General features: G+C 53.1%; 9 protein-coding genes and 1 non-coding gene across 14 annotated transcripts; 4 read left to right on the top strand and 6 right to left on the bottom strand.

Moving 5' to 3' along the window:
• Positions 1-3,251: 3,251 nt before the first annotated feature.
• On the bottom strand, positions 3,252-5,317 carry SDHAF1 (succinate dehydrogenase complex assembly factor 1). The gene has a single exon (XM_028123642.2). The coding sequence runs from the start codon at positions 5,202-5,204 to the stop codon at positions 4,848-4,850; it is 357 nt and encodes a 118-aa protein (XP_027979443.1). The 5' UTR covers positions 5,205-5,317; the 3' UTR covers positions 3,252-4,847.
• Positions 5,318-5,709: 392 nt separating this feature from the next.
• Positions 5,710-35,018, bottom strand: LOC148163198 (IgGFc-binding protein-like). Its single transcript, XM_088026933.1, has 20 exons — positions 34,964-35,018; positions 33,146-34,456; positions 30,095-30,276; positions 29,819-29,923; positions 26,733-27,288; positions 25,501-26,096; positions 21,380-21,968; positions 21,157-21,276; positions 20,290-20,840; positions 18,799-19,321; positions 16,609-16,808; positions 16,307-16,448; positions 15,489-16,180; positions 13,930-14,458; positions 12,840-13,441; positions 11,627-12,173; positions 11,149-11,348; positions 8,930-9,325; positions 5,963-6,252; positions 5,710-5,832 (listed from the first exon to the last, which is right to left on the bottom strand). The coding sequence occupies exons 1-20, from the start codon at positions 35,016-35,018 to the stop codon at positions 5,787-5,789; spliced, it is 8,232 nt and encodes a 2,743-aa protein (XP_087883059.1). The 3' UTR covers positions 5,710-5,786.
• Positions 35,019-38,288: 3,270 nt separating this feature from the next.
• Positions 38,289-38,592, top strand: LOC148163197 (signal recognition particle RNA). Its single transcript, XR_015769398.1, has one exon.
• Positions 38,593-42,120: 3,528 nt separating this feature from the next.
• On the bottom strand, positions 42,121-48,340 carry LRFN3 (leucine rich repeat and fibronectin type III domain containing 3). Its single transcript, XM_028123564.2, has 3 exons — positions 47,482-48,340; positions 44,742-46,178; positions 42,121-42,695 (listed from the first exon to the last, which is right to left on the bottom strand). The coding sequence occupies exons 2-3, from the start codon at positions 46,160-46,162 to the stop codon at positions 42,230-42,232; spliced, it is 1,887 nt and encodes a 628-aa protein (XP_027979365.1). The 5' UTR covers positions 46,163-46,178; positions 47,482-48,340; the 3' UTR covers positions 42,121-42,229.
• Positions 48,341-69,344: 21,004 nt separating this feature from the next.
• On the top strand, positions 69,345-72,294 carry TYROBP (transmembrane immune signaling adaptor TYROBP). 2 transcript variants are annotated; one of them, XM_028123644.2, is made up of 5 exons: positions 69,345-69,487; positions 69,874-69,900; positions 70,053-70,187; positions 70,361-70,404; positions 72,061-72,294. In XM_028123644.2, the coding sequence occupies exons 1-5, from the start codon at positions 69,427-69,429 to the stop codon at positions 72,124-72,126; spliced, it is 333 nt and encodes a 110-aa protein (XP_027979445.1). In that variant the 5' UTR covers positions 69,345-69,426; the 3' UTR covers positions 72,127-72,294. The 2 variants fall into 2 exon arrangements, with proteins under 2 accessions (XP_027979445.1, XP_027979444.1); XM_028123643.2 differs by having other exon boundaries at positions 70,358-70,404.
• A 137-nt stretch (positions 72,295-72,431) lies between these two features.
• On the bottom strand, positions 72,432-73,949 carry HCST (hematopoietic cell signal transducer). Of its 2 annotated transcripts, none has more exons than XM_028123656.2 (4): positions 73,790-73,949; positions 73,435-73,458; positions 72,806-72,937; positions 72,432-72,574 (listed from the first exon to the last, which is right to left on the bottom strand). In XM_028123656.2, exons 1-4 carry the CDS (start codon positions 73,830-73,832, stop codon positions 72,537-72,539), a joined length of 237 nt encoding a protein of 78 aa, XP_027979457.1. In that variant the 5' UTR covers positions 73,833-73,949; the 3' UTR covers positions 72,432-72,536. The 2 variants fall into 2 exon arrangements, with proteins under 2 accessions (XP_027979457.1, XP_027979456.1); XM_028123655.2 differs by having other exon boundaries at positions 72,432-72,577; positions 73,790-73,942.
• Positions 73,159-83,452, top strand: NFKBID (NFKB inhibitor delta). Its single transcript, XM_028123569.2, has 12 exons — positions 73,159-75,328; positions 76,745-76,845; positions 77,057-77,117; positions 77,572-77,789; positions 78,021-78,211; positions 78,294-78,399; positions 78,517-78,663; positions 78,809-78,860; positions 78,955-79,103; positions 81,550-81,666; positions 82,006-82,170; positions 82,800-83,452. The coding sequence occupies exons 1-12, from the start codon at positions 75,040-75,042 to the stop codon at positions 82,851-82,853; spliced, it is 1,650 nt and encodes a 549-aa protein (XP_027979370.1). The 5' UTR covers positions 73,159-75,039; the 3' UTR covers positions 82,854-83,452.
• Positions 83,453-87,407: 3,955 nt separating this feature from the next.
• APLP1 (amyloid beta precursor like protein 1) lies at positions 87,408-95,579 on the bottom strand. 2 transcript variants are annotated; one of them, XM_028123562.2, is made up of 17 exons: positions 95,433-95,579; positions 94,384-94,527; positions 93,493-93,625; positions 93,172-93,284; positions 92,810-92,943; positions 92,516-92,700; positions 91,923-92,053; positions 91,467-91,541; positions 90,564-90,722; positions 90,358-90,486; positions 89,370-89,469; positions 88,859-88,966; positions 88,572-88,595; positions 88,313-88,383; positions 88,038-88,100; positions 87,764-87,907; positions 87,408-87,647 (listed from the first exon to the last, which is right to left on the bottom strand). In XM_028123562.2, exons 1-17 carry the CDS (start codon positions 95,577-95,579, stop codon positions 87,549-87,551), a joined length of 1,959 nt encoding a protein of 652 aa, XP_027979363.1. In that variant the 3' UTR covers positions 87,408-87,548. The 2 variants fall into 2 exon arrangements, with proteins under 2 accessions (XP_027979363.1, XP_087884568.1); XM_088028442.1 differs by having other exon boundaries at positions 88,313-88,374.
• A 1,762-nt stretch (positions 95,580-97,341) lies between these two features.
• KIRREL2 (kirre like nephrin family adhesion molecule 2) lies at positions 97,342-104,249 on the bottom strand. The gene is made up of 15 exons (XM_028123565.1): positions 104,198-104,249; positions 103,839-103,988; positions 103,118-103,267; positions 102,799-102,959; positions 102,271-102,421; positions 101,905-102,010; positions 101,635-101,783; positions 101,181-101,308; positions 100,955-101,087; positions 100,554-100,654; positions 100,186-100,405; positions 99,593-99,697; positions 99,195-99,295; positions 98,787-98,852; positions 97,342-97,677 (listed from the first exon to the last, which is right to left on the bottom strand). Exons 1-15 carry the CDS (start codon positions 104,247-104,249, stop codon positions 97,342-97,344), a joined length of 2,109 nt encoding a protein of 702 aa, XP_027979366.1.
• Positions 104,250-106,772: 2,523 nt separating this feature from the next.
• On the top strand, positions 106,773-125,230 carry NPHS1 (NPHS1 adhesion molecule, nephrin). Of its 2 annotated transcripts, XM_028123541.2 has the most exons (30): positions 106,773-106,789; positions 107,719-107,909; positions 108,017-108,232; positions 108,316-108,438; positions 108,627-108,755; positions 109,259-109,340; positions 109,713-109,816; positions 110,006-110,133; positions 110,232-110,403; positions 110,587-110,744; positions 110,960-111,104; positions 111,214-111,338; positions 112,546-112,732; positions 112,907-113,036; positions 113,206-113,378; positions 113,778-113,918; positions 114,000-114,140; positions 114,901-115,022; positions 115,982-116,153; positions 116,252-116,408; positions 116,504-116,655; positions 118,033-118,144; positions 118,228-118,409; positions 119,949-120,005; positions 122,181-122,300; positions 122,445-122,469; positions 122,576-122,651; positions 122,810-122,903; positions 123,000-123,115; positions 125,099-125,230. In XM_028123541.2, exons 2-30 carry the CDS (start codon positions 107,852-107,854, stop codon positions 125,228-125,230), a joined length of 3,729 nt encoding a protein of 1,242 aa, XP_027979342.2. In that variant the 5' UTR covers positions 106,773-106,789; positions 107,719-107,851. The 2 variants fall into 2 exon arrangements, with proteins under 2 accessions (XP_027979342.2, XP_087884546.1); XM_088028420.1 differs by lacking the exon at positions 122,445-122,469 and having other exon boundaries at positions 122,181-122,311; positions 122,562-122,651.
• Positions 125,231-126,295: the final 1,065 nt, after the last annotated feature.

The raw sequence follows: 126,295 nt of genomic DNA, 5'->3' as shown, positions 1-126,295 counted from the left end.
ATTCAGCGTGGTGGCCACTGGGGGCCCTGTTGCCTTGCTCAACTTTCCATCGCTCAAGCCTGTTGCCTAAAAGTGGCCTCTACATACCACCCTCCCCCACCCCCCGCCCCCGGCCCCCAGATCTGGCATTTGCATGGAGGGCCCATCTCCATGGGGCACCTGGGTGGCTCAGTCTGTTAAGCATCTGCCTTTGGCTCAGGTCATGATCTCAGGGTCCTGGGATCGAGCCCCGCATAGGGCTCCCAGCGTCTCCCGCTCCCTCTCCCTTTGCCCTTCCCCTCCTGCTTGCGCTCGTTCGCTCAAATAAATAAATAAATAAAATCTTTAAAAAAATAACTTTTCTGTGAACAGCAGAAACAGGTAAAATTAATTTTAATAATTTTTACTCTATTTAACACTGTATACCCAAAATATTATCACTTCAATATGCAATCAATCTAAAAATGTGATATTTTACAATTCTTTTTTCTTACTAAGTCTTTGAAATCTTGTGTGTATTTTATTTTATTTTATTTTTAAATCTATTTATTTGAAAGAGAGTATGAGCAGGAGAGGCGGGGAGAGGGAGAGAGAATCTCAAGTGGACTCCATGCTGAGCATGGAGCCCGACACAGCCTCAGTCTCACGACCCTGAGATCATGACCTGAGCTGAAACCATGAGTTGGACGCTTAACCGACTGTGCCACCCAGGCGCCCCTGGTGTGTATTTTATACTTTAGAGCACATCTCAATTCGGACACTTTTCAACAGATAAAATGAAATGTAATCCTACCAAAACAACAAAGTTGTGTTTAATGGAAAAAAACATTTTACACTGCTTGTTTTAAAATTTAAATTACTGGGGCGCCTGGGTGGCTCAGTTGGTTAAGCGACTGCCTTCGGCTAAGGTCATGATCCAGGAGTCCCTGGATCGAGTCCCACATCGGGCTCCCTGCTCGGCAGAGAGTCTGCTTCTCCCTCTGACCCTCCCCCCTCTCATGTGCTCTCTCTCTCTCTCTCTCATTCTCTCTGTCTCAAATAAATTAAAAAAAAAAAAATCTTAAAAAAAAAAATAAATAAATAAAATTTAAATTACTGGGGCGCCGGGGTGGCTCAGTTGTAAGAGTCTGCCTTCGGCTCAGGTCATGGTCCCAGGGTCCTGGGATGGAGTCTCACATTGGGCTCCCTGCTCCGCGGGAAGCCTGCTTCTCCCTCTCCCACTCCCCCTGCTTGTGTTCCCTCTCTCGCTGTGTCTCTCTCTGTCAAATAAATAAATAAAATCTTTTTAAAAATTTTAAATTACTTAAAATTTATAAAATTTTGGGGGCTCCTGGGTGGCTCAGTCGGTTGAGCACTTGTCTCTTGGTTTCGGCTCAGGTCATGATCTTGGGGTTGTGGGACTGATTGACCCCAGGTTGGGCTCTGTGCTCAGAGCAGAGTCTGCTTCAGATTCTCTCTCCCCGTCTCTCCCGCTCACTCTCTCTCAAATCTTTAAAAAACATTTATAAGTTTGTTTTTTTTTCAAAGACTCCATTTATTCACTTGACAGAGAGACACAGCGAGAGAGGGAACACAAGCAGGGGGAGTGGGAGAGGGAGAAGCAGGCTTCCCACCGAGCAGGGAGCCCGATGCAGGGCTCGATCCCAGGACCCCGGGATCATGACCTGAGCTGAAGGCAGACGCTTAACGACTGAGCCACCCAGGTACCCCTATAAAAATGTTTTTAATTCCTCAGTCCCAAATCACATTTTTTAAAAGTTTATTTAAGTAATCTCTACACCAGACATGGGGCTTGAACTCATGACCCCAAGATGGAGAGTCGCATCTTCCAACTGAGCCAGCCAGGTGGCCCTCAATCACATTTCAAATACTCAAATCTCAGGTTGCTCCCTGTTATACTGGACAGTGCAGACCTGGAGGAAGAGTGTTCCAGGTAGAGGGAAAAAGGGCAAAGGCCCCGGAGGTAGAAGTGTGCCTGGCAAGGGGGAAGGCCAATGTAGCTGGAGCATGAGTGGTAGAGGGAGAAAGTAGGAGGTGAGGTGAGAGAGGTGATGGGGCCCGATCAGGTGAGGCCTTGTGGACCACAGTGAGGACTTCTGAGTTAGGCTGGGGACCAACAGAGTTTGTTTTGTTTTCCCAACTTCAATTCGGATACTTTGAGAACTTGTACAAAAGAAGGGACAGCATTACAAGTCTTCATGGACTCATCACCAGCTCCAGTCATTATCAGTTCAGAGCCAATCCTGTTTAATCCTCCCAGGCACCCACTCCCCTCTCCCTAGATTACACTCTGAAGCCAATCCTAGACATCATATCCTTTCACTCATGAGCAATTCCTGGAACATCTCCCAGATCGGGATTGTTTGAAAATCGAATCACACTACTTTTATGCTGTCAAGAAAATCCTAGTCATTCCTCCACATCATTCATATCCAGGATTGTCCAATGCTGTCTGAGGGAGGGGGCTGAGCAAGAGTGTGGTAACATGGAGCACCTGGCTGGCTCAGTCGGTAGAGCATGTGACTCTTGATTTTGGGGTTGTAAGCTTGAGCCCCACGTTGGGTGTAGAGATTACTTAAAAATAAAATCTTAAAAAAAAAAAAAGAGTGGTGTAACTTGCTGGTGTGGCTAGTGGTTCCTCATCAGGTACTGTGAGTTTCCCAGACGTCCCCAAGGCCCCACTAGATCACCTCACACCACCCGGTCCCTGGCTTGGCCCCTTGGGACAGCTGCTCAGGGCAGGAAGCTGGCTGTCTCCTGGAAGCCCTCTTCTTCAGCTCCAAATGGACCCAAGTAGGTAAGAGGGTCATGGAGTTGGGGCACCATTTGGTGCCACACCACATATTTAATCCATTGTATCCTAACAGCCATATGAGGGAGGCCCTATTATGATGCCCATTTCACAGACAAGGATATTGAGGAACAAAGAGGTTAAATCACAGGTCCATGATCAGATAATTAGTAAATGTTGGAGTTAGGATCCGAAACCAGGCACTGCAGGTCTAGAGTCCATGCTCTTAATTACCAATGACCTACAACCTCCTCCCTCAGATCAGGCACTCCCCTCCCTCATTCTCTCTACCACACAAACTCTATATTCATCTGTAATACCTGGATGGAATGTCTCCCCTCCTGACCCAGGTCACCCAGCCCCGGTGGGAAGTTGCTCACTGCCTACAGCTCTGCCAGAAACTCCCATCCTGGAGCTTCTTAGGACTCAAATTCTTAGAGCCAGGAGTGAGCAAGAGGGAGAGGTGAGTGCTACAGGGCCATTAGCCACTTTCAAGACTTTGGCTTTTATTGAGATGGAGTCAGGCCAGGATTAACAGAAACACCCTCATGAAAACAAAACAAAACAAAACTGAGGCTGAAGAGAGATGAGCAAGCCGAGACAACTGAAGTAGAAGCCATGTGTGCAAGCCACAACAGCCTGTGCTCTGGGGCAATCCAGGCCCCAGCTGGAATCCTGCATTTCTCCCCTTTGTCCCCTCCGGACCTTTGCCCACACTGGTCCTCCTGCTTAGAAGTCTAACTCTACCATCTGGGAAACTCCTTATAATTCTTCATATATCAACTCCACTTTATAACTCTTTGTGCACCTGTGTCCCCCATGGGGATTAGAGCAGAGTCATGTTTCTCTTCTGTCTGTCCTCTCTTTGGTCAGAAGTCTGAGTTCCTTTCCTAAGGCTCTCCTCCTCTTCCCAACGGCATTTGCTAAGAATTCATCTGCTTTCCACTTATGTAACCGACATGGGCGCAAATAGAATTCAGTGCTGCAAAATGCAGTACCCCAGAGAATGTCTAGGGAAGATCAATACAGGAATATGGGAGGAGGTATGCCTGGGCCTTGCTGACAAAAATCCTTGCTTGTAGCTGAGGTTGGACTCTTTAGCCATGTTTGAGGTCCCCAGTATTGCCTCAGGGGTTACCACCCAGGCCGCCTCAGCTCCACCATTTTCTCTCCCACCTCACTACCTTCTATGAAGGAGTCAACTAGGGTTTCTTTGGGGTCAAATTAGGGTGGGTCCCAAGGATCTGCCCAGGAGCAAGAACTAGGCTGCTTTCAACCAATCTGCTAGTTTAGAGGGCTCCAGCGTGGAAGAGGCAGCTCTTCTCTATCCCTCCCAGAAGGTCACTTCTTGGTGTGAGGGCACTTTCAAAAATCCCCAAACATGTGAAATCTTTAAGACCACCAAAAGGGAAGTAATCACATCCCCGATTTTATTCCTTTTGTTCAACAGTCCTGGGAGAAGGGTGCAGGAGTCAGGGTTCCCCCTTAGAATTATCAAGTATAGGTCTTGAGGGGTCTTTAGTTGATCAGGTGGGGTAAGATATCCCAGCCCCTTCTTCCCAGGTCCTAGTATGCCCCAACTAATGCGAAGAAAGTTTTCCAAAGGGGGATTCGGGGCTTCTCACCATCCATCAGGGTATCTTCCCAAACTTCTCTGCAAAAAGTCTGCTCTTCTCAGAGTTAAATACAAGAGAGGGAAGCCCAGGGTCAAGAGAAGGGTGTCTCTTCTTTCTGTCCGACGGCGGGCGTCCTGCCTCCCCAACCTTTCCGGTCAGTAGCTCTCAGCTGGTCACAGTTCAGCCAGCCAGCAACCAAGCCGCCCCAAACCCTCATGGGGAGAGTAGACCCGTCATCAGGGATTGGGCCAAGGTCGAGCATCTCTCAGCATCCATCATAGGGGTCTCTAGGACTCCACGTCGCTAGGAGGGCCTCCGATTCCCCCAATCCAGACCGCTGGTCTTCTCAGGACATGTCTTCTCAAGACATCTCACCCTCCATCAGGCGGGCTCCCCGGTTTCCCCACGCAGTCAGGCGGGCCCTCGGTTCCCCTGTGCTACCGGGTGAGCTCCTCGGCCTGTCATCGCCCATCGGGAGGGGTCTCTGGTGACTCCATGATGCCGAGGGGGTTCCTCGGACGAGCACCACTGTCAGGCTGGGTCCCTAGAGCCCCGGCGCCGCTGGACTCCTCGGTTGGACCCCGCGGGCGCACGAACGCACCCATGGCCGTGGCGTGGCCGGAGCGTAGCAGCTGCAGCTGGCGCCGCCCGCGGCGGTACAGGTACTCGATACGCAGCACGTCGGAGCGTGGCAAGCAGGCGTGCTGCCGGAACTCGGCCCGCACCCGCGCCTCGGCGCCCGGCTTCCCGCGCCCGGCGCGCAGCAGCTCGCGGTACAAGCTCAAAACTTGCCTCTGCAGCCGGCTGGGCCGGCTCATGGTAGCAGCTGGGCCGCGGGCGCTCGCTGGCAATGCCCCACGAACAGTGGCGCCGCGGCACCTTTAGGAGATGCGGCTGTGCGGGGCAACGGGCACTTCCGGCCCGCGCCCTCCAAAACTTCCGCCTCCTGCTGTGTTGTCCCATTGGCTGTCGGTGCAGTTACGTCACAACGTTGCGGCTCAGGGGCGGTGCTGTTGGCTCACAGGGGGCCTGCCCCACAAGGAATCTGTGTCCTTGAGAGGGTACTGCAGGTCTGGGAAGACGGAGGAGGAGAAGGCCCAGGCGCTCCTACTCAGATTTTGGGTCTGAAGGGGACAGGATCCCGACCTAACTCTTGGGGTCCTGGGAGACGGGACCTAGAGGGGACTTGAGGCAGGACCCTAGAGGGTCCTGGGAGACGGGAACTAGAGGGGCCCTTGTCTCTCCCGGGGCGCAGGGGCATTGGGAAGAAGATACAGGCACAAGCAGGTTTGGTCAGAAGTTATTTATTAAAACAATCTCGGGGAGGTCCGTGGGTTCCCATCCCCAGGGCAGGTGTGCGTCGGGAGGTCCCAGCCATGGGGACACACAGAGGGACGGCGTCAGGCGGTGAAGTGTGTCACGGCTGGCATGACAAGCTTCTCCGTGCTGCGGGAAGACAGAGACGGGCTGTGAGCTCCAAGTGCCCAAAGGCAGCCTGGGGCGCAGAGAGTTGCGTTGATCGCGCCCTCTGCCGGTGTGAGTCAAGTACCGCGGGAAGAGAAGGGAAGGTCCTCACCAGTTGCTGAAGCCCCGAGCTCGGCACGCCTGGAACACGTCGGTTAGGCTGGCACCCCGGAGTCCTCCTGGGAGTATCAGGTCGTCGGCTGCAATTCCATTGTAGTCTCCGCAGGCTGCTCGGAGGCGTCCTCGGAGCGCGGGGGAGGCCCGCAGAGCCACGGCCCCCTCGGGCCCCACCAGGACCCGCAGCGTGGGGGACCGCTCGATGACAACCCGGGAGCCCTCCGCCCAGCGTGCGACCACGCCCCTGCATACTTGGGCTGGGAGCCGCGCGGGTTGTCCGTTCACCTGCAGATCGAGGAGGCGGGCCAGGGGAGGAGATTAGGGTTTGAATACCATCGTGCGGCTCAGAAGCCACTGTGAATCCTGCCGCGCGTGTCTCTAGCAGAAACACATACGCAGATCTTCGCTAGAGGAATAAGGTCTGGGATTTGCTTTAAAATCCTCCAGCACGAACAGAGCAAAAAGAGTGGGACGAAAAGATGAAAGCATGAAAGGCAAAATATTTGTAACTGTAACAGCGTTTCATAACACCACTCTCTTGTGATGCTTGAAATTTTCCATGATAAACTCTTTCCTAAAAGGGAGCTTTAGAGAACAAAAAGCCTTTGGAACCTGTCGCATCTCTCTCACTTGTGTCTTCATAATCTAATAACTGTTTACACACACACTCTGTGCCAGGCACTAGTCCAAGTGCTCTAATATTTGGTTATTTATAAGATAATGTGTGACAGTATATTGCAGGATATGATGCAATTGATATTTTAATATATTGTCACCTAACTTATTTTATGTCATTAATGATATTGAAGTATTTAAGTGATAGTAAATCCTCACTAACACTCTGACAAGGTAGATCAGTACTATATGCCTATGTGCCTCTTGCCTTTTACTGATTAGGAAACTGAGGCCCAGAGGGCGCCTGGGTGGCTCAGTTGGTTGAGTGACTGCCTTTGGCTCAGGTCATGATCCTGGAGTCCCAGGATCAAGTCCCACATCGGGCTCACTGCTCAGCAGGGAGTCTGCTTCTCCCTCGGACCCTCCCCCTTCTCATGCTCTCTCTCTCAAATAAATAAATAAAATCAGAAAGAAAGAGAAAGAAGGAAGGAAGAAAAGAAAGAAAAAGAAAAGAAAGAAAGAAAAGAAAGGAAGGAAGGAAGAAAGAAAGACAGAAAGAGAAAAAGAACCTGAGGCCCAGAGAAATAACACAGCTTGCCCAGGTTCACATAGCTGGTAAGTGGCAGAGCCAGTTTTGAACCAAAGGGGTCTGATTTCAGGACCTGTGTTCTTAACCATTCTGCTCTACGTACTGTCTCTCCATTAGTAATATAGAAGTGGTTGCAAGAGCAATCACAGCTTTTAAAAAAAGGTTTTTTTAAGTTTATTTACTTTTAAGTAATCTCTACACCCAACGTGGGGCTCGAACTCATGACCCCAAGATCAAGAGTTTCAAGCTCTTCTGACTGAGCCTGCCAGGTGCCCCAAAGAGCAGTCACAGCTTCTACTTACTGAGCCCTTAGTATATGCCACGCACTTTGCAGGAATCTTCACAGCTACCCTAGGTGGTGAGTACTATTCTTATCACCACTTTTTGTGGTAGAGCAAACAGGTATAGAGAGATTGAGTCACTCACTCACTTGCCCATAGTTACAATAGAAGTTTAGGAGACACACAGTCAGGGTCTCTTGACCCTTTAACCAAAGGCTCTGGCTTGGCTTATCTGCCAGCTTGTGGCAGATACCCCAGCTGTTCTCTTGCTGGACCATCCACCCACTCTTACAATTAGTCTCCACCACACAGCTGTATTCTGTTTCTCAGCATGGGGTTTCAGGCTTGTTTCCCTCTTATAAATACCATCCAGTTTGCCTGCCCAGATTCCAATTCAGCTGCTCCCCTGCTTCCATGTTCCCTTAGGAGAGGCAGGTGCCCTCTACCCTGGTATCTCGCTCTGCTGGATTTCCAACCTGTCTTTGTCTGGCTTCTTCCCATCAGCACTTGAACATCCCTGAGTGTCTCCCATCATAAAATCCTAATTGTAAATTAGTCCTAAGATACTCTTGCCCTCTGCCTCTTCCTGGCTGAGCTCTATTCTCGTCTGTTTGACAAGGGGAGTTTGCAACTTGTCAAGAGAGGTGTCTACTCCTGCTAGTCCTCAAACCTGCAATCCAGGAGCTTCCCCCCCTGTTGTGATTCCTTTTTTTTTTTTAAGATTTTATTTATTTATTCATGAGAGACAGAGAGAGAGGCAGAGAGAGAGGGAGAAACAGGCTCCCCGGGGAGCCTGATGTGGGACTCCATCCCAGGACCCCGGGATCATGACCTGAGCCGAAGGCAGCAGCTTAACCAACTGAGCCACCCAGGCGCCCTCCCTGCTGTGATTTCTTAAGTCGCTAACAACCTCCTTGGTCCTAAGTCCACGGACATTTACTGGGCTATTTTAAACTCAGTAGTTGATTTTTGCCACTACTCCCCAAATATGGTCCCTCCTTTTCCCTGGCCTTGTTCTGCAACACTCCTCCCTGCTCTCTTCCCCAGCCTAACATCAGGTCCCAGCTCATCTGTCACCTTCTCCAGAAAGTCTTCACTGGTCTCCTAAACTGAGGGTACCTCCTCTGGGCTTCCACTGTTTCCCTGTGCTTTCCCCATTCCAGCCCTGATCACTCTGCCTGGGCTCCCCCCATTAGAGCTCTGATCACTCAGTCAGTAGTTCCCAGGAGTTCAGCTGGACCTGAGTCAAGGTGGAGTCAGTGGGTCCTGAGAAGTCCAAGGTGAAGTTTATGTGGGGTCTAATGGGTCATGTGACATCAGGACAAGGACATTTAGCCAGTGAAGGTCAACGTGCGATCAGGGTGATGCAACAGTCCTATGTTAGAAGGCTACGGAAGGCCAATGAGGGATCAAAAGTCCCCAGGGATCAGTTCCAGGTTACGAAAGAGTCTTGGCTAGAACTGAGGGAGTCCCTTACCCATATTTCCTGATTGGTTCCCACAGCTGCACAGCCATCCCTGAAGCCGATGATCACTCGTGGTTTGTGAGCAGTGCAGCCAGGACAGGGCAGGAAGTCAGCAATGACATGGAACCAGTCAGGATCCTCAGGCCTGGAACCCACCAATGTGGCTAGCTCATAGGCACAGGATGTAACAGGCACGGGTGTGAGCCCACTGAAGCCATCAAAGGTGATGAAGAGGCCCCCTGGCTCTAGGCGGCATGTAGCACCCTCCCCAGCCTCACAGCACCGCACACCCCTATCCAGGATGCAGCCTGTGCCCTGTGGGCAGGAAAAGGGCTGGCACTGGAGGCCTTGACCACGCAAGCACATACAGCGTTCCTGGCAGCCAGGTAGGACCAGTGCCTCCCCAACCTGCAGAGACAGACAGACTCAAAATTGGATTCAAAAAACCATTATGAATATCAACAAAGCATATGTATAAAACATATATCACGAAGGACTAAGTTCCCTTATATATAAAGAGTTCCTAGAAATCAAAAAAAGACCAATGAGTCAGTATAAAAACACAGGCTGAGGCTATGCAGAAAGTTAATAGAAAAGGAAATACAAATGTTTCTCAGGTATTTGAAAAAAATGCTCAACTTCCTAATAAGACAAACACAAGTAAAAAATCCATTGAGATATTTTTTTTCTCTGTGAGATGGGCAAAAATAAAAAAGTTTGATGCGTTTCTCCAGTTGTGTCTCCAAATATCTATTAACGATATTTTTTGACTTAGGATCTAATCAAGTTTTGCGTACTGCACTTGACTATTGTGATCTTTTAGTCTCTTTTAATCCAGGACAACCCTCCTGCTTTTCATTGGTGTGTGAAAAGCCTTAAGAGCTCTCTGCAAATTCTGATGCGGGGCTAGTGTCAGTGCTGGTGTGGAGTGGACAAGCAATGGCAGAGGTATCAGCTCTTATGCCCTGTTCCTCCTGGTGTGGGCATTTCTTCATTTCCAGGGTGGTCTGGGGTTTAAACATTGTTTTTGCCTATCCAGTGGCCCCTAATCTCCAAGACAACTATGTCAGCCATCCTGGGGGTCCTTTCTTTACTTCTGAATGGACTCCCAAGAGCGCAAAACCTTGAAGGGAGTGCTTTGCCCGCTGAGGGTCCATCCACGGTCTTTTGGGAACAGCCTTCCACTTTCTTTGGGGAATTGGCCCCACTCTCAGTCTGTGGGGTTTCCTAGGTGGTACACTGCTCTCTGGCTTCAGCTCTAGGCACATGCCCCAGGCGTGGCCAGTCAGAGACAAATCAGAGTACCCCATCTCCTGGCTTCTGTGACTGGCTTAGGGACAGGCAGATGACCTACACTGGGACAATAGGAGTCAGCACTGGGACTTCTGCTGTAACTATTGAGAGAGAAGCCTGTCTCTCCACGGAGATGGCTAAATGTACATCATAAGCTTGGAGCAGGAGGAGACAACCATGTCCTACATACAGATGTGGCTGGAGAATGAGGCTATGCATGTCTTCAAATATCCAGTCTCCATTTCTTCCCCAGAATTAGTATTTATAGCTGCACTCAGGACCACCCAGTGCAAGACATGTCTTCCAGCCGCCTCTGCAGCCAGATGGGGCCCTTCTGTGAAGTTCTGGCCAATGGGATGTGAACAGAAGTGGTATGTCCTACTTCTGGGTTATGCCCTCAAAGAGAGGAGGCCTGAACCTCCCTGTCCCCTCTTCTTTCCTGGCCAACTTGCATGAATGTAGATGTGGTCGGGAGCAGACGATTGCAATACTACAGGGGAGGCAGAACCACATGATAGAAGGAGTCTGTGTCCCTGACTTGAAGGAACCAAACTGGTTATTCTTGGACTGTTCATGAGAGAGAAATAAGCTTCTATCGAGTTTAAGTCACTGCAATTTTGAGCCTCCGTTACAGCATTTGGACCTAGAGCCTACTTCATATAGAAGCCAACATAGAAAAAGGAAAAGGCAGGGATGAAAGTCAAAGAAACTTGAGTCCTAGTGACATCATTTGAGCCCCTGAATCCAGCCATGCCTGAAGGCCTCAAATTTAAACAATTAAAGGTAGATATATCCTTGTTGTAGTTAAGATACTTGGCATCATTTTCTGTCATTTACAACTGCAAATGCTGACTGATACAGTGTGGTCCAGGGAACATCTTATGACGAGATATGGGAAACTCCGCACCCACCCGCCCATGCCTAGGGACCTCTCTTACAGGGATGTAGCGTCCACGGTGAAAGCAGCCGCAGTGGTCCTGAGACACACAGTCTGTGCCATCAAAAATGAGTCCAGGGTCACACTGGCAGCCCTCATAGCATTGGGTAGAACAGTGTGCAGGGCTGGTAGGCTGGACACAGCCTCCATCACAGGTCCGTGCGCAGATGCTGTAGTGGCTTCGGGGTGGACAAGCCATGGCTGCAGGTGGATGGCAAAGGCCCGTGCTTAGGATTCAAGTTTCCCTCTCCAATCCTGTTGCCTCCTGCTCTGGTCAGGCTAGCGTCCCATTGATATTTTCCAACCTTCACACCTTTGCAATTACAGTTCTCTTTCTCTTGGATGCCCTCCCCACCCCCCTACACTCTACTTAGCCAATTCCATCTATGTCCAGGCTTCTCTGATCCCCATCAGGATGGGCTCTTCCTGCTGCCTGCCACCTGCCCCAGATACATTCCAGACCCAGCCAGATCACTCACGGCAAAGCTTGGGGCCCCTCCAGAGCTTCACAGGGATGCCAGCTTCCTGACAGGCTGCAGTAAAGGCAGTGAGGGCATCACAGAGACCAAGGTGCTGGCCATGGGTATGACATATGTCTTGCAGGCATATCCTGAGGAAAGGCCTGGGGCTGATATGGCCCAGGCAGCGGCCAAAGGGACCATCTGGTGCCCGTAGAAGTCTACACAGTTTGGAAGCATTGACGATCTGGGCAAGTTGCGTGGGGCAGCTGATGCTAAAGTCAAGATTGGGCTGGGGCAGCGGGCAGGGGTTAGTGACCAGGCCCTTGGGCCAGGATCTTTTGTCTAGAGCCAGGTCAAGGGGGCCAACTTTGCCACCAAAGGCCCCACAGATCCCCACCAGCTGGCCGTGGAAGGTGGAAGGCACAGTTAGGCGCACCTGGCTGCCCCAGTCATACATGAGATGTAGCCCACAGGCCGTGTACACCACCACATGGCGGCCCTCCAACGTGGCCCAGGCCCTGCCCTCTGCCCATACCCAGGGCAGCTGGCAGTGCTCACCATCCACCTGCGGAGGAGGAAAGGGGTCAGGATTGGGGCTGTGAAGGCTGAGCCTGCTCCCATGCCATTTCCCTGAACTTTGCACTTTGCGTTCGCTCTGCCTGGTTTGCCCCTTCCCAGATGTCCACATGGACCCCTCCCTCACCTCCTTCAGATCTTGACTCAAGTATTACTTTCTCGGTGGGGTCTTCCTCATCACCTTATTTAAGTGCTAAACCTCTTTACTCTGTTCTTACACTCTCTCTCTTCCCGGTTTTATTTTTTTTCATAGTTCTTATACCCATCATCAGATGTACTACTTATTTTACTGATTTATTTACTTATCATCTGTTTCCCTGGAGGAATGTGAGCTCTCCCAGGACTTGCTCCCCATCAAATCCTCCAGGGCCTTCCTGGACCACAGAGAGACTCTCCATACAATTTACCGAAATAATCCTGAATGACTGATTTTCTCCAATCCTGGGTAGGAGGTGATAATGCATACCTAACAGTGACGCTTTATTGAGCCATTACTGTGTTCCAGGCAATGCTTTTCTACCTTGTCACATACTTGCACCATCTCTTAAGCCTTGAGGGGCAGACAACGCCCATTGTTTTTACACATGGTGGGGGAAACTGAGGCGCTTCCAGGAGGGAGAGGGCGGGGCGTGGGCGCAGTCCAGTGGACGCCTACCGTGATGACGCCGACAAGGGTGCGGTCTAGCTGCAGGTGGTGCCCGGAGAGGTTGAGGTGCAGGCTGAGCAGCCCGGCCCCATCGCGGGCCACGTCTAGGCTGAAGGGACAGGGCCCCTGGCTTGCAGTGCGGGCCAGCACGTGGAGGCAGGGCTCAGAAGGGGAGGGCGCCGGCGGGGGCAGCGTGAGCACGCGGCCATCGAAGGCGAGCACGTGCGCGGGCCCGGCGAGGGCGCAGCTGCCTCGGCCTTCGGGCAGACACTGGCGCTCGCCTCCGCGCAGGCTGCACACTCGTCCGCGCCGGCACGGCCGCGGCGCGCACGTCACCGCGCCGCCGGGGCCGCAGTGGCAGCGGCGCGCGCAGCGGGGCCCGGGGTACCACACTGCCTCCAGAGCTCGGTAGCGGCCGGCGCGGAAGCAGCCGCACTTGGCCTCCCGCACGCAGGCGGCGCCGCTAAGCACGAAGCCCGCGTCGCACACGCAGCCTTCACAGCAGCGGCTGCCGCTGGCGCCGCGGCCGGGGCAGCTCTCTCTGCCAGCGCACGTGACTGGGCAGCACGGGCCGCACAGCTCGTAGTGCGAGTGCGGCGGACACCGCAAGGCTGAGGAGAGCCGCGGGGGTGGGAGGGTCAGAGCGAGGGAAAAGAGATGGGGAGACGCGGGGAAGAAATAGCGAGGGGCAGAGGAAGGCGTAAGCCGGTTGAGAGGAACAGACCGTTAGACGGAGACGGAGGATGGGGGGCCCGGGCGGGGGGCGTGGAGAGCAACACCGCGGGGAGAGAGAACGAGGAACAGAGAATGGGAACGTGAGGTAGAGACAGTGAGGCACACAGAAGCACCGGGGAGACAGAGAGACAGTGACAATGAGACAGGCACAAAAGACGGGAAGATCTCGTTAATTAAACTGCTACCCCTCCAGGTCTAACTCCTCCGCAAGTCCCACCCTTCTGCGCCTGGCTCCACCCACCCAGGCCTGAACTTCCCCATTGGTCCTCCCGCGTCCCTCCTCCCCCCCCCCCCCGCCCGGGTGTCCCAAATCCTAGCTCTTCCGAGCTTCTCCCGCTATCTCCGCCAACCCCCGCGCACTCACGACAGAAGTCAGGCGTCCTCCAGGGCCGCAGGTGCACGCCCAGAGCCTGACAGGCGACAGTGAAGGCGGCCAGGGCTCGGCAGACGATGTGACGAGCGCCGTAGTGGCGACACACGTCGTCCAGGCAGTTGTCCATGAACGGGAGCGGGTCCAGCGCGGCGTAGCATGGCCCGAAGGGACCCTCGGCCGCCGCCAGCAGCCCGCAGTACGCGTCTCCAGCGAATAGAATGCGCTTGGCCACTGGGCACGGGCTGGGACAGAGGGACCCGCAGAATGGGCCACAGCCCGGCACTTCTGCCACCTTCCAGGTGTCGGGCACCTGCACGGTGGGGCTGCTCGGGCCGTGCTGGCCACAGAGTCCGCACAGGTAGGGTCCATAGGGCCCCGGCAGCGTTACACGTGCCAGGCTGTCCCAGTCGTAGGTCAGGGAGAGGCCGAAGTCCGTGTCTACGCAGAGTTGGCGGCCTTGGTAGTAGGCACGGAGGCAGTGGCCGTGAAAGAAAGGCAGCGATTCCAGAATTCCATCCACCTACAGGGAGGGCATGCAGGTGGCGAGAACAGCGGGGGAAGGATGTAGGAGATTTCAGTAGAAATTCTTGGAAATGTCAATAAAAGATCAGAGAAGGATCAAGGGGAACATTGGTTAATAGGGGTAGTCATTAGGAATCATAAGGAGATTCAATGGACCATCAGTGGAGGGTAAGTAAAGGGTTCAGTGGTAGAGCGATTAGATAAGAGTTCATGAGGGGTCCGTGGGAGATCAACGAAGGGTAAAAAGAATAATTAGGGAGTCAGTAAGGGAGCAATGGGAGGATCAAGAAGAGGGATAATGGCAATGTGGATAGACAAATATAAGGTGTATGAGGATCAAGAGAATGCTTAAGGTGGCTTTGGGTGGCAATCGGGAGGCTCAGCAGGTGAGTAAAAGGGGGTGGAGTCAATGATTTTTAATGGGACAGTCTAAGGAAGGCTCCATGGGTGAGACTAAGAATCAAAGACAGGCACAATTGGGATAATAGAAAGCCCTGAGGATTCAATGGCAATAGGAAGCTCAATGGGAAGATCCATAGACATGTAAATGGTATCAATGTCGGTGGATTACTAGGAAGATTAACTGATAGCTCAGTACATATCTATGGTGTGTGGAGTGAGATCAAGAGGACAGTAATAGGGTTAATGGGCAAGTCAATATAACAGTGGTAGGATCAGTTGGGGAGGGGCAATGAATGGGTTCATGGGATATTCGATGGGGGAGAAAGGGAAGGTCAATGGAAAGATCAAGGCTGAGTCTATGGTTAAAGGGGAGTCAACTGAGGACTCAGTGGAGGGTTAATGGGAAGGTGATAGGAGACTCAAGGGTAATAGGAGTCTCAGAGAGTCGGTGGGAAGGGGTCAACAGGCAAGTCAATGGGCTGTTAAGAAATTGGAGGACATCTTTGAGGATCAGTGAGAGTCAATAAAGGGGGCATCAGCAGGAAAAGAGGGGACACTCCAGGTTACCTGTGGGTAGTGGGGACGGTAAGGGATAATGGGTTGATCTGGAGCCTTTGAAAACTCACCCGGATGCGGTTGAGATCTTTTGGACTCATGTCCAGCCTCAGGCCACAGGCTAAGAGGGTCAGGGCCTTGGTCCAGCCACGTGGCCGCAGCAGTGGGGTCAAATCCAGGCTGAAGGGCTGAAGGTTGGCATGGGCTGTGCCACAGAGACCCACCAGGCGGTAGACACAGGAGCCAGGGAATTCATAGTGGGTTCCTCCAAATGTGTGGAAGTGGAAGTCTCCAGTGGCCATGCAGACCGGTGACTTTTCCAGGACAGTGGGACCGGGTGGGGACTGGGCTAACAGGCAGTGGTGCCAGCCACCTGTGGAGGCCTTGCAGTGACCATGGCACTTGTCAGGCCAACACTGGGGAAGCTTGCTCACCAGGGCACCAAGGGTCGGGCAGTGGCATTGCTGAGTACAGTTGTCTCTCCAGAAAGTCCGGCCTTGGTGCAGGAAGCAGGAGCAGTGGTCACGGGGCACACATCGGCCCCCTAGCAGCAGGTAGCCAGGTAGGCACTGGCAGGTCGGAGCACACGGGTGGCTACAGTGATCTGGGGCAGCGGGGTTGGCACATGTGGCTGGGCATGCAGAGCCACATGGAACAAAGCGGGAGTTTTCTGGGCACTGAGGACTGGGGCTGGGGAGCAGGGGTGGGAAAGGTGGGGAAACCAGTGGTGGGGCCACAGAGCTCGGTGCAGGGGCCAAGGTGGCTGTGGGGGAGAGAGAGAAGATCAGGCACATATGAGTCCCAGGGGTCTGGGTCACCAGTCCTCTCCTTCCCAGGACTTAGGAGTCATGCCCCAATCTCTGACCCCTTAGACCACAGCCCTGGGCACCTTGCAATCGACAGCCTAGGACTCCATCTGTGATGCCACAGACCTCCTCCACAGGGCAGCTGAAGGGGACACAGGCCACACCCTCCCCTAGTTGGCAGGTACAGGAGGAGGAGCAATTCTGGATGAGGACTGTCTGGCCAGGCTGTGGAGGAGGGGAGGGAGGGTGAAAAGGGAGATAGCATTGAAGGGAGGGTGCAGCCGGAGGTTCTGAGATGAGACCCATACAAGGAAGTGCACGGAGATCCAAGGCAAAGTGGGAGGACCCAAGTGAAGCTCCGACAAGGACCCAAGAGGATGCTCACAGGGAAGTACTGGCCATGGTGGAAGCAAGGACAGTGGTCCGCGGGGACGCAGTCACGCCCAGCTGGGAAGAATCCATCCTCACACTCACAGCCCTCAGCACAGGGAGTGGGGAGCTGCACCACTTCCTGAACGCCGGGACAGGCCGCAGGGCAGGGGTTCACACACAGACTGTAGTGGCTGTTGGGGAGGCACCGCATGGCTGTGGAGAGGGGGCTTGTCAGACACAGGCAAGCCAGGGGCATACCCTCCGCTGACCCCGCACCCTCAGATTGCAGACCTCCCCCTCGGATTAACCTCGACAGCAATAACAACCAGCAGAGACTGAGCAGTGTCTGCATGCTATGCAGGGCGCTAGCTACTTGAATGCATCCCAGATAGGACTAACATGGCTTCCCTGCTCTCTGTCTTTTCTGGGGTTTTCCCTCCCAATCCCAGTCCCAGCTGAGGGGGTTGACTATTACTTGAATCACCAAGTGATCCCACCTTTTACCCTGCTTGTCTGGGTCCGTTGGGGACTTGTCAGTGGCTTCTAGTGGTGGATGTCTTTTCTTGCCCTCTCTACCCTTCTAATAATAATACCCCCACTTGCTTTTTGATAACTACCCATCCTTACTTTACTTTCAACATGTGGACTGAGGTGATTTCACATCCAGGTTCCAGGGATGTGTACGGAACCCAGAGCTGGCTAATCAGATTATTCTTCCCTCCTCTGGATCACAGTAACTGGACAGGCAAAACCCGTGGGTGGTGGACCCTGGGACTTCTGCTGGGGCCACTGGGAAAAGCGTGTAACATTTTTGCAAAGGCTTTGAAGCTGATAGAATTGTCAGCCTGAAGTTGCCAAAGCCTTGCTGGTACCACAGAGGAGAATCTGCTTGAGAATAAAGCTAGCACGGAGAGAGGAAGGAAGGGACGAACAAGATGGAGAAGGAGAAAAATTGACTTTTTTTTTTTTTAACTGCAGTTGGAAATTCTTAATCCCGCTAAGCCTGAGGATAGGAACACCCTGAGTCTTCGCAGTTATATACGCTTCAGATTGTTTGGTCTTTCTTCCTTCAGTTTGAGTTGGGACTCTGACGTTGCCATTAGGAGTTCTGCTTGATATAGTGGCCACATTGTGTATCCAGCTAGTTGGGCCAGGGCTGGGGAAATGACCATGACAGACAGAGGTGGAGGTGGCCATCAGTCTGTAAGTAAAGAGCAACCCACACAGATTTCCTCCAAGAACATTTGAACGTAGAGGCAGAAAGAGGTCAGAAGGAGATAGACACTGATACCACAATGATAAGTCAAGGTGGGGCCGAGAGTCCATGAGGATTATGGAGGATACATGTGGACAGAGAAATTGGAAGTTGATGAGAATTTGTTATATGAACAAAATATTCAGGTGCCAGCTAGTAAGTCATTTTCTAGGTGTGTGACTCTGGGCCAATTCCTTAACCATCTATGCCTTGGTTTCCCTCACCCATAAGATGTGCTTGCCTGATGGGGCTGTTGGGAGAATTGAGAGCTTAGCACTGACAATGCACACAGTGAGGTCAGCTGTTCTTTTTGTGTTACTACTGGAAGTATTTTTACATTATTGTTGGGAGTGAAACTATAGCATAGGGTGTCAGAGAGAGGATTCTGGAGCCAGGTGACAAGCCAGTTCCGCCCCCTGCTGACTGTGAGATCTGGAAAATTCTCGGTGCCTCTGTCCCCGACTATAGGAGGCAGACAATTGTCCCTCTCTCCTAGAGCAGCTCAGAGATGGAGTGAGCTGACTTAAAGCAGGTAAAACAGGTTCTCAGACCCAGCCTTGTGTCCAGGTCTCCTGGAGGGCTTGTTAAAACAGATTGCTGGGTGCCACTCCAGAGTTTCTGATTCAGTAAGTCTGGGACAGGGCAAGAATTTGCATTGTAAACAAGCCCTGAATATTGCTGCTGCAGCTGCTGGTCCAGGGGGAACAATTTTAACACAGCACCCGAAACTGAATGAGTGCTTTTTAAATGTTAGCTAAGGGATAAAATCAAATCTGTTTTCCCAACCATAGGGTGTGCAGGACTCTGTCCTGTTTGGTGCTGTATCATTAGCGTGGGCCCGACACGTAGTAGGCCCTCAACTAACACCTGTGTTATGAATGAAGCCCAGACCGCGGTCTCCCGCCGCGGACCCCACCCGACCGGAAAGCTCTCTGGCGGGGGACGTACGGCAAAAGCTGGGAGCCCTCCAGGGCCTCATATCCGCACCAGCCGTCTGGCAGGCAGCCACGTAGGCTTGCAGGAAGGCACAGAGCACTTTGCGGTTCCCGCCGGCGCGGCCCATGTCGGCCACGCAAGCCTGGAAGAAGGGCTCGGGCGGCAGAAGTGCGTGGCAGGGTGCCAGCGGGCCGCCGGGCTCGCGCAGGAGGCCGCAAGAGCCACGCCACGCTGCGTCTGCGCCCGCGGCCTCGGCGGCCGGTGGACAGCCCGAACCCGGGCAGGGACGTGGCGCCGCGCAGGGCCCGGGCCTCGGCAGCTGCAGGTCATCCGACGCCTTGCCGTTGAAGTTGCCGCAGAGGCCGCGCGTGAGGCCGCGGTAGGCCGCAGGCAGCTCCACGCTCAGGTGGCCACCGGGCCCGAAAAGCAGGCGCGGGCCCCCACGCACCGCGAGCACCACCGAGGCGCCCCGCGCGAAGGCGCGCACCCTGCCCTCGGTCAGCTGGAAGGGCAGGCAGCGCCGCACGCCGTCCACCTGCGGGCAGGGGTGGGGCAGCCCGCAGTGAGAGGGGAGGGCCGGGTCTGGGGAGAACTGGGAGGAGTCTGGGAGGAGGGGTGGTGCGGGCAGTGTGTGCAAGGAGGAAGAGAGGTGGTGTGCCAGAACGGGGGAAGGGTGCACAGGGACTGCCGGGGTGATAAGAGCGACAGTGGGTGAAGGAGAGGAGTCAAGGGGTAGGGACATTCAAGGCAGTGCTTGGGGAGTGGGTATTGTGGGAAGGTGCGTGGAGACCTAGAGAGGGGAAGCTGAGTGAGGGGGAGGGAGAGTGGTGAGGTGGGCCCGGAGTTCAGGGAGAGAGGGGAAACCCCTTACTCAGGGACCGGAGCGGGACCTGAGGGCATCCGTGGACCTGGGGGCTGGGAGGCAGCAGAGGTCGGTAGAGCGGGGAAGGAAGGGGGGGGGGCGTGGAGGCAGGAGGAGGAGAGAGGGGAGGGGCTACTGTGGAGAGGAAAGGAGGGGGAGACCTGGAAAGGAAAGGCAGTGGAGAGGCAGGGGCACCAGAGAGGGGGTTGGGCCAGCAGGGAGCAGGGGTCAAGGAAGGCTGGGTGGGCTTCGTGGGGAAGAGGTGATGGTAGTCGTGGAGCAGGAGAGGGCTCATGGAGACCCCGGTGGAAGAGGGAAAGAGACCGAGATGAAGACTGGGGGTGGGGGAGATAAGGCGGGGTGGGTGTGGGGAGTGAAGAGAGAGAGGAAGGAAGTGGGAGAGACAGAGCCTGAGCAGCATGGAACGGGGATGTGCAGACCCAACTATTGAGAGAGGGATTGAAAGGGGAAGGGGCAGGAGGAGAGGGTGGGGGAAGTGGAGAAGGGAGAAGAAGGAGGAGAGTGGAAATGAGGTTGTTGGAGAGAGGCGGGCATCAGGCGGCGGCACTCAGAGACCCCACGTGTCAGAACAGAGACTGCCAGGCAGCTGAAAGGAGGCGGAGCACAGGGCGGGGGCTCACCGTGATGTATCCCCAGTCCTCCCAGTCTAGGCCGAAGCGGTGGCCGTGCACGCAGAGCAGCGCGCGGCGGCGCTCGGGCGTCCGTGGGCTTTTCTCCAGCACCACCTCGAAGGGCCACACACCCCGAAGGCGGCCCGTGCCCGTGCTCACCAACGAAGAGGTGCAGGCGCCCGGGAGGTGGAAGGTGGTGCCGTCGAAGGTGCGGTAACGGAGTCCGTCTGAGGCGAGGCAGAGGCCTGGGCCGCCCGGGTCTGAGCGGCAGGGTTTGCAGACCACCCGGCCGCCAGGGCGGCAGCGGCAGCAGCGGCTGGTCGCGGGGTGCGGGGACGACAGCGGCGCGCCGGGTTCCAAGTAGCGGCCGGCTCTCAGGCAGCCGCACTGAGCCGCGGGCACGCAGTCGGCGCCACTCAGCAGAAAGCCCGCGTCGCACACGCAGCCCTCGCGGCAGAGCCCAGGGCCGTCGCAGCCAGGCGGTGGCTTCAGCCCCGCGCAAGTGGCTGAGCAAGCCGGAGCGCACAGCGTGTAGCGCGAGTGTGCGGGGCACAGGGGGCCTGCGGGAGCAAGTGCGATTGGAGGATTACTTCGAGGCATGTGGCTGTTGGGAATCTCCCCCTCCCCCTTGGGGCTAGGATGGGGCATCTGGGGCCCTGCAGGGGTAAAGCTCTACTTAGGCAGAGCTGCAGGAACCTCCAGATGGCAAAAGACCAGGTGGTGTGGATCAGAGGCAGAGCTAATCTGTAGGGCTTGGATGGGTAAGGATTAGGGGGCTGGACCATGAACAGGTTTGAGTCCGTGAGAGGTAAGGGCTGAAGGGCTGGACCATAATCAGGGCTAAGAAGAAGGAAGGGTGAGAGCTGGGGGCTGGACTTTCGTCAGAGTAGGCCTGACACTGGATGGGCCAGTCTCGGGGTGGAGGGATGGGTGGAGGCTGGCTCAGTGGGAAGTACAGGGTCTCAGGGATACACTGTGCAGGGATGAGCTGGCGCCCTGGGATGAGCAACAGCCAAGGAGCTGAACCTCTGTCAGGAGTGGGACCAGGTTCCCCAGATGAGCAAAGGTGGAGAGGCTGACTGAAGCCCTAGGCACTCACTGCACAGACTCGACTTCCGCCAGGGGAAGACTTGGCCACCCAGCAGCTGGCAAGTTTCACAGTAGAGGCTGAGCATGGGGCAGGGTCCAATGCCTAGACATACATCCACCATACAATCTTGGACATAGGGACCTGGTGCCAGCATCTCGTGGCACAGCTGGAAGGGCCCCAGGGGGTCCAAGAGGATGTCACAGATGTGGGCAAAGTGGGCTGGGGTGCTGGTGGTCCGCAGGGTGACACAGGATGGTGGCAGTGGCGGCATCTTGTCAGCAGCATCCGGGCACCCAGTCGGGGAACCCACCAGATAGCTATGGCCAAAGGCCCAAACCAATGCATCCTCAGGCAGCTTGGTGCCCAGCACAATTCCAGGCACCTGGAGGTCATCCATGGGATCCCCGTTGTAGTCAGCACACAGCCCCACCACATGGCCCATATATGCTGCTGGAAGATCCACTACCACGCGGATCCCAGGGGCATAGGTCACCCGCAGGCCAAAGGGGCAGCTGACCACAGTGTCCCAGCCATGGCGAAAGATGAGGGTACTGTTGCTCACAGCCTGGAATGGTAGATTCTGCCAGTCTCCATTCACCTGTGTGAGGAAGGTATGTCAAGCTGGGGCTCTAGGGACCCAGTATCAGTACCCAGGATGCCTATGTCCCTAGGTAAGAGCAGGGCCTCCAGAAGGCCTTGTTGAGGCACTAGGGGTCTGTCTACAATAACCTGAGAAAAAAAAAAGAAAGAAGAAGAAGAAAAAAAAAAGCTTAGGATGCTGTCCACGGTACTGCTAGTCTTTCCAACAAATACTTGGATGGTGAGAACTGTGGATTCTGGGATTTGGGCCTGTAGTGTTCCTGGATCAGATTTGGGGATTTGAAAGTGACAGCCTCTCAAAGTGACACATGTGCAGTGTCTGGCACTTAGTCTGTGTTCAATAAATATTTGTTGAACTAATGCATGGATGAATGAATGAGGCTCATTGGCTTGGTCAGGCTGTAGAGTCCTAGGGATGCTGGGATTTCTAGGTAATGCAGGGTGCTGTGCAAATGGCTCAGGGCGGGGAGGTCTGTCCACAACACATACAAATGTTGAAGCCGCTATCCATGGTCTAACCATATTTGCCCATAGCAGCTGGGGCTAGGGGTATAAGAATTGGGGGTGAGGGTTTGTAAGCTTTGGGAATAGGGGATTTAAAATTCCTGGATTGGGTCTGGGGATGCCACTTGGACTGAAACTGGGTCTGAAATTCAGTGAACACATATAACCTGTGTTATAGTGCCTGCAATACAGCAGGTATTCAGTAAGTGATTGTTGAATGAATAAACGAGATTCTTGGGTCAGGACTGGGGTTTCAAGAGCCCAGAATCAGCGCTAAAAGCTCGGTTATCCTGGGGCCCACAATGAAGGCTCTAGGATTCTTGAGTCAAAGCTAGGAGTTGTTGTCCCAGACACTCCAGGCCAGGAGTAATTGTCTCAAACACATAGGTTGAACTCTCTGAAACTGCCACATTTGTAGGGGAAAAAAAAAAAAAAAACAAACCATCAAATATTGGCAGCTTCATATGGTCCAATTTTAAATAACTACATGTGTCAGGACAGTGAACTGTGATAATTAAGAGTCAAATTAAGTAATTTGACTTTGGAGTCAAGTTATCTGGGTTCAAATCTTGGCTTCTGGTTTGTTTAGCTGTCTCACTTGGGCAATTTATTTATTTATTTATTTATTTATTTATTTATTTATTTATTAAAGATTTTATTTATCTGACAGAGAGAGACACAGCAAGAGAGGCAAGCAGGGGGAGAGGGAGAGGGAGAAGCAGGCTTCCTGCGGAGCAGGGAGCCCGATGCGGGACTTGATCCCAGGACCCTGGGACCATGACCTGAGCCGAAGGCAGACGCTTAACGACTGAGCCACCCAGGCGCCCCTCACTTTGGCAATTTATTTAACTTCTCTGTAAAATGAGAAAAATAATAATATTCACTGGGAAAAAATTGTTCTAAGGATAAAGTAAGGACTTGTAATTGTGCGGCAGTGTTTCTTGGGGCATCAGAGAGATCTTAGGTTCTGGGATTAGGGTCCCTTAGGGCCCCCTAGGGCTAGACCCCTGGTCCCAGGAGAAGCATAAAACCTGGTCCTAACTCACATGCCTCCAGGGGCCAGGCAAATAACTAAATGAGTGAAGTGGAGAGGGTGGGTTGTGATGGGGACTGTGACAAACTGGAGAGAAAGTATGTGTCCCTGGCTAGAGAGGAAAGTCCCAACCACAAGTGGCCATTAGAATAGGAGACCCATTGCCAGGGCTTCTCGTTTCTCAAGAGATACTATACGTCCAGCCTTCCTCATTTAAAAGTGGTAATTCAAATTAACAAGTCAGGAAACAAATGTTGATGAGGATGCAGAGGAAAGGGAACCCTCTTACGCTGCTGGTGGGAATGCAAGCTGGAAAACAGTATGGAGGTTCCTCAGAAAGTTAAAAATAGAGCTACCCTACTACCCAGCAATTGTACTACTAGGTATCTACCCTGAAGATACAAATGTAGTGATCTGAAGGGGCACCTGCACCCCAATGTTTATAGCAGCAGTGTTCACAACAGCCAAACTATGAAAAGGGCCCAGAGGCCCATCGACAGATGAATGGATAAAGAAGATGTGGTGTGTGTGTATATATATATATAGTGGAATATTATTCAGCCCTCAAAAAGAATGAAATCTTGCCATTTGCAATGACGTAGATGGAACTAGAGGGTATTACACTAAGTGAAATAAGTCAATCAGAGAAAGACAATTATATGATTTCACGCATATGTGGAATTTAAGAAACAAAACAGAGGAGCAGAGAGGAAGGGAGGGAAAAATAAAACAAGACAAAATCAGAGAGGGAGACAAACCATAAGAGGCTCTTAACTATAGGAAATAAACTTAAGGTTGATAGAGGGGAGGGGTGGGGGAGGGGGTAGCTGGTAACGGGCATTAAAGAGGGCACGTGATGTAATGAGCACTGGGTGTTATATGCAACTGATGAATCACTGAACTCTACCTTGGAAACTAATAATACACTATATGTTAATTAATTAATTTAAATAAAGTAAAATAAAATAAAATAAAAGACTTATAAAAACAAAAATATACCATGTTGGTGGGCTGGCAAACTCAACAGTCTGCCCAGTTGGAGTTATAGATTCAATGCAATCCCAATAAAAAAAATCCACCCCAAAATTAAAAAAGTGGTAATTCAGTAATAAATTAAAAATATTGCCAAGGCAAACTCCTGATGCAAAATAACTGTTGGTGTCTGGGTCCTGTCCTCTGTGGTCGGTGAATACTCAGCCCCATGGCCCCACAGCTCCTCTCCCAGTGTCTCTTCCCAGGGCCTTTCCTACCTCGATGAGAAAATTTGCCATGTTAAAGTGGTGTCAGAATCATTGGGGACTCTGAATTATGTTTCACAAAGGAGGTAGCTGAGGCCATGTATTTTTTGCTTTGTTTTGTTTTGTTTTTGTGTGTATGTGTGTGTGTGTGTGTGTGTGTGTGTGTGTGTGTTTTGCAGAGACAGCATAATAGACCCTGGAGCCAAAATGCCAAGGTTTAAATACCAGCTCTGCTATTTATCAGCTGTGTGACCTTGGGCAAATGGCCTCACCTCTCTGGGCCACAGTTTCCTCATCTGGAAAATGGCAATGCCAATTGTATCTACCTTAAAAGGACTCTTGTGCATTATGTGTTATTATATTGGCACCTAGTGAGTGCCTTCCATGTAGCCTTTCCAACAACACTACAACCTCTTTTCCTTTGCCACAGGAAGTTATGGGGGACTGGGTAAGGAGCTTCTGGACTTAGAGTTTGGTCCTAAAGAGTTAAGGCTTGAGTTCTGATTTGGGGGTTAGTTTTGGGGGGTTTAAGTTAAGCGGCTGTGTCAGAGATCATGGGGCAAGAGGAAGGAGGTGGGAGTCCTAGGTTGAGGGTCCAGTATCATAGGACAAAAACTCAAGGTGTGATCCTAGGGTGAGGTTAGGGGGCTCTTGGGATCAGGGTTGGGAGTGAGTCTTGAGGTGAGGACCCTGGGTAGGCGGTCATAACGTGGGATCCCTGGGTGCATGTGTGGGCAGCGTTGGGATTTTCTCACCAGGACACGACCGGGTTCCTTGGGGTCCAGCCTCAGGTGGCACCCAGACACGAGCACTTCGAGGCTACCCGGGAGGCCATCAGGACCGGTGCCCAGGAGCACACGGAAGTCCGCCAGTTCCTGCGGCGCTGGAGAACTAAGGCCGCTCAGCAGGTACACGCAAGAGCCGGGAAAGCGAAACCGGCGCCCATCGAAGGTGATGTAGTGGCCTCCGCCGGCCGCCACGCATGTCGCCATGCTCGAGGGCACACACGTGCGCAGGCCGAGTGACAGAATGCAGCGCTCACCTGGCCTGCAACCGGCCTGGGTGCAGATCACGCTCCCTCCTGAAGCTGGGCAGACGCAGCGGCGCGTGCAGCCCACGCCCTCCCATAAGGTCTCGCCTGGTCCCAGCAGACGTCCCTGGTGCGTGCAGCCACAGCCATCAAGCCCCGGGCGCCGCAGGACGCAGTCAGGGCCGCTGTGAACGTAGCCGGCATCACAGGCGCACGTTTCCCCGCAGGGCAGCGGGCACGACGCTCCCAACCGACCCATGCACGTCTCTGGGCAGGAGGAGCCACACGGCTCGTAGTGGCTGTTGTGGGGGCACTCGATGGCTGGGGGCAGAGGGAGAGGAAGGTGGAGGGGAGAAAGTGTTCACATCAGGATCTCCTAGTCTGGTTCCAGAGACCTAAGTATTCAGCTACCCCTGAAATGGAGACGTTCTCGCCCTCAGCTTCCAAGAGTCGTGCCCAGGATCCTGGGGATCCTCCTCCCCTAGAATGGAGGCTTTCCAGCAATCTCCACCTCAGAGTAAAGAAGTTTCTATCATCAGAAACCAGAAGTCCCCTTTCCAGAACATAAAAGTCTGGCCCTGGGACACAGAACTCTCACCCCAGAGCCTGGAGTCCTCGACGCCTAGAGGACTTCTCCATCCACCAGATCCCGGAAACCTGTCTTTTACTAATTCTAGACCCCAGGGTCCGGGAGCCTTCGCCCTAAGACTCAAAGACCCCAGACCCCAAGACCTAGGTGTTCCAGGTCCCAGAAACCAGAAATCCCGCCCCTAGGGTGAAGAAGTCTCCATCCCCAAACCCAACGAACTCTGCCTCTGGGGCCTTGGAGGTCCCACCGCAGGGACCCTGCAGGCTTGCCCCAGGAATCAACTCCAGCATCAAGGAGTGCCAACCCCTAAGTCCCAGAATCCCCTTCCCCAGTAACCCATAGCCTTTTCCATCTTAAGGCTCACTCACGGCAGCCAGTCTGGAATCTCCAGGAGTTGATGCTGACACCCAGGCGCTGACACGCGTGCGCGTAGAACTGGAGGGTCAAGCAAAGCGCAGGTCGGTAGTTGGGAAGGGGACAGATCCAAGCACTGCAGCTGGTCTCGAAGGGCGCAGGCAGCAACACGTCGTGGCAGGGGCTAAAGGGCCCCTTCGGAGCTGCCAGGATGGCGCAGGGCCCCGGGGTCTCCGGTGGGGCCGCTGGCTTGGCGCAAGGAGCAGCCCAGAGGGCGTGGCACGGCGCATCCGGCGGCTGCAGGGCCCAAGTGCGCAAGAAAGCTCGCGGGTCCGGACCTCCCACATCGTCTGTCGGGTCGCCGTTGAAGTTGCCGCACAGGCCCACCACGTGCGCACGGTAGCCGTTGGTCACTTGCAGAGACAGCGCGTGCTGCCAGTCGTACACCAGGCGCAGCGCGGGCGGCTCATGCTCCAGACCTGCCTCTGCCCATAGTTCTGAGCTGCGGAAATGCAACCGCAGCCTCCCGTCGTGCAGCGTCGCCGGGAGCCGGAGCCGCTGCTGGTTCACCTGCAGGCGTGACCCAAGAAAGGGTGCATTCCTGAGCATTTGAGGAGAAGTGGAGGATGGAAGCTGAGGGGGTTGGATTTGGGGATACTGAGGGAGTGGGGACTTTGGGGCGGTAAGGTGGGAATGAGTTAATATATGAAAAGCACTTGGAACAGAGTCCACCTCGCGGTTCATATGAGGAGGGTTTTCTAGGTCTATTGTCCCCTAACACTAGCATCTGGAACCTCCAAATTCTGTGAGCTTTGGACCTATCCTAGGACCACATGGAGCCACTGGCATATCCCAAATTTCTCCTCAGGGAATGTTTAGAGGCATTGTTCTGGTTGGCAGGTCACTCCATGCACTAACCCAGAGTCTTTTTATTTTTTAATTATTTTGTATTTATTTATTTTAGCCAGGAGTCTTGTTACCAATACCCATATGCGACCTCATGCAAAATCCAGAAGTCTTCCTCTCAGGAATCTAGATAAGTGATTCTACAGAAGAACCTCCAGTTCATTAGAGAGCCTTCAGCTAGGACCCCAGTGTCCTTTCCCCAATTACCAAGAGCCTCCACCAAGAGCTTCCAGATCATATGATATCTCTCCTCCCAATCCATGATTTCCTTTTTTTTTTTTTTTTTTTTGCGTCCACCCACCAAGAAGGTTACCAACCCACATTTTACTCTCATTCACCACCTCCACCCTGGTCCAATCATCATCTCCTGCCTGGACAATGGCAGTGACCTCCTCACTGGTCTCCTGGTGCATCCTTCACAAGCCCCATAGTCTGTTCCCCACATGGCAGCCACAGGGATCCTGTTAACACCCAAGTGATATTTCATCCCTCCTCTGCACACAATCTTCCCTTGGCTTCCACCTCACACAGAATAAAAGACCAAGTTGTTGCAAGAGCCCATATGGCCGTATACAACCCACCCCATGGTCTCTCCTCCTCTGTACCACAGTCTCTCCTTTTCAGCCTGGCTTCTTGCTATTCCTCTAACGTGCCTGTGAGATTCCCCCCTTAGGCATTTGCTGTTCCCTCTGCCTGAAATGCTCTTCTCTCTCAGATGTACACATGGCTCTCTCCCTCATCTCTTTTAAGACTTGGCTCAAGTTTCATCTTCTCAGAGAGGTGCTCCTACTTAAAACTATGCTCTCAGACATCCTGATGCCACTTTCCTGATCCATTTTTTCCTCCTTAGCATGTATCACCTTCGAACATACTACATAATAACTTCTATTTATTGCTGATCTTTCTCCACTAGAACATAAGTACCATGAGAACAAGAATTTTGTCTATCTTGGTCACTGATGTGTCCTCAGTGCCTTAAGCAAGGTCTGGTACATAATAACAAAACATTCCTTAATCGATGAAGAAACCCAGGAATGTCAGGTCCTTGGGAGATGGGGGCTCATTTGATGAGAGTATAAATCTGGCGCCCTGTGGATTTGAAGGTGCTAGATACCTGGGTTGGGGTGCTGGTTGCTGGGGAGCCATAAGAGCACTTGGGGAACTCCTGACTCCTGAGTGGCAGGGTGAGTTCCCAAAAGGTGTGTGGAGGGGAGTACGGAGCATCTTGGGCTCATGCATCGGGTCCTAGCATCCTGTACTTCTGAGCTTTCCATATATTAGCCTATTTGATCCTCCCTACAGTCTGAGTTCAATCTTTTTGTCATCCTGATTTTACAGATGAAGAAATTAAGGCCCAGAGAGTTTAAATAATTTGCCTAAGGTCATACACATAACAGGTAGTCAACCTGGGACTTGAACTCAGGCCATCAGGTTCCAGAGTCCATCGTCTCTCTAGAGTGGTGCTGAGGAGTGGCTTAGTATATCCATAACCTCATAGGTTTGCTCCCTCTAGCAACCCTGATTAAACATATTCTAGTCCCCACAACCTTCCAGAGTAATGCCTCCAAACCTTCCCTGAGGAGAAATTTCACACATGCCAGTGGCTGCCTGTGGCCCAAGGATAAGTCCAAAGCTCACAGAATGTAGAGGTTCCAGTTGTCGGTGTTAGGGGACAATAAACATGGCAAACACTCCTCAGATGACACTTACCATGAGGTGGACTCTGTTTCAAGTGCTTTTTGTATGTTAACTCATTCCCACTTCACAGGAACCTGTTAACATAGGTGCTAGAAATCCACGATCCCTTACCCACAATCCCCAAATGCAAAAGTGGCCTGAAGACTAAGATATTTTGTGTATTTGATGTTAAAAATGTAATTGGCAGCAAAAGCTGACCTGAACTCATGGTATGGCTGCTTAAAGTCTTATTTATTCCATTTAGTGTGAATATTCAGACATTTCACTGCAGAGATATTAATGCTTGTAATTATGTAACACCTATTGGGATTATTATATAATATATGGCATTTGCATGGGATGGCCACTTGAAATTCTAAAATCTGAAATGCACCGGGCCCCAAGCATTTTGGATAAGAGACTGTGGACCTATATAATTGCCTCCACTGTAGAGTTGACAAAATGGGGGACAGAGAAGGATACAGTTTCCCAGGATTCCATACATAATGATTCTTACCTGGACAAAGCCGAACTCATGCTTGACAGCAGTGATAGTGACACCAAAGATGCGCATCGTGACAAAGCGCATGGGCTGCCTCTCTCCAGAGCTGGCGATCCACAGCTGGAAGGCAGGGAGGCCACTGGGGAGGGCCTGAGGGCAATGGCTCAGTATGTAGGAACAGCCTCCAGACACAGGGAAAGAGTAGCCATCGAAAGTGTAGATGTATGGTAGCCCGGAAGCCCAGCAGGTACCCCCTGTGATGTCCCCCTGCCCCTTACTAGAGACACCCACTGTCTCCGACTTGGCCTCAGACACCATTTTGGACCCAGCCACAGTTTCAAGTTCTTGCTTTGCCATAGTCACAGCCTCTAAGCCTGGTTCAGTCACTGCCACCACCTTGAGCCCCAGCTTGGCTGCTGAGATGGTTTCTGACCCAGCCTTAGACACTGTCTTGGGTTTGGACTCTGGTTCAGCTGTGGGCACGGGCAGGGGGAAAGGTGCAGGTGCTGGTTCAGTCACAACCAGGGTCTCAGGAATTGGTTCTTTTAGAGCCAGAGGTTCAAGTTCTGGTTTAACCAAAGCTAAAGATTGAGGCTCAAGTTCATTCACGGCCACAGATACAAGCCCTGGTTCTGCTTCAGGTGTGCTCTCTGATCCCGGTTTGGCCACTGCCGTGGTTTTAGAGCTGGAGATGGACACTGTATTGGAGTCCTTCAGAGATATTGTCTTGGGACTGAACATGATCTCAGTGGCCTGGGTGCTGGCCACACACTCAGGTTTGTGCTTCACAAGGTGACATGTGGTCCCACTGGAGCATACATGGTCCTTACAGGATCCTGGGAACTGGAGTGGCATCACCAGGGAAGATTCTAGGAGGGGATAGAATTCTGTAGGAGGGTTCAGATCTTCCTCAGTCAGAATATCTGGAGATGAGATGAGATGAAATGATGCAACAGAACTAGATCCTGGCATTTGGTCCCATCCCTTTCCTGCCTGCATGCCCTAGGCCTCCAGGGTTGATGGAGACTCAACATTCATAAGCTAGCAGGGTTCCCAATCTAAAATGAAGTGGGCCTATATCGTCAGAAAGAAAAAGGTGGGGCTGAAGGACAATACACAAATGGTCAGCACAGTGTGGGTATACAATAGGGTTGTATGAGCTGGAGAACACAGACTCCATCTAAGGACACCAATCAGTTATTAACAAAATCTATGTGCCAGTAAGTCTAAACACAACTGTGGGTTGATTTTGGTCAGTGAGGACTTCCAGCTTGCCATGTTAAGCAGCCTTAAAAATGTGTGTGTGTGTGTGTGTGTGTGTGTGTGTGTGTGTGTGTATTCTGTTGGGATCTAGCCACCCCATTTCCCAGGGAGGGGAGTTATTTTTTTCCTAGCTGTTGATGCATGATACTAGACACCTACAAAGTGAACTTTTAAGAAATAACTTTGTTCTGTAAGGGTTTGCATATTTTCATCAAAACATAATACAGAATTTGGGATGGATTAGAATATGAACTAAAGTATCAGCTCCTTTTGGTAGGAATGTTTCTATGTTGTACATTGTTGCATCTCCAGTACCCAGAACAGGCCTAGCCTGAAGTAGACCTAAAATACATTGTTGAAAATTCATGATAGCAAATGTTTACTGCATGCCAGGCACTCTTCAACCTTCAACTGCTTCCTCTATAAAATGGGGATAACAGAGGCTCCTGGGTGGCTCAGTCAGTTTAGCATCCAGCTCTTGGTTTTAGCTCAGGTCATGACCTCATGGGTCCTAGGATCTAGCCCCACAGTGGGCTCCGCTTGGCAGGGAGTCTGCTTGAAGATTCTCTCCCTCTGCCCTTCCCCCCACTCCCTCTCCCTTTCTCAAATAAATAAATCTTTTTAATTTTTTAATTTTATTTTTTTAAATTTGATGATTTTTTTAAAGATTTTATTTATTTATTCGACAGATAGAGAGACAGCACAAGCAGGCAGAGTGGCAGGCAGAGGGAGAGGGAGAAGCAGGCTCTCCGCTGAGCAGGGAGCCGGACGTGGGGCTCGATTCCAGGACCCTGGGATCATGACCTGAGCCGAAGGTAGCCGCTTAACCGACTGAGCCACCCAGGCGCCCCAAATAAATCTTTTTCAAAAATGGGGATAATAAAGAGACCTGCCTCCAGAGTGGCTGTGAGGAATACATTGTATAATGTACATACATTATATATAAGAGCATTTACTGCTTAGCTCATAAGTCTAGACTATAAGTCTGCATAAAGCAGTACAAAATAAAAAAATACAAAAAGGTGGTTAAAAACTTGTGCTCTGGAAGCAAGTAGACTTGGGTTCAAGTCCTGGCTCTGCCACTTCCTAGCTGTGCAAACTTGCCAAAAGATTTAACCTCCAGCCCTTGCCCTCCCCAGAAAAAAAGGAATTATTACAATACTGTTCTACAGTCAACCTCAAAGACTAGCGGGAAGGTCAAGCACCCATTATTTTATCCCTTCCCCTGACCCCACCATTTACAATTTACACTGTAGTAAAGATAAAGAACATGTGACCTTCAACAGTAGCTTCCTTTTTGAGCCCTGGGCCTGGCATATGACTTGGTGCACATTTAACAACTTATAACCATTATTACTCATTCCACAAATATTTACTAAGGGTTGGACACTGTCCTACCTAAAAATCGTACATTTAACCGTGTATCTTAGAACTTACTTAAATTTTTTTTTTTAAAAAGCATTGACTTCAAGGAACTGATGGGAAACAGAGAAAGAGAATAAGTATATAGAAAGTGATATGAGCTGGAAAAAAATCAGGGAAGGGCTGGAGTTTGTCAGGGATGGGGAATTGCGATTTTAAATTGAGTGGTCACTTTGGCCCCAGTAAGAAGGTGGCATTTGAGCAAAGACTCGAAGGAGATGAGGGTGAGATCCATAAAGATATCATGGGGATGGTCAGTGTTATGGCTCAGTTGGTTAAGCATTTGCCTTCTGCTCAGGTCATGATCCCAGGGTCCTGGGATTGAGCCCCACATAGGGCTCTCTGCTCGGCGGGGAGTCTGCTTCTCCCTCTGTTCCTGTTCTCTCTCTCTCTCAAATAATAAAATCTTAAAAAAAAAAAAAACCCACACAACACTGTAAGTACTGTGCTTTTGCTGGGTGTAATAATAATCGCATGCAAAGATTTTGAGTGGAGGAGGGAGTGATTTGCATTAAAAAAAAAAAAAAACAACAACCCTGCCCCTCGGGCGGCTATGTGAGCAATTGAAGGTAGTGTTACGATTTTCCCCGTCCCTGATCTCCTGGAATCCCATCGTCTGCTCAACTTCCCACTGTCTTGGGCCCCAGTGCTGCTCACCCACTCTTGGCTGCCCCATGGCCTGGGTCCCGAAGCCCGCGCCAGGGGCGGTGCCGAAGCTGAGCACGCCCACGGGCAGCCCGCGAGTCTCCAGGAAGTGCACCACTCCGGGCTCAGGTCCATATGCCACCTCGGTCCAGACGAAACCCGGAGCGGCGGCCTGGCTTTCACCAGAATGCTGCCCGTGACGCGGTTCCGGGCCGCCGGGGATTAGGCGCCAGTGCAGGTTGGGCAGCGGCTGCTGATCAAGGAGCACCGGGGTGGGCTCGCGCGCCAGCAGCACGGCCACGTTGGAAAAGCCCGGCTGCGCTGTGAGCGCAAAGCTGCGGCTGAACGCGTCCACCGGAGGCAAGAGAGCGAAGAAGGGCTTGTAGGCGACGCCCCCGCGGGCCGCAGCTGCGGCCAGAAAAAGCACCTGCAGGCCGGCAGAGGAGCGCAGCACCAGGGGGCGCACTGGGTCCACCGCGAAGTGCATCACGACTCCACCGCGCAGAGCCTGCGCCCCTTCGGCGCCGCCCCCCCAGAAGCTCAGGCTGCCCAGGCCGTCCGCCACCACGTACACGTGGTCTTTGGGTCCGGGAGCCGCGGGCGCGAACGGGGGTACGGCGTAGACGCGGCCCCAGTAATCCTGGGGCAGGAGTTGTTCGGACACGTGGCCACAGGCCTTATTTCTCGCTTGCAGGCAACTGTGGCCAGCCAGCAGCGCGACGGGTTGAGTGGCCACGACGCGGGTGCCCGACAGGTCGCCTGCGCTCTGCACCTGCAGCGCCTGGAAGGGCTCAAGGCGCACGAGGAGGGGACGGCCGGCAGCATGCTCGACGCCATCCAGCAGGATGGGCACCGGCGGCGTGAGGCGTAGGCGCGTGGGCCAAGCGCCGGCCACCACCGCAAACTCCTTGTGCCGGTCGTGGGGCTGCAGCGACGGCGTCACCACCACGTAGCGCGTACCCAGGAGGCGGCGCGGAAGCGCTAGTGCCGTGTCTAGGGAAGTGCGCCCACGCGCGTTCACCACGGTCACTCCCACCGGTCGCGACGCGGCTAAGCGCACCGCGCCCCCCGCCGCCCGCCGCGAGCCCCGCAGCTCCACAGCGCTGGGCAGGCGCACCAAGGCAGTGGTGCCTGGCTGCAGGCTCAGCGCGCGCCGAAAGGCCTGTCCCCCCACCGGCTGCGCCCTCACTTGCACCGCCGTCGGGGGCCCCTTGGTCGGTGGCGACACGTACAGGCGGAAGCTGGGCTTCTCAGCGCCCCCATTCTCCAAGAAAGCCGTGATGAAGTAACGGCCCTGGAAATCCACAAATGCAACCGTTGGGCCTGAGGGAACCCAAGGGGAAAGGAGGGAGTCAGCGTAATCTGTTGGACTTTGAGGTCAAATACATCAGGTTTTAATCCTGACCGCCACGCTCTAGCCATGTCAACGTGGGCAAGGTACCACCTTTGGGCCTCAGTTTCCTCATCTGTCAAAAGGGAGTGTTGGCAGAGCTATGAGAATATTAGATGAGATAATATATGTAAAGGCCATGGAACAATATCTGGTAAATATTAACTTTAAAAAAAGCTGCTGCCTTTGAACCATCTGTCCCAGAAAGGCCTGCTCAGGCCCCTTCCCACAACCGGTTGGACCGATTCCCTGCTACAGAGTCTACCCAAACAGTCCCTGGATCCTGCGGGCCAGGGCCCTGTCCCAAGAAGCTCCACCGTGGCTAGTCCCCTGTTACAGAACCATGCCAGGCAGCCCCAAACGCCAGCCAGGACAACCAGTCCCCTGCTGCAGATCCAGAGCAGCTCACCAGTCTTCTGCATCCCCCATGGATCACTTACCCCACAGGCAGCCCAGGGCACCAAGGCACAGCAGGGCAGAGGAGAGGGCAGCCATGGCCGGGGAGAGGGTGGACAGTTATGGTCTAGTGAAGTCTTTCGGTGCCAGTCTGCCTCCAGCCCTTGCACTGCAGGAGCAGAAGGGGGCACAGGGGGAATCCCAGAGAGGGGCTCGGTCCTCAGAGCCCAGGCAAAAAGGCAAGGCTGCAGGTCTCACCTGCAGGAGCTGGGCTGAGGCCACAGTGCAGGGGTATTTATAGTCTGAGATGCCTGAGCCCAGACCTCCCATCAGCACACCGGATGTCCCCATTAGCACTGGTTCCAATCTGACCTGGTGCCATTGATTGTAATGAGGCCTAATTATGTGGGTGGGGGCAGGGAGATGGGAGAGATGGAGAGACAGAGGGGGAGCGACACAGAGAGAAGAAGGGAGGGACAGATATGGGGAAGTGAATTAGGAGATCAAAGGGGGCAGGGCAAGAATACCATGGTTTCCAAGAAAGGCGGGTCAGGACTCCTGAGCCTGCCAAGGGCAGAGAGGCTTCAGGCTTGAACTTGAGGTGTCCTAGGAAGGAGGGGGCCAGGAGCCTGGACTCCTGGATTCTGAGGAAGGAGGGAAATAGATACTGGACTTCTGTGTCTCAGGGAGGAGGGGACTGGGGACCTGAACTCCTAGGTCGTGGAAGTGACAGAGGCAGGAGAGGGAGGACACGATGTGCTGGATGTGCAGGTCTGGAGGATATGGGGTGGAGCTGCCCAAGGAAAGACAATGGCTTCCGCATGACTCCCCTCCTTCCAGAACGTCCTGAGCTGGAGAACAATGGGGTTGCACCCTACAGGGAGGATCCGGGACGAAGGACGGGCTGGCTCTCCAGACAAGGAAAGGCCTTGGATTCAGTTTCCAGCCCCTTCTCTCCCAGGTCCTAGGAGCCTGCACCCCTAGCCCCTCTCTCCCCCCAGAACGCTTGCCTTTGGTAGGGAGGGTAGAGGGAGAATTCAAGAAGGAATTCTTTCAATAGCTTCGTTTCTCACCTGCTTAAGATCCTCCTCTGCTCTTCAACACAAGCAGAGGAGGTGAAGGAAGGCTCCCCCCAGGGCACAGGGAACCACGTGGGGGTGTAAAAGGGTGGGCTTTTCAGGGAGTACTTCCTTCCTTCCAGCCTGAGGTGGGGAACATATATGCTAGAGGTGGAGCTGGGGGCAGGTGGGGGAGGGGCAAGGCCTCTACTGCCAGGCTGAGTAGCTGGAACTTTGTCCCAGGAACCCAGGAGAGCCATGGAGGGTTCTATGCAGAGGAGGGTCAGGTTTGGCTTTAGAAGATTCCCTGGACCAGAGTGGGAGACTGAAGCCAGGACCCCAGGGGGAGGAGATGCAGGGACCCAGGTGGGTGAGGCAGGAGCTAGAACAGGGTGGAGCCAGAGAAGGGAGGAAGGCTAGCCAGGAGGCTGAGTGGAGGGTTGCCCTGAGAGGGGCGGGGGAAGAGGGGCAGGTTTGGGAAGAAGCTAAGGCCAACGTGGGACCCGGTGGATGTGAGAGGCCTGGGGGCTGTCCAGGAAGCCGAGGGAAGCCAGGTTTAGAGGAGGGGCCAGCACTGGGGACAGAGATGTGGGGGTCTTCGGCAGAGAAGGAAAACAGGAGCATGGGGGCGTGTGGAGAGGTGCCACCCCAGAAGGAGGTGAGTGGAGAAGCAGGAAGGGGGTCAGTTCCCAGCCCCGGGGTGGGGGTGGGGGTGGAGGGCCCACAGCGTTTAGGGCTATGGATGAAGAGGAATTTCCAAAAGATCTGATGTTTTATCCGGAGAACTGGGGAGAGGGAATTGCCCTCCAGGGGTTCCACAGAGTTGAAGCCAGAATATACCCAGAATAAAGTCCTTTGAAGTCTTACATTTTATACTCTAAATTCTTGCCAATTTTGCATTCACTTTCATCAGTCTATCCATGTGAGTTCTCATATAAAGATTTTCAAGTACCTACCAGTGACACCCATTAACCTACCCTTGTGCACCCCACTCCCCAACAGTGAAAATCTTCAAGTGAAAATGAAGCTCTGGATTCAGCCTGTGGCTTTGGGTCTCCCCGGCCAGTCTCCTGGTGCATTGGGTGACTGTCACCCAAGTATTCAAGGCTCTTCATAAGCCTGCATCACAGTGACCAGACACTCTGACCCTTTCCACAGGCAGCCCAGCCTCCCACCCCGACCTTGTTCTTTGTCATGTGACACTAGCCACCCTCCCCACCATAGACAGATGGATCTTTCTGAAGTCCAAACCTGACCCCGACCCTCCGCCATGGTTCCTTAGTGCCTCTGGGATGGTGTCACTGCTCGCCAGCCTGGCAGCTGACATCCACCCGCTTCTTGAGCTCACCCCTCACTATCGGCCATCTTCCGCTTCGTGCTCCAGCGACACAGAACTTCAGCCAGCTCTTCAAGAGTACAGTCCTCTCTTCCTTTTCTTGTGTTTTGCACACAGTATTCTCTGTCCTTGGAAAACCCTCTCTTCTCCTGGCTCTTTTTGTATATCCCACAAGTATGCGGGGCCCAGTGCGAAATGAAAATGTGGAGTCCTTTGTTCAAAAATTATTAAGAATTTCATGAGGGCGACAGCAGGGCATTCAACCGAGCACAGGGCCCTTCCAAACGTGAGGTGCTGTGGTGGGACGCACAGGTCACACTGCCATGAAGCCGGCCCCGCATTCAGGCCACCTCCCAAGCCAGGCTCAGTGAGGAGCCCGTTCTGGGCTCCCAAAGTCCCTTGCGCTTAGACAGGCCCTAATCAGTCTTCCCTTGCGCTTCCCCTATCCCAGCCCTCTCCACTTTGGCGTGCCATTGTTTAGTGAACATGTATTTCCTCCATGGGTCCGGAGCTCTGTGAAGGTGGGGTCTGGGGCTGGGTTGGTCCCCCCCACCCCCGGGTTCCCAGCATCGCTCTGTATGGATCAGGGCAGCACCAAGCACAGATGCCCATCCTTGTTTTTGTGAAGCATATAGGGGCACAGGCACCAGGGAGGAATCAAAGGCAGAGGCCACATTCAGGTTCAACCCGGAAGAGAAACATCCCTTTTCGGAGGACCCCTTTATCGGACTCCCCCCAGCACGTTCCCACAGAACGAGCTGTGAAAGCTTGGCATTAGCTGGCAAGGAAGGGACCCCAGACGCGGAGACACTCGGGGCCTGGGTTATCTTTGCCGCTAACCCAGACACATAGGTTGGATGTGGCAGCATGCAGACAAGGGAGCGTCCCGGTATGAGGACTATAGTTACCTCAAGAAAACGCTCCAGGAGCCTGGAACTTTGGTTCCAGGAAACCTGGTCTCAAAAATGTGCAAGGGCCGGGCACGGTGGCGCGCGCCTGTAGTCCCAGCTACTCGGGAGGCTGAGGCAGGAGGATCGCTTGAGCCCAGGAGTTCTGGGCTGCAGTGTGCTATGCCGATCGGGTGTCCGCACTAAGTTTGGCATCAATATGGTGACCTCCTGGGAGCGGGGGACCACCAGGTTGCCTAAGGAGGGGTGAACCGGCCCAGGTCGGAAACGGAGCAGGTCAAAAATGTGCAAGGCATTCTCAAAGCCACACAGGGGATGGGCCATGGGAGGAGGAGGAGCATTCCCTGGGCTCAGGAAATTGGTGGACTCAGCTGGGCAGTGTTGGACAAGCTACATTTTAACTTTAAATTCCAGATACATGTGATCATTTGTCCATAGTAGTATTGTTCCTGCATGGGGGTGGGGGATGACCCAGGCACCCTGTTGGGGAGGCAGAGGGGGGCCATGCTAGAGGAACTAGTCTGCCCCCATCTCTCTCCTCCCACACTCTTTGCTTCCAAATGTACAATTAGCTACCACTGGGTGTGTATCCCCCTTCCAGGCCTGCATTTCCTGGAAGGAAATTCCCCCCGACCAGTCATGGTCTCTGCCTTGCAGAGCCAATGTCCACGGTCGGCCTGGTACTTGAACCTGGGAAAAGGTTCTTAATTCTTATGCTACAGAGAGGTCAGCTTCCTCATCTGAAGGATGGATCCTTGCATATCAGACACCTGGGTCCCACAGCTCTTTTTTCCAGTCTCTGCAAGCTTGCCTGAGAGCCAGATCATTGGATAGTGGTCCACACTGTCCTCCTTTGCACAGGGGACAGAGGCCCCTGGTGAGGTAGTCTCAAATCTCTCTCCAGTCCATCCACTCCAGGCCCCAACCTCGTTTGGGTCAGCGTCCTGCCTGGAGCATTGCAATAGCCCCTTCCGTGGTCTCCCTTCTCCACTTCTGTCCCCCACATGCAAACGGACCTACCACTGGAGCTTCCTGAAGAAGGAAGCTTCTCCTCCCTGTTCAAAACCTCCAGTGGCTTCTCATGCCACTTATAATAAAACCCAGACTCTTCCCGGCAGGCTCCAGTGTCCTGCATTATCTTTCCCACCTCCCAGCCTCAACACAGCATCATTCCCTCACCCTGCCTCAGCAGCCCCCTTCAGGCCCTGTTACTCATCATGCACCCCCCGGCCCCTACACTTCTGCACATGCTGTTCCATTTGCATGGGATGCCCTTTCCACCCCCAGTGCAGTTAACTCCAACCTGAGCATCCTTCAGATCTCAGCGGAGTAGTCACTTCCTCCAGGAAGCCTCTCTTAACCTCAATTCCTGGGTCAGGTCTCCTGGTTATAGGGTCTCACGATTCCATGGATCTCTCCTGCATGCCCCAGCCCTCCCCTCGCCTCACCACAGATGCTTTACACTGGCTTGTGTGATGATTTCACATGTTTCCCCACCAAATGGTGAGATATGTGAGGGCAGGACCTGTGCCTGTATTTGCTCAGTATTGAATTCCCAGTATGCTGCACATGTAGGCTCACAATAAATTATTCAAATTTAAAAAGAAGGGTTGAGGAGGGGGCGCCTGGGTGGCTCAGTCGGTTAAGTGTCTGCCTTCGGCTCAGGTCATGATCCCAGGGTCCTGGGATCGAGCCCCGCATCAGGCTCCCTGCTCCGCGGGAAGCCTGCTTCTCCCTCTCCCACTCCCCCTGCTTGTGTTCCCTCTCTCGCTGTGTCTCTCTCTGTCAAATAAATAAATAAAATTTTAAAAAATAGTAAAATACTATGAACCTTAAAAAAAAAGGGGTTGAGGAATGGTGCACTCTGGCTCCCCCTCGTGGCAGCAACTGGGTATTTTGTAGTTGGCACTAGACCTCCAATCTTCCCACTCCCTAGGCCCCCTTGGCCAAGACACCTCACTCACCCTGATAGCTTCACCTGACCTCAGCCACCAAGGGTAACAAACAAGAAGGAAAGGACCTCACTATGCTTCTGGAGGACTCAGGAGTCAGACCAGGTCCCTGGGACTCAGATCGTTCCCATGGCTGGTGGAAGATCATTTTCAAAGCCTACACCCATCAAGAAAACCATTGTAGAATCTAGAATGTTATCCCACGAGGACAAGGTCATGCGCACCAGGTCTTGAGAATGGCCAGTCCAGTCTTGGGCCCTCTTCACCATGCTCCTCACATCAGCATCACTCCAGAAAACACTCACAGGACTTCAGTCCCTCGCCCCCACCTCCATCTTCTCTGCCTCTGGACCCACCACCAGAGGAGGCCTGGGGTCAGGGAACACTATCCCATTCCTGGATCTCCAATGAGGCAGGATGTTACCAAGACCCAGGGTTTGGTCTTCCAAACCTCCAGGTCTGGTGTCTGAGGGGGGCCCAAGGCAGTCCAAGACAGAGTGAGGACCAGCCTTGCAGAGACACAGGGCTGACAGGTCCAGATCAACCTGAGCCAGGTCCGAGGTCCACAGAATCACAGGGTTTACGTTCCCTAACTATACTTTCTTACTCCCACTCTCAAATCAGCTGAATCTGGCACTTGCCCAACCAATCCCCTCACACCGCTCTCACTGAGGTCACTATGGCCTGATATCATTAAACACAACAGTCACTTGGGTCTGACTTGCCTGGTTTGCTTCACTCTGTCCCTCCATCTGCTGTTCCTATTTAGTCTTTGTCAGGTTTTTCTTTGCCTATCCCTTAAATATGGAAAGTCCCAGAGGCTGTCTCATCACCCCAGTGGCCTCATTCTCCATCTCTGCTGACATAGCCTTTTGGTCCCAAGCTCCAGCCTCAGACCAGGGTCCTGAGGCCTCCTGGCCACCACCCCCTAGATGTCTTCTGGGGCCTCCCACATTCACCAAGTCCCCCCATTGGCCTCAGCATATTCCCCAAACCTGTGCCTTCTTCCTGGTTCTGTATCAGGTGGCTCCACTGTCCCCTCCCTTGGCCAGAGGCCTGGGCCTCACCCTGGATGCTTCCTCCCCCACAGCCCTTCAGCTCCACAATCTGTCCATTCAGCTTCCTCTCTCACCTACCCCCTACTCCCTTCCCCCAGCCCTGCCCCGGTCCAGTCTTATCCTTAGCCACCTGGGTCCCTGCCTTGGCTTCCCCCAGGCTCCCAGCTTCAGTCTTCCCCTCTGGTCCATCCTCTTCATGACAGCTAGAAAGAGCTTCCTAAAGCCCATTCCTGACCCTGTCCCTCCCCTGCATAGAATCTTCCATGGCTCCCGAGTACTATCAAACCAGAGCTGAGTTCCTCAGCCTGGAGGTCCTGGACGCTGCTCACCCCTCCTGCCTTACCTCTACCACAGTATCCCCAGTCTGGCCTTTACTAAGTCCTTGCTTGTGCTGGGGCCTCTACCTGGGACAACTCTCCTTTGCTCTTTGCCCAATTATCTCCTTCTGATGTCATGCTCAGATCTCATCTTTCCTCTGGGAAGCCTCCCTGACCACACCCTAGGCTGAGTCAGGCACCTTTCCTGGGCTCCCGCAATCACTTAGGCTTCCCTCATCACCACGTGTCTGCTCACTCTGAACTGCCACTCTCTGAGCAGGGACCAGGGCCATTCTGGGTCATGGCAGCATCACCCAGCACAGGGCACACCCAGGGGGCATGCTCACGGAATTCTGTCGACTGAATGGATGACCGTCCTCAGTCTCATCCAGGAACCTCGGACAGAATGGAGTGGGGTGGGGGTCTCTCCCCAGAGGAGGCATTCTGAACTCCAGACCCCTGCGTGATCCCCCCCAACCCCCACAGACAGAGACAAGGGCAAGGGCCTAGGCCCAAGCTTAGAAAAATAGGACTTTCTTGTTGTGCCCTGGTGCCCCCGACACCCTCCCCATCAGAGTTTTAAAAACCGTGAGCAATTTGGTGAGTCTGAGGCCAGGTCCCACCCAGGTGCCTGGGTCCTCCCACCCCTGGGGCCAGAAGGGCCAGAAGGTGGGCGCGAGGCTAGGGTCCCGTGGGTTCGTGGCTGGGCCTCCAGGGCTCACAGTCCAGCTGGACCACGGTGTGGGCCCTGGGCGCCGCGGGCTCAGGGGCGGGCGGGGCCGGTGTGGGGCCCAGGGTGCCGTTGGTCTGCGAACAAACGCTGCTGACGGGGGCGGGTGCCTTGGCCTTGCCGGGGGGCTGGCCGCCGTGCACCTTGTAGCGCATAAGCAGCACGAAGATGAAGACCAGTACCGAGGCCACGATGACTCCACCAAGGGCGATGATCATGGTGCCGCCCAGGAAGGGTGCGTGCGGGGCCCCGCAAGGCCGCAGCGCCGGCTCGGTGGAGAAGCGGGCGCAGCCCACGGGCCGCGTGGCCGTCAGCCCTGTGGCGCCGTCCTCGAACACCGCCAGCACGCACAGATCGTAGGTGCGGCCCGACGCCAGGTCCGACAACAAGAAAGAGCGGCTGTCGGCGGGGATCATCCTGGAGGGACAGGCAGGCGGGGGGGTCAGGTCTCTGGCTGCCCAGCACCCACCCTGCACTGTGCCCCAACCCTCCAGTCCCGATTTCCCCCCAAGCCCGCTGTCAGCCCAAGTCCCTTCCCACCGCGGCTCAAATTCCCTTTGGTCTAATAGCAGGCCAGGCCTCCTGACTGATAACCCATGGATCATCTTAGGTTGCTGGCGCCTGCCGCTCCAATCCCCCAGTTTAATCTCCCTCTAGCCCCAGTGCCCAGATTCCCTCACTGCTCCTGCGTTTTGGCTCTGCGGTCTCACCATGGCCTCAGGGCCCAGCTACCCTGCAGTGCAAGCTTCCCTCCAGCCGCAGCTGGGGGTCTCCCTCCAGACCCTCGCCCAACTCCCCAGGTTCCCCTGCCTGCCTCTCCCCCAGTTGGGGCCTGATTTCCCTTTTCCAGCCGCCCCACGCTCCTCCAGCGTACAGCTAGAATTCTCTCATCTACCCGCCTGATTCCCCCATACTGCTGCCTGATTTCCTTCTAACCTGCCAATGAACGTCCCCCTAGCCCCATTGCCTTAGTATCATTATTGTATCTACAGCGCGCGTTCCAGCGAGCCGGTCTCTGTTCTTGGGAAACATGCGCCTCAGCCATCACAGCTGATTTTTTTCTCCCTGTTGCCTTATTTCTTCCAGCTCTGGCTCTCGATTCCCTTTTTATCTCTGTTGCCTGTTTTTTTTTTTTTTTTTTTTCCTTACCTTTCCCATTTCCTTTTATCCTTAGCACCCAGTTCTACTCTATTTCCTTTTGCAGCAGAGCACCCTGTTGGAGATTTAACTTATTTTATAATCTGTCTTATTCCTAAACTGCTTTAATGTGGGAGTTACAGGGAACCCCGTGATTGTCTCTGAGAGGGTGACTATCTAGGAGAGCATTTGTCTCATCCCTTGCCAGGCAAGGTGGGCAGGATTTGTGGGATTTCTGGGTGTGGGCCCTCCGTGGAGCCAACTGCCCCTCCAGGGACTACGGCCATCTGAGAAAGGGAACAGAATAAGCTTGCTAGATTTCCAGGGCTGAAAAGGAAATCAATTGACGACCTCTTGAGATGTGGGCCCCCGGGGAAGGAAAAGGGACCCAGGTACTGGGTTTATAAGGTTAAGGTACACACTCCAGGCGTTGGGAGGCCTGACTCTGCAGCTGGGCCTCGGGGACTGCACCTTTGGCCCAGCCTGGCAGTGAGAAGAGGGAACCATCCACAGCCACCCATGCAAGGTTAGACTTGGGTGAGAAGTGTCAGCAGCCTCTGGGTCAGAGCCACCACTCCTGACCACATGTGGCCGGCCACAGCAGACGTTCCAAATGCTCTCCAGCTCGGGAGCAGAAGATGTCCTGATCCACCTCTTGGAGTGTAGAAGCCCCAGATTTTCTTCTATCGCTTGCAACAATTAAATAGAGAAGGGGATCCCCAACAGTGGGCAAAGCGAATGTTCCCGTTCACCTAGCAGGTGAACTAGGTTGAATTTGATTTAGAAAACCACAAATTGAGATGTCACCGTATTAGAACTCTAAACACCTGGAGCAGTTCACACTGCACAGACCCAAAGCCTGATCTCTGTTTTGCCTCCTCCCTCATTTCATTTTCCCCACGAACTCTGTACCTTCCTGTTTGATCTCCTTTTCTTCTTGCAACTTGGCTTATATCTAGTCCTGTCCTCTGGAAACACCTGGTTCCTCTTTACCTTTATATTGTTCGTTTGTTTGTACCCTTCCAACCTTGCTCCCCCCACCCCCCGCCCTGCCGATTAACTTTATTCTTCTGGCCTGATTACTTCTTACTCTTGCTGCCTGATTTCTGTATTGACTTTTGCTGCCTTATTTCTTTTTATCACTACTGCCAGATTTCTTTTACCTTCTCTGCCTGATTTCTTTTATCTTTGCTGTCTGATTTCCTTTGTAACCATTTCAGCCTCATTTCTCAGCTGCGCTGCAGCCTGGGGTGTCAACAGATGTAGCTCCAGCCCTCCCTCCACCTCAGTCTGCCACCCACTCTGCCCACTGCCTGGGCCCTGCACCTGTAGACGAGGATGTCGTCGGCTGAGCTGTTGTACTGGATCTGGTACATGCGGATGCCTGGGATAGGCCGCTGATCCGGCCACTGGACAAGAGCAGCTGTGGCCCCATGCTCAGTCACCTGGACACCACGGTCGGTAGGGGGCCCAGTGTCAGCTGCCTTGGCGGAGGCCGAGGCGGAGGCAGCAGAGGGCGGGGTGAGGGCATCAGGATCCCCGTCCCGCGGGGGGTCACAGCTGGTGCTGTTGGCTAGCTGGGGAGGTGGGGGGGGACCCACGGTCAGCTCAACAGCCGCGGTGGCCTCACCAGCCGCATTGGCCGCAATGCAAGTGAAAATGCCACCATCGCCCGGCTCGGTGACCAGCAGCTCCAACGTCCCGTTAGGGAAGGCGCGAGCGCGGCTTGAATTGCCCACCAGCCGGCCCTGGGGTGACACCCAACGCACGCGAGGCTCGGGGTCCCCCACTGCCCGGCAGCGCAGGGCAGCCGGCCGGCCCGCAGGCACTGCCAGGGGTGGCGAGCGGTGAGTCACCACGGGGGGCTCGCACACAAATTCCTCCTCGCCCACAGCCCAGAAGTAGCGGCCACCCAGAGCAGGTGGGGAGGCGCAGGCCTCCAGGTCGTCCTCCCGGGCCAGCCGCCGCAGCCACACCAGCTCGCAGTTGCAGTGCAGGGGGTTGCCGCCGAAGGCCAGCACCAGGGCAGAGGCAGGGGAGCCGCGGGGCCTGGCCAGCAGCGGCAGGCGGGAGAAGAGTGGGTCAGGCGGGATGGTGGTCAGGCGATTGGAGGTCATGTCCAGCCGTGCCAACTTGTGCAGGCGGGAAAAGGCACCAGCGGGCACAGAGGCCAGCAGGTTGTGGTCGAGGCCCAACGTATTGACGTTGCCCAGGCGGCCCAAGGCCTCCCAGGGCAGCTGCTCCAGGTTGTTGTAGGACAGGTCGAGATCCTCGAGAGTCTCGGCGCAGTCGTCCAGGGCGCCGGCCGCCAAGGCCGCCAGCTGGTTGTTGCTCAGGATGAGGTGGCGCAAGTTGACCAGGCCACGCAGCTGACCCTCGCCCAGCGAGGTCAGCCGGTTTCCATCCAGGTGCAGGGCCCGCAGGGCGCGCAGGTCAGCAAAGGCGCCGGCTGCCACATGGCGGATGGTGTTACGCGACAGGCTCAGATGCAGCAGGCCGGTCATGTTGGCCAGGTCGCGGCGGCGCACGGCCGCGATGAAGTTGTCTGCCAGGCGCAGCTCGGCTGCCCGGCGGTCCAGCGAGGGGGGCACGAACAGGAGGCCTGCCCCCGGGCACAGCACGCTGAGGGGCAGGGACTGTGTCTGGCAGCGGCAGCGACGGGGACACGGGCTGGGAGTGGCTGGCTGTGCTGGAGACGAGGCAGGGGCCAGTGGCAGCAGGCAGAGGAGCAGAGGGAAGACGGCCATTGCGGGCAGGGGTGGCCTACAGGGAAGAAGGGAGGCATTAGGGCAGGCTGAGGCCAGAAAGGGGGTGTGTGTGCCAGAGGGCATCAGGGTGGTTCAGGACCGGGAGAGAAGGTCTCAGTGGGCTGGGAGCAAAATATTGGGTCAAAGATGGTCAGCCAGAGGAGTGGGAGTGGTCAGAAGGATCAAAAGCCAGAGGAGCTGGTCAAAGACTCAGAGGGATGTGTCAGAGGGAGCAGACATGAACAAAGACAGTCAGAGGAGAGGGAGGTAATTAGAGATGGTCAGAGACAGAGAGAGAACGGGAGGGTTGATCAGAGTGGGTAAAAGGGAAGCCAGAGGGCTTGAAACATGGTCAAAGACATGGTCAAAGACGGCCAGAGAGGAGAGGCAGTCAAGGTGGTGGGAATGATTAGAAGTAGTCAAACATGACCAGAGAAGGGAGGTGGTTAGAGATGGCCAAGAAGATGAGAGGTGGACAAAGGAGGGGACGTGGGTCAGGGGTGCTCAGATCTAGGAGACATGGTCAAAGACGGTCTGAAATGGTCAAGAGCCAGAGAGGTAGTCAGATAGAGGAGACAGCTGGAGAGGAGGACAGCAGGGTAGCACAGTGGGTGTGGGGAGAGGTCATGAGAGAGAGGAAAGGCAGCCAGATATACTAGAGATGATGAGAGAACTCCAGTGCTCAAGAGAGACCGAGAGAAGAGAGTTGGTCAGTAAGGGTCGCAGACTGGCAGTTGGGACAGGCGGCGGGAGGAGGGCGAGAACAGTGGCAAAAGATGGTCAGAGACAGCCAAGCCTCAGAGTCAGGGGTGGACAAGAGCGAGAGAGCTGGTGAAAGATGATTCGAGAGAGGTACGGTGGACAGAGATGCCAAAGGTGGTCACTGAGTGAAGCAGCAGACAGAGGTGGCCTGAGAGAGCAGCGGTGGATGGAAGTGTCAAAGAGGATTAGAGCGAGGAGTGGTGAGCGGAGATGGTCAGTGAGGGGGCCGGTGGCCAGGAGAGGCGTCTGGAGACGGTCAGATGAGACAGATGGTGGGAAGAAACTGGAGAACAGAGTGCGAGATCAGAGACCTGGAGGTGCCATAAACTGGGGAAGAGGAGGTCAGAGAGGGGCAGTGCTGGTCAAATAAATACCCAGAGAGTATCTGAGGCACAGGAGGAGCTAGAGGCAAACCCTTGGAGGAGGGGGGCGCATATTTGTTTCCTGGGAAAACCCCAAGGGTGCCCAGGGGGACCTAGTCCTCACTTACCTCCACCCCCAGGCACAAAGTTCCTCCCAGGTCCCTCCCCACCATGGGGGTCCCCCAAGAGCCTTACCTGAGCTGGAAGCCGCCCTAGGGAGCAGAGTCCTCAGGCTCCAAGGGGTCAGGGGTCAGGGCTCTGGAGCGGGGGCCTGGTCATGCCTTCTCTGTCCCCAAGGTCTCTGTAGAGGGACTGTGCTGTATCTCAGCCCAGATCTGTGGCCATGGAGTCTCTAGACCTTGATACTTAGGGTCCTAGATCTCTAAATATAGGGCCTCTAGGGGCCAGTTTTAGAGACCCAGGCTCCAGTTTGGGCTGGTCAGAGCCAGTATCTCTTAGCTCTCGTGTCGGGATGCTAAACAGCCAAATGGAGAGTTTAGGGTCTGAGTCTCAAGCCCAGTCCTGGGATCCGATACTGGGGCGCTGGGCTCAGGTACTGGGGTGCCAAATCAAGATTTGGAGGTCTCTAACCCTCAATTTCAGCATTCGGGTTTGCAGCAAGGACTTCAGGCTCAAACTCAGGTTTAGGCCCCTTGGAATGCCGGGGTTCAGATCTTGGAATTTGAGGCCTAAATCTCAGGGTTCGGGTCCCTAATAGTGGGTTCCAGAGTATAGATATGGGAATCTGGTCCCAGATTTCAAGGTCCCAGGCACAGCGTTCAGGGTTCAGTTCCAGATTTGGGGCTTTAGAAGCAAAATCCTGAGGTTCAGGCTCCAAAACTGGGGGTCCATATTTCCAAGTCTTGGGGTTCCAGAGACTGATGTTGAGATTCCAGTCCCAGATACTAGGTGTTCGGGCTCCAGGTCTTGGGGTCCCAGCCCCAGATCAGGGTCTCAGGCTCAGGTTTCCAGATCTCTGGATCCAATCTCGGGGTGCAGGCCACCGATGTCGGGGTGCGGGCCCTGGGTTTAGGGCGGCGTGGTCCCGGCTTGCTTCCCGGGCTGCGGCGGGGACTGGCCCGGAGGGATGGGGGGGGATGCGGCCGGGGGAGGGGGGCGGCAAGGCAGCCCCGGGGGCCGGGGTGGGGCGAGGCCTGGGCGAGGACAGACGAACAGACTGGGACACTCGGGGTGGAGACACCGCAGCGCAGGTCGGGGCGCAGGGGGGAGGGGCCGCGCTCAGAGACCCCTCCCCCGCCGGGGCCGGGGCGGGGGCCGGGCGGGGGCCGGGCAGGCGGGCTGGGTCCGGGCGCTCCCGCGGCCTCCTCGCCGGGAACCCAGGGCCGCGCGCGCGCCCGCGCTTAAAGGCGCAGGTCCCGCGCGTGCCCGCGCTTAAAGGTGTAGGCAGCCCCCCTCTCTCAAAGGCGCGCATCCAGCCCCATCTCCTTTGGAGTCGCCCTGGCGTTGCTTGGGAGCGAGAAAAAATCCTTGGATACAGAGAGACATAGAGAGAGACACAGAGACTGAGACAAAGAGACACACAGATTGGGAGAGACAGAGACAAAAAGATGGGCAGGTTTAGATCGAGAGACAGAAGTAAAATGAGAGAGGCCGATAGAGAGACAGAGATAGAAAGACACATATTCAAGGAGAGAGGAAAATACACAGAGACAGTGGGAGACCCAGAGAGAAACAGACAAGGACATGACAGAGATAGACAACGACAGAGACATGAGAAAGTCAAAGAGACAGAGACACGGGTGGGCCGGGGGTGTGGGTGGCAGAGACTGCACCGGGGCAACTCAGCTGTGAGGATGGGTATGTGTATTTGTGTGTGTTTCCAGTTCCCACTCACAGCTTTGAATATGGCCTTCCATCCCAGAGTCTCGGGCCCCCAAGCCTATCTCCTCTCCTCTGTGTCAGCACCATCTCCCTGGGATGTCCTTCCCTAGGTGGGGTTTCATTACATGGACCCTGCCCAGCAACAGGCCTGATCTTTCAGGCCAGAGAGGAGGCTCTGCTCCTTCCCAAGTCTCCTTGCCCTGGCTGCAAGGGGGAAACTTGGCTCCCAGACCCTGTGCCCTCTGGAATTACAGCTAGACCTCGAGAAACACTGGACAGATAACCCATAAAGGATGGAAAAGATAGGAAATGGGACAGAGACAGGGGCCTGGACAGGTTGACCCAGAGAAGTATGTCCACTGCCTTTCCCTCTCCCTGACTCGGGTCCATTGCCCCACAGAGGACTCTGCCAGAATTGTACTAACACATGACTCACCAGGAGTGGGGGCTGCCTGTCCTGACCATTGTGAGAGGGTAGTGGAGGGGAGGTTGGGGGGTTCCACATGTCTCCTGGCACATGGTATCACAGGAAGAGGGATGTGGGTGGTGGTTCTACAAGCCTGTCCTGGGCACTTGGTTATAGCAATATGGGGGACCTGATCTTTGGGACCCCTAGTCTGAAGGGAACACAGTCTTGGCCTTTGGTCATAGTCCTAACCCTGGGGGAACCTGAACGGTCACAGACCACCCCCCAGGGATGCCACCCTCCCTTCTGAGTAGAGGAGTAAAGCCATCTGGGGGTAGGAACATGGATGCACATCACCCTGCATCCCTATCTCTGCTGAAGGTTTCTGAAGAGACTTTTGGCTCCTTCCACTATGTGTATTGAAAAATTGCAGCTAAAATTAACTCAGCCCTAAGGCCTGCTTTTCCAGATCATTAGCAAAGTTCATCAGTGCTCCTGGCCCAGCATAGTGGATACCGGTTACTCAGACACTCAGAAAAAGGATGCAGAAGTCTCAGAGACACTACAGAAGTGGTGGAAGTGGGCAGATAGACGGAAATACCTGGAGACAGTCCAAGAGCAGAGTGGGATGAGAATTCAGTGGAACTTGCTGATTTGGGGGTGACCCCAGGAAATGGGCAAGCAATTGGGGGAGAAAGAGGCAGGGCAGGAAGAAAGTTAATAGAGGGTGCAGGTGAAGAGCAGATTACCCCTCTCGGCAACTGGGGCTCAGTTCAGCTGGGGAACATTAAGGAACTTGTAGAACACATCAGAATTATGGTTCCTCCCCTTTCTTCCCCCCCTGCAAAATTTCTTCCCCCTGCCCCTGCATTTATACACTAGTCCTTAACCCCTTTGGGTGATGGTCATCTCTTTGGTAGGGGGAGAGGGTGGTACTGAAAGCCATCTGAGATCTGAGGCAGAAAAGCAGAGAGAGATGCCTTGCATGAAGTAAACCAGTTGTCCTCACACTTTAGTTATGTTGGGATAACCTTAACAATAGATCTCTAGGCCCCAGTCCTAGAGTTTCTGATTCAGTACTTCTAGGTGAGGCCCAAACATTTGCATTTCTAACGAGTTCACAAGGGATGCTAATGCTGCGGGTCCAGGGACCACACTTTGAGAACCACTGGGCTAAACCAGGGACATCTGTGACTTCCATGCTGTCCTCTACAGCACTTGACTTACAGGGAACTGTCCACTACAGCTGTGCTGAAAGCTGGTGGATTGAGGGGTTTAGCTTTCTAAGTGTGTGCCAGAGAAACAGACATATTTAGGGACATAAAGCGGGGCTCAGAAACAGAGAGGGGCAGAGGCAAAGATGCTAGTTCGACATTTACTGGAGCTGTCTGGCCATGGTTGTGTGCTAAATGACTGCAGCAGAAGTGTCACCAAGGCAGTGTCAGGTCCTGCTTTCACTGAGCTCAAATTTCAAAAGTGAAAAAGACACCTCTCTAGACAGCCCAGAGTGATCAGGGCTGGGCTGGGAGAAGCTTGAGCTGCAGAGACTGGGACTGTCATGACAGAGGCCCGGCCACAGTGGCCAGGCCTGGGGGTCCCCAGTGCGTCCCCCAGTGACAGAGGATGCACTGGGCAAAATAATTAAGGGCTTTGATGGCAAAGCACAGGCCAGAGTGGTCAGGGCTCTGATGGAGGAAGCAGAGGGGTGTGGGGTCCCAGAGGCAGAGTCCAACCCTTTAGGTGCCCCTGCCCCCCTCCACCCCCAGTGACAGAGGCTTCCTGGAGGAGGGGACCTTTATGCTGAGACCTGAAGGATGAGTATGAACAAAGCAGGTGGGCAAAGGGACTCTGTGTTGTTTGTGTGCCCTCATGCTATAGCATGTGCAGTCTGGGGGGTCCCTGTGGTGCCTGAATCTGCATGTGCTGTGATCTCTCATTAGCTCCTGCAAGGGGATCCTGGTGGGATGGTGGTTTGGGGGGTTCTGCTTAATTGCCGCATTTACTTAATTACAAAATCTGGAGAAGGGGACAAAAGCAGCGGAAAGAGCCACAGCAGGAAGAATGAGGTTAAACTGCCTGAGAGCTGAGGGGGCCTTGGGGGGAAGGGGATTGCTCGTATACACACACAGAATCTGCCTGAGTACACAAATACACATATTCATACATGCACATCACGGACTCAGAAGCTCACCAGAACACAGACACAGCAGGTGCATGGAACATGTATACACCTGGCTTCATGTTCAAATACAGGGGACATACACAAGTGCACACCTCGTCACACACCTCTGACATACACACACACAGACTCACACTCAGACATGTGAGAGATCCGATGTGTAGAAACACACTCTGCCCAGATTCCCTCTTGCATGCATGTGTGAGCCACATTCCCACACATATACACAAGAAACATATTCAGAAAGCCAGATCAAACACCTACAAGGTATGGTATGCACACACGTGCACACGGACATGTGCACATGGACATTCAAATCAACGAAGTCAGTCTGTCAAAAAAATCTTTATAAACTTAGGCCCCTTTCAAGTTGGGGGACGTTTGAGCAATGATGGATGGAGGTGGTGTTCCTTTATCCTCAACTAGTACCCACCAACCCAAGTCCAGCCAGCGGGGTTCACTGGAATTAGCTCAGCTTTGTAATTAGCACATGAATTGGTACTGGGGACTAAGGAGTCACTTTATTTTTTTAAGATTTTATTTATTTATTTGACAGAGAGAGAGAGAAAGAGAGCACAAGCAGGGGGAGCGGGAGAGGGAGAAGCAGGCTCCCCGCCGAGCAGGGAGCCCGATGCGGGGCTCGATCCCAGGACCCTGGGATCATGACCTGAGCCAAAGGCAGATGCTTAACCAACTGAGCCATGCAGGCGCCCCAAGGAGCTCACTTTAAAGGTTAGGTCTGAAGGTGCATTCCCATATGGATGGGTCAAAAGAGATGGGCAGGAAGATGAGTACATCCTCCCACCCTCCCAGACATATACACTAACCACCCTAAGTCAGACTGATGGATCTCTGGCAAGCACTGACTTCTACAGGGCAACCACAAGATCCTGTGCATGAGGCTCTGCTTAACTATGGTAGAAGACCCAAAGCAATGTTCAGGGTCTGCTTTAATAACTCCCAACTGTCAACCTGGAAGAGAACTTCCATAAGAACACAGGGGAAAGTTTACATTTGTGCAAAGAATGGAGGGTAATATACTGATAACTTTTAATTAGTAAACATAGAGCCTTTGGGCCACTGTATGAAACTGCTATGTGAAAGCCTGAACATCACAACTGGGGATTAGAGGCTCATTTCACCGAATGATAGGGGGGTGCCCAAGGTTTACTGCTATCAGGGGACCAGAGAGGAAGGGTCGGAGTATCAGTGCATATAATGTCAGCTACTGTAACAAAGAACTCTCTTGATTTCAGTGACTTCATACAATAGTTTCTTGCCACAGGTGTCCTGCTTGGTTGGCAGCTGTCCTCCATCTGGTGACTCACACAGCATACTTGTTAATCTTATGCCTCCATTATTCCCTGGGGCTCAGAATTATCTGCTTCCACCTGGCAAATGGGAGGAGAGAGGGTGGAGAAATTTCACTGGCTTCTTAAAAAACTTGGCCCAGAAGTGACCTTTGATAAATCTCCCTTCTGCCCATATTTTATTGGAAAGAACTAGTCACGTGGCCACCCCGGATGCAAAGAGGGTTGAGAACTTATTCCCAGGCTGGGCAGCTTCCTCCCAGTCACAATTATGCAGAGTATATAGATTATAATGGACCCAACATCAACCACCACCAAATCTGCTGCCTCGGGGGAGGCAGCAGGAAGAGGAGGTGGGATCTCCTTCCGTCCACCATACCAAATCCTGCTCCAGGGAGACGTCTCGGCCCCACCCTGACCACCCACCCACCCACCTACACTGGGCCCCGGCCTTTGGGCTGGGTGACCACAAATTTTACTGTTTTGAGGGCAAAGTGAATATGGCTTGATTTGCTCGATCTTTAGGTCGATGCATAAAGATGATGGTGAGCATCCAACATTCTTTTCCCAAGCATTTATTGAGCCCTCACTATGTGCTAGGCCTGATGCTGGGAACACACCTGTCAGTCAGGTACAGTCCAGGCTTTGGAATTTTGTCTCCTCAATAGGCAGAAAGAGAATAGGTAATTTCTGAACTGTGGTTGTCGCTGTGATATTCTGTTATGAACAAGATGGGGGAGAGAGGAGGGACAAGGAAATCAGCAAGGCTACCTGCCGGTGCATGACAGTGGGGTTGGGGGTGGGGAGGTTCAGTGAAGGGATGAGGGCAACTTTTAAGGAGGAGGTCACCTGGCCCAGAAGCGGGTAGGGCTTTCTAGGTGTAAACATAATCCCTGTGTGCACAGATCTGTGTGCTAATCAGAAACTAGTGATTCCAGCTTCTAACACAAACGACTGTTGATTCAAGTGCTAATCAGAAATCTGATCTCTGGGAACATAAACCCGTTCTGATTCATGTGCTAATTATAAATCTATGCTGATTGTAAACTCTGTCCTGGAGCAGGGCTAAATCACAAACTTGGGCAGAAACATAATCACCAGCTCAGAGATCCACATACTAATGGCCATTTTGAGTTGATTCATGTGCTAATTACAATCTTGGGCTAATTTACCAGAGTGATCAGAGGGTGTTACAGTCTTAGTGCAGAAAAGCACTGACTGGGAATCCTGACAGCCTAGATTCATATCCCAGCTCTGCCACTGACCAGCTGAATTGACTTGGGCAAATTATTCCCTTCTCTGGGCCTCAACTTCATTCTTGTAAAGCAGGGGCTGATAGTACCTCAACTGGTTGTTCAGAGGATTAAATGAGATGGTTCATGTAAAAAGCTGGGAGCAGTGCCTCACACATAAGTACTTACTCTGTAAGTACTAGCTGTAATGATAACAATAATAATTTCATTTAATCTTCATAGTGGGCCCTACCTCCAACTTCTTCACCACCACCACTCTTCCTTGGTCCAGGTCCGGGGCCCTCCCCTCTGGAGAGGCCTCCCAGAGGTTCCCAGGGCAACCCTCAGCGTCCCCCAGTCCGGTCCCGGCTCGTGACCCTCTCAGCACTAGTCCCAGGTTTAAACATAACCTCTCATCTGCCATGGGGGGGCAGCAACACACCGCTCAGCCGCTGCGCGCGCGGTGCATTGTGGGGCACGTAGTCTCGTGCGTGAGTTAAGCGGTGGGTTTAGCCTAGCAAGCAAACTGCATTTCCCAGAAGGCTACGCGACATCCCTGCCTCACCTTGCTCAAATATGGTGGCTGAGGCCTCGCCCGCTCAGAGAGTGCGCTTCCAGAGAGGCGCGGGGGATTGTGGGGTGTCAGAACTGAGCCCCGCGGCCGTGGGGGGGATGCTGCGCAGGCGCGGGCGGTTGGTCAAGCCAGATGGACCTTAGCGGGTGGGTAGGGGCGTCTGTTCTGTCCCAGGAGTCGCAGCCGCTTTGAGACGGGGGGGGGGGGGGAATGGGGTGGGGGTGGGGGTGGGGGTGGGGCGGCGCAGTCCCCTGAGAACCAGCGAGACACCCCCGCGCACACACACCGTGTATGCCCCGGAGCCAGCTCAGCCGCCTGCGGCTCTCCTGAATCTCCACTATTCCTTGTCAGCTCTCGAGCCTGTTCATGGCACTTTAGTCTTTTTCTTTTTTAAAAAAATTTTATTTCTTTATTTGAGAGAGAGAGTGAGAGAGAGAGAGCATGAGAGGAGAGAGGGTCAGAGGGAGAAGCAGACTCCCCGCTGAGCAGGGAGCATGGCGCTTTAGTCTTAAAAGAAGAAAAATCCCTTCCCCTTCTTTTCTCTCTTTTTCTTCACAGCTACCCCTCTATCCCCTTTAAAAACAAAAAAACCCAAAAAACTTCACATTATGGTAATGTTCAACCATGCATAAAAACAGAATAGTGTAATGATCCCCCAGGTACCCATCACCTTTCCTCAACAATTATCAACATATGGCCAATCTTGTTATGTTTTTTCTGCCTCCCTCCCTGCAGAATTAGTTTAAAGCAAATCCCAGACATCATATGATTTCATCCACAAATACTTTTATATGTATCTCTAAAATACAAGTTTCTTTTTTTTTAAAGATTTTATTTATTTATTTGACAGAGAGCACAAGTAGGCAGAGGGAGAGGGAGAAGCAGGCTCTCGCCGAGCAGGGAGCTGGACGTGGGGCTCGATGCCAGGACCCCAGGATTATGACCCGAGCTGAAGGCAGCCGCTTAACCGACTAAGCCACCCAGGCGCCCCTAAAATACAAGTTTCTTAAAAAAAAAAAACCCACAAACCTTTATCACACTTAACAACAAATAATTTCTTAATTTTATTTAATACCCAACTTGTCTCCAAATTTCCCTGATTGTCTTATAAATGTCTTAACTGTTGACTGGTTCATATCAGACTCCAAACAGGATCTATGTGTTGTGTTTTGTTGGCATCTGTTTAAGTCTTTTATTCCAGCGCAGTTCACCCTCCCTCTCATTCATCTCATAAGTCTGACTTGGCTAGTTCCATTTCTTGGTGTCATTTATTATGTTCTTCTGTGTCCTGTATGTCCTGCAAAATGGTAGGTCTAGAGTCTGGGTCAATTTCAGGTTTAATTTAGGGGTAAGTATACTTCATGGGTGATGGTGAGTTCTTCAATCAGGAGGCACCTAATAATGTCTGGATGTTTCTTTTGTGTTTGTGTTGTTAATATCCAATGTTGGGTTTCAGTGTTGTCATCCTGATCCATCCATTATAGTAACATAGCCAGACTTCAGGAGAGAAGTGTCTACATGCCCTCCCCTCCACCTCTCTCCCTCTGTTTCACAAAAAACCCTGATACTTTTGTGTTGCTAAAGCTCTTCCCTGTACCTAAACTCAAGAGGCAATTCTCTATCCTCAACACTGGTCCTACAATAACAGAGAAAGAAAAAGAATGTAAAATATCTCAAGAATTGTAAAAACATTAGTAACATGTAGGGGCGCCTGGGTGGCACAGTCAGTTAAGCGACTGACTTTTGGTTTTGGCTCAGGTCGTGATCTCTGGGTGGTGAGATGGAGCCCTGTGGGGCTCCATGCTGAGCACGGAGTCTCCTTCAGATTCTCTCTTCTTCTCCCTCTGCTCCTCCTGTTCATTCTTTCTCTCTCTCAAATAAATAAATAAATCTTTAAAAAATTTTAAAAACATGGGTAACTCGTTGAAATGATAGTATTTGGGATATATTAATAATAACATATATGACTGAAATATTTTATTAAAATACTTTCACCTTTTTGTCTTTTTAGCCGTGGCCACTAGAAAATTTTATTTTATTTTAAAATGTATTTAAGCAATCTCTACACCCAACATGGGGCTCGAACTCATGACCCCACGATCAAGAGTTGTGTGCTCTTCCAACTGAGCCAGCCATGTGCCCCTAGAAATTTTCAAATAACACACGTGGCTTGCATTATATTTCTATTAGAAAGCATTGTTTTAGACTTAGTGGTTTTCAAAGTGTGATCTCTGGGTCTGCAGCAACAAGAGTAGTATCATATGACAACTTGTTAGAAATGCAAATTCTCTGTTGCCCTAGACCCACTGAACTGTAATCTCTGGGGACAGGACCCAGCAGTCTGCCTTTTAACAAGTCCTCCAGACCAGTGCTGTCTGAAAACTCCCCTTCTGGTTTCTGTGACACAGCTCCCCCAAACCCACCCACTTCTCACTGCTCTACTGTTAACACCCTGGCCCGAACCCCATTCAGCACCACCTGGGCTACCGCGATTGCTTACAGACTGGTTTCCCAGCCTCTAATCTTGTGTCCTACTTGGCGTCCTTATACTATACTTTTGGGGGGAGGTGTCTTTCAAAAACATAAACCAGATCATATTACTTCCCTTCTTAAAACCTTCCAACGGCGGGGGGGGCGCCTGGGTGGCTCAGTTGTTGAGTGTCTGCCTTCGGCTCAGGTCATGATCCCAGGGTCCTGGGTTCGAGCCCCGCATCGGGCTCCCTGCTCGGTGGGAGGCCTGCCTCTCCCTCTCTCACTCTCCGAGCTTGTGTTCCCTCTCTCGCTGTGTCTCTCTCTGTCAAATAAAATCTTTAAAAAACAAAAACAAAAAACCTTCCAACGGCTTCTCATTGCGCTTAAACGGTAAAATCCAAGCTCCTTCCTGTGGCCACGGCAGTCTCTCCAACCCCACATAGTCCTTCAACTTCCCTTTCACTCCTTCTGGCCCAGCCATCCCTTCTCGCTGTTTCTCACACACTTCCAGCTCTTTCCTCCTGGCTCCAGGACTTTGTGACAGCCACTCCCTCTTCTGGGAACAGCGTTCTCCCAGATCTTTGTAGGCCTGGCTCTCATGTGCTTGAGGTCTCTCAGCTCAGGTGCCCCAACTCGATGCTGCCATTATGTCACCCCAACTAAAGCCTGACTCCCCCACACCCACATTCACACAATATCACCCACCTTTCCTTCTGCATGGCATGTTCCACACACTGTTCTTCCTCTCCTTCATTCGTTTGTCTGTCTCCCCCACTATAAGGTAAGCTTGCAGGGCAGGGACTCACCTCTCTTGCTTACCACTTTGTCCCCAGCTCCTCACACAGTACCTGCACACAGTAGGTGCTCAATAAAGGTCTGTTCACTGACCTAGTAAGTCCTCCTCCTCAGTCTCTCCTGCGGCTTCTACCTACTCTGAAGTAAGAGGACCATTGGCATCCAGAGCATTTGAAAAATCGGAACACCCCCATGACACTCTTGATTTCTGGCTTCTGCCATATTGGGGTATCTGACAACATGGAGCCCGCTTTTCTGCTGGGCACAGTGGGCTGGAGCTGCTATACCTGTGAGGGCCTGGTGCAGATACAGATATTAGAACAGAGGGACATTAACACAAGGAGGTGGTTATGCACCAGGTGGAGGAGCTGGGGGGGCCAAGCAGGAGCCAGTGAAGCAATCAGAAATTAGCAGCACTGTCACCCCAGGCTGGAGCAACAAAGGGAGGAGGTGGTATCAGCAGATCCCTGAGACAAAGTCACCTAAAAGAAGCTGGAGACCCAATGGGATTGTCAAGCTGGCTGGAGCTTCGAGGAGGCACAACCACGGGGAGAGGGATGACTTATGGCCTCTTGCTCCCACTCTCCGGGCTCCTGCCACAGCTTCCCACTGGCAGAACCCCGGATAAATCCGGATAAACGGGGAGACGGGGAACTGTGGCTGGGATGCAGGCAGAAAGGGGAGGATGGGGGACAGATCTGGGGGCAAATACAGCCTAGAGCAGCACAGCATGGGTTCCCTGGTAAATCAGGGTCTGCACCATGCCCTGTTGTCCCACACCAGGCCCTGCTCACTGGCTTATATGTCTGGCTGCTGTAGGATGAGGGTCAGGGTAGAATTTGCAACCCCACTGTTTCAGTTATCTTTTGCTGCATAACAAATTATCCGAAAATTAAGCAGTTTAACCAACCGTTTTCTTTTTCCTCTGACCGTACGGATCAGTTATTCAAGAAGGGCTCAGTGGGGCTGGCCTGGGCTTCCTTTGGTTGAAGTCAGATGCTGGGTGAGGCTGGAGTCATTTAAAAACTCGACTGGCCTGGGTGGCCAAGGTGGCTCACTCACGTAGCTGGCAATGTTGCTGACTGTCAGATGAAAGGTCAGTGGGCTGTTGACCAGAGCAAATACACCTGGCCACTCCAGCATGGTGATCTTACATGGTGGCTGGCTTCTCCGAGCGCATGTGTCCCAAAAGATCCAGGACATTTTTTTTTTTTTCTGAATTTATTTGGTCAGGGAGTTAGCTATTGTTGGCAACCGTCACGCCATTCCCTTCTTCCACATTCTGTTGACCGCATCTGTTCCCAACACCTGCTCAGATTCAAGGCCGGGGGGTGGGGGAGAGGAATAGACTCCACCCTTTGAAGGAAGTTGCTGGGAAGTCAGATGGCAAAGGGCAGGGAGACAGAGAGGTGAAAAATTGGAGTAATTTTTGTAGTCTTCCAGAATCTTTGCTTCATGGAGTATATTAGGTAAGGTAAATTACTAGCTACTGTTAACCAAAGAACCCCCAAATTTCAGTGGCTTAATTCAATCTATATTTCCTTCACACCATAGTGTAATGCAATCAGTAGGGTGGATCTGCCCCTGAGTCACCCAGGGACTCAGGCTCCTTCTGTCTAGTGGCTCTGGGTGACTTTAGTTGGCTTGCCCCTCCCTGTCCCCAGTCCTCTCTATCAGTGGATGTTGAAAGAGGTGAGGGCCACAAGTGGGAGGTTTTTAGGGTCATACCTGGAGGTCCAACACAACACATTTGCTCTCGTGCTATTGGCTCACATACCTGACTGCAAGGAATGACGGGAAATGTGGTCCAGCTGTGTGCAAAGGAGCGAAGGGAAGCCATTTTAGTGACAAATTAGCCAGTCTCTGCCACACATTTTGGAACGTGGTATCTCTGAAAATAGAAAAGTTTTATTTACTTAGTTTTCTTGTTTATTGCCTTCTCCCTCCACTTAGGATGTAAGCTCTATGAGGGCAGTTTTGTTCATCATTACATATCTATCACCCATCCAGGGACCTGCACAAATATGTGTTGGGTAAATCAATATGGGTATGAGTGAATAAAAATTCAATAACTTCAAACTTACATTTCTTTTTCTTTTTTTTTTTTAAAGATTTTATTTATCTGTCAGAGAGAGAGAGAGACAGAGCAGAAGCAGGGGGAGCTGCAGACAAAGGGTGAAGCAGGCTCCCCGCTGAGCAGGGAGCTCGGTGCGGGACTCAATCCCAGGACCCTGGGATCACGTCCTGAGCCGAAGGCAAATGCTTAACCGACTGAGCCACCTAGGCGCCCCAAGACTGATATTTCTAAGGGGATTTTAGAAACATGAGAAATTGCTCATGTATAATGAGCACTTAGATAGGACATAGGTTTGTAGGATATGAGCCCCGTAACAGAACTCCATATAACAGTGGCTTAAACAAAGTAGAACTTTCTCTCTCACCAGTAGACCAAGTATAGACAGTCCAGGGCTTCATGGTATCAGAGATCCAGACTGCTTTAACCCATGGCTTTGCCATCCCTTGGGGGGCGCCCCGGCCTGCGTGGTCCAAGATGGTTCCCACCACATCCACATTCCAGGCAGTGGGAGGAAGAAAGGGGAAATGGAGACTCACCCCATAGCTCTTTCCTAGCATAGGTGAACTGAGAAATGAAATCTTAGCTTTGGTGTCTAATTTATTTTGCCCTCTGTAGTGTGAGGGTTGTCTCCTTAGTTACTTTCCAGGGCAAAGAGCAGAGGTCTAACAGTAAGGTCAGGTCACAGATGAACAGTCAAAGGGAATATAGCTGCTTGTTCCAGGTTCATACAAATAATTTACAAAAAGGGGCAGGACAAAAATTTGCGTATATGATATGGTCAGAAATCTGAAGTATTTGTGTGTACACTGTCATATCTGCTGATTCTGCTCATTCTTGTTCATGCTGTCTTAGACTTGTTGGAAGAATCTGAAGACCTAGTATGGTTGTATGTTACTGCAGAGGGGCATTAACCCAGGACAAGACCTAGGTTTACCTGACTTAGCGGGTACAGGATAAGCTGTTAGTTCACACGAAGCCTAAGTGACTTCGAGCTCACTCCTACCTTGAGTGTGACGGCATTCAGATCCCAGCTTAAAAAGAAGAGCTGACGTTCAGACTCTGGTCAGGGTGGACCTGGGCCTTTACTTGTGCCTCTCTAGTCCCAAACTGTCTTCTGGATTGGAAAATGCCTTTAGAACAACATGAAGGCATTTGTTCTGAAGGCATTTGAGTTCTGGGTTCCCCTCTTGTTTTATTTTGGATTTGGGGTGCTATTTCCTTACCCTCTTACTAGTGCTTTGCTCCTTATAGTAACTTTCCCCATGTATTTCATCCTGCATTTTCATTTGTTCTTCAGTGAGAGGGTGCTTTCTGATTTCTTAGACCACCATTACTGGCAGCAGAAGTCCTGTATTTTTTCCCCCTGCAAATTTGCCTTTATGTATTTGTTGTGTTTTCTGAAATTAAAATATTTTATTTTTTAATGATTATATAAGTTAAAAATACTCACTGTAAAAACACAAATTTTAAAAATAAAGAGGGGCGCCTGGGTGGCTCAGTTCGTTGGGCGACTGCCTTCGGCTCAGGTCATGATCCTGGAGTCCCGGGATCGAGTCCCACATCGGGCTCCCTGCTCAGCAGGGAGTCTGCTTCTCCCTCTGACTCTCCTCCCCCTCATGCTGTCTCTCATTCTCTCTCTCTCAAATAAATAAATAAAATCTTTAAAAAAATAAAAAATAAAAAAATAAAGAAAATATAAGCAACCTAAATCTCACCACCCAGAGATACCACTGTTGATATTCTCTTGAATGTCATTCAGTTTTTGCCGTGCAGATATACACAATTTTACATGTATAATTTGATATAAAAGGCATCTTGTTATACACATTATTTTTATCATCTATTTCTTTCACTTGCAACCCTGTTTTGCTCTTACTCTCCCCTATTTCCTGTCCTGACCCAGGTCACCAATATTACCAATGGTGGCAGCCTGAGGTGTTTCCTTCCACAGCTTTCTCCACCACCTCCCAGTATGCAAACATATATATACATATTTACAAGGGATTCTTTTGGTCACTGTTTGACATCATGTTATATTCACTTCTCTCTACCTTACTTTTCTCAGTTAAAATCCCTTCAAATAAGCATGAAGAATTCTAATTCATTTATGATGTAGATGAACCACAATTGATAAATCTATGGAACATTGCTTTAATTATATTTTAAAGGCCTTCATTTCACAAATAAAAAGTCAGTTGTGGTGGTCCAGGATGTCTGTCCACCCCCAGTGTCGGGGTCACATTCCTGCCAAGAGGAAGAACAGAGAAAGGGAGGCCACATCTTTGCCTTTAGGGATGCAACTTGGAAGTTGTTTCTTCCCACATTCCATTGGACAGAAGGCAGCTACAAGCCCTTACCTGGCTCCAGAGAGGCTGAGAAACATAGCCTTGGCTGGGAGACCAGATGCCCAATTACAAATTCTATTTTAATAGAAGGGGAGAAAACAATGTTTGTTGATCTCTGGCATCCTGCTTCGCTCACCTTGCAAGTCAGCATTTGCTAGCATTTTCCCACAAGTCAAAGTGGGAAACATCTGTTTAGTTGTCAACATTGCAACTGGTAGGAAATATAGACATCGTGGAACCTCTTTACCAGTTCCTTTGGTGCTTACAATTTTCATCTCTTTAAAACAATTTTTTATTCAGGTAGAATTTATATAGAGTAAAATACATCCTTTTTAGTGTATTGTTTTATGAGTTTTGACAAGTGCATACAGCCATGTAATCTTCACCACAAGAAAAATAGAGAATTCTTTTTTTTTCAATTTTTATTTATTTATTTGAGAGAGAGCACAGAAGAAGAGGGAGAGAGAGAAGCAGACACCCCGCCGAGCAGAGAGCCCGGGTGGGCATGGGGCTCGATCCCAGGACCCCAAGATCATGCCCTGAGCTGAAGGCAGACATTCAACTTAATGAGCCACCCAGGCGCAGCCGCCCCTTTTTTTAAGATGTTATTTATTATTTATTTGAGAGAGAACACAGAGGGAGGGTGAGAGAGAGAAGCAGACACCCTGACAAGCAGGGAGCCCAGGACCCTGGAATCATGACCTGACCCAAAGGCAGATGATTAACCGACTGAGCCACCCGGAAGGCCCTCAAGAAATTTTTAATTTAGAGAATTTTGAAAGGATGAAAGACACAAGACTATGAGGAGCCCTCAACAGTCTATCTATCCCTGGCAACCATCCAACTAGGGCCCATCCTTTCCCACTCATTCCTCGCCTGTGTGGTTATGTAGCATCATATTTTATCTGGAAATATTTTGGTATTCACACCAGAATTTTATCTGAAAGAGTGAGAAGAAGAAGGAGGCAACCTGGAAAATCAATTCCGCAGTGTGAATAGCGGCTGAAAATCCTGGGTGGTATTAGGACTTGGTAAGCCCCAGGACTGATCTCTGGCCCTCCTAGAGATTCGGTGGTCTCCCTAACATCCTTGAACACATCCCCTTTGCTATTTAAACTAGTTAGTGGCTTCTACTGTATGCAACAAAGAACCATGACTGCTACATCTAGGTCAAGTGGTTTGATGACCAGAGTTAGGAGGTGGGTGTAGGTAGCTCCAACTTGCAGAAAAAGCCCTAAGACAGTCACAGTGCAGGCAGTTGTAAGCCAGGTGGCGTGCCCAGAAATGGCACATGCTGAGGGACTATGGTTGAGGCGCCAATGGCATCCCCTGCTTAGGGACGCTGCTTAGGGACTGTTCCTCCTCCCTTCTCCAAACCAGAGTTCTTATGGATCCTGCCATTTTCTTATAGACTTTGCCTCCCACCCCAGCCACATGGTTTGTGGGGAGAGGGGCAGGGAATTTGTAGCCAATCTTAGCCCTTTCCCAGGATTCTTTTCATTTTTTTTAAAGATTGTATTTATTTATTTATTTGAGAGAGAGAGCACGAGCAGGGTGTGGGGGGCCAGAGGGAAGGGGGAAGCAGACTCCCCACTGAGCGGGGAGCTGAGCCTGCCCCAGGGCTCCATCCCAGGACCCCGAGATCATGACCTGAGCCGAGTCAGACACTTAACAGACTGAACCACTCAGGCGTCCCTCTTTGCTTTTTTAAATCATGGACTCAGCAAGAGTGAGCTATTGATGGCAGAAACTCTGCAGTACCACAAGGAACAGAGAGGGCTGAACAAAGCCTGTCCAGAGAGAAGCGAAAGCAAGTGATGGAGAGTCTCCGAGTCAGTCTGGATCTGTCCAAAGTTTCATCATCCCCTTTCCTCTGATGGTCAGGCGCTCAGCTTTCCCTTAGAGCACATGGGCACTAACCTCCAAATCTTCACAAACTTCATCCTCTAATCTCAGCTAGTTCAAGCTGGGCATTTGAAACTATGTCCAGTAGAACATAGATTTGGCTGTAGTAACAAAGTCCCCAAAATAACAGTGCTGTTTCCATTGTCTATTGCTTTGCTGTGCTGGGTGGCTCAGTCGGTTAAGCGACTGACTCTTGATTTCAGCTCAGGTCATGATCTCGGGGTCCTGGGATTGAGCCCTGCATCGGGCTCCTTGCTCAGCGGGGATTCTGTTTCTCCCCCCTGCCTCTCCCCCTCCCCCTGCTCGTGCTTTCTCTCTCTCTCGAATAAATAAATAAAATCTTTTTAAAAATTAAAAAAAAAATCAATCTATCATTGTCTATTGCTTTGTAACAGACAATCCAAAAACATAGTGGCTTAAAACAACAACCATTTATTATTTCTCATCATTCTTTGACCTGACTGGATGGTTCTTCTGCTCCACATGGTGTTACCTGGGGTCATTCAAGTGGCTGCATTTGGCTGGTGGCTGGCATGGCATGAAAGATCCAGATGACTTCTTTGACCTGCCTGGGGCCTTGGCACTTGCTATTGGCTGGGGTGCCTCGGTTTTTCTCCACATGGCCTTTTCCCACATGCTATCTCATCCTCCAGGGCCTCTTTGTATGGCCTCACTCTCCAGGAAGGGAGCTCGGAGTTCCTTACAGCATGGCAGCTAGATTTCAAGAGAGTAAAACTAGAAGCTACAAGGCTTCTTAAGACCTATGATCAGGGGCGCCTGGGTGGCTCAGTCGTTAAGCGTCTGCCTTCGGCTCAGGTCATGATCCCAGGGTCCTGGGATCGAGTCCCACATCAGGCTCCCTGCTCAGCAGGAGACCCGCTTCTCCATGTCCCACTCCCCCTGCTTGTGTTCCTGCTCTCGCTGTGTCTCTCTCTGTCAAATAAATAAATAAAATCTTTAAAAAAAAAAAAGACCTATGATCAGAACTGGCACAGTTCTAAACATCCCTTCCACCACGTTCTTTGTCAAAGCAAGTCACAAGGTCAGCTCCGATGCAAGGGCAGGGAAAATGGACTCTCTGCCTCTTGATGAGAGGGATGCATATTGGGAGGAAGAAATTCTTGGTGACCAAACCCCCAATTTGGAGACTACCTACCATGAGTGTCTTTAAACAAGGCAGGTGTCTCTCTGTCACCTAACAGTCTAGGGTTGGTGTGGCTCCTCCAAGATGATGGGCACTGAGACTTCTGTCTTCTCGTTCTTTCATTTTGATGTTGTTGCCCTCATCCACTGTTCCAAGATCCCCACATTCAAATTCCAGCGAGTGAGAAAATCAGAAGAGGAGTAGAGTGCATCCCTGCACGGAGGCTAAGACTTCTAAATTGCTCATTTCCTTCCCACACTGCCCATCCCACAAAGTTCTATGGCCACTCTACATGCAAATGAGGCCAGAAAATACAGTCTTTAGGTTGATGGGCAGATGCCCTGCTAAAAATTTCCTGGAAGAAGGAGCAGGAGGATGTTGGAGGACACTAGCATTCTTATCTGCCAAGTGATTAATTCAAGAAGAAATAGTGGGCATGTCTGGGATACCCTTAGGCCTCTGCAAAGATCAAGAGCCATGTTTCAACCAACCCGTTACTGGTGGCCATTTAGTGCAATAGTGAGAGTATTTACTGAGCATCTACTATATGTGCTGGGGATATAACAGCGAATGAGCCAGGAAGGTTCCTATTCTCCATTCTAGAGGAAGTAGCAGACAGTAAAAATGGGAACACGCAATTTCAGAGAATTTCAGGTATGATAAATACAGGAAGAAAATGAAATTGGTGGTGGGAGGTGACTTGAGCGGTGGTGGTCAGGAGAGGCCTCTGTGAGGGTGTGACATTTAAGCTGAGATCTGGAGGGTGAGAAGGGGCCAGCTCCACACGAACTTTGAGAAAAGCATCATAGGCAAGGGGAACAGCAGGTGCAAAAGCCCTGGGGTGAGAATGAACTTGACTTAAGCAAGAAACAACAAGAAGGCCAGTGTAGCTGGAGTAGCAGAAGCGAAGGAAAGAGGGGATAGGAGGGGAGGACAGAAAGATGGGCAGGTCTTTATGTAAATATATGCTTTTATTTCGCTTGGGTAGATGCCTGCTTCTATGGAATTGCTGGACCTCTGCATAGGTGAATATTTACCTTCATAAGAAACTACCAAACTCTTTTCCAAAGTGGTGGTTCTATTCTTCATTTCCACTAGCGGTGTGAGATTTCCAATTGCTCCACATCTCTGCTGACACTTGAGAGGGTCAGTCTTTTTAATTTTAGTCATTCCAGTGGGTGTGTAGTGGTATTTCATTGTGGTTTTAATTTGTATTTCTGTAATGACTAATGATGTCGAACGCTTTTGCACGCTTATTGGCCATTCGTGTCTCTTCTTTTGTGACGTTACCTGTTCACATTTTTTGGCCACTTACAAGATTGGTTCTCTGACTTTTCCAAAAGCTTCTTCTGGCCACTGTGGGGAGGATGGGCTATAGGGGGCAAAAGTAGAAGCAGGGGGAGTAAGGAGGGGCTGTAGCTTCCACAGAGACAAGCTTGTCACAGGCTCAACACATTGCCTGCTTTCTGGCGAAGTCAGCCTTGGGTCTTGCCCAACTCTTGGGCTGCTTGCCAGAAGAGATTGAGACACTTTACAGATCTCATGGGAGGTGAAGCAGCCCTACTTCCTGGAGTCTGGTCCTGGGTGTGGGGTGGCTCCCAGTCAGTTGGGTGCCCTCCATCTCAGCCTTCTTTCATCCAGTGACCCATCCACCCATGGAGAGCCCAGGCCAACCAGCCCAGGCCAGCATTCTGTGGTCTGTACCAGTACAGTCATACCAGTTGCTAAAATATTTAAATACTTCATCTTTGGTTGGTAAAGAGCCCCTACCCCACCTCCCACAGATATCTGCCAGCACCCCAGTCTGTTCCCTTGGGATACCTCGGACTTCCCCACATCTCAGCCACTAAAAGGGGGGCTCCAGGACTCAGACAGGGCCCTACGGCCACAGCTGCTTGATTGGTTGGTGCACGAGTGTGCTGGCTATGAGACCGAATTCTGGGGACAGCTTGGGCCTGGCTGGAGTCAGGAGGATCAGACCAGGGGGCTGAGTCTGAGGGGTTGAGGGAAGATGTTTATCAAGGCGAGCCCAGAACTGGAGACTTGAAGTACTAATAACAATAACAGTAATGAGGAGGATGGTGATTAAGATTCACTGAGCAGGGGCGCCTGGGTGACTCAGTCATTAGGCATCTGCCTTCGGCTCAGGTCATGGTCCCAGGGTCCTGGGATCGAGCCCCACATTGGGCTCCCTGCTCCGTGGGAGGCCTGCTTCTCCCTCTCCCACTCTCCCTGCTTGTGTCTCTCTCTGTGAAATAAATAAATACAATCTTAAAAAAAAAAAAAAAGATTCACTGAGCAGCTACAACGTGCCAGGCAGACATTACTCTGACAGACCTCACAAAACCCTCCCAATAAAACTGGACCCCAGAAGCCCTGCCCCCCACAGTGTGCACCCCCAGCCTGGCCAGAGGGAGCCCATGAGCACCAGCACGGGAGTCAGATCAAGACCCTCCAGGCTCAGAGCTTCCTCTGCTCTCTGACTGCCCCGTAGCTCACTCAGCTTCAACCACCTGGAGGCCCTCCGGGGCCTGTTCTCTCCGCACTCACTGCAGGCCTGGTGGGGGGGGGGGGGGCGCGGTGGCGGTTGATTCTTTAGCAGCTGGACTGGGCCAGGTCTGGGTGATGCGGCTGTTGGCAGCCAGTGCTACCTCCGACTGGGCCCTGACCCTCCTCTGGCTTCCAAATCCCCCCACCACGAAGGGCCACTCAGAGTCTGTCCCATGACCAGCATCCAGTTTCCCCTTTTCTCTCCTGAGACCAGGCCCAGGGAGCTGTGGGGTGTGACGCCTGGATGGGGGAAGGGGGCTTCCTGCCACGGGCCCATCCCCCCAGTGCCCTAACCTCAGGTTCCTCCTAACTAGCCCCAGCTCAGGCTCTGGTGGGGGGGACTAGAAGTCCCTGTCTCCTCCTGGGTGCGTTCCCTCCGTCCTCACTTCCAGCTACTTCCTCATTCGGTGGTGCAGCACAGCCCAGCGGTCAGCACGTCGGCCCCCACTCGCCTCACCCCAAACCCCCAGTCCTGTGTCTGTGCTGTGCATGTCTGTGTCACTGTCTATCCCTCTCTCTTTTTTCTTGGCCTCGCCACCCCTTTCTCCTTCCCTATCTTTCATCTTGGTTCTTTTTTCTTTCTCTCTAAGGGTCAAATATCCGTCCTTGGGTCCTGTGTTTCCTTATCAGCTTTATTTGCTGTGTGACCTTGCACGAGTGTCTGTACCTTTCTGTACAATGGGGATGACGAGAGCATCTACCTCAGATGGGTGTTGTGGGGGTTAAAAGAGTTAACAGCTTAGGACCGAATGCCTGCCGCTCTTTAGTGCCCATAGCCTGATGGCTCTCTTTTACTATCCTATAAACATCACAAAGTTCTGATTATCAATAATTGTAGCTGGTGCTTATAAAAAGCTGACGAGTGTCGGACACTGCTCTAGAGACATTAATCCATTTGCTCCCCACAAGCCCCTACAAAATAGGCACTATTTTACTCCTCGTTTTACAGATAAGGAAACTGAAGCCCAGCGAGGTTGAATGACTTGTTTAAGTTTGCCCAGCCAGGAAGAGGCAAAACTCGCTTCAGTAATAGCCACTGACTCTTCCTGGTACACCGAGGGCTGACCCCTGATCGGGGCTGGATGGGCACATGTACCCTGTTCCCTCTTATGTCCAGTGGTTAGGGGCTACAGCACGGGGCGTCTTGGCCTGATTCTTCCTGGCATTATCTGTCTCCGTCCCTCCTCCTGTATTGTCTCCTCCTCCCTCCTGCCACCGCCCACCTCGGACTTCCTCCTTCACTTGGTTGGACGCTACACCACATCCCACCGGCCCTTGGACTCCAGTGTCCAGCAGGGTCGCCTGCGTCATGGGGGTCCTTGGACCTTCCAACAGGCTCCTGTTCCTGCCTCTCCTTCTGACTGTGGGTGGTGAGTTGGGGGCTTCTAGAGCTGCCTCTTGAGTCCCTGGGCTCAGCTTGGGGCAGAGCAGGGAGCGGGGTAGAAAGGGAACCAAAAGGGAGGTGGGGGAAAGCAGATCCCTAGTCCCCCCAAACTTATGGCTGTCTCCCAGAGCCTGAGACCCCAAGATGTGGCCTCTGGCATCAGCAGGGGGAGGGGACTCTACAGATGTTGCAACAGGACAAGTCGGGGTAGAAGTAACTTAGTCCAGTGACCTTGATGCTGGCCCACAGGTCCCACCAGACATGGCTTTCCACTCTTATCTCCTAGCTCTCAGGACCCACCCTCCCCAGCTTCTGTGCCCACCCTCCAATCACAGCCCCATGCCTCAATTTACCTTCTTTTTCTCTCCTCAGGTTTCAGTCCTGTCCAGGCACAGAAAGGTAGGCCTGGACTCTGAAGTCCCCCTCCCTACCTCCTGAAGACCTCCCCATCTCTGTCTGTTCCCCAGTCTCTCCAAACCTTCCCCTGCTGACACCTCCTGCCAGTTCCCAACTTCCACTGACCACCCCCAACCCCTGTGCCACATTCTCAGAATGCAACTGCTCCGTGGTAAGTCCCGGGGTGCTGGCAGGGATCGTGCTGGGGGACCTGGTGCTGACCCTCCTCATCGCCTTGGCTGTGTACTCCCTGGGCCGGCTGTTCCCTCGGGGGCGAGGGGCTGTGGAGGGTGAGTGAGGCTGGCAGGGGATAGCCTGGGACCCTCTGAGGGAGGGGTAAGTTCCCAAGTCACAACCATCCAAAGGGACAATGATGGAGGGGCTGATTTTGCAGCAGCAAAATGGTCCCAATTCACCACCTTAACTATCTCTGCACTCTGCGCTACTCCCCATCCCCCAGCAGTGACCAGGAAACCACGCATCACCGAGACAGAGTCGCCTTACCAGGTGAGAAAACCAGCTTCTCTTCCTCACGTCTCACTCTCATCCTGTGGGTGTCTGTCCTAAACATTTGCCCAGTCCTTCTAGAACCTAGACCCTAAAGCCACTTTCTCAGCAACATTTCAAACCCTCAAGGACTCATGGGGCATCTGTCCAAAACTGCCTTCAATGATAAATCATGACCTTATGCTCAGCTTAAAAATGTGTGAGAAAACATATGGAGGGCTTTACCTTCACAAGAGCAAACGTAGGCCATAGTGAGAAGGCAGGCACGGAATTGTTCAGGACAAGATGATTTCTGGGAGAAGCTCTCAGAAGGGCAGAGGACATAATTCAGCCCTAATTTGGTAACTCTGAAGAGATGAGTTTTAGAATTTTTTGGAAGATCCTACACCCCTTTGAGAAGCTGATGGAAGCTAGAGACTCGTCAGAAAAATCCACATAAAAATTTACAAAATTGTGCATATAATCTAGGGGTGGCACAGGTATCTTGAAACCCTGCTTAAGAACCACCATGCAGGGGTGCCTGGGTGGCTCAGTCAGTTAAGCATCTGACTCTTGATTTTGGCTCAGGTCGTGATCTCAGGGTTGTGGGATCGAGTCCCGTCTGGCTTCGTGCTCAGTGGGGAGTTGGCTTGGGATTCTCTCTCTCCTTCTCCCTCTGCCCCTCCCCTCCCACTCGTTCTCTCTCTCTCTCAAATAAATAAATGTAGAACAAAAAAAGATTCCCCCTCCACGTGCGCATGCGTGCGCGCTCTCTCTCTTAAAAAAAAAAAAAAAAGAGCCACTCCTCAGACAGAGGCATCTTTCCATTGCTTGCCTCTCTATCAGGGTCCTTTAGGGGGTCATGGGCTCCTGTGAGAATCTAATGGAAGCCAAACAGACCTCTTCCCATAAAGGTGCACACCCAGACCAATCATTTACTTATGATTTCAGGGATTCAGTCTGAGGGCCTCTTGAGGCCATAGACCCCACCCCCCAAAATTGTAAGCCTTGTTCTGTGAAGTCTCTTACTTATCTGCAGCCAGGTTTGCTTTGCCTCACTTGTGGATAAAAAGTCTCTTGGTAAAGCGTAAGCAACTCGAGTTTGGTTTTGTGAGGTCCAGAAGAATGAGGGAATTTTCGGTTACCGGGGGTAGTGAAATTTTAGGGCAAAGCAATATTCTAATTTATTCATCCTTCAGTGGAATTTGTTAAGCACGTACATAGCAAGAGAGTTTACATCCCAGTTGGGGAGATGGACTTGAAGCCAATTAAGAGATAAGATAATTAGGGGAGGTATCATGGGGAAATAAAACTGGTGTGACCATGACTGGAGTGTGTGTGGTGGGGAGAAGTTAGATGGCAAAATCAAGAAATGCTTCTCTGAGGAAGTGACATGAGCTGAGACTTGAAGGGGGAGAAGGAACCATCCCTGGGAACATCTAGGAAACCCGTGTTCCAGGCAGGGAGGACAGCTTGTGCAAAAGCCTTGAGGCTGGGGCGAGATGATGAGGCAGAGGAGACAGGGAAACACTAGATGCACTTGATTAAGATCCAGATCTTTTCCATGGCTGCAAGGTTGAAGAAGCTGCTAGGCCACTGGGAGAAGGCTGAATTTTGTTAGAAGTTTATTCAGTGGACCTCACCCACTAATGGTTCCCACCCTGTCCCTCCTACTAGGAGCTTCAAGGTCAGAGGTCAGATGTCTATAGTGACCTCAAAACACAGAGGCCTTATTACAAATGAGCCCAAACCACAGCAGTCAGCAACCTGATGCCTGGATCCAGTCATTCCTGATGCCTCCCTAGCACCCTATTCCTACTCCCACCAAGATACAGATCCACAGAGTGCCCTCCCTGAGGGGTCAGACTTCTCTCCACTACTGTCCCCAAATAAACATGGCACACAAAAACACTTTGAGTTATTCTAGATCTCTCGGCTGAGGGGCCAGGGATATGTGGGGTTCTGGGGGGTCATGGATGCAGAAAAAGCTAAATGGGAAGGAGGTTTGGGGACCCTGGGGTTTCTCTGAGGAAGAATCAGAACCAGAGGTAGTTTAATTGCTTTATTCCACCCCAAAGTGGGGAGTGCGTTTCCTGTGTGGCCGCACACAATGCGGGATGAGAGGGTCAGAAGTCAAAGGCCTCACAAGGGGGTCAGCCCCTGCCAGGCATGTTGATGTAGACTTTGTCATCTTCTGGGGGTGGGGGAGAGAAAGCATGAGGCCTGACCACCTACCACCCACCCACATCTCCACCTTCCTGGGGACCCCCTGCCTCAGGGGTTTTCTCCGGAGTTCCCCCCTGCACCGCCTCCAGGGTTTCCCCAGCATCTCCTCCAGGGCTTCCCTGGGGGACCCCTCCCTTGGGGACCCCCTCTCTAGGGGCACCTCTCCCTCCAGGCCCCACCCTGTGTCTGCCCTCACCTAGGGTGGGCCTGTGGCGTGGGCAGGCACACACAAACACCACCGCAATGATGAGCAGAGACACCACTGCGTCAGCGGCCATGAGCCAGGCCAGCATTGGCAGAGAGAGGGGCCCACATCCGGAACAGGAACCTGGAGGGTGTGGCAGAGACAAGAAGGCGCTTGAGGGAGGTTCCAAACCCTCAGGGCTGCACTTGGGGACTATGGGGCCCGAGGAAGTCCCTGGAGGGAGGCAGGAGTGTCTGAGATTCCCTGAGGTTGACTTGGGGGATGAAAAGGGAGGTGGGGGTCTGGAGAGAAGCCCGGGGTTGGGGGGAGGGCAGGTGGGTGGGTGGTGGCGGTGGGGGGGGGGGAGTCCCAGCATAGAGAGACATATGTGGTGCTTTGGGCATAGTGAGTACTCCCAAAGAAGTCTGGGGGGTGGCCGAGTCCCTGGGGCTTCAATTTGGTGATGAGGGCAGTGAGCTGGGGACCCAGAGAGGACTGCAGTTTCCCTGGGGGCTCTGATTTGGGGGTGAGAGGTGAGCTGGTGACCTAGAGAGCCACCAGGGGCATTCCAGGACCCTCAGGCCACACTTCAGGGATAGAAGCAGTACCACGGCAAAAGGGAAGGGGTGCTGATTTCTCACCTGGGGTCACCCCAGCTGCAGCCACTGTGAAAAGAGAGGGAAAGAGGATTAGCAGGGAGAGGTGCTGTCCTGAGAAGTAACCTCCATTCTGGAGAGAGCAAATGAGAAAGAGGCCAGAGAGAAAATCAGAAGTAGAAGTAGAGACAGACCTAGCAGTGAGAAGGGGAAGTTGACAGGCAGCTACCCCAGACTCAGCTTCTCTCCCCAGAGAACCAGGCTCTGAAGCCAAAACAGATCTTCAGGAAGGAAGGGGTCCTGGGAGGACGTGCCCTTAGCACTCCTCCCTTCAGAGGCCACCCAAGCCACCCCTCTCATAAGGACTCTGCCTGCCGCCCCCCATAACCACTGGCTTCACCTGGGAGCAAAAGCAGGAGCAGGATGACACCTGAAGGGGCCATGGTGGGCTGGGGCAAGACGGGGTCTGGCAAAAGGCTTTGGTCCAGAGAAGTCCTGAGGAACAGTGGGGGAGTAAAGAAGCAGCAATAGCGGATGTCACCCTGCTGGTGGCAAGGTCACCTGCTTCCTGTGTGAGGGGTGTGGGAGGGGGAGAAGTGGTGGGGCCCTGTGACTGCCTTTGGGGATGAACTGAGGGTAGGGTCAGAGACCAGGGAGGCTGCTATGATTGTCCCAGGTGGGAGGTGACAGATGGACCAGGTTGTGGGCATTGAGGAGATTCTGAAGGGATTTTGGAGGTAGAACCAACAAAACTTGCTGATCCACTAGGTATGGGTGTGTATGAGAGAGAGGGATTCAGGATGACCAAAGCTTCTGGACTAACCAACTGAAAAGACGGAGCATCTTTTGACAGAGATGGAGAAGGAGGGGAGCAGGTTTAGGAGGCAAGTGCCAAGGTCTGGGGACACTGAGTTGGAAGTGCCTGGTAGATCTCCGTGCGGAACTGAATGACCACAGCTGCATCTGTGAATTCAGGGATAAGTCTCTGGTCTGGAGATGTAAATTTTTGGGTTGATGGCTTATGGATGGTATTTAAAGCCACGGGACTGGATGAGATCACCAAGGAAGTGAGTTCAGACAGAGGAGTGCCCCTGGCCCCCAAGAACGCGCGAAGAGGCGGAAACAGCCGGGGAAACTGGGAAGGCACAACGTGTGAGGGAGGAGAACCAGGAGAGCAGAAGTCTTGAAAGCCTGGGAGAAATGATTAACATGGCCACGGACGTGGGAACTGAGAATGAATCTCCCCTGCAATGTCAGTTCGCTTGAGGGCTGGGAATTCCTGTCCGCTTAGTTCACAGCTATACCACAGCACCCAGCAAAGTACCTCCCTTGCAGTAATAAATTATTTTTAATGACGAATGAATAAATGAGAACTGACCTCTGAAAAAGAAGGTGATGTGGGGAAGAGGGAGAAAAGAATTTGAGTCCACCGATGTCACTCTTACCTACAGACCTTCCCTCCCTGGGACCAGGAAGTCCTGAACCCCAGCCTCCTCCTACCCCAGGACTCAGTAATACTGTTCCCTCCCAACCCAGGCCCCAGAAATCAAAGACTCCGGCACCTCCTTGGACCGAGACCCAGAAGTCCGGGTCCCCAGTGCCCTCCTCCTTCAGGTGTCTAACCCCGGCCGCTTATCCCTCAGACCAAAGATGGGGTCCACCAGCTCCCTCTTTCCAGGAAGGCTCCGGAGTCGGACCCTCAATGTCAGCCCCGCCCATTCAGAGACTGGGCTTGTTCAAGCGCGACTCGGGGACTCCCGGGCCTGTGGGCGGAGCCCTGCCCTTGACTGGGCGGTGCCAGAACCCCAATTTAAAAACTCGCGGGGCACCGACCCTAGATCGGGGACCCGGCGGCGGCTCCGCGGGGTAAGAGCGAGGCTGGCGCAGCGCCGAGGCCGCGGCCCTGGGGGCCCGCAATCCGCGCCACGGAATCCGCGAGGTAATGGAGGGGGTGGCGAGGTGAGGCACGCTCGGCCTCTTGAGAGAGCGAGGGCTGGAGTCCGGCTCTTGCGAACCTGAGGGACGGGGCTGGAGCTTCAAGCCTGGGTGCCGAGAGTGAGCGTACTCGGTGTTTGGAGGGGGCAGGGGGCCAGGACTTCTGGGTGGTGATGGAGGAGCGGCTGGGATTCTGGGCTTCTGGGTCGTGGCGGGGAGGGAGGGTAAGGGACCGGGGATTCAGAATCCTGGGTCCGGGGGTGAAAGGGCTGGGAGCCCCGACCCCTGGGTCCTGTGGGAGGAGGGGGCTGGCGGCCCGGACTCCTCGCTCTAGACAGGGGGAGGTGGAGTCCTGGGGGCGTGGTTGCTTAAAAATCGGCCACGAGCGGGTGTGGGTCAGGTCCGGCGCCCGGCCGCAGGGGTCCACGCTAGCCTTGACCCTGCCCGGGCCCCGGGAATTCCCGAGTCCCCACCCACCCCGGGTTCCCGGGCTGAGCAGGAATTCCCCACGTGCGGGGATTCCGAGAGCTCCACGCCTGGCCGCGCGCCCCGCCTCTAAGCGGGACACCTGCGGCGCGCCGCCGGGAGAGGAAGGGGTGGATGGAAGATTCCCTTGCGTGAGCGCCGTGACGTCAGCACGTCGTGTCTGGGCTGTTTCCGAGTTCGCCCTCCCTCCTCCGCTTAACCCTTCCTCCGCCGGAACCAGGGCTCAGAGGGTGAGGGTTGAGGGTCCGGATTTCCGGGGTGGTGCGGACCAGGCTTCTGGAAACTGGGACTCCCAGGTGCAAGGGAGGGCGAGGCTGAGGGCCCGGACTCCTGGGTCCTGGGAAAAGGGGGACTAGGCTCTCGGAGTCCCGCAGAATGGGGCCTGGACTCTTAGGTCTGAAGGGGGGATGGGGTCTGGACTTCCGGAGCCCCGATGAGCTTGGGGGCTCTTGATTCGCGGTTCCTTGGGGAGAGGGGCTGGGGGCTCGGACGCCTGGTTTCCCGAGGAATGTGTGTCAGGTCAGCTTCTAGGGCAGAGAGATGTTGGGAACCTGGATGTGCATCTCTAGGGAGTGATTCCCAGCGACCCCCCCCCTCAGGCCTGGTAACTGGGAGATCTGGGGGCTGGGATATTTCTCAGAAGTCGGGTGGGGGGAGGTGCCGCAGAGGAGCGCCCTCCTCCCCCTTCCTCAGTTTCCACGACGCTGGTGGAAAGTTGGGTCAGAGGGGAAAGTGCGGAGCAAAGGGAAGGAAACGGCGGAGGCGGAAGCTGCACCTGAAAGCTAAAGATTGGCTTTGTGGAGTTCTCAGGCGGCGTCAGTGTGCCAGTTTTTCCGCGCAGGAGGGCGAGGGAGGGTGCCTGAATCCACTCCCCCGCGAAGTTGGGTGACTTAAGGACCTCTGATTGCTTCCCCCCACCTCCCCCGCCGCGTAGTGAGCCGGAGTGAACGCAGCCACTGCCCATCACAGACCGTGAAGAAGCTCCTGGAAGAACAGAGGCGCCGTCAGCAGCAGCCGGACGCTGGTGGGGTACCGGTAAGGCCCATGAAGCCCCGCAAAATATAATTCGTGAGGCCATGTCCTGTTGGGCAGAGACTTGATGGCTTGTGGGCCCTCGGAGCAGATGAGAGAGGTGTCGTCCTGACTTAGATGCTCTGTGGACGGGGAATGGTTGCTGAGGGATCCGTCAGATAAATCCCCCCTTGTTCCTTTTTTTTTTTTTTTTTTTTTGTTTATCCCCCTACAGGGACAGTTTCCGCCTCCCCTGGCCCAGCCCCAGACCGCATCTGTGAATGAGAGTGAGGCTGGTAAGTCTGGAAACTCATATGGTTCCCTCAGCTCGCGGCCCCAGCTTTCTTCAGGGACTCAAACATTCCAAATCTTAGAACTTTGGGGAATGCAGGAGTCAGACCCTCTTTCTTGCTGGGACCCGGTAGCAGTTTGAGCTTCCAGATTCTCTGGAGCCCACGGGTCTATGCATACACAGTCCTTGGGTGTTCCAGGGGCCCAGGCTCCCAGCCTTTTGCTGCTCCCTGGGTCTAGGCCCTCAACCCTCAGTGTCCCTAGGGTCCAGCCACCAGAAGTCCAAGCTCTCAATCCCTTGGTGTCCTGGCTTTTGAGTCCCAGCCCTTTGGTGTCCCACAAGTACTAGCTCTCAGTACCTGGGGAGATTCCAGGCCCTCACACCGGCCCTCCAGCCTTGGTTGTGACTTCCCCAACTCTGGTAACCAGGCCTGCCCCTGCCCCTCCTCTCACACACAGGCCATTCCCGCTTCCCAGTACACCAGGAGACTGTGGGTTCTGGACTTGGCAGCCTGGCTCCCAGCACAGGCTTTCCAGACTGGGACCCCAACACGCATGCTGCCTACACAGACAGCCCCTACTCTTACCCTGCTTCTGCTGCGGAAGGCTTCCCGACTCCTGACTTCTACCCGCCCTCCGACCCAGGGCGGCAGTGTTCATTTTCTGTGGGGATGGAGGTGAGATACAGAGTGGGAACAGGAGGATGCTGAAGGGCCCCTAAAATTCCAAGTTGCCCTCATGTTAGATTAAGATCCCATTCTTCAGATGGGCAAAGCTGAGGCCCCAAGGTCCAAGGTCACTTGGTACAGACGGGGCACCCAGCCACTCTACCCGGCACTCTGTCGGGGTATGGGTATATGTTAGGACTTCTCAGCTGACTGGCTCTGCCCACCATATGTATCCTTCAGGACCCCCTGGATACCCGGCTTTATGCAGAACCTTCCGTGCCACAGGCAGGATCCTGGAGAGGTTCTGGACTCCCCCTAGGGCCCCCACAGTTGCCCCCTGTGGCCACCGGACCATCCCTGGACACAGCCCGTGCTCACATGCTGGCTTTGGGGCCACAGCAGCTGCTGGCCCAGGATGAGGAGGGAGACACGTGAGTATAGGGGATTGCAGTCTGCCTGTTCCTGGCTTCGCTGGGGTGCAGTGCTCACTGCTTGTCCCCTACCTGTCCTCAGGCTCCTGCACCTGTTTGCGGCTCGGGGGCTGCGCTGGGCAGCATATGCCGCAGCTGAGATGCTCCAAGTGTACAAACATCTGGACATCCGTGAGCATAAGGGCAAGGTGAGGGCCAGGGACCTGGACTTCTGGCTTTGAAGGGAAAAGGTCTGGGGCCCTGGATTGTTGGTTTTCAGGGGGGATGAGACTGGGGGCCCAGACTGACCTTCTTATCCCCTGCAGACCCCTCTCCTGGTGGCTGCTGCCGCCAACCAGCCCCTGATTGTGGAGGATCTACTGAACCTCGGAGCAGAGCCCAATGCCACTGATCATCAGGGACGTTCTGTCTTGCATGTGGCTGCTACCTATGGGCTTCCAGGAGTCCTTTCGGTATGGCCAGCTGACCGGTGGGGTAATGGGATGGACTTTGCTGGACGTCCATCCAGCAAAGTGATGGACGTTGCTCAGATCCTGGCCTCCAGGGCTAGGAGGCCTGGGGAGACTCTAATCCAGCACTGTGCCTTCTCCTCCTCAGGCTGTGATTAACTCAGGGGTTCAGGTTGACCTAGAAGCCAGAGACTTTGAGGGTAAGTTGGGTGGTGGGCAGGGTGGGTATGGCAGGTGGGGCTGGGGTGGGGTGGGCACTCCGGATGCAGAGCCTTCACCGTCTCCATCCTGCAGGCCTCACCCCTCTCCACACAGCCATCCTGGCCCTCAACGTTGCTATGCACCCACCTGACCTATGTTCCCGGGTGCTGAGCACCCAGGCCCGAGACAGGCTGGCTTGTGTCCAGATGTTGCTGCACATGGGTGCCGATCACACCAGCCAGGTAAGCGGGACAGTGGGCAGCCGGTCCCTAGAAGGGTGTGTGGGATGGGTCACCTGGATGTCCGGGGGCTCCAAACAAACGCTGATTTTGCCCCTTGCCAGCCATGTGAACTTGAGCACATGGCTTCATTTTTCTGTGCCCCAGAGAATAAGATTACTGTTCTTAGCTTATATTTATCAAGCACTTACCATTCATCAAGCACCGAGTGTCACGGATTAGCTAATCGAATCCTCACCAACCCCCTTTGACATGTGCACTGTTATTACTTTTCCTGCTTTACTGATAGAGAAACTGAGGCACAGGAGTCAAAAGTCTTACAGCTTGTAAGAGTCAGAGAGGGGATTAGAGTAAGGTGGCGTCACACCAGACTCTAGCCCTTCACGGTTACGTTCTCCTTCTCCCGCTGCTAGTAGCTCCTTCGCGGGCTGGCTGAGAGAATTAAGCGTCCACTTATCGTTTTGTTTTGTTTTTTAGTTAAAGAATTTTGAACACAGATAAAATACAGAAAATAATATAGTGACCTCCCTGTCCCCAACATCAGTAATCGGCAACTTATACCCAGTCCTGCCCCATCCATTCCTCGACTTTCCTATAGTATTTTATTTTATTTTTTTAAAGATTTTATTTATTTATTTGAGAGAGAGAGAATGAGAGAGAGAGAGCACATGAGAGGGGGGAGGGTCAGAGGGAGAAGCAGACTCCCCGCTGAGCAGGGCGCCCGATGCGGGACTCGATCCCGGGACTCCAGGATCATGACCTGCGCCGAAGGCAGTCGCTCAACCAACTGAGCCACCCAGGCGCCCTCCTATAGTATTTTAAAGCAAACCCAAGCATGTATTTTATCCACAAAAATTTGTGTCTTTAAAGTTAAGAACTCTTTTAACCTCAATACCATCATTTCACCTTAAAAAAATTAATCTCATAATATCAAATACCCTGGCTGTGTTCAAATTTCTGATTGACTCTAAAGTGATATACATTGTTTTTTCATTAAAAAAACAAAACAAAACTCGGATCCAAATAAAGCCTACATGTTGCCATTATAAGACTTTTAAAGTCGTTCTTAATCTAGAGCTTCGTGCTCTATCTCCTTGTCTCTTCTTCATTATTTATCTGGTGAGCCAACTAGGTTGTTTTGCCTTGTATAAGCACATCATATTTTTTTTTAATTTTTTATTGTTATGTTAATCACCATATATTACATCATTTGTTTTGGTGTAGTGTTCCATGATTCATTGTTTGTTCATAACACCCAGTGCTCCATGCAGAATGTGCCCTCTTTAATACCCATCACCAGGCTAACCCAACCCCCCATCCTCCTCCCCTCTAGAACCCTCAGTTTGTTTTTCAGAGTCCATCATCTCTCCTGGTTCGTCTCCCCCTCTGACTTACTCCCCTTCATTCTTCCCCTCCTGCTATCTTCTTCTTTTTCTTTTTTCTTAAAATATGTTGCGTTATTTGTTTCAGAGGTACAGGTCTGTGATTCAACAGTCTTGCACAATTCACAGCGCTCACCGTAGCACATACCCTCCCCAATGTCTATCACCCAGCCACCCCGCCCCTCCCACCCCCAACCACTCCAGTAACACTCAGTTTGTTCCTGAGATTAAGAATTCCTCGTATCAGTGAGGTCATATGATACATGTCTTTCTCTGATTGACTTATTTCACTCAGCATAACACCCTCCAGTTCCATCCACGTCGTTGCAAATGGCAAGATCTCATTCCTTTTGATGGCTGCATAATATTCCATTGTGTATATATACCACATCTTCTTTATCCATTCATCTGTCGATGGACATCTTGGCTCTTTCCACAGTTTGGCTATTGTGGACATTGCTGCTATAAACATTGGGGTGCACGTACCCCTTCGGGTCCCTACATTTGTATCTTTGGGGTAAATACCCAGTAGAAGCACATCATATTTTTAATGTCCATTACCATTACAAACTCTTGAAAGGCACATAAGAAAGCTTCACTGTGGAAAATGTCTTTTTATTTGCTCCAAAATACGAAGAGAACAACTCAGTATGGAAGTGCACATGGGCTTAGTGAGTCCCCTGACTAATGCTGCTCAAGTCCCATCCTTAGAGATAAAGTACAGTCCGTGTGGGATGTGGATACATTTTACTGTGCCTAATAGAATGTCAGGTGGCCAGGGCAGCTGCTAGCCCAGAACTCTTTTGGAGGATTAGATAAGCGTGTTTTTCTCAAAGACACTCGGGCTAGAAAATTGTCAAAATAAACATATAGTTCTGTGATGTGTATGATGTGAATGGCACCCCCTTAAAGGTGGTACTCTTGTACAGTGCACAACATAGATAACTGTGTGAGGCACCCCTGGGTGCTTGCAAAGGAGAGACAAGGTGTCTAAAGGCTCTTGGGTTTTGTGGGAGGGGCTCTGGGTGTGAGGACTGGCCTGACCTCCGCCGTTCCTTTCTCTACAGGAGATCAAGAGCAATAAGACAGTTCTGCATCTGGCTGTGCAGGCCGCCAATCCTACTCTGGTTCAGCTGCTGCTTGAGCTGCCCCAGGGAGACTTGCGGGCCTTTGTCAACATGAAGGTGGGGGCCTAGGTTAGAATGTGCGAGTGTGTGAGATGTGACGGAGAAGGGCAGGGGGATGTTGGGAGGCCTGTGGGCTGTGGCTGTGGCAAGGACAATGTAGGGAACAAAGGTGAGGACCGTATAGGATGTGGCTGTGGATTGCAGGAATGTATACGACACAGACCGAGGGCTGTGCGGAATGTGACTGTGGAGGGGATCCTGGGGCGTGAGTAGGGGCACATGGGGTGTGGCTGTGAAGGCAGGAGTGTGGGACTTGGCTGCGGCAGACTCTGAAGTGTTGAGGACCCAGGCCAGCTGAGTCCAAATCCTTAGCAGTCTTCCCCTCACTGTCCCCAGGCCCACGGGAACACAGCCCTTCACATGGCGGCTGCCCTGCCCCCTGGGCCCCCCCAGGAGGCTATTGTGAGGCGCCTGCTGGCAGCTGGGGCAGATCCAACACTGCGAAACCTGGAGAATGAACAGCCTGTCCACCTGCTGCGGCCTGGGCCGGGCCCTGAGGGGGTGAGCACGGAGCCCACCCTGACGGCAGAGTGGCCTCTGACCTAACAGGGTGCACCCCTGACCCTACCCATTTATGACTTTAGAGGGTGACTTTTAATCTCAGAAGGTGACCTTGATCCCTATCCAAACCTGACTTGAAAATGTGACCTCTGACTCCAGTGTTTTATTTTTGACCTGGTATTGGTGACTCCTCCTAACCTCTACTTTAACCCTGACCTCCACTTCTCAGCCTGAGTCCCGACCTCAGGGTGTGACCTTGGATTCCCAAGGATGACCTCCTAGCCCCTGCCCCAGCCCTGAGTTCTGACCTCTCAAAGTGGGACATCTGACCCCTAAATGTGACCTCTGACCCCTTGCCTCTACCGTTCGACTCCTAGTGCTCACTGTTAACCCCAGAGTGGGAACCCCCAACCAGCAACACCTTCCCACTTCATCCCTTCTGGCTCCTGAAACCTTTTCTCCGTGTGGGAGCCATCGTCCCTAACCTCACGTCTTGACTCTGAACCTCTGACCTGCAAACCCAATTGATCTACTCTGCTTCTCCACCTTCCCCTCCGACTTCACAGGATCTGTGGCCCTGAGCTCCCTTTCCAGCCTCCCTAACTCCTCTTCCCCTGTCTTGTCCGCAGCTCCGGCAGCTATTGAAGAGGAGCCGTGTGGCACCCCCAGGCCTGTCCTCTTAGGACTCAAACCCAGAACCTGGACTGATTTTCCAGTCCCCACCGTCCTGTGGGACAGCCAGCGTATGCTAATGTTGCAAATCCATGATAATGTATGTGGAATGTCCTGCCATCGGGGTCTTACATTAAAACCCCAACATGGCTGCTGGGGGTAAACAATCCCCAATATTTGGGGTGGTGTAATGCCCCTCCCCCACCCACAAGGAGCCGTCTTGATGATTTCTGTGAAATCGAGGCCCCTTGACTGTTTCTGTGAAACACCCTAGACCCCTAACCCTTTCTCCACTGGAATCTTTTGGGACCCCTTCCCTACTCAACTCTAGTTCAACTCACCTAGAACCCCAGATGGGATTTCCCTACACAGTACTTGGGGTACCCCCAGAATAGCTCCCAGTGTCATCCAGTAGAGCTCCTGAGATGACCCCCCCCAAACCTCCCCAGGACCCACACCGTTCAGGTCCTTACCCCTGAGACACAGGAAGGACTCTCCTAGATTGGAGTCCCCTGGGTCCTATGCTTCCTAATTCAGAACTCAGATCTCCGCATTTCCAGTGAATCCCTCCCCTATCTGAAACTCCTTATTAAACTCAGTTTGGACTGCACTGTCTTTGTCTGAGTCTCTGGGGGTGTCGGTGCAGGGGAGCGGCCGTGCTGCTTGGCTGAGGAGGCATGTCCGGATGACTGTGTGGGGTGGGGTGTGTAGCAGACTGGAGGTGCCGAGTCTGCATCCTGTCGCCTTTACCCAGTCAGCACCTGGTGGTCCGCCTGCCTGTGGGCATCGCGAGACCACTGGTGCCCACTCCACTCTACCCTGGGTGTGAGCCTGGTAGCCTTAAGTGCCAATGAGTTTATGCCACTTCCCGTCAAACAGCCCTCAAACCAGAGACCGAAAGGAGATGGTGCGGAAAGACTCCAGGTCCCTCGCCTCTCTGTGAGGATAACGTGGAAGTGCGTGTTCTACACAGGCTCTCAGAGCTCCCCAACAGAGTTACGCTCCCGTTCCCCACCCACTGCCTCTGGCTTGATGACTTACCCTTTCCTGACTGCTTTCCCTTTCCTGGGTCCTGTCCCACCTCCCCTACCAATAGATTGTCCTCAAATCCTGCTTCTGGGGAGACCCAAGCCAAGCAGACCTCCACAGTGCCCCCTTCTCGTAACTGTCCCACAGCCTCCGCTCTGGACTCCATCCCAATCTTATCACCAAAAGAGCCTCGCCGAGAGCCCTCTGACTCAGCCCCCCCCCTGCTCAGAGCCTCTCAAGGACAGCAAACCAAGCACACTTCGGGGCATGTGCCCGTGTCTCCACCCCAAAAGGTAAGGCTTGAAACAACCATCTCTATTTGCTCATGATCCTACAGTCTGGGCTGGGCTCCACTGGACAGTCCTGCTCTGGTCACTCATGTGGCTGCAGTCAGCTAGAGGCCTGATGGGGTCGGACAGCTTCACTCCCATGTCTGCTAGCTCAGCTGCGATGGCCGGAACCACCGGGAGTGGGCCAGGCATCTCTTTCTCCATGTGGTTTTTCCAGGGAGGTGGGTGGACCTCTTCACGGGGTGGTTCCAAGAGGAAGTGTTCTTTTTTTTTTCTTTAAAGATTTTTTTTTTAATTTGTTTGACAGAGAGAGCGAGAGAGCACAAGCAGGGGGAACAGTAGAGGGAGAGGGAGAAGCAGGCTCCCCGCCAAGCAGGGACCCGGATGTGGGTCTCTATCCCAGGACCCTGAGATCAGGACCCGAGCCGAAGGCAGGTGCCCAACCATCTGACCCACCCAGGCGCCCCAAGAGGAAGTGTCCTAAGAGAACAAGTCCTAGCTTGCATCATGCTTGTTGACATCACACTGGTCAAAGTTATTCACATGGCCAAGCCCAGAATCTGGGGAGGGGGCGCTACCCCAGGGCTTGAATATTGGGAGGCGGAGTTTCAGGAGCTACCTGTGTTAGTCTCCCACATGAGCAGCCCTGTACCAGCATACATTGCTCTTCTGTGTATGCACATAGTGGCAGCTGACCCATGAAGAATTCATAGGAATATTATTCCATAGAGTCTAAGAACTTAACTGGAATTCACCTTACAGTCATTGTGTGGCATAGTTTAATTTCTGTATTTTTTCCTTTGTGGTACATAAAGGTATTTTATCTATCATCTATCTATCATCTATCATCTTAGAGAGAGAGTGTGTGAGTGGGGGGTGGGACAGAGGGGGAGGGAGAGGGATGAGCAGACTCCATGCTGAGCGTGGAGCCCAACGTGGAGCTCAGTCCCAGTACTCATGATCGGTCCTGAGCCAAAACCAAGAGTTGGATGCTCAAAGGACTGAGCCACCCGGGCGCCCCCATAAGGATATTTCTTATCATTGATGGCATCTTAGAGTCTACTGACATATAAGATGTATATCCCAACATGTATCAACAAACACATGCACACACATATTAAAATAACAGAATGATAAAATGTCTCTAAGAAACTATTATTAAAAGAAAAATTAATCAATTGTTTTCAATGGGAAAAGAAGAGCAGCTTAGTGGCACAAGAGCATCAAATGAACAACAGCAATCCCCTGCTGGAATTTCAGTAATAAATGTTTTAAAATTAATTACCCTAAGTATTGCCATTAATATGTAAACATTATTAAGGAATCACACACTTGAGCATAGTGAGCAAAATGGCCTTTCACTTCCTGTTCCACCAGCTTGGAGCTCCTTACTCATTGTTAGCCTGTTGATCACCCTTGACTGTGAAAACACAAAGGCAGCATTTTCCCCTGTCATACTAGTCATAGATTTTTTTTCTAGGTACAGTACAATACAACTAAAGGTATAATCAGTATCAGAAGTTTGTTGGAAACTGGGTTCTCCAATGATTGTATCCAGCTTGCGTCATGTAAGCATCTTCCTCCCGGTGTCTACCACGTCTATATTTAATATACATGACTTGTATTTACATGTATATATTATGGTGAGACACTCTGAGCTCATGGGCTCTTTGGGAGAAAATCTAATTCTAGGTGCTTCCTCCCTAAGCCATCTGTCAGAAAATTGTGTACTAAGCTGACCTTAGAGCGTGACACGTTACTGCCACCTGCTGGGAAGTTGTGGTAAAAATGCAAATCTACAGTGTCTGGAAAGTGAAGGGTATCACTTGGAATTTTGCAGTGCACATCCTAAACAGCATATGGGACAGCCTCGAATTACTAGACAGCAGGTTAGCAAAATAACTAAGAGTATGGATGCTGGAGCCAGGTTGCCCGGGTTGAATCCCTGACTCTGGCCATTCCTAGGTGGTGACCAAGGGCATGTGTTGTACCTTCTTATCTCCATTTCTTAACCTATAAACAGGAATAGTCATAGTACTTGCTTCATGGGATAGAAGTAATTAAGTGTGTCATTCTATGTAAAAAGCTCTGGGAGCAGTGCCTGGCATAGAGTGAGTGCTTTATGAGTATTTGCTGCCATACTGTTTTTGTTTGTTTCTTTTTAGATTTTCTTTATTTATTTGAGAGAGAGAGCACGAGAGGGAGCATGAGCGGGGGAGAGAGGTAGATGGAGAGGGAGAGGCGGACTTCCCCGCTGAACAGGGAGCCCGATGCGGGGCTTGATCCCAGGACCCCGGGATCAAGACTCGAGCCAAAGACAAACGCTTAACCGACTGAGCCACCCGGGTCCCCCTGCTGCCATACTGCTTTAAAATTCATTTAACAAATACTTGTGAAGTAACAGGCACAGTTCTAACATCTCCACAAATACTAACCCTTTTAATCCCCATAACAACCCAAGAGGGCAGGGAACAGCATCTGCAGAGGATTAACCCCAACGTCACAAGCCGGGGCACATGAAGGTTTAAGTTCCAATAGGCATTTGCAGACATCACATTCCCCTCTCTGGGACACCTAACTGGAATTTCCATGCCTCAGGGGGGATTCCTATTGCCTCCCAAAGAAGGGATGAAAACTTGTGAATGGGAAGAGGGGTTCAAGATTCTTAGTCCCTCCTTGGGATCGCAGGTTGGGGGTGGATGCTGTGTGTGATTGAGTGTGAGGGTGAATAGAAGGCAGGAGAAACTGCCAGAACACAGCTTCTTCAGAGTCTGTCTTGGGATTCAGCAAATAGAGGTCTGGAAGTAACCAACCGTTCAGCACCACGGAAAGCTCCTGAGTGGGCGGGGGAGCCTAGCCAGCCTTTGGGCCCCGCCCCCTGCACGCCAACCCCCAGCCCTTCCTACAGGCTCCGCCCAGATTTAAAGATCCTACATACTGTTTGAAGAGGTGAAGGAAGCCTGGGCAGGGAATCCACAAAAGCGTCCAGAGCTGTGATTACACCCTGATTCCCCCACAGAGACGCAGGCTGGCATGGTGGGGAAAAGGATTTTATTGGGTTGTTAGTGGAGAGCACATGGGAAGGTGAATTCTAGGGAACAACAGACACTGGGACCAAGCTAGTGGTCACCTTAAGGAACAATAAATTAACTTAACAAAATAAATTAAGGTGAGGAAGTCCCAAGCAGGGAGGTAGCTGGGAATACCTGGGGATTTCTCGGGAATGGAATTTGGAATTCGAAAGGGGAAATAAGAATTTCCAGCCCCCTCACAAAGAGTGTGAAATGAACATTTTTGAGACCCCTCCCCCGGGCTGGGAGTTGGGGTTCTGGGGCTCCAGGAAGAGGGAAGGACTGGGCTCAGCCAAAAGGGGTAAAGGGGACTGGTTCAGGGTCGTTCCTCCAGGAAGCGGTAGGTGGGGTTCTCATAGCCATGACGCTGCAGTTCCCGAAGCTGTTGCTCCTCCAGGGTCAGCATAGGGTCCACCTGCAGGAGGGCCCGGGAGGAGCAGAGGGGCATAGGGACCTGACCGCAGATCTCAGAGTTCCTCTGCGTCCAGGCTCTGGAATGCCTCCCCCATCCCATGTCTCTGTGTCTCTCACCTCCACCACTCCATGGCTGATAGCCCCATAGGGCTTCTTCCTGCGCAAGAGCAGCAGGGATAGGACGATCAGGGAGCCCCCACCTGCTCCCATGATCAGCAGACCAGACACGGCCTCTCGGGACACACCTGTCCCTGCTGGTGCCTGCGTGGAGAGGACATGGGGCAGGGGCCATCTTTGAGGCTCACCAAGGCCCTGTGTGGCTTTGGGAGTCCCAGCCTAGCCCCTGACTTCTGACCTCTCCCCCTAGTACCCAGAACAGTCCCCCTCTTACCAGCTCATCTCTCTGAATCTCCGATGAGTGGAAAGGAAAACCCCTTGGAACAGACACATTCACCTGGGGAAGCAGCAGGTGTAAGGGACTCAGGAGTCTGGGCCCCAAGAGGGCATCCCCCAGCCCTCTTCTTCCCTAGGACCCCGAAGTCCATGTCCTCAATCCCTTCTTCCCTCAGGCCAAGGAATCCAAACCCCTAACACCCTCCTCCTTCAGACCCTGGAGTCCAGGACCCCTCTCCCATCCACCCTCAGGCACCCACAGGTCTGACTTACCTTTTGCTCATACTGCTCCAGGGGGGACATCTTCTCTTTCCCAGAGGATGCAGCATCTTGTTCTGCAGACCCTAACCCCAAGTCCTATCTTATTCCTGAGAGTCGAGAATGGTGCTACCCCTGCCTGAGGAGGCGGTCAGAAGGCGCACCGGACTCTACCCCAGCAGGTCTGGAGTTCCCAGTGTATGGACCCTTTCCCATTCTGGGCTCAGGGACTAGCGGGATTTGGCGGCTGGGGTCTATTCTGGGAGATACTCACCTTTGGGAAGGGCCACGGGAGTGTCTGCCGGCATCCAGAGGAGGCAAGACAGGAGGAACAGTGAAGAAAGGAGGGCATCATCGAGGAAAGGGTGGAGACACACCCTCCCAGGGGCCAAGGCAGGAGGATCAAGGATCCTACAGAGGCCTCCACAACCTTAGACATCCATTCCTATCCTCTCCCACTCACTGTGGTGGCTCAGATACCCCCAGACTTTAGGGGATTAGAGTGGAGGTTGGGTACCTGTCTCCCAAAGCCTGGGGTTATCTATATTTGGGATAACTCACCATCCTTGGAATCCAGAGGCTGCAGCCCACCCTTGTCCTCACTGCTGCCCCCTGGGGCGGGGGCTTCCAACTCATTGGGACCCAGGTGCTCAGAGTGGAGGAGCTCCTCTGAGGGGAACACGCAGAAAGGGGGTCAAGGTCATGAGCACAGGGATGCCTCAAAACAAAACTGGGGGAATAAACAGCACCCTAACAGTAGAGTGATCGGGCATAGCCACAGGTATGATCTGGGAACGTGGGGAGCTAGATGGAGACACCCCCGGCAAGGAGAATGGAGGTTGAAGTCTCAAGAGAATGGGTTCTTTAAAGAGCAGGGTCAGGTATGGGATATCCAGTAGGAAGTCACAGCAGATCTGGGAGCTGCGGTAGGTCACACTTTCTGGTGTTCGTTCTCTCATGGGGGGCTCTTCCTTTGAATCTGGACTGGTTTTGTCACTTGCTTTAACCAACAGAAGGTGGGCGCCTGCCTTAAGAAGCCCTGGAATGGGAACCAGGGGTCACAGTCACTCACGGATCTGGGGCCGCAGCTCCTGAGCCAGGCGGGGGTTCTGGTCAAGGAGCCCCAGGCTCTGATTCATCCTTTCTTCAATGACTTGAAGGTGGGTCTGCACCTGTGCGGGAGTGAGCATGAAGGATGAAAGGGGCAGTAGGGAGAGATGGGGAAACTGAGGCAGGGTGAAGCAGAAGGTCAACAGGGTCCAAGGAAAAGTAGCATATGCTATGGACAGGAAGTAGGGTCCAAAGTCCAGGAACTGGGCCACAGGAGGGAGAAAACTGGAGGAGGAGAAGCAGAATAAAAAGAAAAGATGTACAGCAGACAGGAGGTGAAGGGCTTGGAAAAGGAAGTAAGGCAGAAGGGAAAGGAGTAGTCACTAGGAAAAGTGCGCCACAGACCATGTAAGCACAGGATACAAGGAATATGGCAGAGAAGACAGGAAGTGGACGTGAGAGAGGAGGAGAAGCAGGAAGTAGGGTCTGAGGAATAGAAAGTGAGGTTTCAGGGGTTATATGGAAGGAAGTGGGATTAGAGGGTCCTGTGGAAATGATGTGGTTCAAGGGCAAGTTTGGAGCTCAAAAGCATAGAACGGAGTAGTCAGGGACGGGAAGAGAACACCCAAGAACTAAGAATGGGGATGTGAGGGCACAGAACAAGGGCTGCACGGAAAACAAGTGGGGTGAGGGAGAAGGGAGAGCGGAGGGACAGGAACAGGGTGCGAGGCCCAGGAGGGGGATTCTGGGAAAGGACATAGGAAACCAAGGGACAAGAAGGGCGTCAAAGGCACAGGGGTGCGAGTGAGGGGGCTGGTGGTGAGGGCAGCGTTCTAGGGTCAGGGAGTAGGGACCCAAGGGGCTGGAAAGGGTCCCAAGGCACAGGGGTGGGGGATTGCCAGGGATAGGAAGGGGGTCCAAGGGACAGAAAGAGTGTCTGAGGGATGGGGTCCCAGACACTGGGGTCGGAGGGAGGACGGGGTATTTGGGAGCTGGAAGGGTCTGAGCACCTGGAAGCGCATCTGCTGGGCCTTCTCGGGGTCCACGGCAGCCACGTGCTGGTAGTGCCTCAGCGCGTGCCTTTGCTCCTTCTGCTCGGCGCGCAGGTAGCGCCTTAGGGCCAGCAGGACGCGCTCCGCCTGTGGAAGGGACGAAGGCTGCCAGGCCTGCCCCAGATCTCTTCACCCTTGGCCCTCTGCCCCCACAGCTCCCACACCTGAGGCGGGTCCCCCTGCAGTGCCGCCAGGAAACCTTCCAGGGCAGCCCGGCGCTGGTCGTTGATAAGGGCGATGACTCGGGTGGCGTGGGTCTCCACCAGGCGCTGTCGCTCACCAGACACCTGCTCCTCCAGGGTCTGCAGAATGGACTGGAAGTGCTGGTGAGGGAGGTGAGCACAGGGCCCGCAAAGGTGAAGACGGGTGAGTCCGGGCCAAAGGCAGTCTGGAAAGGAGGGGCTCTAGGGCCAGGTGGTGGAGGGGGTGGTGCCATGGGTCTAGGCACGGGTAGAACCAACCCTAGGGTGGGACCAGATCACAGGACACTTGACTGGAAGGAGTGGGGATACAGGGCCAGGCAGAGGGCAGGCAGGACCAGGCCAACTGGGAGCTGATCTGGGGGGGGGGGAACTGTACTGGGTGGGGACGATCTAGGAACTGAGCTGGCTCGAGGTCAGGGGAGATAACTTTCCAAGTATTATAGGCCAGGGAAGGCTCTAGGCTTGGGCGGGGCCAACTGGAGATGGTCAGTGCAGGAATATGACAGAGAGGAGCGGAGTAAGAGTCAGGGAATGGAGCTAACCTTAGCGAGGCCTAGAGGTGACTGGTGAGTCACGGGGCTGGGCCTACTGAGGAGGGACTGAGTAAAAGTGAGATTAGAGGGGTGGGACTAGACTCAGGGGGCAGGGCCTGAGAGATGAGGCAAAACATGGCCAGTCTGAGGAGGAGAGAAATGTCAGGTCAGACATAGGCCTAGAGGGGTGGGGCCAAATGGAGGAGTGGGGGCCAGAAGAGACCAAGATAACTCGGAAGGGGTAGAACTGAGTGAGGCCTGAACCAGGCTGAGACCAGGTGTGTTCCAGGTAGTGGATTCCACGAGTAAGGCCTGCTGGAGGGTGTCCTACCTCGTTCAGGGCCTGTCTGTCAGCCTTCGGCAGGTTCTTGGACTGGTTGTCTGCCATGGCCCATTCACGCATCACCTAGGGTCAAGGGGAGCTTCAGGATCCTGGAATCCACCCTGCTCTACCCAGTGAGTCCCCCAGACCCTCTTCAAGACTTTGGAGCCTCCAGATCCCTTAGGTCCCACTGGCTCTTGGGTTCATGAGAGGTTAAGGCTCCGAAGGGAATTTAAAGTATAAGAATACAGTGTACCAGAGTTTCCATAGAATCTTGGTGGCATTTCAGTGGGATTCTAGGTAGGTCAAGGATCCCTGATCATCTTAGAGGTGGTGTTGAGGGCTAGGGGTTGTTGGGGGCTTGGGGAGTCTTTGGAGGCAGGCTCAATGTGCGCCTGAGTAAATTCTGTGTTGATTTAGGGAGTTCTGTGTTGTGGGAAATCCTGGGGCTCCCAGGGTCATCACCTCATTAATCTGGCGCATCCTACGTTCCTCCAGGTCCATCTTGGCCCGCAGGAACCCCTCATGCTCGCTGATTTCTCCAGGCATGCCGAAGTACACATCCACACCATCTGTGGGCCTTGGGGTGGTGGTCACTGCAAGAAGGCCAGGAAATCAGGGAATCAGCGTGAAGCCCATCTCCAGGTCACCTTCCCTTCCTGGAGAACTATATCTCCTAGAGCACACTGGAGGCCACCATGTGTCCACATAACCATAGCTGCTGTGGGGCATCATGAGAGATCTAGCTCCGAACCGGGCCTGTTCTTGCAAAGCTTGGGAATCCATTATACCATCCTTCAGCCTTTCCCCAAATAACCATTAGGAGCAACCAGATGGCTCCTCTACCTCCAGGTACCCCTAAAACACCCTCAGCCTTTGCATTCTTCACAGGACAGCCCTTCCACCTCTTCTTTATCCCAAGTTACTCCCATCCCCTCCATTCCTCCCAGTTGGGTCTCTCCCCAACACGTCCCTCCTAAAGATGCCTCTACACCAAGGCTCCCTCCCATCATCCTCCCTCCAGGGTAGAGGGACGAAGGGTCCAGAGACCATCTCACCTTTGCTGATCCCTGCAGGGCTATGGGAGCTTGATGGTAGAATTCTTTCCCCCTCTTCTTCCTCTTCAGCCCGTGGGGGCTCCACGAAGTAATCGTCTACTGGCTGTAGGAAGGATTCCTCTTCTTCCTCATCCTCACGCCCCTCTACTCTGCCCCCTAGGGGCCAGGACCGGGTGGAGGGGTCACTGAGGGAACAGAAGACTCAAGGCAATGAGAATCTAACCCGCATCCCCAGGCTTCCATTTCCTGCCTCAGAAGCCTTGGGACGGGCATGGAGGGTTCCCTCCCACTCACCCAACTGCTGTCCCAGATGGATCGGGGGTCACCGGAGGGGGGCAGCACACATACTCCACACCTCGGAACCGATCTGTGCCACAGGGCAAAAGCATGCCCGAGCCATGCAGGATGAGGCCCTGGGAGCTGCAGGCCTGTGGAAAGAGTAGACCCAGATGCCAGGATTGTGGGTTAGGAGAGAGTAGAGGGGAGCCTGGATGCCTAGGTCTTGGTGGTTGATGGGGCTGGAGCCTGGATTCCTGATTCTGTCCCAGTGGGAAGAGGGGGCTGAGGCCCAGACTCAGGTTCTGGAGGGGACGGGGTGTTAGGGGACTGGACTCCTGGGTTCTGGGGGGTGAGGATGGATGGGCCAGGGTTCTGACCTCCTGTGCCTCCTGATGCCTCCGGGTTGAACTCTCGCACTGGTCCATGCGCTCCTGATGCAAGAACCGGCAGCCTTCAGGCACCAGCAGGGCCTCGCTCACGAATTCACCTGCTGAGGAATGGGGGCACCAGGGTGAGACCTTCCCACAGACACTAGCTCTGCCCTCCTCAGAATCCAGGCATTTTATCCTCAGAGGTTTCTCTGCCCCACTCTGGCACCAGACATCCAGATCCCTAATGTGAACCTGAGCCCAGGGCCCAGAATCTCACCCCTGGGAGACCCCCCCACTTCTAATCCCCTCCCCCAGCTTGTGACTCACGCAGGCAGCGGAAAGGCACAACCTGGTGGTGGGGGTGGGCACAGCGGCCACTCCGGGCACCCCCGCACCAGCGCTCCATGGGGATGGCCTGTGTCGCCTGTTCCACACGCGCAATCTGCAGCTCCGGGTACATCTGGGGGCACCGGGTAGGGGCGATCAACTCACAGCCTCGCCCCTGCCAGCCGTGCTTCTCCACTGGCCACGTCCCTTTTCAAGGCTCTAGTGATCCCCCTAGGCTCTGCTTCTCCGTAGAATCGGTCTTACATATCTAAGCCAGCAGGCCCCCTGGCCACGCCCCCAGTAGCTCTCCCTCAGAAGCCCCGCCAACCACCCAGAAACTTAATCCCGTAAACCCACCTCTCTCCGGGTCACCTCTGTCCCCTCCCCCAATAGGTCTGGCCCTCCTTTAAGCCTCACCTCTTCCTCGGTTTGGCTTCTCAGGAAGCATCCCTTCTTTCTGTATTAGAACTGCCTTTTCGTAGCCACGCCTCCTAGCTTTCTACTCTCCTTGGGCTCCAGCCCTTTTCCTATCTTGCAGGTCCAAAAGGTCTTTTTTCTTAGCCCCGCCTCACCCCTGGCCACGCCCACCGATACCCTACTCTTTAAGGAGCCCACCACAGATTGCTAAACTCTTGTCTCCTCACTGGCTACCGTCCTTAGCAGGCCCTCTTTGCACAGTTCTCTTTTCCTGACCTACTTTCTCAAAAACAGGTCCTGCCCTATCCTAAATTCGCCTCTTTCTTGGCCACGCCTCCTAGCTTCCTCCGCCTACTTAGATCCTCATTCTCCCTGGACCATGCCTTTTGTACCACTAGCTTCTTTTGGGCCACGCGGCCCAGTCTCGGAACGACTTTCCCGCTGACCACGCCCCTCCCAGTAGGTCCCGCCCACCTGTCTGCAGTATTCCAGCACGCGTTGCGGGTCCCGGAGACAGCGTCGCGAGCGCTGTGGGTCTGGTTCCCAGCGGCCGGTGCGCAGGTCCCGGTGAAGGGTTAGGTGCCCGCATAGTCCAGCAACCTGGGCCGACCCCGGGGCCTGAGGGTCGGGTCGGAGGGGTCAGCGAGGGCCCCGGGACGCTGGCACGTGGGTCCCCCGGACCTTTGCTCCTTAGGACCCAGAAGTTCAGACCCCCAGCCACCCGCCCCCTCCACAAAGCATCGCGCACCCGCCTCGTAAGAGGTTCTGTTCCCCGGGAAACAGCTCCCACAGGGCGGGGGCGCCCCAGCTCTCCGGTTGCTATGGCGACCCGGGTCCCCCGGGAGTCTCGCGGCCTTGTTGCCGCGGAGACAGGCTCCGCCCCCACCCCGGCGCAGCCGCACTGGAGCCTGAAGGGGTTAAAACTGAATCGCGGGGGAGGAGGCCAGAACCCAGGCGTTCTGGCCCCTCCTCCCTCATCCCTAGCTCAGGGTCCCATTCTCCAGTGCAAAGACGACAAGGCCTGGCTTCAGGGCCCTGCAGGCCTGGACATCCATCCTTTGAGGGCTGGAGAGCTGCATCCGGGGTCGGGGGTCGGTGACTGAAGACCTAGACTCCTGGGTTCTGGGAGGCTGCGGGGGCCCTCAAATGGGTCCAGAGGATGCAAGGGGCCAACATTCTTGGATTCAGGTGTCTTACTGTCTGGTGGGTCCCATGTTCAGGTGGGAAGGGGTTGGGGCTGAGTCACCTAGGTCAAGAGGGTCTGAGGGGGCTAGACTTTTGGGACCAGGGGCTCTGGAACAGTCAGTTCCTAAGCTAGGGGAGGGAGGCGGCTGGGAGGACAGAAGATGGGGGAGCTGGGACCAGAACTCCTGGGTTCATGAATGCCTAGTGCCGTTAGGGGCGTATGGGGCCCGGCCACTTAGCTGGAAAGACTGCGCTTTCTGCCCTGGACGTGTCCGCATCCCGGTCCAAGTCCCGGTCCCGCCCCTTCCCCCATCCCCCAGGACCCGGCCGGGCCTCACCTCGGCCGCGCCGGGGCTCCCACCGGCCAGGCTCCCGACGGCGAGCTGCGCGCGCAGAAGGAGCAGCAACAGCGGCAGCAACAGCGGCAGCAGCGGCGGGCCCCGGTGGCGGCCCAGACCTCGAGCGGCGGGGCTGGTGGGCCCCATGTCCCGGCCCTCGCGCCCTCACGTCCCCTGCACTCCCGCCCGGCCCGGCCCCAGCGGTGACAGGAGCTCCCAGCGCCACGGCCGCCGCCGCCACCTCCTCCCGCCGCCCCCGGGCTGCGCCGGCGCCGCCAGCCCCGCCCCACGCCGGCCCCGCCTTCCTAGCCAGGACAATAGCGTGGCCGCTCTGCGCAGACTGGAGCAGCTCGGGAACCCCCGGGTGGGAGCCAGCGCCAGGCCCCCGCCTCCTAGAGGTTCTGGGAGTCCCTCCCCGTGCAAGGGCCTAGCCAGGAGTCTGGGTCATAGGCTCCGCCGTTTTGAGCCCTTCCTCAGGACCCTCACCCCCAGCTTTCTCTTCCCCCCCACCCACACGCTCACAAATCAGTTTTCTCTTCCAGGCATGCCGGCATTGGAGACCTCTCCCCGCAGCAAATTCCTCTCTTGAGGTCCCAGTAATAGAGGCCCCCGAAATTTCCCTAATCAAGGACACAGCTGCGGAGACCCAGTCCCCTTCTCCCTCAGATTCAGGAGTCCGGGCTGCAGGCACCTTCATTTTCAGGACCAGAGACCAAGCCCCTGCCCTTTCTCCCTAAGACACAGGAGTCTTGGCCTTCCGTCTGCTTTCCAAGGATCCCAGGTGTCTGGACCTTTAATTCCTATCTCAAGGATTCATAAACCAAAGCCCCCAGGCCCTTTCTTTAAGGATGACCTGAGTCAGGTGCCCAGCACCACAGGACTCAACCCATCCTCGCTTTAAGGACCACGGCATTTCTATTCTCTCTAGCCCCTCTAGCTTCTCCCTTCCCTCCTCTTCAGGGCTCACTGCTTTGTCTCCTCAAATAACCAGAATTCTGTCTTTCCCAAGCCAACTGGAGCAGCCCTGTCATGCATGTGCATCTGTGCATGCGTGTTTGCATAGATGTAAATCAAAAGAGCCTGGGGTGCTAAATGGGTAGCAAAGGGCTGGGAGATGGCTCATGGTTTTGTTCCAGAGCCACTTCATTGCCTAGGGTAGAGGAAGGACCTTGGGGGCAGATTTAATGGACCCCTTCCTTGTGAAGGGTGATAATGCTAGGAGAATGCCCAAGACACATTCACTTCTCAACTTTTTATTATTATTATTATTAAACATAAATATTCTCAACTCCAGATCCCCACCCCCACCCGCCCCACTCTACTCCCCTCTCCTCCTGACATTTCTCACCCTATCCTCACTCCTTGGATTCAATTCTTCCAGGGCCTTGAAGGAAGTTGGAAGGAATCAGGATAGTGGCCATCTTGGGTTCCCAGAGAGTGAACAGCCATCTTGGCTGCACTTCCATTGGCCAAGAAAAGCGCCCCTCAGGGAGAACCAGGACAGAACCTGGTCTGGCTTCTGTATAAATCTGTCCTATGTTGCCTGTCTTCTCAGTACAGGTGATCATTTTGAAATCTCTTCTTTCAATGTCTGGAAATAACTTCCATCCCTGCCCCTAACTCCTATCACCCCCTGTCCCCATCCCTCAACAAAGAGCCCATCTGCCATCGTGAATCCCTTTTACACAGGGGAATAATTGGTCAAATGGCCATCTTGCTTCCCACTTGGGGCAACCCCTTTGGCTGACCTCACTGTACACCAGTGATCCAGATAACTGTAATGATCTTTCTCTCCCATCAATGTTCAGATTTGGAGGAGGAAGGTCACCAACTTGTTCTGATTCCTCAGAAATCAGCACAATCCATTATGGCAAGTCGAAGATTCCAGGACTCTTCATTTGGAGAGGTGTCATACATGAGTCTGGAGACGCGGGTGGCTGGGTATGGGGAAGGCAGCATACGGGAAGGGTGGAGTCCTGGGGGCCAGATCTGGGCGTCCAATGGATGTAGGTTTGCTGTAGCTGGTAAAAGCTCGAGGGTGGGGTGTGGTGAGATAACCTGCTCGAGCTCTATACAGTCTGCAGGAGGGGACCATGCCTAGGTGTGGGTTGAAGTCATAGAAGGTAGGGGTCCCTGGAGGTCCAAGGGGGGAGGGGGGCGGCAGGAAGAGGCCTCCTCCAGGGCCTTCATCAAGGCTCAGGCTCACACTGACTCCTCGGACCTTGTAGTAACCATTGGTTGGATCCTGAGGGGAGAAATGGATTTGTTAAGTTATATGAGGATATAAGGGGGGGGCAGGTTAGGATCCCTAATGGAGAGACACACTTAAAGCATGACCTAGAGAGAGACTAAAAGACTTAGAAATAGGAGCAAGCTGAGACCCAGAGACAGAGATAGACACATAGACTGATAGGAAGACAAAGTGGGACAGAAAAACAGTGACAAGAGACAAAGAGACAGAAGGAGATGGGCAGAGAAAGGCAGCAACAGAAGGATATAGGCCTGCTAAGGCCTGGGGGTGTGGAAGGAGATGCGGCGAGGAATGGAGAGATTGAGACCAAGACATTCATTCATCTGCCCACCAGCCCCCAGGCTTTGATTCTGTGTCATGCTTTATGCTGTTGCTGGAGGTGACTATCATGGGGAGAGACCAGGGTCCCCGGCCTTCATGGAGATCCGCGGCCAAAGAGGACATGGCAAATCCCCAGAGTCCAGAGGGGTCAGCAGAGTGATGTGGAAAGGACAGGCCGACTGATAAGGCTCGATGGGGAAGCAGAGGCAGGATTTCAGGGTGGGGACCAGAAGCCAGGACAGCGTGGTCCCGGTTGTGACAGGCAGAACACAGCATGCCAAGGGCTGTGAGGAGGGAAGCATGGGCTTTCTAGAACAAGAAATGTTTGAGCCGAGACCAGAGGAATGAAGGACAGAATTAGGTAGGTATGGGAAGGAAAGCATGTTTTAGGCCAACAGAGTGGCATGTGCTACATACAGAGGAGACACAGAAGGGCTCTGGCTTGGGGACTGAGGTCGGTGGAGCTCAAAAGAGGGGACTCCAAAGGAGGGGTAGGTCTGGGGAAGTCTGAGGCCAGTGTGGGACCTGGTAGGTGGAAGGGCCCTGGCAGAGGCATCCAGGAGGCCTGAGGTGGGGCTGTGATGGGAAAGCTCAAGGGGGAGGCCAAGGCTGGACAGGTTTGTGGGCATAATCAGCGGTGAGTGAAGTGGCCAGGAGGCAGGAAGAAAGGGTGAAGGGGGCCAAGGCCCAGGTCTGGGGGCAACAGAGTGAAAAAGGAGGGGACCAAGCAGGGAGAGAGCTGGAGACCCAGTGAAGGGAACCCCTCCCTTCCCAACACTCACCTTGGTCTCCAGAGCCCCCTCCTCATCCAGAACCAGGTCACTGTGGTCCGTGTGCACGATGGGGCCCTGGGGTAGGGTGCTTAGTGAGAGGGAGTGCTCAGAGGGTCCTCCTGGCCCAGTGCCAGACCCTGACAACCCTCAGCTGGACAGTGGAGGCCGGGCAGGAGGGACCAGCACCTGGAGCTGGGCTCTGGACTCAAGACAAAGGGCCCTGGGGACATATCTGGTCTAGGGAATAACTGAGTCAGGGGCATATTTGGACTTGGGGGACCTTTGAGCCTGGGGTCATTTGTTGGGACTCAGGCCCTCTTCGAGTTGGGGGGCCCAGCTGGGACTGGGAGAACATTTGGGACTGGGTTACTAATTGTTCTAGAGGCAGAGTTGGGTCTGGGGACCCTGGCATCCTACCCGGTCCTCGCCGCTGCCTGTCTCCTCCTCGGGGCCCCGAGAACTGGGGCCATCACTGCTGCCTGGGATTCGCACCAGGTTCTTTTGCTTGGAGAAAGAGGCTGAGGCCAGGGACAGTGGGGCAGCAGAGATAAGGGATGGGGCAGGGTCACAGTTTGTGGAGACCAACGAGCAGGAAGAAAGAGGACTGGGTTGGGTCAGGAGGCTGGGAAACAACGAGAACCTGGGCGGGTAAGGAGCGGGACCCTGAGAAGACGGACATAGGGCTTGAGGGAGGAATCAGGGCCCGAAGGTGAGCCAAGACCAGAGAGGTGGGACGGGAGCCAGGACAAGGCCAGGTCAGCTGGTGGGGAGGAGAGGGTTGGGGGAAGGCACTGAGGTGGGGCTCAGTCACTGACCCTTGCCATGGCGCCAGCAGCAGAGGGTCACCCCAATGATGACCATTAGAAGCGTCATGGCTGCAGCAGCCGCTCCAGCCAGAATCCGCACAGTGGGCAGCAAGTCTGTGGGGAGGAGAGGGGGTGTTCTGAGGAGGCTAAGTGTGAGGCCCAGGAGGAACTGGGGAACAGGGACTCAGGGCTTGCTTGGGTTGGAGTCCCTGGGTTCAAAAGGTCACCAAGTTTGGGGATACCCAAGTTTGTAGTCCCTAGCTCGGGGTCCTTCAGGTTTAAGGGCTCTTGAATTTGGGGTTCCACAAGTTTAAACTCTCTGGCTTTAGGGAGTCCTAGATTTAGAGCGTTTTTTAACTTTGCAATTCCCCATATTTGGAGCTTCCCTTCTTTGGGGTACCTAAGTGTGAGGGGTCTCTCAGTTTAGAATTCCATATTTAAAGGAATTTACTGTTGGGGGGGTGTCAGGATTCAAAGGACTTGTAGTTTTGAGGCTTTCAAGGTTCAAGGCTGTCTGTATTTGGAGGTCCTTGGTTTAGAGATTGTGGTGTTTTGGGGGTTTGGGGTCCTCAGATTTGGAGTCTTTAGGCCCAGGATCTCACCTCTCCGGCCCAGGCTGACCTGGGTGCCTCCCTCACCCAACCGGTTCCTGGCACTGCAGTTGAAACCCCGGCTAAAGTCGGATTCCTGGGTCCCCGAAATGTGTAGCACAGAGATCAGGGCTGGGCCCTGTTCCTGGCGGCCCTCTGGGGCTGGGAACGTCTCCACCAAGAACCGACCCTGCGACCCCGCCGCCAGAAATCCCCCGTCCCAAGACCAGACCTGGGGGCACAAAAAAAGGGAAATCATTAAGGAGATTGGAAGGGGGGGGAAGGGCGGGCAGGGTGTCGGTCATAGCAGTTTTGGAGGTCCGGCTGGGAGGTCAGAGATCACAGCTGGGCCGGTCATGACAGCGGGGACATTTCCTTACCACGGCATCTGGGGCTGGGGATGCGAAGACTAGACATTGGAGGCGGGCGGGGCCCCTCAAGAAGGCGGGCGCAGAATGCAGGGCGGTCACAACTGGGGGAGCTGGTTTGGAGATTGTGGACCAGTCAGATAGAGGCCCTGCCCTCGGAAACTCCAATTCTCAATAAGCCGGGGCCAGGTCTTGGCCCTCTCCACTAACGCCAGTCAAGCAGGCCACACCCCTCAACAAACTCAGAACCTCTCAGAGGCTCGCCTTCGTTAGGTCCGGCTCCCACCCCTGGCCCCGCGGTCTACCCAGCTCGCCTTTTCAAGGCCACGCCCTCTCCCGTTTAGAGCTCGCCCGCTCTGCCCGCTCCCCGTCCCAGGCTCTCCCCGGTCTTTTAGGAAGCGCCACTTTCTCACCGTTCACAGTCAACCTAGCCTCCGCAGCGCCGCCCCCCAGGCCTGAGCGCCCCGGCTCAGCTCTGCACACGTAGTCGCCTGCATCCTCGGGCCCCACCGACGGAAGACGCAGCGTGGGCCCGGAGCTCAGCACCTGGGATGGGGTAGGGGCGTCAGGGGCAGGACCTTGAGGGGAAACCCCGTCCACCGCCAGCCGCGGCCACAGGCCCCAGAGATCGTGTCTCACCCGCGCGTCCCCGCTGCGGGTCCAAGTTACCCGTGGGAGCGGGTTCCCGCGCCAGGCACAGCTGAAGGAAGCGTCTTCCCCTACGTCTACTGACATGGGCTCTGGCCTTGCCTGCAGAATTGGCCCGACTGGAGAGGAGAGAGCAGGCGTCGCATGGCCGGGGATGCAACTTCTGACCCGGGATCAGCCACTCAGAAACGACAGCCCCAAGGGCTCAAGTATAGGCGGCCAGTCCACAGCCACTAGGCTCACGCTCCCGGCTCGCACGCCCGGGGCCCGCCCGCGCCCCGCCCCTGCTCCTCCTTGGCACTGACGCACACAGCCAATCCCCGCCTAGATCCTATTCCGGCTCCACCTCCTCCCCGAGGCCCGTCGCAGCCACGCCCCACTCTAGCCCCTGGCCCTTTACGGTCAGCCCCACTTTGGCCCCACCCCGGGCCCCGCCCCGGCTCACACTGCACGTCCAGCGCGGTGCTGCGGTTGGCGCTACCCACAGCGTTGCTGACCTCGCAGGACACCGGCTCAGTCAGGAATGAGGCGTCTGCCACGACCTCCAACATTGGCCCGCGGGCCCCGAGCACCGGGGAGCCTCCCTTTGCCCACCTGCGGAGGGAGTGGGGCTGTTCGTGTTGTCCCTGCTCCCCAGGTACATCCACTCACGTTCCAATCGCAGTCCTCCCCAAACCCGTGCTCCGGGCTGAGGAGAGGTGACCTTCGTCCTCACCTATAGCCAGTGACAGGAGGTTGGGCTGTGGCCTGGCACAGAAAAGTGACCTTCTCTCCCTCCAGCACAGTCTGTGGTTCTGCAGACAGAGTCACCACAGGGGGGTCTGTGGAGGTGGGTCATGGTCAGCGGTGGGCAAGGACCTGGAACACCTCCATGGAGCGCCTGAGTCCAATGCCCAGCCTCTCACGGGCTGGGTCCCCAGTCTCCTCTTCCTTTTGAGCTAGGAGCCCAGGAGCCCAGTTCCCAATTCCCCCAGGGCCCCAGGTCCGCAACCTCCTCCTTCCTCATTCCCTGGAGTCTAGCCTCAGGTCCCTCTTTTCCCAAGGGCCCCTGGCTTCAGAGCCGCTGTCTAACTGCACTCACACTGCAGGCTCAGTGTGACAGCCGTATCCTTCCCCGACGGCAGGGCCTGGCTTCGGGCCCGACAGACCAAGGTGGCTCCATCATCATGACGGGAAGGAGTCAAGGATAAGATGCTCTCCACTGATGCAGTGGTTCCTTCCTTCAGCAGGGTCTGGAGGTTATGAATAATAATAATGACTTCATCTACCCCTTATATAGTGTTGACTATGTGTCACTTCTAAGCACTTTATTTAATCTTCACAATTACCCTATGAAGTGACTATAATTGTCCCTATTGTACAGATAAGGAAACTGAGGGACAGAGGGGTTAAGCTACTTGAACTTAAGACCAACGAACTAGCAAGTGGCTGAGCCAGGATTTGAACCTAGGTAGCGTGGCTCTGGAGTTCTTACCCTTAATCACATACCAAGGGTCCCGATACTTGAACCTCTTCCCTCCCATGCCCCTCTCTCTGGATAAGCCTATGATCTGAGTGGGCCCCAAATTTCCCTGAATGGGCAAGGGCTGCAGGGGGATTTGGACCTGACCTGGTGGAAGGTGGTCCCATCCAGCCTGATCCCATCTCGGAACCACAGCAGCTCAGGGGTGGGGCGGGCATCCCCACGGCTCCGACAGATCAGATTTGCAGGAACACCAGCCACTAGAGACACAAAGGGGCCGCCCAGCACCTGGGGGGCTTCTGGGGGCACTGTGGGGTGGATTGGGGGTCAGAGCTGGATCCTGGGCCCCAAAATCCCAATCTTCCCAGCCCTAACTGACCACCCCTCTGGGCTCCCTGGACTCTGATACTCAGCTAGCACTGGCTGTCCCCTGGGCTTCGCAGGGACAAGTGAGCTGGGTCCTCACCCAACACATGCAGTTGGGCTGGTCGAGAGCGGAGGCCTGCTTGTGTAGCCTGACATTCATATGAAGCTTGATCCTCTAGCTCCACGGGCCTAATGTAAAGATCGTGCTGGCCACTGGCTGCATTCCCTGATATCCAGTACCGGGACCACCCTGCAGTTAAGGAAGAGGCAGTCACACCATGGTTCTGAGTTCCTGGCCCCAGCCTCCCTCCCCAGACATCCCACACCAGAAAGACACCCAAAAGTGGGTGCTGGGCCAGAGAGACTCTAACCCCCTCCCAATCCAGAGTCATGGGGGCGGGTGAAAAAGTCAGAAAAAAGCAAGAGAACAATTGCCATAGAAGTCAGATTAGATACTACCTCTGGGTGAGCCGAGGCCTATGATAGGAGAAAGGAGTAGGAAAGGCTTCTGGGGAGCTGACAATGGACGTGAGTAGTAGTTACATGAGTGTCTACTTTAGAACTATTTGACAAATCTTCCCTTTATGTTTTAGGTGCGTTTCTGCATTTATGTAGGATTTTAAAATGCAAATAAAAATCCCCTACTCCCCAAAGAAGAAGCTAAGACTTTAGTTCTCCCAGATGTTCATCTGAGCCCAACATCATTCAAACATTCAAAACATTGATGTTTTGAAAACATCAAAATAGAAACTTCAGATACAGACCAAGCCCAGCACCCCCACCGGGAGCCAACCCCTCCTGAGTAGAGAGAACAGTCTCACCTGGCAGGTCCCTTTCACCCCCTAGAGCCAGTCCATCCTTAGTCCACTGAACCAGCCCCCAGTATTCGCCCAGGGCACAGGGCAGCCGGGCCTCATCCCCCAGCAGTGCCACCAGGTCATCTGGTTGTTGCAGGAAATGGGGCGATAGACCTAGGAGGATCGGGGGAGGGGAGCAGGGTTCAGTTTAGCAATGAGCTTAGCTCCCTCATTCAGGACCCAGGAGTCCAGCCTCCCAGAGTTCTCCCCCTGCAGACTTAGGAGTCTGAGCACAACACCCCTCCCCCCGCCGTTCCATCTACCCCAATAAAGAGGCAGCTGGCAAACAATCCTCCCCCCAATTCCCCCACCCCTCGAGGTACCTGCATGCCCTCGGAGGCAGAAGAGGAGGAGGAGGAGGGCGGGGACCAGCATTCTGAATGTGTGTCCCCCAAGATCCCGTAGACTTGCTGTTGCACTGGCTTCCTTGCTAAGCCCGTCCTCAACGGTACACCTCTCACCACCCTGGTCGGGGCTCCTTTCGCGCCCGGGTCTTCGCCGCAGGCTAGGAGCCACCCCGTTTCTGGCCTGGAGTTCCCCAAGTCGGCTCAGCCGCAGTCTCCAATACTCAGAAACAAGCGGTTTCCGCGCCCTCGGTCCCTGAGAGACCGGGGAGGGCCTGATCCCACTCGCCCCGCCCCCGGGAGACCCGCCCCTTCCCATTGAGTAACTCCCGCGGCCGAGACGTCGATGAATGGGGGCACCGCAGGGCGGGGTCTCCCGCGGGCGGGCGCCCCAGCCAAGTTGGGGTCTTGGGAGCCGGAACACCTGGGTCAAAGGAGGGCGAACCGGCTGGGTTGGACACCTGCACCCTGCCAGGCTTGTTGGGGGCATGGCGGGGGAGAGAGTGGAAGAAACTTGCTCAGCCTGGGTCCTGGAGGGAACGCGCCGAGTGGAAACGGAGCTATAAATGGCAGCCCCTGGGGCTTCGCTAGTTTCCGCAGCTTGGGGAGGCGGGGCCCCGGGCTCCCCCGGGCCTGCGGGTCAGGAAGAGGACACCGGGGTGCCTGGGGGCAACTGGGGACCCCTGAGAAGAGGAGGGGGGTTCAGTTCTTCTCGCCTCAAAACCCCAGCTCAAAATATCCGTCTGCCTGCCTTGTGACCGCTGCAAACCATAGCACGTCCAAGGATCCAGGAATCCAGGCCCCCAGCCCCTCCTTTCCCGAGACCCCGCAGTCCAGGCTCAGCCCCTCATCCCACGCGACTGTGGTTGCCGGGCGACGCCTGGGAGGCGGCGGTGCCCGAGCTGGGCCAGGCCGGGAGGCTGGGAACCGCGCAGCTTGTCCTGACGGCTGCATGCCGCCCAGCTGGGGCGTTCCCACGCTGCAGGCGGGCCCGTGCGCTGCGCAGCTGGCCGGGCAGGTGGGCGGGACCCTGAGCCCACCGAGTGGGGCCGGGGGGGCCTGGGACTCGGAGTCTGACATTCCTGAGCCTGCAGGGACTGGGGGGCCCACACTCAGGTTCTCTGTTGTTCCTGAGCTCAGATTCTTGCGTCTCCAAATGGCAGGGACTTGGACTCTGGATTCTGAGACCGGGTATTTAGACCTCTGTTGACTGAGTAGCTAATGGCCTCAACTGCGAGTTTCTTGGGAGTTGGGGACTCAACTAGGTCCCCTGCCTGCAGCATGGTGCAGTTCGGAGAGGATGGCAGGGGGTCAGAAAATCTGGTCTTAAGTCTTAGAGTCAGTGGATTAACCACCAATCTCTCCCACCCCCACACAGGCCCAGGAGGATTTGTAAATCACATACAGTGAACATCTGCCCTAAGTCCTGTGTGTGGTGGGGGGAAGGGTTGGAGGCCTGAACTCCTGGGTCCTTGGGGAGAAGCAGCGGCAGGCCCGGACTCCTGAGTCTGAGAGCGGTGGGTCCTTGGGACCCAGACTTCTAGGTCTCCGGGGCCTGAGCCGGCTTCTGTTTGGGGAATCCAGCGCCTGGATTTTGACAGAGGATGAGCTTGGAGCCAGGACTCCTGAGTCTTGGGGAGGAAGTCAGCTAGTAAGGCTGTTTTTCCAGACACCTGACTTTGCTTCCCCTTCCTGGCTCTCTTGGGCCACAGGCATGGAAAAATGGAGAGTGGGAGATCCCAGGAGCATCCAGAGAAGGAAAACAGCCAAGGTGGAGGGTGGAAGGTTTGTCCTAATTAAAGGTCCCAGCAACTGACAGCTCTACACCCCAGCCCTGAGGGACACCATCTGGTGAGAGCCCCTATTGACAGAACCTTCAGCTCTGCATCCAGACCATTCCCCAGGAGGTGTGGGGGGCAGTTGGGAGAGGGAATGTGGGGGAGGGCGGGGAGTCAGTAGTGGGAGGGAAGGAGAAAGACTAGAGGGAACATCAAGGATGGAGCTGTGGGGGTTCAGGCCAGATGCCTCATCTTGTTCCTGGAGGAGGACCAGAGAAGGGAGTGGGGGTGGGGGCGGGGGGAGGAAACGGGCAGTTCCAATTTCTGCAGGAGATAAGCAGGCGGAAGAAGCTTATCCCATGTGAGTTTGTATGTGTGCACGTTGGGATGGGGAGGGCAGGCCAAGCAGCATAGGGTTATAAAATTCAAAGATGTGACAACCGGGAGGGCTCAGCGATGGAGAAACAAATGAAAGAGGTGTAGTCAAATGTTGACCGAGAACAAATATTTTAAAAAGATTTTTATTTGTCAGCGAGAGAGAGAGAGAGCAAGCACACAAGCAGGGGGAGCAGCAGAGGGAGAAGCAGACTCCCTGCCGAGCAAGGACCCTGACGCGGGGCTCCATCCCAGGACCCTGGGATCATGACCTGAGCTGAAGGCAGATGCTTAACAGACTGAGCCACCCAGGCGCCCTGAGAACAAATATTTATTGACCGTCTGGTGTGTGAGAGACAGAGCATGTGGAGTGAGGGATAGAGAGAACAAAGACAGAAAGGCAGAAAAACAGAGACACGTAGAGGCATCAAGAGAGACAGTGACATAGGTAAAGGCTGCCTGAGATGTAACCACCTAATGGAGGGAGGGAGTGGGAGAGAGAGAGAGACAGAGGGAAGCTTCATGAACTAGAACTCACATGGCCACAGGGTTCCCAAGCTGGGCTCACTCCTGTAGCCACTTAGTGCAGGTGGTCTTGGACCTGCCTTTCACTCCACCCACTCTGACAGCCCTGCACACTTATATACCTTAGACACTCTTTCACACACACGTACTCCTGCACATACTTTGACAGATCACATTTCACTCTCACCTTCCCCATGCTCACACGCATGGTCATGCCTTCACACACACGTATGCACACAGATACCTGCACTTTTGCAGTCTCTCACACACTTGCACACTCTCCAGCAGAGACCCCTGATGGCAATGAGATGTCTACTCTGGGAAGGCAGAGACTTGCCAAGGTCATGTGCCAGGGCAAGGAAGAGCTGGGGAGTCCTATTCCCCATGCTGGCTCCAGCTCTCCACCCAGGTCTGACCAGCTGCCCCTTATCCCTGGCCCAAGCCAGGCCCTCGGGGTCATGGGGCCTGGGGAGGCACCGTGGAATGTTCCTGGCATGTGCTGACAGGGGATTTCATGCTCCGGCTGGGCCGGGAGGAGCCTGCTGGGCAGAGGCCTGAAGCTGAAGACTCGGGAGGGCACCTGGGGGAGGCAGCAATGTGAGGACGGCATCGGGCTGGGTCTCTGCCACTGACCACATCAGCCTCATCGCTCTCCTGGGCTCCTGGAGCCTGCTGGACTCTGAGCAGCAGAGTCCTCCCTGAGGGGCTGTGAATAGTGAGAGGAGAGCAGGGGTGGGGGTGGCAGGAGGGAAGAAGGGTGAGACTGAAGAGGAGGAAAGGTGAGAGACAGAGACTGACTCGTGGGAAGAGGGGAAAACAAAGAGAAGGAGACAAATGGACGAAGAGAGACAATAAGAAAAGCCAGAGAAATAGGGAGAGGGACCCAGCGAAAGACAGAGACAGAGAGGAGAGGCAGGCAGTGGACACTGCGGGAGCCACCGGCAGAGGACCCAGGATGGCTCTGAGGACCCCCATCAGGGCTCCCCTGCTCCTCACGGGGCTGCTGACAGCAGGTGAGTGGGACCCTGGTCTTGTGACCCAGCACCACGTGGCCCTCATTTCCCATTCATGTTCTCCAGACAGACCCTCTGCCCTCTCCTGCTGACACCCGTGTCCCCAGGCCTGGCCCAGTTGCCGCTCCCTGCCTCAGCCCCGCGAGGCTTCTGGGCTCTGCCTGAAAACTTGACGGTGGTGGAGGGGGCCACTGCTGAGCTGCGGTGTGGGGTCAGCGCCCCTGGCAGTGTGGTGCAATGGGCCAAGGATGGGCTACTCCTGGGCCCGGATCCTAGGATCTCCAGCTTCCCGAGGTACCGCCTGGAAGGGGACCCTACTAGAGGTAAGGGATTGGGGCCTAAGACGCTGAATCACCAGCAGGGGCTGCCTGGGGTCCTGACCTGGGACCCCCGGTCTCGCCTGCAGGTGAATTCCACCTGCATATTGAAGCGTGTGACCTGAGTGACGATGCAGAGTATGAGTGCCAGGTCGGCCGCTCAGAGACAGGCCCTGAGCTTGTGTCTCCCAGAGTGATCCTCTCCATCCTGGGTATGGGTGAGAGACCCCCCCCAGGACACAGGAGTCCAGATTTCCAGCCCTCTCCTACCCCAGGGCCCAGGATTCCAAGCCCCCAGTCCCAGGCCCGGGGTGCACATCTGATGAACAACGAGATGCCAAACCCAAATCCTCCTATTTTTCTCAGTGGTGGCAGCTCACCCCAGATCTTTTCTCACCAGTGCCCCCCAAGGTGCTTCAGCTGACCCCCGAGGCAGGGAGCACAGTCACGTGGGTAGCTGGGCAAGAGTACATGGTCAGCTGTGTATCTGGGGATGCAAAGCCAGCACCTGACATCACCTTCTTCCAGAGTGAGTGTGGATGAACTGGCGGGAGCCCCTGGAGTGGGGAGGGGGTGTGTCCTCCTAAAGGTCCCAGAAAATAGGACATTCCTGAGTGAGGGGGATGCAGGAACAGACTTGGGGAGATGTTGAAGCCAGTGTGAGACCCTGTGAATGGGAGGAAACATCCAGGGAAAGGCACCAAAGTGATGGCAGGACTGCCGGTCTGGGACTCGGGGAAAAGGTTGAGGCTCCAGATGGAGATATGGGTGTCATCTTTGGTAGTACAGAAGCAAGAAGCTGGGTGATGGTGGTGGGTGACACAACCCGGCGAGGTGGTGAGGGCAGGGGTGAGGCCCATGACCTCCAGGATTCAGGGAGGTCCGAATGTGTGGAGGAACCGAGCTGGAGCTTTTCCTCCAGAACCAGGAGGGAGGGGGCACCATGTCCACCCCGAGGATTTCCAGGCCATTCTCCCCAGGATCTGCCTTGTGGGGAACCCGGCATCCCTCTAGCCCTCTTGTTGCCTCAAGGTGGACAAACAATTTCTGACATCTCTGCTAATGTGAATGCGGGGTCCCAGGAGAAACTCTTCACCACAGAGGCCACAGCCAGGTATGAAATTTGGGATGCCCTCCCCTCAGCCTGACCCCCAAATTTCTCTGTGAGAATTCCAAGCACGGAGACTAGAATCAGGTATGAACATCTGGGACCTAATTCTTCTCCCCGACCTTCCAAAACATCTTCATGGGAACCCTAGTTCCAGAATATCAAGTGCAAGGATTTTGGCCTGGTGTGGGCCTCTGGGATTCCAATTTTCACTGCTGACCCCCCCAGATCTCTTCCATGGAACTCTAGATCCTAGAGGAAATCAGCAGAGAGACTTAGAAGACCAGGTGTGGGAACCTGGGATCCCCACCTCTTCACCCTGACTCCCCAAATTTCAGATGATGACTCTGACTCCAGAACCCCAACTTCCCACCCCAGGGTGACACCCCAGAGCTCAGATAATGGGCAGCTCCTGGTCTGTGAGGGGTCCAGCCCAGCACTGGACACTCCCATCCGGGTCTCAGTCACCATGAATGTTCTGTGTAAGTGGGGAACTGAGTCAACTGTGGGTATGGGGGATGGGAAGCAGGAATTGGGGGGTCCTGGGGGAGTTCAGGGATTATGGAAGGTTCAGGTTCTCAAGGAGAAACACAGGGGTTCAGAGGCAGGTTGTGGGGCCTGGAAAGAATGGATGGGCTCCCCAGGCCCACTGAACGACTGCTGCTTCCCAGTCCCCCCAGGACCCCCTGTCATAGAGTGGCCAGGCCTGGACGAGGGGCACGTTCGGGCAGGACAGAGCTTGGAGCTGCTTTGTGTGGCCCGAGGGGGGAATCCGCCAGCCACACTGCAGTGGCTGAAGGTGAGGGCAGAGCCCTGCATGGGGGTGGAAGGGGAAGCGGGGGGTGGGGGGGAGCTGGCCCTGAGCTGGCCCAGCTCTGGCTCTGTCTCTGTCTCCAGAATGGCCAGTCCATGTCCACAGCGTGGGGCACAGAGCATGGTGAGGCAGTGGCCCGAAGCATGCTAGTGATGATTGTGCGACCGGAAGACCATGGGGCGAGGCTCAGCTGTGAGGCTCACAACAGTGTATCTACAGGGATCCAGGAACGCGGGGTCACGCTGCAGGTCACCTGTGAGTCCTGACACTAGCTGCCCATCTGTCAGTCCGTGCCCCAGAGAGCCACCTGTTTGTGCTCCCACATCATGCCTGTCTGATGCCAAAGACCTTGTCATCTGCCCCCAGCCCCTTGCCGGGGCCGGTCTGTGAGGCATCCAGCCTAGTGTCATGTCTCTCCTCTGTCCGTCGTCCCTGCAGTCCCCCCCAGTGCCATTACCATCTTGGGATCTGCATCCCAGTCTGAGAACAAGAACGTTACGCTCTCCTGCATCACCAAGTCCAGTCGCCCACGGGTCCTGTTACGATGGTGGCTGGGTTGGCGGCAGCTGGTGCCTACAGAAGAGATGGTCATGGATGTGAGGCAGTGGCCAGGCTCCTGGGTCTGAGGGAGGAGGGAGCCGGGGGCATGACTCCTGGATCTGGGAGAGGACCGGCCTGGCAGCCTGGGCCTCACAGAGGAGGGGGTGCAGATGCTTTCCACGTCCCTGCTAGGATCCGGGGGGAACCCAGACATCGGGTACTGGGGATGGGAGTGCTCTCGTTGCCAAGTCTAAAGCTTGCTCCTTGGCAGGGCCTGCATGGTGGCCACGTCTCCATGTCCAACCTGACGTTCCTGGTCCGGCGAGAGGACAATGGTCTGACTCTCACATGTGAGGCCTTTAGTGAGGCCTTTGCCAAGGAGACTTTCAAGAAGTCACTCACCCTGAACGTGAAATGTGAGCCCCCACCCTTTGCCCAGGGGTGTCCCATCCCTTTGAGACTCCCCACCCACACCCTCAGGCCCAGCCCAGAGAGAAAAGCCACTCTTCCTGGCTTTCCTCACAGATCCTGCCCAGAAGCTGTGGATAGAGGGTCCCCCAGAGGGACAACGGCTCCGGGCTGGGACTCGAGTTAGGCTCCTGTGTTTGGCCATTGGGGGCAACCCAGACCCCTCTCTTACCTGGCTCAAGGTTGGTACCAAACAAGGGCTTATGGGGGTGGCCAGAAATGGGGGGGGAGATGGAGCCCTTTCTCTCCTCCAGAGTCTCGAGAAATGTTGGAAAAATGTGAATTTCTTGAAAAATACTGGAGAGTTTGAGTTTTGGTAGGGAATTGGAAAAGACACAAATGCCATGAGGATGAAATGGAATCCTAGGAAAATTCTGGGAAAACAGTGAGAATTCTAGGAAAACAAGAAGGAATTCTAGATGAGGACGGAATTCTAGAGAAAAGGCAGTTAGTTTCATTTAAAGTAAAGGAAATTCTGGTGAAATCTTAGGGATTCAGATGAAATGGCAGGAATTTTAGGGAAAGACTAAGAATTCCAGGTGCAAGGACAATGATGGGCAAAGGCTAGAAATTTGGGGGAAAGACTAGTTATTCCACAGAACATTTGAAAATCTATTAATATTAAATTGCGCTCATGGGATTTGGAGGTAAGAAAGTGAAATTCCATTAAAATTAAAAGAAATTTTGACAGGATTCCGAGAAAATCCTGGGGAGTTAGAGGGCTAGTGAAAATTCTGGGGGAAAGACTAGGAATTATAGAAATGAAATTTAATTGGATGGAATTCTGGGAAAATGCCAAGAATTTGGGCAAAGAAAGGATTCTAGTAAAAGACTCGTGTAATAAGAGAATATTGGGGGAGGATTCAGAAATCTGTGGTAAGACTACGAAATTAAGGGAACGATCAAAGGAAATCTTTGGGGAAAGTGGGAATTTTAAGAAAAAGAACTAAAGATAGGAAAAAATGAAGAAATTCTGGGAAAAGCTTGGAGATTCCATGGGACTTTCCTGACATGTGTTGTTTGCTAAGTGTAGCTGGAATGGATTTTGAGGAGCGGGGCTGAGGGTTGGCAGGGGGCACCAACCATGGCTGGCCTCCAGAGAGCCGAGGAGGCGGGGCAGAGGGGTGGGGCGTGGGACTGGAGGCCAGATCCCACCACAAAACTGTGGGGCTCTGCGGCCCCAGGTAGGTGGGAGAGATTCCGGCTGGGAGTGCTCGATTCCAGTCCTCATTCCTCTAACTCAGCTGGGTGCCAGGGTAAGGAGGACCCTTTTCCTCACACACGAAGGCTTTATCTGCGCTGGCGGCAGCCAACCCAATGGGGCTGTTTCGGGGGTGGGGGGGAAATGGCAGGGCTACACGGTCCCCCCCAGTCAGTCTTTGCCCTCAGGACTCCCGGATGGTGACCGAACCGCGGCCACCCCAGGAGCCACGGCGGGTGCAGCTGGGAAGTCTGGAGAAGTCAGGGAGCACGTTCTCCCGAGAGCTTGTACTGATCATGGGTCCGTCGGACAACCAGGCCAAGTTCACATGCAAGGCGGGTCAGCTCAGCGCATCCACGCAGCTTGTGGTGCAGTGTGAGGGCGCGCTCGGCCAGGGTCTGGGGCAGGGCTTAGTGGTGGCGGGGAACTAAGCCAGAGCCAGGCTGGGGGACAGTGGATATCGAGAGCCAGGAGGTGTGTGGCAGAGCCTGGGGTCTAGGCAAAGTGGAAGTGGGATCTGAGCCTTGCTCTTCTGACCCATTCTTGAAGTTCCCCCAACAAATGTGACGATCCTGGCCAACGCAACGGCTCTGCGCCCAGGGGATGCATTAAACTTGACTTGCATCAGCGTTAGCAGCAACCCTCCTGTCAACTTGTCGTGGGACAAGGAGGGGGAGAGGTGAGAGTGCCAGTGGCCCCTCCACTCTCTGCTTCTGGTCACGCCCCTTTACCATTTGGCCCCCCACCCCCGCCCCTGGTGTCCTGCCCTGTACCTAGTACCCCTCCGGCTCTGGTTCCATCCCTGAGCTAGCCCTGAACTGACCCTACCACCCTTGTGTGGGCCACAGGCTGGAAAGCGTGGCCACACCACCCCGTAGTGCCCCATTCAGAGGCTCTGCAGCAGCCAGGAGTGTCCTTCTGAGAATGTCATCCCGAGACCATGGCCACCAAGTGACCTGCCGAGCCCACAGCCCTGAGCTCCGGGAAACCATGAGCGCCTTCCACCGCCTCAATGTGCTGTGTATGTGGAACCCCCTTGGGATTCCCTCCTGACCCTATACTACTTAGGTCTTCACCTTGACACTGTCCCTTTATCTCCATTCTAAAGCTTGAAACTTTATCCTTGAGCCCTGGCTCTACACCAACTCCTATCCTCCCTCTATTCTAACCCCTGACTGTGAACCCTCCTGAACCCTCTCTCCATCTTTTAACCTGACTCTGGCCTTTACCCTTTTCCTAAACTAGATCCTAACCTCCTGAACCTAATTGCCGAGCTCAGCTCTGAACTTGTTACCTTGTCCACAACCTTAAATCTAGTCATGACTCCAACTTTAACCCTTATACCAGTACCTGATCTCAAATCCATCCCAGACCCCAACCTTAACAACAATCTTGACTCCGGGTGGCGCCCCTTCCACAGACCCTCCAGAGTTCCTAGGGGAGCAGGTGCTTGTGGTGACCGCTGTGGAGCAGGGTGAGGCACTGCTGCCGGTGTCTGTATCTGCCAACCCTGCCCCGGAGGCCTTCAACTGGACCTTCCGCGGCTACCGCCTCAGCCCAGGTGCGTGGAGTGGTCACAGAGAGGGGTGCAGGTCTCCCAGCCTCGAGGGTCTGGCAGGCTCCTCACCCTGACCTCCCCCAGCTGGTGGCCCTCGGCATCGCATCCTGTCTGGTGGAGCCCTGCAGCTATGGAATGTGACCCGAGCTGACGATGGCCTCTATCAGCTGCATTGCCAGAACTCGGAGGGCACTGCTGAAACTCTAGTGCGGCTGGATGTACACTGTGAGCCCCCATCATCACCCTAGGAAACTAGGGAGTTCTGGGAGCCCCGCCCCCCTGGTAACCACACCCACTCAGGGAATCTTGCCCACTGTGGAGTCTCCTATTGTGGAAGCTCCGCCTACCCTGGGATGTTCACCCATCCTGAAAGCCTCCCACTCTGGGAGCCTCCACTGTGATGGAGTCACTTCCACTTTGGGAACCCTGCCCACTAGAGAGGCCCTATACGTGGAATCTGCTCAGATGGGGGGCCACCTACATGGGAGTTACTCTCATCGGGAAGCCTTGGGGCGCCTGGGTCGCTCAGTCGGTGGAGCGTCTTGACTTTTGATTTCAGCTCAGATCATGATCTCAGGGTCCTGAGATTGAGCCCTGGCTCCTCTGTGCTCAGGGTGGAGCTGGCTTAAGATTCTCTCCCTCTACCTCTGCACACATGCACGTGTGCAGGAGCTCCCTCTCTCAAAAAAAAAAAAAAAAAAGTAGGAAGCCAAGCCCACTGTGGAGATCCACTTCCATATAATCCTGGAAGTCGCCCAGACCTATTCTTGTCACCACAGAGGCACAGTACAGTAGAGGGTAGGGAATGCCTCACCAACCCTGAGAACATTACTCCACGTGCTCTGCATAAAGGGCAGAATGTATCATAGCTGTTCATACCTGTAACTTTCCTGAGCACCTCTAAGACACCTTTTCCACCTGGGGCCTTCTCCCACCATCTTCTGTATGGGCACAAATGCCTTCCCCAACCCCTTGTCTCCCCCAGATGCCCCCACTATCCGAGCTCTCCAGGACCCAACTGAGGTGAATATCGGGGGTTCTGTGGATATAGTCTGCACTGTTGATGCCAATCCCATCCTTCCAGGGATGTTCAACTGGGAGAGGCTGGTAAGGATCCGACCTTTGGTAAATGGAGGTAGGGGCTGGGGGATGTGGTTTTTTGACTGTGAGTTCCTTGGGAGGAGGGATCACAGCTATATGATCTTATATAACTACATATTTGTTGGGACATCCTCCAAGACCTAACTAACTGTTGAATGGAAGATGGATGGGTGCGTGAGTGGATACATAACCAAGTGAGTGGGCAGGCAGGTGGATGGATAGGTAGGTGGATGGATGAATAAATGGATGAAAGAACAGATGGACAAACAGACAAGTGAATACATGGATAAATGATGAATAGATGAGTCACTAAATGGTTGAATGAGAAAAATGAATAGATAAATTGATTAGATTAGAGGGTAGATGGATGAATAAATACACCATTAGTGGAAAGATGTCTGGGGAAGAATGATGGATGAATGGATGGATAGATGGATGGATGGATGGGTGCATGGGTCAATGGAGAGATGGAGAGATGGATGAACAGGTAGTTGGATGAACTGATGAACAGTTGCATGTATTTAAGGGTACGTGCAGGTATGAGTAAACAGAAGGGGTAGATGGGTGGAGAGATGGAAGGGTGGATAGGTGGACGGGTAGAAGGAAGATGAATGAATGCGTGAATGCACAAATGGATGAAGGAGAGGCAGATGGATAGATAAATGAATAAACTGATGCAGAAATGGATGGTTAAATAGATGGGTGGACGGGTAGATAGATTGTTCTGAGCATGAATGACTGGATAAATGGATGGGCGAATAGTTTTCTGGATTGGTGGATGAATGGATGGGCCCATGAATAAATGATTGGATGCATGGATAGATGGATGGGGGAATTTTTTCTTTGCTAGACCTGTGGAGGGTGATTGTGTCTGGGAGAATAAAGCTACAGGAGAGACCCAGTTTGGGGGATAGTGGGGCTGCGGCCAGACTTGGGGCCCATTCTCCTGTATCTTGTGCCTCAAGGGAGAAAAGGAGGAGGACCAGAGCCTGGATGAGATGGAGAAGATGTCAAAGGGAGCCACAGGGCGTCTTCGAATTCACCATGCCAAACTGGCCCAGGCTGGTGCTTACCAGTGCATTGTGGACAATGGAGTGGCACCTCCAGCCCGAGGATTGGTCCGACTTGTTGTCAGATGTGAGTAACACCCAAACTCCTGATTTTAAGGCCTGCCACTAAACTCACATCTCTCATGTCCTTCCACATACCTCATGTTGACCAACAACTCCTCTTAGTTGCCCCCCAGGTGGAGCACCCCACTCCCCTAACTAAGGTGGCTGCAGCTGGAGATAGCACCAGTTCTGCCACCCTCCACTGTCGTGCCCAAGGCGTCCCCAACATCGTCTTCACTTGGACCAAAAATGGAGTCCCTCTGGACCTCCAGGATCCCAGGTGAGTCAAGGCCTAGCCAGGTAGCACTCTAGTCCCAACTTTGGTCCCCCAACCCCAGTTACCTTTCCTGAATCCCTGCCACACCTTCTCCCCAGGTACACAGAGCACACATACCACCAGGGTGGGGTCCACAGCAGTCTCCTGACCATTGCCAACGTGTCTGCAGCCCAGGATTACGCCCTCTTCACGTGCACAGCCACCAACCCCCTTGGCTCAGATCACACCAACATTCAACTCGTCAGCATCAGTATGGTGGGAGTGGGCTGTGAGGGTGTTGGGAGGATGCTCCCTGGGTCAATCCCCAAGTCTCTGGTTGGCCCAGAATGGCAGTGTTCCCAAAACCTGAGGAAGTATTTATGAGCGGGGATGGAGTTTCTGCCTGCCCTGAAAATCCTAATGGAGCCTGGATCTTCAGGGAAACCCACAGCAAGGAAAAGAAGGGGGGGAATTATTGGCCCAAGTAATTGAAAAGTAGAAAGTCTGGAGTTGCTGGATTTAGGTTCAGCTGTCATCCAGAACTCTCTGACTCTCAGGTCTGCTTTTCTCTGTGTTGGCTTTATTCTAAGGCTCCTCATAGAGGCTGTTAGACTTCCCAGGGGAAATGGAATTTTTTCTCTTCCAAACAGTGGCATGAAAGTACTAGACTTACGATTCATTGGCTCTACTCAGCTCTCATCTCACCTCTGAACCAACCTTGTGGTCAGGGAAGGCGACACCCTGGTTGGCTTGGCTCGGTCACAGATCTCTCCTACAAGGAGTGGAGTCATTTCCATCAGAAGCACCTGGCCTGAGAATGTGAATGAACGGTTTTCCAAAGGATACTCAGGGTTCTGCAACAAGAAGAAACAAGGAATGAATGTGACATAGGCACCAAAAAATCCACACAGGGAACATATGTCATATACAGCCAATGCTCATATTTGCCAACTCTATTTGCAAATTTGCCTACATACTAAAATTTATTTGTAACCTCAAAATCAATACTCATGCTGCTTTCTTGGTCATTCAGGAACATGTACAGAGCAGGTAAAAAAATTGAGTCACCCAAATGAGCACATTCTCAGTTGGGGTAGAACAAGGTGACACTCTGCTTTCTTGTTTCAGCTTTCATCCTATAAGGAAATGTCCTCTTTGCAGCCTATTTAGTCCCATATTTTTTGCACTTTTGTGCCTTTTGTTAGTGATTTTGTTATTTAAAGTGGCCCCTAGCCATAGTGCTGATGTGCTGTCTAGAGTTCCTAAGGATAGGGAGAAAACACTTCTGTTGGATAAGCTTCATTCAAACACAAATTATAACACTGTTGGCTGTGAGTTCAATGTTAATGAATCAATAAGATACATTAAATAAGGTGTTTTTAAACAGAAACAGAAAAAACAAGGTCATGTATTGACTAGTTGATGAAAATGTTGTGACAGGAGGTTCACAGGAATCTAACTGCATTTCCCCCAGAAGCAATGATTTGATGTTCTGTAATTCAGTGTTCGTAGCAATGTTATAGAACATAACCACCACTACTCACGAGAATCAACTATATATTTAAAATCATTCTTAGAAAAACCTGGAAGGAATCTTCTAGAACCCTTCTGTATCCTCTGACTACTCCCCTCATCCTTTTCCTCAAAGGTCGCCCAGATCCCCCATCAGGATTAAAGGTTGTGAGCATGACTCCATATTCGGTGGGGTTGGAATGGAAACCTGGCTTTGATGGGGGTTTGCCACAGAGGTTCCAAATCAGGTGGGTCCTTGTTAGGGCAGGAAGGGATGGCAGCCAACAGGGCTGGGGCACCTCCCTGAATGACTGCCCTCCCTCTCATGCAGATACGAGGCACTGGGGACACCAGGGTTCTTCTACGTGGATGTCCTACCACCTGAGGCCACCACCTTCACACTGACTGGGCTGCAGCCCTCTACACGATACAGAGTCTGGCTGCTGGCCAGCAATGCCCTGGGGGACAGCGGACTAACTCACAAGGGGTCCCAGATTCCTATCACTACCCCAGGTGGGAAGGGACAATCTTGAGCAGGTTGCAGAGCTCCTCAGGGGATTTATGGGGTGATATAGCAAAGTAGATACTATTCCCTTTTTATAGATGAAGAAACTGAAGACCAGAGAGGCTAAGCAAACTGCTGAAGTTCACACAGCTAGAAGGATGTAGAGATGAGATTGGAACTCAGGCAGATGGAATCCAGGAACCAGTTTTTAGCCACTAAACTATTCTGTCTGAATGTGATTAATGACACAAGGGAAATTAGAAAAACGTTTGTGTTGAATGGGAAGAAAACACGGAAATTGTGGGGTGCAGCTAAAGCAGTGTGAGCAGGATATTTACAATATTAAGTGCTCATTTAGATTTTAAAAAAGGCTTCAGATTGATGCTTAGTTTCCACATCTTAAGAAATTAGAAAAAGAAGAGCAAATTAAACCCAAAGTAAACAGAAGGGAGGAAATAATAAAGAGCAAAAATCAGTGAACTAGAAAACAGAAAAACCATAGAGAAAAATCAATGAAACCAAAAGCTGCTGCTTTGAAAAGGTCAATAACCTTTATAAAGCGAATCAAGGCAAAAAAGAGAGAAGACCCAACTACATCCATATCAGGAATGACAGGGGGCATTACTACTAACCCTACAGACATTAGGGGGAAGTTAGGGAATAATATGGGCAACTTGATGCCAACAAATTCAGCAACTTTGATGAAAGGGACAAATTCCTTCATATGACTAATGAGAACGCTGGACTCTGGCAGGCACGGTAGTGTAGCAGCTCATCACACAGAGCCTCATTTAGACAAGCCTGGATTCAGGTCCCAGCTCTGCCACTTCCCAGTCATGAGACCTTGGGCAAGTTACTTAACATTTTCGAGCCTCAGCATCTAAATATAAGCTATCTCAGATCTCTGTGCCTGTTACTGAAACTAAGGTCTCTCTCAGACAGTTGTGAGGATTAAATTAATTTACTTGAAGTGCTTAGAACAGGGACCTGTATAAAGTAAGTGCTATGTAAATACTGACTTAGAGAAATGCCCCCTGCTCAACTTCTATTTATTTTGTCCATTAAAGCTCCCTCTGTCTTTCCCTTCTTGACAGAGCAGCCTTCTTCCTTATGGAAGTAAGGAACTTCTCTTCTCCCATTCCTCCTCTTTCTTTCCCCCTTAGTCTTCCAAGTACTAAAGCATAAAGTACTTTGTACCTCACTTTGCTTGCTCTAGAACTAATACCTCCATTAAGTCATTCTGAGAGCCCATCATCTTTTTTGGTTAACCCTCCAACATTGATAATTTGGGTTAAAAGGACCTTCCATACCATAAAGCACCCATCAACAATAATTATCATCATCGTTACTATTATTATTGGCATTAGAATGGCTATTGATAGTATTGCCATTACTATCAGCAACTTGCAGCTCTATTTGAAATATTCCTGAGAAGCCATAAATCAGTTCCTCAAAATGGGTTGAAAAGCTTAATAGGAAACTGCAAAATATTGAAGGCTTACCCAGATTCTTGGTGTTAATTCACAACCTCTATATCCACCCCCCAGGTCTAGACCAGCCTTCTGGAGAACCTGACTACCAGCTGCCCACAGAGCAGCCTGCAGGTAAGTTTTTAATCCCTTGAATATCCCTCTCTCCCCTGAGAATAGAGTCTTCTGGTTTCCAACCCTACCACCTCTGTTTTGTGGCCACAGCCCCTTAAGACTTAGCTCTGTCCCCTATGCACATCCTAAGCTCTTGCTCTTTCTTGGATGTAACACATTTTCTCTCTGCCTAATTCAGTTCAATTCTGAAAGAATTAGCTGATTCCATGCCCTGCACAGAGCCTGTATCAGTTGGCTTTTTTTTTTTTTTTAAAGATCCATTTATTTATATTAGAGACAGAGAGAGCACGCGGGGGAGAGGGAGAATCAGAGACTCTTAAGCAGATTCCCCACTAAGCGTGGAGCCGGAGGTGGGGGCCTAAGGCAGAACCCCACACGGGGCTGAGACAGGCCTGGACATGGGCCCTCGTGGAGCCCCACACGGTGCTCAGTCTCATGACCCTGAGATCCTCACCTGAGCTGAAACCAAGAGTCAGATGCTTAACTGACCGCACCACCCAGGTGCCCCCATATCAGTCAGCTTTTGATGCAAAATAAACCACTTCAAACATGGGAACTAATAGCAACAACCATTGTTTCTCTTGATTCTGAGTGGCTGAACAGTTCTGGTCTGGGCTACGGGCAGCTGGAGGCTCTCCTGGGACTGGATGATCTAGGATGGCCTCCTCCTCACGTATCTGACAACCTGGTTTTTGGTTGGGACGATGGAGATAACTGGGCCACATGTCTCTCCTTCTCCTTGACTTGTGCACAAAGAGGTGGTCACAGGAGTCCCAAGAGCAGCAGGACCAGCCAAGCACTTTTGAGCTTCTGGTTCTGTCACACTTGATATTGTCTCATGGGCTGAAGCAGGTGACATGTCTCAACTCCGAGTCAGTGTGGAAGGGGACTACTCAAGAGTGTAGTTACAGGGAGGGAATTATGACCATTTTGCTAACAATCCCCCTCCAAAACCTGAGAAGAAGGTTGCAAGTGACAGAAATTCAGCTGTTGTGGGCAATAAAAAGAATTGCTTGGCTTGTGAAGTTGAAAACTCCAATAGGTGCTCATGATTTTCACGAAGGATCTATTTCTCTCTCTCAACTTTGCCTTCATCTCTGATGGCTTCCTTCTCAGGTTCTTTCATCAAGAGGGCAAAGAAGTACCTGCCCCCCCTCCAGATACCTCCAGTTTTGTTCCACTTCTCAGCAGCCAGCAGAGGAGTGTCCTAAATGTTCTAGCAAAAGTCTACCTTGGGTCAAATGCTGGATGGGTCTGAACTGGTCACTGTGGAAAGAGGGATGGGTGCTCTTATCGGTCGGCCAGGGAGGTCCACATGTCCTCCATGGAGATCTGTGGGAACATACAGTCTAAGAGTGAGGGAGTGGCTATTTCCTCAAAGGAAAATGAGTGCTGTTAGCAGAAGATGGGGAGATAGATGCTGAGCAGATGTTTACTTAGAGGGATTTAGTCTTGTCGTTAGAGACATAGCAGAGGACTCCAATATTACCTGGAATTGAAGTTTGTGCGAAGAGGAAGTCATCTGGGGTGCCTGGGTGCCTCAGTCGGTTGGGCGTCTGCCTTCAGCTGGGGTCATGATACTGGAGTCCTGGGATTGAGCCCCCACACTGGGCTCCCTGCTCGGTGGGGAATCTGCTTCTCCCTCTCCCTCTGCTCCTTCACCCTGCTTGTGCTCTCTCACCCCTCTGACAAATAAATAAAATCTTAAAAAAAAAAGAGAGAGGAAGTCACTTGAGAAGAAAATCAGTTGAGCAGAAAGGACATTTAAGGACAGACATTTGACTCTTCCAAGGCTTAGGGGTGTGGCTCTGCCTCAGTGATTCTGGAAACAGCTCCAGCGGTTAGTTTGTGTGGCTGGAGGGTCCAATACCAGGGTCTATGGTTGGTAGGCAAGGCTGAATACATGGGAAGAGGTCTTGAATGCCCAGCTGGAGCTACCACCTGAGTCTACAGCACAGGGCTCAGGTAGGACCTACTGTTAGTGGCTTGACTTGAGAAAGGAGCCACCTGCCCTGAGGTGGCAAGAAGGAGTGGACCTGGAAATCCCTGCCAATCTGCTTCCCTGACCTAGGAAGAGGGGCTATGCTTAGTCAGAAATGGGCTTTCTCAGAGAATGCTGCTCTGGGCCTAGAGCCAATTGTTTTGGGTTCATTGAGGGGTACCTTCTTCCCCTAGAACCCACAGAGCTGCCCCTGTTGCCTGTGCTGTTTGCTGCTGGGGGTCTTTTGCTGCTTTCTAACATCTCCTGTGTTGGGGGATTCCTCTGGCAGCGGAGACTGAGGCGTCTTGCTGAAGGTGAGGAGAGACCATTCTTCCCCTGCGGGGATGGAGGCCCAAGGGTGACAAAGAGCCCTGGGGCTGCTCCATATTGAAAGTCTCCCAGGGCCTGTCTGGTCAGAGAAGGGGTGTCTCTGATCCCTTTTTCCCTATTTCCCTCAGGCATCACAGAGAAGACAGAAGCAGGGTAAGTGGGAATATTTTTCTGTAAGAAACGCTCTGAGGAAGGAGGTTTGGGGATGAGAGGTGTCTGAGTCAACACCAAGATGCCCTCCATACCTCTGTCCTGGAAGGTCGGAGGAGGACCGAGTCAAGAATGAATATGAGGACAGCCAGTGGACCGGAGACAGAGACACTCAAAGCTCCACGGTGAGGGGGTGCTCCTGGAAGCTCTGCTGACAAGGAACTGGCAGACTAAAATTCTGTCATTAACTTCAGGTTAATCATTGTCCTTTCTGGGAACTATGGAGCCAGAGGATAGAAAAGATTTATCTGGGTTTTTTTTTGGGGGGGCGGGGTGTTGACAGGTTAGCACAACGGATGTAGAACCATATTACCACTCCATGAAGAACTTCAGCCCCCGGCTGCCACCAACACTGGAGGAGGTGTATTATCCCGGAGGTGAGTTGTGACCATATCAGAGCTCCCTCTGCTCATAGATACCCCTGACATCTGGACAGGTGCCCTCATCATCCCTTCTTTCCACTCCAACTCCAGGTTTCACACATCTTGAAGAGGAGGATATGGTTTTTCCTGGACACCTGTATGATGAGGTGGAAAGACTGTATGCCCCACCTGGAGCCTGGGGACCCCTCTACGATGAAGTACCAATGGTGAGGAGATGTGTATCAGCAGAAGTTTTTCCTGGCTAGTGCCAGAAACCCACCTCCTACTGTTTATGTTAGTTAGGGTAAGCTAGACGCCATAGCACAAAGGCCTGGCTACGATCCTATTTCCTTCTCACATAGCAATCAGAGGTGAGTGACCCTATTACAGATGGTTATTTCAGAACTCAAGTTCTTTCCATTGTGTTCCTCTGTCATCCTCTAGTGCATTGTTCAAGTTTGCATAGATAGGCTAGTTCACTGCGGGTTTCAACTGGTGGGAGACGGAAAAAGAGAGTGTGGTGGAGGCACAACCCAGCATTATGGCGTATGCCCAGATATGGTACACTCTACTCATTCCCTGATGAGAACACAGTCACATGGTCATACCTAACGATGAAGGAGACTGAGAAATATAGTCCAGCTTGGCATCTAGATGCCTCACTACATTTCTATTACCATGGAAGAAAGAAGCTATGCATTCTACTGGATAATTAGCCTTCTCCACTATGCTGGTTAAACAGAGAGGTATAGAGAAATAAATTTTTGGCCCACTTAATTGAAAAGTCAAGGAACAGAATAGTCTTCAGGCCCCACCCAGGTGGACCCAGAGTTTCCTCCCTAGAGATGTCCCCAGAAAATGCAGGTTTGTATCCCGTTAGGTTGGTAACCTTCAGAGAAAGAGAGTGTCTCTTTCCCAATACCTCTCAAGTCCCAGAACTGACACTTTATTAGTCTAGCTTTGGTCACATACTTATTGCTGAACCACTGAGGCAGGGGAAAGACTATGCTAATTGGACAGGTCTGGACGGGTGCCCAGCCATGGCATCAGAGAGTAGGGGCCATCCACTGGACTGAGTGAGAGAGGAACAGAGAGCCCAGAGGGAAGTGAAGATGGTGACTGGGCAGGCAAGAACAACAGACCCTTTTGACTATCAACTACCCCACCTACTGTAAGGGAGGTGGCACAGAACCCTTGACTTTCCGTGTGGCCTTGGCTAATGCTCTGGCACCTCTGGGACAAGGATTTCCCTCTGTAACTTTGTCCCAGATGGGGCACTGTTCTCACCAGCGAGGAAATAATGTTCATTAAAATGCTGTCCATGGTGCTGAACCATATGTGCCCTCTAAAGCACAGATGCAATCGGCACACTTTTTCTGTAAAGGTCCAGATAGTAAAAACTTTGGGCTTGCTGTCCTTTTCAAAACTACTCAGCTCGGCCTCTGTAGTATAAAAGCAGCCATAGACAATACATAAATGAACAAGTGTGGCTAAGTTCCAGTAAAATTTTATTTTTGGACACTGAAATTTGAACTTCATATAATTTTCACACGTCATAAATATTCTTCTCTTGGTATTTTCCCATCAATTAAAATATGTAAAAGCATCTTTAGCCCCAGGCAGTAAAAAAACAAGCAGCAGGCTGTATTTGGCCCATGGGCAAATTGGCTCTAAAGTTTGCGGAGCTAAAACCACCATTTGCTCCCAATCCTAGGGGAAAGCACATCTCCAGTAACAACCACTCTACATGGTCTTTTTTGTCTTCTATTTTGATGAAAACTTTGAAATTTATAGGCTAACAGAATCATGACTCACATTCCACTCCAATTCTCTGTATCATGTACTTTTAAAGGTTTCATATTTCTGACATTTAAATTATTTTTCTGACAGAAATCATGAGAAATCTTAGATTTGCATAAAAACAACCCAGTTAGTGAGGTTAGGAGATGAAAAGATGGAGATATAGATAAATCAGGATCGAACAAGGGTTGCTATTGTTGAAGTTAGGTGATGGGTACATGGAGGTTCATGATGGAGGCTCATTATAATCGCTCTCCTCTTTGTATATGTTGATTTTTTCCCTCATCATTAGAAACTGAAACATTTTTTTTTTTCTGGGAAGTTGAGTAGGAGTGTGTATCTCTCCTGGAGTGGTCATGATGACTCATAGGGCATCTTTCTATGGTTCTAACTCCACCTTTGCTTGTCAGAGCCCCTTTGACCCCTGCCGACCTGAGGAGACATATGAGGATACAAGAGGAATCTATGATCGGGTGGCAGGAGACTTGGACCCTATGGAACCTGATTCTCTACCCTTTGAGCTGAGGGGACATCTGGTGTGAGAGCCTTCTCAACACCCTTTTCCTACACCTGCAGGACATAATATTCTAATGGCCCTTTTTATTCCAACATGGGCTGAGCGTGTTAAGTGAGCTCCATAAGACACAAAGGAATGGGACTATTTTCAAGAGAGGTGTGTGTAAGTGACAGGAGATGATTCAAGCTGGTGCCAACAAGGCTTGTATGAATAAGATTGCTCTGGGAGCTGACTTTAGAAACTAAACTTCTCCAAGGGAAACAGTGAATTGTAAAAGACATCTCAATAATGAAAAGCTCTTCCAGGGCCTTTATACTTTTTAAAGTAAAATTTCCAGAAGTTGGGAAAGACATATTAAAAATAGTTCGAGTTCAACTACACGTGAAATGGCTAATAAGTGGAGTTTGTGAACCACTGTTATATCCTACTTATTTTATTATTTTCCACAAGTATCTAAAATATGATGTATAAACTATGACACACATGTAAACATAAATAGACTCTATAGAAAACAAAAAGACAATAAAACCAGCCAGACACAAAAGAATACATATTGTATGATTTCACTTATAAAAATTCTAAGGCAGGCAAAGGTAATCTAAGGGGACAGAGCAGATCAGTGGTTGCCTGGGGCCATGAGAAGGGAACTGACTGCAAAAGGGCACAACAGAACTTTTTGGGGGTGAAGGAAATGTTCTATATCATGATTGTGGCGGTGGTTTCATGGGGTATAGATTTGTCAAAGCTCACTGAACTGTACTTAAGGGTGCATTTTACGGTACATAAGTTATACCTCAGTAAAGGTGATTTGTAAAACAGTCTCCTTAATAAAGCAGCCCAGCAAGAGAATTCTTGTTGTTTATATTGAATCACAGAAAAACTGAGAAATCAGCCTATTTTCATGGAGAACAGGGTATAGCTAAGTATAATCTTCATTTAGGCCTCCACTTCTACTTGATTAATCATATTATCAAAACTGTAGGTTCAAATGCTCATCAACGTATTATTATTTTTTATCAGTGCAGACTAAAATAAGCTTTTACACTACAGCACTTGAATACACAAATGCACTGGGATCCAAACAATCCCT

This window comes from Eumetopias jubatus, unplaced genomic scaffold (genome assembly GCF_037043125.1).
Source record: "Eumetopias jubatus isolate StellerSeaLion01/CBP00866 unplaced genomic scaffold, mEumJub1_p1.0 scaffold_10, whole genome shotgun sequence".
Lineage (NCBI taxonomy): Eukaryota > Metazoa > Chordata > Mammalia > Carnivora > Otariidae > Eumetopias > Eumetopias jubatus.
The sequence above is the reverse complement of the archived record's forward strand: the minus strand, read 5'-3'. Positions and strand labels throughout refer to the sequence as shown.

Excerpts from the sequence above, each read along its gene's own strand:
- SDHAF1 (XM_028123642.2), bottom strand. The coding sequence starts at position 5,204 with ATGAGCCGGCCCAGCCGGCTGCAGAGGCAAGTTTTGAGCTTGTACCGC.
- LOC148163198 (XM_088026933.1), bottom strand. The coding sequence starts at position 35,018 with ATGGCTGCCCTCTCCTCTGCCCTGCTGTGCCTTGGTGCCCTGGGCTGC. Across the intron at positions 21,969-25,500 it reads AGGAACCCGGTCGTGTCCTG|GTGAATGGAGACTGGCAGAA; the intron begins GTGAGAAAATCC and ends TTCCTCACACAG. Across the intron at positions 19,322-20,289 it reads AGGACTGGGGATACATCACG|GTGGACGGCGTGCGGCGCTG; the intron begins GTGAGCCCCCGC and ends CCCTGCCCGCAG.
- LRFN3 (XM_028123564.2), bottom strand. The coding sequence starts at position 46,162 with ATGGCCGTCTTCCCTCTGCTCCTCTGCCTGCTGCCACTGGCCCCTGCC. Across the intron at positions 42,696-44,741 it reads GACGACATCCTCGTCTACAG|GATGATCCCCGCCGACAGCC; the intron begins GTGCAGGGCCCA and ends CTGTCCCTCCAG.
- TYROBP (XM_028123643.2), top strand. The coding sequence starts at position 69,427 with ATGGGGGTCCTTGGACCTTCCAACAGGCTCCTGTTCCTGCCTCTCCTT. Across the intron at positions 69,901-70,052 it reads TCCTGTCCAGGCACAGAAAG|AATGCAACTGCTCCGTGGTA; the intron begins GTAGGCCTGGAC and ends CCACATTCTCAG. Across the intron at positions 70,405-72,060 it reads AGACAGAGTCGCCTTACCAG|GAGCTTCAAGGTCAGAGGTC; the intron begins GTGAGAAAACCA and ends CCCTCCTACTAG.
- HCST (XM_028123655.2), bottom strand. The coding sequence starts at position 73,832 with ATGGCCCCTTCAGGTGTCATCCTGCTCCTGCTTTTGCTCCCAG. Across the intron at positions 72,938-73,434 it reads TGCAGCTGGGGTGACCCCAG|GTTCCTGTTCCGGATGTGGG; the intron begins GTGAGAAATCAG and ends CACACCCTCCAG. Across the intron at positions 72,578-72,805 it reads ACGCCACAGGCCCACCCTAG|AAGATGACAAAGTCTACATC; the intron begins GTGAGGGCAGAC and ends CCCCACCCCCAG.
- NFKBID (XM_028123569.2), top strand. The coding sequence starts at position 75,040 with ATGGGGTCCACCAGCTCCCTCTTTCCAGGAAGGCTCCGGAGTCGGACC. Across the intron at positions 76,846-77,056 it reads CGGACGCTGGTGGGGTACCG|GGACAGTTTCCGCCTCCCCT; the intron begins GTAAGGCCCATG and ends ATCCCCCTACAG. Across the intron at positions 78,664-78,808 it reads GGCTTCCAGGAGTCCTTTCG|GCTGTGATTAACTCAGGGGT; the intron begins GTATGGCCAGCT and ends TCTCCTCCTCAG.
- APLP1 (XM_028123562.2), bottom strand. The coding sequence starts at position 95,579 with ATGGGGCCCACCAGCCCCGCCGCTCGAGGTCTGGGCCGCCACCGGGGC. Across the intron at positions 92,944-93,171 it reads GGCATCAGGAGGCACAGGAG|GCCTGCAGCTCCCAGGGCCT; the intron begins GTCAGAACCCTG and ends CTCTTTCCACAG. Across the intron at positions 90,723-91,466 it reads ACAGACAGGCCCTGAACGAG|CACTTCCAGTCCATTCTGCA; the intron begins GTAGGACACCCT and ends CTCCCTCACCAG.
- KIRREL2 (XM_028123565.1), bottom strand. The coding sequence starts at position 104,249 with ATGCTGGTCCCCGCCCTCCTCCTCCTCCTCTTCTGCCTCCGAGGGCAT. Across the intron at positions 100,655-100,954 it reads GGCTAGGTTGACTGTGAACG|CTCCCCCAGTTGTGACCGCC; the intron begins GTGAGAAAGTGG and ends TCTCCAAACCAG. Across the intron at positions 100,406-100,553 it reads CCCCAGCCCCAGATGCCGTG|GTCTGGTCTTGGGACGGGGG; the intron begins GTAAGGAAATGT and ends TTGTGCCCCCAG.
- NPHS1 (XM_028123541.2), top strand. The coding sequence starts at position 107,852 with ATGGCTCTGAGGACCCCCATCAGGGCTCCCCTGCTCCTCACGGGGCTG. Across the intron at positions 113,919-113,999 it reads CGGCTACCGCCTCAGCCCAG|CTGGTGGCCCTCGGCATCGC; the intron begins GTGCGTGGAGTG and ends GACCTCCCCCAG. Across the intron at positions 116,409-116,503 it reads CTGGACCTCCAGGATCCCAG|GTACACAGAGCACACATACC; the intron begins GTGAGTCAAGGC and ends CCTTCTCCCCAG.